Raw genomic sequence first — 144,179 nt, 5'->3', positions numbered from 1 at the left:
TCGCTCGCAGTTCTTTTGTTTCAAGGAGAGCTGCAAGCTATACTTCCGGCTTAGGCCTCAGTCTTCTGGGTCGGAGATTCAGCGGGTGGGCATAGTGATTTCCTTGCTACAAGGAGACCCACAGGTCTGGGCATATGGGTTGCAGCCTGACTGTCCGTCGCTTAAAAGTGTTGATGCTTTTTTTACGGCACTGGGCATGTTGTATGATGACCCTGACAAGACGGCCTCAGCCGAGGCTCAGATTTCGATCCTTAAGCAAGGGCGAAGGCCAGTTGAGGTTTACTGTACGGAGTTTCGGAGGTTGGCCCATGATACCCAGTGGAATGACCCAGCCCTGAGACACCAGTACCGAAGAGGTCTTTCTAACCAGATAAAGGACCAACTGGTACAATATCCCTTGCCTGATAGCTTGGATCAGCTCATGCAGTTATCCATCCGGGTGGATAGACGGCTGAGAGAGCGTAGGCTTGAAAGGGAGACTGAGATTTCCTTCCTTCCCAAGGGAACCTTAGACTCTGAGGAATTTTCTGAGGAGCCTATGCAGATTGGGGCTACCCGCCTCTCCTCGCGTGAGAAGACGCGGAGGAGACAGCAGGGGTTGTGTTTGTACTGTGGGAATAAAGGTCATGTGGTAGTATCATGCCCAGAAAAGCCGGAAAACTTCAGGGCCTGAGGGTGATGGGAAATATCCTGTCAGGCCAGAAGTCAGAATTTCCCAAGAAGACTTTTATCATTCCGGTGACCTTGAAGATCCTCGGTCAAACTGTCAAGACTGAGGCCTTTGTGGACAGTGGGGCCGACGGGGTTTTTATGGACCGCCAATTCGCCCTGAAACACTCTGTTCCCTTAGTACCCTTGGCATCGGAAATTGAGATTTGTGGGTTAAACGGGGAACCATTATCCCAAGGTAAAATTACCTCTTGCACTAGCCAGATTTCTTTGTTTATTGGAGCCACACACTCTGAAAAATTGTCCTTTTATGTGACTGTCTGTACTTTTGCCCCATTGGTGTTGGGGTTACCCTGGTTAAGGGCCCACAATCCTCAATTTGACTGGGTCTCTGGGGAGATTCTTAGTTGGGGTACTGATTGTTTCAGGAGTTGCTTGAGCCTTCCAGTCAGGCTCTCGCAGCTAAGTTTGCCAGGATTGCCAGGGTGTTATGCAGATTTTGCGGACGTGTTCTCCAAAAAAGTTGCAGAGGTACTACCTCCCCATCGCCCCTATGACTGTGCCATTGATTTGTTGCCAAATGCTAAGCTTCCCAAGAGCAGGTTGTACTCCCTGTCACGTCCTGAGACTCAGGCTATGGCAGAGTACATTCAGGAGAACTTGGCTAAGGGATTTATCAGACCTTCACAGTCTCCAGTTGGGTCGGGGTTCTTCTTCGTGGGTAAAAAGGACGGTTCGTTGCGACCCTGCATCGACTTCAGGGAATTGAACCGTATCACGATTAAAAACTCATACCCACTGCCTCTCATTTCGGTCTTGTTTGACCAGCTTCGTACTGCCACCATTTTTTCTAAGATTGACCTACGCGGTGCGTACAATCTAATCCGAATAAGAGAGGGGGATGAATGGAAGACTGCCTTTAATACCCACTCAGGGCATTATGAATATTTGGTGATGCCTTTTGGGCTCTGTAATGCCCCGGCAGTCTTCCAGGATTTCATGAATGATGTGCTCAGGGAATATTTGGATAGATTCTTAGTTGTATACTTAGATGACATCCTAATCTTCTCCCATTCCCTGGAGGAACATCGGAAGCATGTACGCTTAGTCATCCAGAAACTCAGAGACCACCGGCTTGGGGCGAAGCTGGAGAAGTGCGAATTTGAAGTTCAGCAAATCGCATTTCTAGGATATATTATCTCCCCAGAAGGTTTCCAAATGGAGGGTTCCAAGGTACAGGCAGTCCTGGATTGGGTGCAGCCCACTAGTTTGAAGGCGCTTCAGCGTTTCCTGGGCTTTGCGAATTTTTATAGACGATTTATCGCTGGATTTTCGTCTATAGTGGCGCCCTTGGTGGCACTCACTAAGAAAGGGGCGGATGTTGCTCACTGGTCTTGTGAGGCTAAAGCGGCTTTTGCCCGTCTCAAAAGGGCATTTGTTTCGGCCAAGGTGCTGCGACACCCAGATCCAGAGCGTCCTTTTGTGGTGGAGGTGGATGCCTCTGAGATGGGTATTGGGGCAGTGCTTTCTCAGATGGGAGTGTCTGATAATCGCCTTCATCCCTGTGCTTACTTTTCCCGTAAATTTTCGCCTGCCGAGATGAATTATGACGTGGGTAACCGGGAATTGTTGGCTATTAAGGATGCACTGGAGGAGTGGAGACACTGGCTTGAGGGGGCTAAGTTTGTGGTCTCAATTCTCACTGACCATAAGAATCTGGCATATTTAGAGTCAGCGAAGCGTCTCAATGCCAGGCAGGCACGATGGGCTTTGTTTTTTGCTCGCTTTAATTTTTTGATAACATATCGCCCTGGGTCAAAAAACATCAAGGCTGATGCGCTCTCGCGGAGTTTTGCTCCAATCCAGGAGACCACCGAGGAGCCGTTGCCCATTGTTTCCCCATCATGTATTAAAGTGGGCATTACCCAGGACCTCTTATCATTAGTCCTTAGAGCACAGGAGCAGGCTCCTCCAGACCTTCCGGTAGGTCTTTTGTTTGTGCCTCCTAGGTTAAGACAGCGAGTGTTCCTGGAATTCCATGCCAAGAAGTCGGCAGGTCACCCGGGTATTGCCAGAACTCGGGAGTTGCTATCTAGGGCGGTGTGGTGGCCCTCGGTGGCTAAGGATGTGGATCAGTGGGTTCGGGCATGTGACATCTGTGCCCGAAATAAGACTCCTAGAGGGGTTCCTGTTGGCCCATTACATCCACTCTCTATCCCATCTAAGCCATGGACCCACATTTCAATGGATTTTGTGGTGGACTTGCCCAAATCCTCGGGGATGACAGCCATCTGGGTTGTCGTTGACAGGTTTTCGAAGATGGCGCACTTCGTTCCACTGGTTGGGCTGCCATCAGCCAGACGCCTGTCTGAATTATTTATGCTGCATGTTGTGCGTCTCCACGGGTTGCCACTTGATGTGGTCTCTGACCGCGGATCCCAGTTTGTGGCCAAATTCTGGAGGGCATTTTGTTCCGATCTCCAGATTTCTGTCAGCTTGTCGTCAGGCTACCATCCGCAGTCTAATGGGCAGACTGAAAGGGTGAACCAGTCCTTGGAGCAGTTCCTCAGGTGTTATGTCTCCAAGTGTCAGACTGACTGGGTTGCTCATCTGTCCATGGCGGAGTTTGCCTATAACAACGCGGCTCACTCTGCTACAGGGATCTCTCCCTTCCTTTGTGTGTATGGGCATCATCCTAAGGCCAATTCTTTTGACCCCCTGGATTCCACGCCTGGTGGTTCCTCTGTGGTTTCGGTCCTTAGAGGTATTTGGCGGAAAGTGAAGAAAGCCCTTGTGTCTGTGTCATTAGTGACCAAAAGGGTTTTTGATAAGCGGAAAAGACCCTGCAGCTTCAAATTAGGAGACGTCGTCTGGTTGTCTACCAAGAATTTGAAGTTGAGACAGCCATCTCATAAGTTAGGGCCCCGGTTCATCGGCCCTTATAAGATCACCAGGGTTATCAATCCGGTGGCATTTCAGTTAGATCTGCCCCGTTCTTTGGGTATCAATAAAACATTTCATTGTTCCCTTTTAAAACGGGCGATTAGTAATCCTTCTTCCAGTGGAAGACCTTCCCCTCTTCTGATACGTGGCCAGAGGGAGTTTGTTGTTGAAAGGATTCTTGACTCCAAGGTGGTTCGGGGTCGGCTGTCATTTTTGGTGCACTGGAAGGGGTATGGCCCGGAGGAGCGGTCGTGGGTGCGCAGTTGTGATCTTCATGCCCCCAGACTGATACGCTCTTTCTTCTCGCAGTTCCCCGATAAACCCGGTGGTAGGGGTTCTTTGACCCCTCGTCAGAGGGGGGGTACTGTTAGGGTCTCTTGCCCTGTGCTGCCACGTCGTCATGGCAACCGGGAGACAAGTGCTAGTGGAGTAACCTGAGCGCAGCTGATACTCCGGTTCGGGTCTTTTGCTGTGCAGTGGTTATAGGCTCTGTGCACGGCAGGGGATCCGGTGCTGGTTTTTGTGCTCACAGTCTGTGAGGTCTGAGTGGGGCGTGGACAGCACCTGCTTTATAAGGCCTCTTTTCAGGGTAAGCAGATGCTGCTGAATCTTTGTTGGTTAGTCAGTTCATGAAAGTTAGCCAGTACTGTGTAGCTTTGTATTTGTTTGTTGCTTACTGCAAATAGGCCTGGGGATTTGGTATTACACTCTGCCAATCCAGACCTAGCAGTAAGACTGGAGTCAGTCGTTTAGCTTGCTGGGGTTCTGTTACTACTCTGTGAACTTAGCAAGTTTGCGGCTGTATTCTAAGACTTGCCTGTCTAATCCTGTCTCACTGTGCTAGGTGTCAGGGGTCAGTTTAGTGGCAGTAAGCTAAAACCTGTGCACTGCAAGTGAGAAATAGGATTGTGGAGACTCTCCTTGTGTCTATCATTCCATCTCTGACCAAGGAGTTTACTGCCACACCCGTTGGTAACCCTTTAGGGTTTTGCTGTTGCCCTTAGCAACAGCATTTCGGGTTCTCTATGTATTAAAACACAACATCTTGCTTTTTCCATCTGTGCAGTTCTAATACAAGGGAGATACCCAGTTCCTTAGCCTCTGGGCTTCTCTGTTCACTTTGTGTGTATTTTGTTACCCTATTACCTTCTGTGTACGTTATGTCATATTCCCCAGTTTGTCTGTGAGTCCATTTGTTTTGCATAACAGTTCAAACACCAGTACATTCCTGCAGACACTGGAGTGCATAACAGTTCTGACACCAGTACTTTCCTGCAGGCACTGGTGTGCATAACAGTATCTGACATCAATTCCGGGGTCTCCGACGCTAGAATCATCGCACAGGATAAGTAACTACAGGGCTGGTCTTGTTTTGCACAAAATGTTTTTGTACCGCTCGGCTGCACAGGCGATCGCACACTTGCAAAGCAAAAATACACTCCCCCGTGGGCGGCGACTATGCGTTTGCATGGCTGCTAAAAGTAGCTAGCGAGCGATCAACTCGGAATGAGGGCCAATGTTTGCAAGTGCTACATGGCGCAAGAGCAGGAGTCCTTGCCTAGCACATCATGGACACCGTTGATCTTCTGCTCTTCCTTATGTGATTCTATTAACTTTTTTATATTAAATATTTAATTTAACCAAGTTTAAAATATAAATGGCAAAAGCAAGAAACAGACCATTATGTGCCAGGTATAATATAAGAAATGATGGGTACAAGGACAGGTCTCTAGCATGTAGGAGGTGATCAGGGGAATTGCAGCAACCGAGTTACTCAGGCGAAAGTATAAACAAACAGTAGGACTAACAATAATAAATCCACCAGAGTAAGCACTAGAGAGAAAACTGACTGCCAGTCTGGCGGTGGCCATTTTCCCGGAGACCATTTCCAGCTCGCAGATATAGATAGCAGACTCGGCATTGACCTGTGTGATGAGTACAACAAGTATAAATTAGTGTACTCCTAGTGCCAGGAGCTGGCAGGAGGAGAGAATCTAGACGCTACCCTGGCAGGAGAGTCTCACCTCGCAAATCACATCGCGCAGCGGCGCTCCCACGTCCACTCGTGACAGTGACGTCACCGACTGGCCAAACCAGGAAGAGAGTGAGGAAGAGGAGAGGCAGCAACCACCGTTCTACTGTCCCGGGCACAGGTGAGTGCAGAGCAGGGGACCATCCCAGCCTTCCCTACACAGGAGCCCTCACTGTCTGTGGTGCCGGTCCAGTCGCCCCAGGAGAGAAGGATGGGATGCTTATTATGTATATATGTGTCTGGATAATATAATGTGTGTGTAAAATATATATATATACACATACACACATACACACACACACACACACACACACACACACTCACACTCTTAGGTAGTCTTACCATACTATCCCTTTAAACTGGGACACTTATGAATTACACAGGTTCTGGGTCTGATTAAATCCAGGTAAAATGAAGGCGATAGGTCAGCCAGCCACAGAACCTGTGTAAGTCATTAATGCTACGGTAGTGTCTAGTTTGCCTTTGTGGAGAGGACCTTTCCCATAACCCCCTGGGTCCATGTCACAATCTATTTGGAATAGTAAAGTGTGACGGAGAACGAAGCAGACATTTAGGTGCTGTAAGGGTGGAAGTTCTCTCCTGCCCTCTCGTTTTGTCACTTCCAGGTCCTGAGCACGAAGGTAACATAGACACAACCTTAGTGCCCCGCTTTGTGTAAAGGGATAGTTTGGTAAGCCTCTATATGCTCATCTGTTTATTTCTCTTATCAGCACTCTAGTCTAGGACATAGATTACCCTTCACATTAACTTTCTTTTTTCTTTTAATCCTTCCCATTGTGCTTTTGGGATGTCCTCATCTTTCTCCTCTAAAAGGAGTGTTTCCTTCTCTGTATGTGGCCAGTGCATCCCTGTGTGCCCTTATCTCATTTTACACATGGTTGCTGATAATGGTGTGAGGTTATTATTGTTAGGTGTGTGAGTTTCTATCATCAGGCGGTATGTGATGAGTAAATATGGGAAATAACAAGTGTTGGGAGACTGTAGATGTGTGTTATGCCAGAGCCAGGGCAGGTTTAAGGTTTACGGGGACTCTTATCAATAAAATAAATATGTTTCCCATATTATAAAAATGTATAATGTGTACAGACTCCCAGCACCAGAGATGTGTTATACACACTGTAGTGCCCCCAGTTCACATTATGCCACACAGAAACCCAACATTCATGTATGTACCAGTGATACAGCTACACTGGGGGCCCTGGGCAACTTTCCTGTTATTAATACAGTGCTGTCATATATAATTACACTCACACATCTATTCGCAGGCGGTGAGATCATCCTGGCCTCTGCATTAAAGATTTCAGTGCTCTTCACAACCTGTTCATGTATTCTCTCCACAGATCTAATCAGCAAATATGGATTTTCTATTTGGCCGCCGGAAAACCCCGGAGGAGCTGCTGCGCCAGAACCAGCGCGCTCTCACTCGGGCCATGAGGGAGCTCGATCGAGAGAGGCAGAAACTTGAGCAACAGGAGAAAAAAATTATCGGAGACATCAAGAAAATGGCGAAACAGGGTCAAATGGTGAGGGTTTAAGTGTCTGAAAATGGGAAATCACAGCACTCGCCATGGATGAGAGACATGTGCTCTGCTCATTTGTAGGAGACTTTCTGCTTTTACTTTATCACATTTATTATTAACATATACTTATATAGATCCACCTCTTTGTCAAACCCAGCCGTCTCTCATACTACCACCCCCCTGTTCCATGCTTCCTGCCTACCCCATTGTACTAAACATGTCAGCTTGTGGATGGGGGAGTGGGGTGAAATTACATTATTATACTTTGATAGAGGCGTGTGTATGGCGGCACTCAAAGACTGGAAACAGCGGTGAATAAAGTGCTAGTGCTTTTAATCCATGTAGGCAAAAATAAGTGGTCCAACGTTTCGGGGCGCGGACGCCCCTTTGTCAAGGTGAACAAATACAGAGTATTTGTTCACCTTGACAAAGGGGCGTCCGCGCCCCGAAACGTTGGACCACTTATTTTTGCCTACATGGATTAAAAGCACTAGCACTTTATTCACCGCTGTTTCCAGTCTTTGAGTGCCGCTGATTGATTTATCGAATAAATATATATATATATATATATATATATATATATATATATATATATATATATATATATATATATATATATATATATATATATATATATTTTATTAGTCCCCATTTACTCGAGGGACCCCTCTATTTATCTTTTCATAAAATGTGCATGTTGCCCAAATATATCTCTGTTTCTAATGACACATTTGTTTTACCTTTCCCCTATATTAGGATGCTGTTAAAATCATGGCTAAGGATTTAGTACGTACCCGCCGCTATGTTAAGAAGTTCATACTGATGCGGGCAAACATCCAGGCTGTGTCCCTGAAGATCCAAACACTGAAGTCTAACAATTCTATGGCCCAGGCTATGAAAGGGGTGACCAAAGCAATGGCTACAATGAACAGACAGGTAAGGGGCCTGTTTCCATTGGGTTTCATGTCAGACATTTTGTGTCTTGGAATCCTAGCGGTATAGGCATACCGATTCTAAGTACGTGTAATGAGTACTACATGCAATTTCTCAAGGATAATCCCACCAGAATAATAAGGTCATTCATGTGTTGCTCCCCCTTACTGAGCCTGCATCTCCCATGAGCCTCTGGGCTCACATAGGTATTTTCCCATGACCCGTTTCTTTAAGCACCGAGTCGTATTGCTTCTTGCTTTTGTGCAGTGGTGATTTATTAGGATCTTCAACATATAACTAGGCTATATCCCTTTAATCTATGTGAGGGGATCCTTTCCTAATTTTGATTTACACTTTTTTTCCTGGTATTTCTTGTAGCTGAAATTGCCCCAGATCCAGAAAATAATGATGGAGTTTGAGAAACAGTCTGAAATTATGGATATGAAGGAGGAGATGATGAATGATGCCATCGATGATGCAATGGGTGATGAAGATGATGAAGAGGAGACGTATGTACACCTAGGATATATTGTATATCTTTCCCATCCATTGGGCAGCACAAATGGGATACATTGGATATCTGCACTGTGTGATCATTGTTCATAATGAGCCCATACAGCAGACATTGCAGTCAGCACCTGAGCTTCCCCCTGTTCTCTGTTCTAGTGCAGCCCTCTGGAGGGAGATGAGCTATAGAGATGTGTCTGCACTATGTTATGTTAATGACTCTGACCTCTTCTCTCTAGTGATGCTGTGGTGTCCCAGGTGCTGGATGAATTGGGTCTAAATCTGACTGACGAGCTGTCCAGTGAGTATTCACTAGAAATTGGCCTCTTCTTGCTGCTCCATCCCCTCTGCGATCAGAGGGAGTATATGAGCTGGGTGGATGAGTGTCTGTGTGTGTTGCTCAGTCATATTGACCAGGTAAGAAGTCTGTGTGTATGACCTGATTGCAGCGCCTTAGGAAGTGGCTGTGAGGTTCCTGTCACATCTGGGACTGGGTAAACCAGTCTTTGTTTAACTGTGTGTCCAGCTGATGTTTCATTATGGTGAGAGGTAGCGATCCAGTAATAGGAAACAGGAAGCTCCTGTGTGTACAACAGTATAAGCTGTGGGCATTACAGATAACTACGGTGCTGCAGGCCACATTAGTAGCCGTTCTTTCTACAGTAAGGTATATTTGCATTTTAGAAACCTAAAACGTAGTGTAGTCTATCTTCTGTATGCAGGCCACAAGGTTCAATGGGGGTCATTCCGAGTTGTTCGCTCGCAAGCTGCTTTTAGCAGCTTTGCACACGCTAAGCCGCCGCCTACTGGGAGTGAATCTTAGCATAGTAAAATTGCGAACGAAAGATTCTCAAAATTGCGAATAGACACTTCTTAGCAGTTTCTGAGTAGCTCCAAACTTACTCGGCATCTGCGATCAGTTCAGTGCTTGTCGTTCCTGGTTTGACGTCGCAAACACACCCAGCGTTCGCCCAGACACTCCTCCGTTTCTTCAGCCACTCCCGCGTTTTTCCCAGAAACGGTAGCGTTTTTCCGCACACACCCATAAAACGGCCTGTTTCCGCCCAGAAACACCCACTTCCTGTCAATCACATTACGATCACCAGAACGAAGAAAATACCTCGTAATGCCGCGAGTAAAATACCTAACTGCATAGCAAATTTACTTGTCGCAGTGCGGACATTGCGCATGCGCACTAAGCGGAAAATCGCTGCGATGCGAAGAAATTTACAGAGCGAACAACTCGGAATGACCACCAATGTTAAAAGGCATCCATCACAATGGAAATCTTCCAGTATTGTGACTAATTCTAAAGGTGTGTACACACGGTGAGATCCTTGCTATGTCTGATTTTGACTATGCGATTTCCCTTGAACTCCCCCAAAGCCCAGATAGCAAAGAGAGAATGGATTTTGACTATCTATGCTTGAGATTTTGGGGTATATTCAGTTGAAGTCGAAAGCTGCCGTCTATCAAAAAGACAGCAGTTTTCGACTTTTTTAGGTCTGAAGGTGTCCCGACCTATTCAGTCTAACCCCTAAGTATTCGACAAGTCGAGGAATTCGACTTGTCGAAAAGCACATGGATCGACAGAATAGCTGCCGATCCGCGTGCTTGTGTCGGCCCCCTTTGCGACCATCTCAATTCGACTTTAAAAAAAGTCGAATTGATATGCGGGAGCAGAGACGGGAGAGAGTAGCGCCGGAGGATGTGTCACAGCCACCGCTCACAGCAGTGTCCACCCGGCTCCAGCAAGCGAGACTTGGCTTGCTGGATCCGGGTGGACGCTGCCGTGAGCGGCGGCTGTGATGCGGGAGCGGAGACGGGGGGGAGGGGGGGGGGGGGGAGATCCGCAGGCAGACGGGGGAGAGCAGCGCTACAGCAGCAGGCAGCATAGCTGGAGGATGTCACAGCCGCCGCTCACAGCAGCGTACACCAGGCTCCAGCAAGCAAGACCTCGCTTGCTGCTGGAGCTGGGTGGATGATGCTGTGAGCGGCGGCTGTGACACATCCCCCGGTTACGCTGCTGTAGAGCTGCTCTCCCCCGTCTGCTGCGGCTCTCCCCTGTCTCAGCTCCCGCGTCTCAATTTGACTTTTTTTAAAGTTGAATTGTGATTGCACTAAATAGCCCAGGTTGGATCCATTCCGACAAATTAATGTTGGAATGGATCCGACTTCAATTGAATATACCCCTTGGTCAATGTGCGATTTTGACTATGGGGGTCATTCCGAGTTGATCGCTCGCTAGCAGTTTTTAGCAGCCGTGCAAACGCTATGCCGCCTCCCAATGGGAGTGTATTTTAGCTTAGCAGAAGTGCGAACGGTTGTATCACAGAGCGGCTACAAACTTTTTTCTGTGTAGTTTCAGAGTAGCTTCAAACCTACTCAGCGCTTGCGATCACTTCAGACTATTCAGTTCCGGATTTGACGTCACAGACCCACCCAGCCACGCCTGCGTTTTTCCTGGCACGCCTGCGTTTTTCCGCACACTCCCTGAAAATGGTCAGTTGCCAGCCAGAAACGCCCACTTCATGTCAATCACTCTGCGGCAAGCAGTGCGACTGAAATACATCGCTTGACCCTGTGCAAAACTACATCGTTCGTTGTGCCCGTACGTTGCGCGTGCGCATTGTGCCGCATACGCATGCGCAGTACTGTCGTTTTGTTAGCCTGATCGCTGCGCTGTGAACAAATGCAGCTAGCGATCAACTCGGAATGACCCCCCAAGTACCAATTTTGACTATACTTTGTACTAAATAGTACACTAGATAGTCAAGATTGACTTGCCTGCACAGTCTACCTAGCCTTACGATACCGACCCCACGGGAGCGCGCATTGGGATCAAATCTGTATCATAAGCTGCCGAACACCTTGAGATATGCACTAACTTTTCATAAGATTTTGACTATATAGTCAAAGTCTTACAGATTTATCTCACCGTGTGTACACACCTTAAGATGTTTTACATTCCGTGGAGGTTGAGGTGGGGGATTCCGTTACTGGCGATGTGCACATATCAGCCAGTAAAGTATCCCAGGTTCACCTCTCTGGATGTGATGTTCCATTGCAGAATAACAAGTTACAATGCTTTATCGTCTGTACCTCTTGTATTTTAGCGCAGTAACTACTTCTTCATTGTGCTCCCTTTCCTTTGCTGCTCTTGGTAATAAGTGAGCTTTGTGCTAGTTTTTAGTGTATGTACAGTCTCTCATTTCTGGCTTTCTGTGCTGGAAAATCACCTTAATGCGAAGTGTCAGTCAAGTCTGATCCCCAATCCAATCACAAGGCACCTGATCGCTCGGTCGTACCGATATAAACAGCAGTAGCGGATGATCCAAGACGATGGAGCATAAACCGGAGTCCGTATTCTGACCGCTCGGTGGTTAATAACAATTATATTTATTTGTATCTAAAAAGGTAAAAATACCTGTGCCAGATGCATTGAGTATTGGTGGAGTATAAAATCTGGTTTTGAGCATACCACAACTGAAGCAACTCTGTGTTGGTGCACGTTTTCTAAAAAGACTTGTCAGATGCATATATTTGGACTTTTTTTAATACAAATGTTTCGGTTTTCTTTTACCATCTTGCAGTCCCCATGTACCCCCTTGTGCTTCTGTTGTCAGTAGTTATGGTAGCATGCTAGTCTGATGACTGACTTGTGTTTTGCAGACCTGCCCTCTACTGGAGGGTCTCTCAGCGTGGCTGGAGCAAAGAAGGGAGAGCCCACCGCTGCACTGGCTGATGCGGACGCAGATTTGGAGGAGCGCCTGAACAATCTGCGACGGGACTGATGTGCCCAAACACTGTTCTGCACAGACTCTTCAGTTTTATTACTTTTTTTCTGTGTTCTGAGTGGGGATGTAATGTAAGGGCACTGAACAGCTGTGCCCCAGAGGTCAAAATCCCAATTTTGGCAATTAAAATGCTGGCCTTCTGTCAGCCTTTACTGCACTTATGCAGGGTGTTCAACACCTGCCTATTCCCCAGTCTCCTGTGCCGCAGACACTCCCATCCACACAGCTCATTGTAGCTTCTATATTGTACAGAGAAGACTGTTCTTTTAGTTATATTGCTGGCTGCGTGAGAACCTATCACTGTGTTCCCACACTCACAGGACAGCCGCCTTGTCCTAGAGAACCAAAGGCTTATATGCTTCCTTTGTGTTACAGTGGCATAATCGGCCATATTGCTGATGGCACAGTTAAAACAATCTCTGTGAACTTTGGTTTCTTGGGTTGGCTCTAATGATTAAGCACCTGTTTGTTAATAGGGACATGTACAGATGCAGGTTTGTAAAAATACATGATACAATAAACACACATAGTTATCGAATGGTAATTCCAGATCATTATACCACTTATGCAATGAACGGTCTCCAGCTCCTCTCCCTGTGTCTGATAATTACAGTCTGTAAGATGCAGTGTGTCTTATCCCCAATGCAGACTTGTGGTACTGGAAAGCAGCCAGACAAATATTACTGTGCATTAGTTAACACTACAGTGATCAAACGTAATGTCTGACCAGTTGCAGCACGGTTGTAATTTGCATCACTTTGTTTCCCTTAAACAATGCTATGCGATGACCATGGTAACACGCCACATTACCGTAAAATACAGTAATTATGGTTTTGTTACGGCAACTGTATAGCCTTATCTAATTTTTTTTTTATTAAGTTTTCTAAAGGGTCTTTTGGAAAATGAAAGTGATTGAAAAACACAACTGGTATAATTTTTTTGTTTTATTTCTTCAGTTCCAAATCGACAGAGACAAAATGGCTGCATTGTTTGGGATGCGGTCAAGATCCCTTTGGACGGGATCCTGGAGGTCGGAATACCGACACCGGGATCCCGACCGCACAATCCCGACATATTCTCCCTCTGTGGGTGTCCACGACACCCATAGAAGGAGAATAAATTAGTGAGCCCGCAAGGGGCTGCGTTGTGCTTGCCCCCCTGTCGGGATTGTGCCGGTCGGGATCCCGGTGTCTGTATTCCGACCGCCAGGATCCCGTCCAGCGGTATCTCGTACTGATCCCCATTGTTTTACTGCTTAATATTGAATGAGTATAATGACATGCCTGTTGTAATAGAACAAAAGAAAGTCGTTTAAAAAAAATGATTTTTGGCTTTGTCTGTCTAATAAAATTGTCAGATCGTTGAAGCCTGGTTACACCTCACAGATTTAAGATGCGATTGAATCTGTATTGTTATAAAACGAGCCATCCTATCTGATCCCATTGCATGTTTATACAAGCCTGTTAGGTTCAGTGCTAGAAAGCCAAATATAATTTACCCTCATTTTTCAGTCGACATTCAGATCTTTGTAAAACATGTTGTGTTACTGCACTGTCGTGTTCTCTCTTTATTCATGGTGGGAGTACCTAATGTTTCTGTATTCTGGGGAAAGTAATTTCCTGGTTGGCAACAAATACCAAACACCAATTAGGAGGATAGGTTATTCAGTAATTCTGGTCCTAATGTACATTATATGGCACACATCACCTGACGGTGATCTGTGGTTTCATTTCGACTGTATTCTTGTCTTCCTCGTTCAGGCCTGGCCAACCTGTGGCTCTCCAGCTGTTGTAAAACTACAAGTCCCAGTATGCCCTGCCACAGATTTACTATTAGGGAATGCTAAAACTATGACGGGATGCTGGGACATGTAGTTTGACAACAGCTGGAGATCCACAGTTGGCCAGGCCTGTTCTAGTTGAAAGTTGGCCCAGTTGGGTGCACGCTTGAATTATACTGTAATGTTTGACATCAATATTTTTGTGTCCGTATGTGGCTTAGAAACAAGCCGCTAATCTGTGTAACATTAAAAAGACCATTTATATTGTTTTAGCACTTTGAGCGAGTGGAAAACTGGAACTTTGTTGAACTTTGTAAAATACCCGCTTGTAATGAAATCGTGTATTACTCCGTGTGTAGAATGCTCATATTATAGACGTACTGTAGATTTTATGTATATTTTATGATGGTTTCTATTTTCCTTCCATAAAAGGCTAATGGGGGAGATGTACTAAGCAGTAAAAAGAGTGGAGAAGTTGCCCATGGCAACCAATCAGCATTGAAGTAACGTTTATAATTTGCATACTATAAAATTACATAGACCAGCTGACTGGTTGCTATGGGCAACTTTCTACTGGCTCACCTCTCTACTCTATTCGCTGCTTAGAAAATCTCCCCCTGAAATTATCTGAAAATATTTGATATAAGTTCTGATCTCTTGGTGGCAAGTTGCTATCTATTTGTAAGAGAAGTAAAATTTTTATTTTGCTTATTCTATCCGATATGACTTCCGGCTTCCTCTATTACTCATTAATACATTGGAATATTTGAGATATCTGATAATGACATCATCTGCTTAGCTTTGTCACTTGCCAGGCCTGGTTATCCAGTTCTAGAGCATTGTTTACTGCTCATGTGGCCCTTGTACAAGATAATCTGTGTTAATTATAGAGAAAGGGACGTGTTCCTCAAATAGCATAAATAAAGACATTTTATTATCGAGCTGATTAATATACATGAAATTACTGATTTGTTTATACCTCACTAAATATGGCCGAGCTCCCTTACATCTCTGCAGTCAGCCCCTATGTTGGGAGAGGTTGTGAATTCAAGCACAGTGCTGTCATAGCAGCTCAGATACCTCCACACTATGGACATGTATCCGGTTTTACCAGGTTATTGCAGTTCATGACTTCATCCATTTTGTGGCCTGAATGGAAACTATCCGTAGCATACAGTGCATCCAGAAAGTATTCATAGTGCTTCACTTTTTCCACTCTGTATTATGTTACAGCCTTATTCCAAAATGGAATAAATTCATTTTTTCCCTCAAAATTCTACACACACATAATGAGATTTTTGCAAATTTATTAAAAATAAAAAACTAAAATCACATGTACATAAGTATTCACAGCCTTTGCCGTGAAGCTCAAAATTGAGCTCAGGTGCATCCTGTTTCCACTGATCATCCTTGAGACGTTCCTACAGCTTAATTGGAGTCCACCTGCAGTAAATTCAGGTGATTGGACATGATTTGGAAAGGCACTCACCTGTCTATATAAGGTCCCACACTTGACAGTGCATGCCTGAGCACAAACCAAGCATGTAGTCAAAGGAATTGTCTGTAGACCTCCGAGACAGGATTGTCTCGAGGTATAGAAAAATATCTGCTGCTTTGTAGGTCCCATTGAGCACAGTGGCCTCCATTATCCATAAATGGAAGAAGTTCGTAAACCACCAGGACTCTTCCTAGAGCTGGCTGGCCGTCTAAACTGAGCGATCGGGGGAGAAGGGCCCTAGTCAGGGAGGTGACCAAGAACCCGATGTTTATTCTATCAGAGCTACAGCATTCATCTGCTGAAAGAGGAGAACCTTCCAGAAGGACAACCATCTCTGCAGCAATCTACCGATCAGGCCTGTATGGTAGAGTGGCCAGACGGAAGCCACTCCTTAGTAAAAAGCACATGGCAGCCCGCCTGGAGTTTGCCAAAATGCTCATGAAGGACTCTCATACCATGGAAACAAAATACTCTGGTCTGATGAGACAAAGATTGAACTCTTTGGCGTGAATGTCAGGTGTCATGTTTGGAGGAAACCAGGCACCACTCATCACCAGGCCAATACCATCCCTACAGTGAAGCATGGTGGTGGTGGCAGCATCATGCTGTGGGGATGTTTTTCAGCGACAGGAACTGGGAGACTAGTCAGGATAGAGGGAAATATGAATGCAGCAATGTACAGAGACATCCTGGATGAAAACCTGCTCCGCAGCGCTCTTGACCTCAGACTGGGTGACGGTTCATCTTTCAGCCAGAAAACCACCCTAAGCACACAGCCAAGATATCAAAGGAGTGGCTTCAGGACAACTCTGTGAATGTCATTGAGTGGCCCAGGCAGAGCTCAGACTTTAATCCTATTGAACATCTCTGGAGAGATCTGAAAATGGCTGTGCACCGACGCTTCCAATCCAACACGATGGATCTTGAGAGGTGCTGCAAAGAGTAATGTGCGAAACTGTCCAAAGATAGGTGTGCCAAGCTTGTGGCATCATATTCAAAAAGACTTGAGGCTGTAATTGCTGACAAAGGTGCATCAACAAAGTATTGAGCAAAGGCTGTGAATACTTATGTACATGTGATTTAGTTTTTTATTTTTAATAAATTTGCAAAAATCTCAAACACTTTTTTCATGTTGTGATTATGGGGTATTGTGTGTAGAATTTTGAGGGAAAAAATGAATTTATTCCATTTTGGAATAAGGCTGTAACATAACAAAAAGTGAAGTGCTGTGAATACTTTCTGGATGCACTGTAACTGAGGCACATGTGACCTGGTTGACTGACTCTCAGGAATATTGGTTCACTCCATAAAATGGCTTAGTCAATCATGTATAGTGTGAATGGGTGACTAAGCTTTACATACCAGCTTATGTCTCAACCTTTCCGATTGAACAACACAGTACCCAAGCCACATCTGCTCAATCCTCATCTTTCAGAGTCAGGAGTCCTGTCAAAACTGTGATTCTTAACCACTTAATTGACAATGTTTCTCTAGCATCCATAAGGGATATTGAGGAATCTAGTACGATGGGTATAGATGGGGTCCAGAGGAGGCAGTGCACTTTAAATGTCTTCAACTGGGTGTGCTGGCTCCTCCCCTCTATGCCCCATGCCACAGGTAGTTTATGAAAAAGTGCCCTCAGGAGAGGATGCACATCTCTGAGCTCCAGTTCATCAATTTTTTTTTTAACGTTTGTTATTTTCGGTATGCTGTTTGGGCAACAGCATACCTGCACCGTGGGAGTTAGGGGTGGGACAGTCACCGGCCTTACGAGGTGCAGAGCCAATTCCCTGCTGCAGGACCACCGTCCTGAGGGGTTGTTGTTCAGCGGGGCACTGCGCCTTGGCTCTCACAGCCGCAGCACGCTGCACACCCCTAACATTGCCTGAAGGTGACATCTGTGGTGAGTACTAACCGGGCGCCCCACTAGGGGGTTCCCCTGGCTCACTGTGCGGCTGAACATGGGTGCAGCTATGGGACCCTCCCGGGGGAGTACCGCTAAGATCCCCTGTGTAGACTGGCACAAAAACGCTTTAACTAGCACCTCTTGTGATGTTTTTAAGCTGAAAGGAAACTTTGCCAGTATAATATATCACTATAGCTTCGGCACCATTGGAGGGGGCGGAGCTTCCTCAGAGCGGGACCAGAGGCATTTTGGCGCCTTCCTCTGCTTGCTGCAGTCATCCACAGCACACACCGCTTCATGACTCCTCAGCCACGCTGGATATCTGATACAGGGTGTAGCAAAGGGGGAGAGCCGCTATTGGGGGTAATTCCAAGTTGATCGCAGCAGGAATTTTGTTAGCAGTTGGGCAAAACCATGTGCACTGCAGGGAAGGCAGATATAACGTGCAGAAAGAGTTAGAATTGGGTGGGTTATTTTGTTTCTGTGCAGGGTAAATACTGGCTGCTTTATTTTTACACTGCAAATTAGATTGCAGATTGAACACACCCCACCCAAATCTAACTCTCTCTGCACATGTTATATCTGCCTCCCCTGCAGTGCACATGGTTTTGCCCAACTGCTAACAAAGTTCCTGCTGCGATCAACTCAGAATTACCCCCATTGTACACTATCTGGGTCCTCTACAGGACATAATTTGTTAGTGTTTACTGTGATATAGTTAGCTTACAGCCTCACTGGGGCTGTACAGCTAAGGGTGTGCTGGTGTCCTCTCTGTGTGTCTCATCTCACATACAGAAGGGCAGGCTTGCAATATTCTGTGTATGTTATTGTGCTTACTGTGAAACATGGGTAAACACAAGCTGTGCAATGTATGCCACACCAGATTCTCTCCATTATCATCTGATTCTGTTTCATGTGAACAATGTAGCCAATCTTCACAAATCAGGGAAGGGGCTGGGGGAGAGGGCCCAGAGCCCCACTGGCTAGGGTCTCTTAAAACTATGATGTCAGATATGTCATCCCAGCTCACTGCTAATGTACAGAACACTCAGCTACTACAACAAACTGTTGCAGATTTAGCTGCTAGGGCAGATGCGGCACAGACCCCCTCCTCATGCAGGACCACAAGCGTGGTTCAACTGCACTACTCTCTGATACAGGTGAGGATGGGGAGGACTTTGACCCCGTTAGTGGAGATCCTGATTCTGCTCAGTGTATTGAACCCCTAATTCTGGCTATACTGGAAGTGTTAAAGCTCCCTCTAGAGGAAGCTGCGTCACAGCAGTCGTTTTTCTTTGTACAAATCAAGCCTAATGTCATTTTCCCTGATACTACAGAGTTAGATGACCTATTCAAGCTGGCCTGGAAAAATCCAAACTATTCCAAGTGTCCAAAAACTTTTTGCGCACTTTCCCATTTGCTCCTGAAGGTAGGAAATTTTGGGAGGATTCCCCAGGCGTTGATGTATCAGTCTCTTGACTGTCTACAAAGGCGGCGCTGCCTGCCCCGGGCTTCTTTACCATAGGATGGATAGATAGATAGGAAAATAGAGACCACTCAAATCTATTTACATGGCAGCAGGTGTATCACAAAGCCGGTCATTGCGGGTTGCTGAATGACCCATGCCATTCATTCCTGGGCCACTCAAATTCAGGGGGTCATCTTGGGGATATGCCCTTGGTCACTATGGTGACCCGCCTAAAACACATTCAGGACACTACACGTGTCCTCTGTGATTCGCTCAAGGAGATGGGAAACATTAATGCTAGGATTTCTGCCATGGCAGTGTCGGCGCGCAGAGCCTTGTGGTTGCGTCAGTGGATTGCGGACGCAGAATCCAAACATAGTGTGGAATCCCTCCCCTTTTCTGGGGAATGGCTCCTTGGGGTTGAATTGGATACCTGGGTTTCCAAAGTTATGGCTGGGAAATCCATGTTTCTCCCCTCAGGGGCCCCACCAGCGAGACGCTCCTAACCGGGGCCATCTCTCCAGTCCTTTCGTTCTCACAGATTTCGATCTAAGGCCATAGGTGCCTCAAGTGCAACTAGAGGCACCAGAGGCAAGTCCATTCTCCTTGGATATCAAGGATGCCTACCTCCATATTCCAATTTGGCAGCCTCATCAGGTGTATCTGCGGTTTGCACTGCTGGACAATCCCTTCCAATTCCAATCACTGCCCTTTGGCCTTTCCACAGCTCCGAGGGTGTTCACAAAGGTGATGGCGGAGATGATGTTCCAGCTCCGGGTCCAGGGAGTCAACATTGTTCCTTACCTGGACGACCTTCTGATCAAAGCAAGATCCAGGGAGCTTTTGTTGCTCCATATCAACCGCACTATCCAACTTCCGTCACGCCACGGATGGATCCTCAACTTTCAGTAGTCCCACTGGGAGCTGATTCAGCGGCTTCTGTTCCTGGGGATGTTGATGGATACTGTGGCCCAGAAGGTGTTCCTACCAGAGGACAAGGCGAGAACACTTCAGGAGATGGTCCGCATGGTACTCTGACCTGCTCGATTGTCCATCCATCTTTGCATAAGATTGTTGGGGAAGATGGTCGCCTCATACAAGGTGATCCAATATGGCAGGTTTCATGCCAGAACTTTTCAGCTGGATCTCCTGAGCAAATGGTCCGGTTCACATCTTCAGATGCACCGGATGATACAGCTGTCGCCTCAGGCCAGGATTTCCCTCCTGTGGTGGCTGCAGTCCTCCAATCTACTGGGGGGCCGGAGTTTCGGAAATTCAGGATTGGACCCTCCTCGTGACAGATGCAAGTCTATGAGGATGGGGAGCTGTCACCCAAGGGGCGCAGTTCCAGGGCAGGTGGTCAGCCCATGAAAGCCTCCTTTTAATCAAGATTCTGGAACTTCAGGCGATCTACAATGCTCTGCTTCAGGCCTCTCCTCTGCTCAAGGATCACACGATCCAGGTACAGACGGACTCCGGCACAGCAGTGGCGTATATCAATCGACAAGGAGGGACAAAAAGCAGAGCCTGCATGCGAGAGGAATCAAAGATACTCCTCTGGGCAGAAAGAAATGCAAGAGCAATGTTGGCAATCTTCATTACGGGTGTAGACAACTGGGAAGCGGACTTCCTGAGTCGTCACGATCTCCACCCGGGGGAGTGGTGACTCCACCAGCAGGTGTTCCAGCAGGTCATCAAGCGTTGGTGCTGCCTGAAAATCGACATGATGGCTTCTTGTCTCAACAAGAAACTTCCATGGTATTGCTCACGAACCAGGGACCCTCAGGCGAGGGTAGTGTATGCATTGATGTCGCCTTGGCCTTACGGGCTGGTCTAGCTGTTTCCTCCGATTCCGTTACTCCCCAGGGTGCTCAAGCGCATCAGAAATCTGGGAGTCCAGGCAATACTAATTGCCCCGGATTGACCTCAGAGGGCGGGGTACGCGTATCTTCTGGCCCAGTTCCGTCGAAAACCTTTTGGCCTCTACCGCTAAGAAGAGATCTTCTTCAACAAGGAACGTTGGTCTACCCGGACTCCGTTTGATGGCATGGAGGTTGAGCGGAACATTCTATCTCACAAGGGCCTTTCCAAAAAGGTTACTGCTACCATGGTTCAGGCCAGGAAACCTGTGACGTCAAAACACTATTATTTTTATCTGGAGGAGATATGTCTCTTGGTGCGAGGAACGCACGTATCTGCCTGCTAAGTTTCACTTGGGACGTTTCTTACATTTCCTGCAGGCTGGTGTGGATAAGGGCTTACGTCTGGGTTCCATTAAAGTCCAGATTTCTCTGTTTTCTTCCAGAAGACATTGGCAGTGTTGCCAGAAGTTCAGACCTTCTTGCAAGGGGTACTCCAAATCCAACCTCCTTTTGTGCCGCCTACGGCACCCTGGGATCTGAATGATGTGTTGGACTTTCTACAGTCCTCCTGGTTTGAACCTCTGATAACTGTAGAAGACATGTACCTCACGTGGAAGACGGTGATGTTACTGGCCCTGGCTTCTGCTCGATGTGTCTCGGAATTGGGGGCCTTGTCGTGTAAAAGTCCATACTTGGTAATTTACGGTGACAGAGCGGAGCTCCGGACTAGGCAGCAGTTCCTGCCGAAGGTTCTCTGCGTTTCACTTGAATCAGCCTATTGTGATTCCGTCCAGTTCTGACGCTTCTGCTCCTCCAGAGGCATTGGATGTTGTGCGAGCCTTGAAGATCTATGTCAAGAGAACGGCTCTGATCAGAAAGACGGATTCTTTGTTCGTGCTCTATGATGCACAGAAAAAGGGTTGTCCTGCTTCAAAGCAGTCCATTGCTCATTGGATTAGGCTTGCTATCCAACAGGCATATGTGTCGGCAGCCTTACCTGTTCCTAAGTCTCTGAATGCCAACTCTAGGAGATCAGTGGGTTCTTCCTGGGCGGCTGCCCGTGGAGTCTCAGCCTTCCAACTATGCCGAGCTGCTACCTGGTCGGGGAAGAACACTTTTGTTAAGTTCTGCAAGTTTGATACCCTGGCCAAAGAGGATACCCAGTTTGGGCAGGCGGTGCTGCAGCAGTCTCCGTACGTTTCCGCCCGTTCTGGAAGCTTTGGGATGTCCCCAGTGTACTAGATTCCCCAATATACTTTATGGGTGCTAGAGAAAATAGGATTTTAATTATCTACTGGTAAATCCTTTTCTCGTAGTCCATAAGGAATATTGGACACCCGCCTCAGTGCGTTGACTTTTCTGCAGGTTCTTGTTCTGTGGTTACCTGTTCAGCTGTTGCTCTTGTTGTTACCAGCCGTTGCTGGTTGTTATATGTTAGTGGTGTGCTGGTATGTAAATTTCACCACTCTCCTTCGGGCACGTTTTTTCCTATAACTGCCTGTGGGAGGGGGCATAGAGGGGAGGAGCCAGCACACCCAGTTGAAGAAATTTAAAGTGCACTGGCTCCTTTGGACCCTGTCTATACCCATTGTATACATTCTTCAATATCCCTTATGGACTATGAGAAAAGGATTTACCGGTGGGTGATTAAAATCCTATTATTCCCCCAAAACCAGAAATTGTCTTTATGTTTTTTGTTTTTTTGAGTGAATTAGGTGAAGACCATGAGTTTAACCCTATGCAAAATGATTTTAGTTAAAAAATTTTTTTCCAAACATTGAAACATCGGTCGGGAACATCGGTAACATCATGACCATCGCAATTTTACCTTTTAGAGACCGGACAGCCCGCAGGTACACAGGGAAGGCTTAGGGGATGGGGTGGGGAGGGGGGGTCAGTTTTACACTTTCCCAGCGACTGCTATTATCTGCAGCTGGTGGGGGGGGGAGAGATATCCCGCTGTGCTGACCGATCAGCAGCACAGCAACCCTGTGGGGAGGGTGCAGGGTGGCAGAGGGACCGGAACAGCTCAGAGGGAAGTTTCCCTTCCCTGCCGCTGCTAGCACTGTTTATCTGACTGGTCGCATCCTGTGCGACCATGCAGGCAAGTGGTTAAGGAGAATAACCTACAGGAAATCTGCGCGCTGGGTTATCTCATCATAAACTGACGTGGAATGGTGTCACATTCCCCAATTGTAAAAAGTCGGATTGACATTGCCGCCGCCTCCTTCATCCACCCTGAGGGGAGTGGCACCGGGGTGAAGCGAGAGGCGCTGGGGTGAAGCAAGCGGCGTTGGTGAGGGGAGCGGCGCTGGGGTGAAGCGAGTGACGCAGGTGAGGGGAGCGGTGCCGGGGTTGAGTGGAACGGCGCCGGAGACAGGGGAGGTGAGCAGCAGCAGCGGCCAAATCCGACAGTCGGATTTGGCCCACTAGGGATCCATTCCCACAAATGCATGTCGGAAAGGATCCGACTCTTGTTGAATATACCCCATAGTACGTCTTATACTTGTTATCTCATTTTCTTCGAGGTCCATAGGATCCACAGGGAAGACATTGGGGTGTAAGTGATTGGAGAGTATCGGGCACCAAACAAAGCTTTTGTAGTCCCAGGATGCTCTGGTCCCTCCTCCCCTATACCCCACTCCCAGCCAAGGCTAGCCAGTTTTGTGAACAAGCCCAAGGCTGGAAAGCAGAGTAGGAAGACTGGTACACACAAGAAACACACACCATAGAGAAGGGAACTAGTGATCAAGACGAAAACCCATAGAAGCCACGTGCGTTAGGGTGGGAGCCCCATGGATCCTATGAACCTTGAAGGAAAATAGTTAACAAGGGTAAGTCTTACCCATAACTCTTATTTTCTTCTTCAGGGTCCATAAGGATCCACAGGGAGACATTGGGGATATCCCAAAGACAGAGTCTGGTTGTTAGCTGGCCAGCCCCTCTTGTGGAGCGCATATAGGACAAAGAGGGAATCCATTTTCCTGGTGGAGCTGGTATGATCCACGTAAACCCAAAGAGCACAGACCACATCCAAGGAGCCTTCCCCTGCTAAAAGGTCCAGGGATTTGAAAGGCCGGAACTATCATTTTTTCGTTTATATGGAATCTGGATACCAACTTGGAGAGGCAGCTGCCCCAGGTACATAGAACAGCCCTGTCTGGATGAAAGATCAGAAAGGGAGAGGGACAGGAGAGTGCCATTAAATCCGATATCTTCCAGGCAGAGTCAATAGCCAGAAGGAAAAGTATTTTTGCAATCAGCCATTTGAGGTCCACTGAGTCCAGAAGTTCAAACAGGGGCACCTGTAGAGCCTGGAGAAGCAAAGCCAAATCCCACAAAGCCACCGGAGGGATGAAGGGAGGTTGAATGCGAAGGCCTCCCTGAAGAAACATTCAAACATCAAGCAGGGGATTGATTATTTGCTGGAACCAGGTGGACAGAGCAGAGATGTTGTGCACTTTAAGGGATGCCAGGGCGGAGGCCAAGATCTAACCCAACTTGGATAAAGGCAAGCACCCTGGAAACTCTAAAAACCAGAGCGTCATAGCGTTTGTAAGAACACGACTGAAAGTAAGCGTGCCAAACTCTGTAGTAGATGTGGCCTGAGGCAGGCTTCTGCACTTGGAGCATCGTCTGAACCACCGAGAGGAGAACCCCTTGGATCTTAGAAGGGATGACTCAAGAGCCATGCTGTCAAAGACAGATGAGCTAGGCCTGGGTGCAGACAGGGCCCTTGATATAACAGGTATCTGACAGGTACCTTTTGACTATAGAAGTGGAAAAGGAGCATATATGGAGAGACTCTGTAGATAGGTGAACCAATGGCGCCTGGGCCATGCTGGTGCTATAAACAGCACAGTGCCTCCTTCCTGCTTGAACTTGCACAGAACCCTGAAAAGGAGGGAGACCGAAGGGAAGAGGTACACCAGATGGAAGGTCCACTTTACTGCCAGAGCATCCACGAAGGCTGCTTCAGGGTCTCTGGTCCTGGACCCATATACAGGAACTTTGTGGATGTGTCATGAGGCCCACGTCCGGTAGGCCCCATTTGTCCACCAGGAGCTGGAAGACTTCTGGTTGTAGAGCCCACTCTCCGGCGTGTACGTTGTGACGGCTGAGGAAGTCCACCTTCCAGTTAAGGATGGCCGGGATGAACACCGCCAAGATGGTTGGAAGATGATGTTCGACCCATCTGAAAATTTGCGCCACCTCCCTCATCAACAACAAACTGTGTGTGACCCCCTGATGATTAAGGTAGGCTACCATAGTGACGTTGTTGGACTGGACTTGGACAAGCTTGCCCTGGAGAAGGTCCCACGCCAAACCTAAATCTCTGTACACATGTTACATCTGCTCCACCTGCAGTACAACATGGGTGGTAATTCCAAGTTGATCGCAATAGGATTTTTGATAGCAATTGGGCAAAACCATGTGCACTGCAGGGGAGGTAGAAATAACATGTGCAGAGAGAGTTAGATTTGGGTGGGTTATTTTATTTCTGTGCAGGGTAAATACTGGCTGCTTTATTTTTACACTGCAAATTAGATTGCAGATTGAAAACACCACACCCAAATCTAACTCTTTCTGCACATGTTATATCTGCCTCCCCTGCAGTGCACATGGTTTTGCCCAATTGCTAACAAAAATCCTGCTGCGATCAACTTGGAATTACCCCCATGGTTTTTACTCAATTGCTAACTTTTGCAAAACTTTGTTTTGCTAGCAACTCTGAATAACCCCCATAGGCAGCAGGTCTAGTGGCCGGAGTTCTCAGCAGGAGAGTCTTACCTTGCAAGTGTTGCAGCAGTGCTCCTTCGTCCACTCATGACAATGACGTCACCAACTGGCCAATCCAGGAAGAGAGGGAGGAAGAGTAGAAGCATCAGCCACCAGAGTCGCCAATTCAGGTTATAACAAGAGGAATTGGACTTGTGTTTTTTTGTTTTTGACGGTTGCTTGTTTTTTTATTATTTTTTTTTAGGTCACTTGTCTATGTGCCACTGGTGACGGCCAGTCATTCATCAATTCAACACAGATAATCACAAACACATAGGTGGGAAGTTTTGGATAAATAGATGAATAGAGGCATAAAGAAATGATGATGACTCATTCATATTATCTGCTGCTGCTGTCTGTGGGAATGCAATGGGGCTAATCAGATTTTAACAATGACAACAACTAGTGTTACACAGGGGTATTTTATAGACTGTAGACTTCTACTGTTGTGAGATAAGTGTTGCATATCAGTATCAATCATTGCTTCACAATGCACTGTTTAAGCAATTAAAACTAATGGTTCAGTTAAAATAATGTTTTCTACGGCAGGGTCCACAGGTTATACACAGGATAACAATGGGATATGATGGAGCGACAGTGGATTGGCACCAAAACGATCAAAAGCTTTCAGGCCTCCCAGGATGCAACGGCCCGTATATCCATATATCCCCGCCCACTGGCTCAGGCAAATCAGTTTTTTGTTTGGTGCTGCAGGAGCCGGACCATGGTCAGAGGTCTGCTGTTCCTTTTAGCAGCCCTAAGCTTTCGTATGTTATTTTTTAGTCTTACTAAGTTTTTGAGTGATCTTTTCTAAACAGCGTCTTATACGCTTAGAAAGAGTCACTCCAACTACTCTCCGCCAGGCCGCGACAACGCTTACACACGAGTACAGTGCTGTTTCGGCGGGCGTCTGTGTCGGATATACTAGCAGGTCCAGCAGATGTTACCAGGCTGTGGCCGGAGCACGGAGAGAAGGTAAGGCATCGATTCCGCTTAGTAGATGGAATATGGACACAGCCGCACTGTATTGGGAGGAGACTACCAAACAGTAGCTGATGCGGCTGCCACCGCGGGTGCACCAGCGCTAGGCCTTAGGGATCTTAGGCACCAGGAATAATATGAGGCCTCGATCCCTAGGGTTGATGTCAGCAGGGGGAGTTAGACGCTCTCCTGGTCGCCCCTCCCCGCCGGTTCATGACCAGTTTCCGCCGAGTCTCCCGCCATGAACTGTTTCCTCGCTTCTGTCCCAGACGCTACCACAAGGGGACTCGATCGCAGAAAAGGCCTCTGCGTCTATGTTCACTAAGCGCTACCGCAAGGAGACCCGGTCGCAGCATGGGCTGTGTGACCGGTGCATCTGTGTTCACTATAGTTTCCCGGAGCAACAGTGTACACTAGTAGTGTCTGGATCCACTCAGCATTTGCTAACGTATTGATCGATCCTGGAAGTGAGGTGAGTCTCCCTGTATCACACTCTACTGAGTACGGGCTATACAGCACTAAATTTCTATCTACTTGTTCAGTATAAATAGTTAAGTGCCTATTGCTTATGAGTCTGTGTACATTTACTGTGGTTTTCTTTGCAATGCGTCTGAATACGTTGGATCTGTGTAAAACAGGATTCAGTAATATGTACTCCTACATACTTTAAAATGTGTTTGTAGTTGATAATGTACTCATATGTCTAATATATAACATGTGACTGACTGCTAGTGTGATTGCTGACTTTAATATATGTTTGTCAGTTGTTTCTTCTGATCCTCAATGCCGGTGCATGGGTTGGGTCAGATTGATATCACTTTAGAAGGTTAAAGTGATTACAGTCACAAATTGTGTAGTACACTGTGAAAGTGCTGATTATTTATCATGTCTAAGAGCGGAAAAAGTGACGAAGGTACACTTACAGTAACACCACACTCATATCATGTTTGTCTTGCAAAACTGTATTATCCTCTCATGATCTGGTTCAGGATGGTTTAGGTGCAAATTGTTTTGCTTTTCACCAAAATACAAGGCAGACTCCAGTGTAATGTCAGGTACAGATGGATCCACCTTGGGCTATGTTTGCACAGACCTTGTCCAGTATAGCTGAACGGGTAATTCCTACAGTATCTTTACCAGGAATGGGGTACACTATTAACCCATACATGCAGCTCCCTACCTACGGAATATCATTTCCCCCAGCAGCCAGTGGCGTAAGTTCACCCCAGTCGCCCAGAGGCATGATAAATGTTGGTACCCCCCCCCCCCTACATACTGTGTATACACACACACACACACACACACACACACACACACACACACACACACACACACACACACACCTGCATATGTAGCTATCCGGCACTCATGTTGAACAGTAGTAGCGTGCTCAGGTGCCTTTCCAAATAGTAATATAGATACACATACAAAGTGGATGGCACTCCCAGTCAGTCATCACAATAAAACAGACACCAGCATACCTTTATAGCACAGCTACAGTACTCCCTCACCCAACAGCGTGTCACAATGTAGATGCTTTGGCGCAGTGGTGTGCCGATATACAGTATATATATATATAAAAAACACAAACGCCTTTCACTTAAACACACACACGCCTCTCACTTACACTCCCACCTCTTACTTACCCACGCCTCCTTAGCTTAAACACACACATGCCTCCTTCACTTAAACACACACACCTCCTTCGCTTAAACACACACAATCCTCACTTACACACACGCCTCTCACACACAAACCTCTCACTTACACAAACGCCTCACTTACACATGCTTCTTTCACTTAAACTCACACACACACGCCTCCTTCATTTAAACTCACACACACGCTTCCTTCACTTAAACACACAAACATGCCTCTTTCACTTACACACACACATACACACACATATGCCTCACTCACACACACACACACACACACACACACACACACACACACACGTCTCCCTTACACGCACACATGCCTCTTTCACTTAAAAACACACACAAACAAAAACAAACACATGCTTCCTTCACTTACACACACACACACACACACACACACACACACACACACACACACACACACACACCTCACTTAAACATGCACACATAAAACAGTGCTGCCAACATTTATTAAAGACCCCCCAGCACCCCTCCCCTTTCCAACTACACCCCCCCCCCCCCACACACACACACACACACAGTGCAGCTTGACGCAAGTGCTGCCAGTGCCTACCTGCTGCTATCAGCCCAACGGAAGAACAGGGAGCATCACTCGGCCAGCTCTTCTGGAAGGGCCTGGCAGGAGCTGCGTTCTGGAGCTCCCACTAGCTGTAGCCACAGCCAGCTCTCTGTATATACTAGGAGGCAGCTTCCGTGTCAGTGACACGAAAGCTCCTCGCAGTGAACGATCTTCAGGGTCATGCAGCGGGAGACAGTGGAGGAGATGTGCCCCCTTGAGGTCAGGAGCCCGGCGGCAGCCGACTCCACTACCTCCCAGAGTTCCGCCCCTGCCAGCAGCTTCTCATAGGAAACAAGCTGATAAACCGATGGTAAGTAAACCTTCACCTTCACAGGCTACACAAGATGATTCATCGGAAGATGAAAATTCAATTTACTCTACTTCTGCTTACAAAGAGGAGGACGAGGATCTCAGCTCAGTGGATATAGCTGAATGAATTAGAGCTATGAAGGCCATTCTATCCTTAGAGGATTCAGCAGAGCCTGTGTTAAAAACCAAGGCACCTGTATTGAAATGTCCCAAAACAGTTCTGACCCTGGAAACTCAGTCTTATCAGCTGACGGAAATCATGGAAGAGGCTTGGGCTACACCCAATAAAAAATATAGAATTTCCAAAAAGTGGGATTCCAATTATACTTTTCCAGCAGGGGACTGTTTAAAAAGGGAGGTGGCTCCTAAAGTAGATACGCATGTAATTCGATTAGTGCGAAAATCTATATTGCCTCTACCTTCAACATCATTAAATGATGTCACAGAGAGGAGAGTGGATGGTTTTCTAAAAACCATATTTTCTCTATCTGGGGCAGTCAGTGTCGGACTGGGGCATGAAGGGCCCACCGGGGGAATGCTGCTGTAGGGAGCCACGCTTAAAGGTGTAGCCAGGTTCCAGTGGGGGCGTGGCCAGCCACCACAGAGGTTTGGCTAACCATTACATGTACTGTGCCCCTTGGTAAATATATAATAAACCAAATTATTGTGAAGTATAATGTAACATATGTATAATGCATAACTCCAGTGCACTAGGATAGTCTGGTACTTGATCCATAGAGGAGGAGGAGGGTCCACAGGCAGTAGGGCCCACCGGTGGTTTCCCCTGTTCCCCTGTGGGCCAGTCCGACCCTGGGGGCAGTCATAAGGCCAGCCATGGCTTCAGCTTGGATGGCAAAGGCAGTGGCTGCCTGGGCTGATGCACTGGAAGAGGATGGTTTCTCAGCTTCTAAAAATCCTATATAGCTTATATTAAACAGGCTGCAGTATTCTTGGTAGAAGCGGCAATAGACATGGGTACTATTGCTTCTAGGGCATCAGCCTCAACAATAGCTGCTCGCAGAGCACTTTGGTTACGTACGTGGAAAGCTGATTCAGAATCCATAAAGGTTTTGGAATCTTTGCCTTTTGCTGGAAATATTCTTTTTGGTAAAGAATTGACAGATATTCTGGAGTCAGAAGCAGACTCCAAGAAGGTCAAGTTTCCTTCCACTTATAATCCTAAACCTAAGGGTCCAGTTTTTCGGCCCTTTCTGTCGCAAGGAAAAGCGAAGGGAAAAAGTGATCGTAAGCAGCCCCAATACAATAAGTTTGGTAAGTCAAAGAAGCATTGGGCTACCAGCTTCCAAACCAGAAGATAAGCCATCAGCCTGATGGTGCGGGCCTCCCCCTGGGGGACCCCAGGGTAGGGGGCCGGCCTGGGTGCAAGAAGCGGTATCTCTAGGTTATGTTTTCCCCTTCAAGAAGTATCCTCCTTGAAGGTTCTTCTGCACAGCCCGTCTCGGGTGGAGGAGAAAGCAAGGGCCTTGCAAGAAGCTGTTCAGAAATTGCTTCAGTCAGGAGTAGTCATTCCAGTACCCCCTGCACAACGAGGACAGGGTTTTTACTCCAACCTGTTTTTGGTTCAGAAGCCAAATGGGTCCTTTTGACCCATTATCAATCTCAAAATACTAAACAAATACACTTGGGTACCAAGGTTCCATATGGAGACGTTACGCTCCATAGTTTTGGCCATGGAGCCAGGTGATTATATGGTATCCCTGGATATTCAGGATGCATACCTGCATGTTCCTATAGCACTGTCCCATCAGTGTTATCTCAGGTTTGCCATCCTCCAGCAGCATTTTCAGTTCCAGGCCCTACCTTTTGGGTTAGCCACAGCCCCCAGAGTATTTACCAAGATTATGGTGGTGATGGCAGTTTATCTCCACAAGCAGGGGATAAGAATTTTTCCATACCTCGACGACCTTTTAATCCTGGCACAATCACAGGAATTGCTCCTGTGCCATCTCCAACAGACAATAACATGTCTGCAGAGGCACGGGTGGCTCATAAATTGGGCAAAGTTGTCTCTGGTTCCGTCACAACATATGACTCACTTGGGGGCTGTACTGGATTCAAGTCTGCAGAAAGTATTTTTAGCTCTGAACAAGATATCCAAGGTACAGTCAAAGATTCTGGAGTTGTTACACAGTCAAACAGTATCAATTCACACAGCAATGCGAGTGATGGGTTTGATGGTGTCAACATTCAAAATGGTGGAGTATGCACAATTCCACTTGAGGCCTCTGCAGCATCCGATTCTGGCCAGATGGAATGGAGTACATCCGACAATAAAGAAACAGATGATGGTACTTCCAGTAAAGGTAAGAAAGTCATTAGCCTGGTGACTACAGACATCCCATCTAGACAAGGGGAGACCCTTTTGGATATCTGATTGGGAGATCCTGACAAGAGATGCCAGTCTTCAGGGCTGGGGAGCAGTGTCTGGAAAATTATGGTTCCAAGCACAATGGACCAGAGAAGAAAGTTGCCTGCCAATAAACCTGTTAGAACTTCGGGCCATATACATGGCACTGATTCAGGCAAAGGACACTCTTCAAGGAAAACCAGTCCAGATCCGCTCGGACAATGCAATGGCAGTAGCGTACCTCAACCATCAGGGAGGAACCCGCAGCCAAACATCAATGAAGGAGGTAGGTCACATTCTAAAGAGGGCCGAACTCCAACTCCCAGCCTTGTCCGCAGTATTCGTTTCGGGAGTCCTAAACTGGGAAGTGGACTTCTCAGTCGGCAAGCGAATGGGCGTTACATCCGGAGGTCTTTCAGACTCTAGTAGACAAGTGGGGATTGCCAGAGATAGATCTCATGGCGTCCCGTCTGAACAACAAAGTGCCCGCATATGGGTCAAGAACAAAGGATCCCAAAGCGATCTTTGTGGTTGCCTTGTCAGTGAAATGGGACTTTTATCTGGCGTATCTGTTTCCTCCGATCACCCTGTTACCCAAGGTGGTGAGGAAAATAAAGCAAGCAAAGGGTGCCATGATTCTAATAACTCCGGCTTGGCCCAGAAGGTATTGGTACACAGATCTGCAGAGAATGTCGATGGATGCTCCACTTCTGCTCCCTCAACGTCCAGATCTACTAATGCAGGGTCCTTGTTATCACAGACATCTGGATCGACTATCTTTGACGGCGTGGCTCTTGAAACCTCTATCCTGAAGTCAAGAGGATTCTCACAACAGGTAATTCAAACTATGCTCAGAGCAAGGAAACCCTCCTCAGCTCGTATTTATCACAGAATATGGCCTATATTCAATGGTGCAGTGAGAGAAGTATGGACCCAAAATCATTTTCCAGGGTCTTAGCTTTCCTTCAGGCAGGAATGGATAAAGGTTTGAAGGTGGCTTCCTTGAGAGTTCAAGTATCAGCATTGACAGGGCTGGCCCGAGCCTAATTTTTTTTGGTATGCGAATATATATTCTGGCGCCCCTTAGTGGGGCGTGGCTTCATGGGGAAGGGGCGTGACCACAGAATAGTATAAATTCACATTACACCACACAGTAGTGTCCGTTAGTCACGTTACACCACAGTAGAGCCGCTTATACACGTTATGCCACAGTAGAGCCGCTTATACACGTTATGCCACAGTAGTGCTGCTTATACACATTATGCCACAGTAGAGACGCTTATACACGTTATGCCACAGTAGAGCCGCTTATACACATAATGCCTGACTAAAAAATTCCTGATTCGTGCCCCGTATAATATTTGTAATTTTTCCTCCTTATAGTAATGTCCCTTACACAATAAGCCACACACTATAATGCCCATTACACAATATGCCGCACACCATAAAGCCCATTCCATTCCATATGGTAATGCCCATGAAACATGAAGCCACACACCATAATGCCCATGACACAATATGCCACACACTGTAATGCCCATGACACATGATGCCACACACATTTATGCCCCGACACCATTTTATGTCCCACACACAATAATGCCCATTACAAATTATAACCCACAGTAAGGCTTCTAATTACTTTTTACTTTTAAATTACCTGCTCGTTGTCAGGTGTCTAATGCTCTGGGTTCCTTGCTCATTGTGCAATAGTGCCATATGTGCAATAGACCATTCATAATAAGATACTTGCTTATTACCTTTTAGATGTACCTTTATGGGTTCATTTAAGTGCTTGCTCCCACAATACACACTGTGAATCTCTATTTTAAGGGTTGTGCGCCTGTTGTGTTTTAACATATCCATGTTTTAAGCTTCGTATGGGGATTAAGGTGTTTTCTCCCAAACCTGCTAACCTTTTTTATTGGTGTTTACATATATATAATATTTATATACACATTAGGGCACAGCTAAGCTGGGATAGGAGAAGGGGAGATCTGGTGCTCTATATTAGAGGTGGATGGGAGCTGGGAAAAGGAGGAAAGGACTGCCACAGAATTAGGAGGGGTGCTGGGTATAGACGAGAGCCTAAGACAGAGTAGTTGGGAGCTGGGTACAGGATGTGTAGGCTGGGACAGGCACAAGGATGGCGGGTATGGTCCGTATTGGAGGTTGAGGGCCAAGAGACTGGAGCTGTCCTAAGAGGAGGAAGCGAGTGTAGTAAGGGGGGGGGGGGCAGGACTTTAGTGGTAAAGAGGAGTCAGAGACAGGAGGAAGTGAGAGCCAGTGAAGGCAGTGTGGGACTCCTGGGGCAGCGGTGCTGGCATATGGCTCCACACTGGTGGCAGGTAAAGCAGGCAAGAGAGGAGAGAGACATCAGGGGAGGAGTGAAAGCATCTGAGAGGCGGCGGGGCCACGCACTATTACTTCATGCACAGCCAGCCACTAGGTGTCTGCTGGAGTCTGGAGATGCAGGTACACTTCACCACTGTCTGCGTATAGAAGCCTGTCAGCTGCCTTACAGGCTGGGTAACACAGCCGCTCAGCAGCCACACGTGTAGGAGCCGGCAACACTATTCCTACTAACCTGGCATAGCCTCTGGCAAAAGTCCATTCTGCTCTGCAGGGAATGGGACTGGTGGCCGGCCCAAAGTGCTGAAAATGGGACAGGCTCGGGAGTCGGTGCATCTATCACCCTGCCCCCCAAGCCAGCCCACCTCTGCCTGGGAGGCGGAGCCACAAGTCTCCTCTGAACAGCTATGCGCTTGTCAGAGGGTTCTGATCGTGTCCAGGTCAGCTCACTGTCACAGAAAGCAGCTGCGCCCTCAGCGGTCCGGCGCTCTACGCAGCCGCGTAGCCTGAGTATGCGTCGGGCCGGGCCTGAGCATTGACTGTATGGTTCCAAAAGAAAATTGCCAATTTACAGGATGTGCGTACTTTCTTCCAGGGAATGCTGCGCATTCAACCACCTTTTGTTCCTCATACAGCATCTTGATACTTACTTCTAGTCCTCAAATCTCTGCAAGTTGCTCCATTTGAACCACTTAATAAAGCGGATCTTAAATGGTTGACAGCTAAAGTTTTCTTTCTACTGACTATGGCATCAGCTAGAAGAGTGTCAGATTTAGGAGCGCTGTCAAGTCGTTCCCCTTTTCTGATTTTTTATCCAGATAAAGCAGTTCTTAGAACTAGATCTGAGTATCTTCCTAAGGTGGTGTCTAAATTCCACCTTAATGAAGAAATTCTAGTCCCGGTTTCTCAGGTATCAGGACTTTCTGCGGGAGATGCGTCGCTGGACGTGGTCCGGGCATTAAGGATCTACGTGGATCATACCAGTGCCATCAGAAAGACAGCTTATCTCTTAATTCTCTACGGGTTTCACAAGAGAGGATGACCTGCTACTAAACAGACGCTGGCAAGATGGCTTCGAATGACGATTTCAGAAGCATACTCTCAAGCTGGTCTCCCTGTTCCGGCTAAAGTCTCTGCTCACTCTACTCGTAAGGTAAGTCCTTCATGGGCAGCACAACATGGTGCTTCAGCAGAACAGATATGTAAGGCAGCCACATGGTCTTCCATTAACACATGCATTAGACATTATGCCTTGGATACTTTTGCCTCTCATGACGCTGAATTCGGGCGCAAGGTTCTCCCATCCAATCGGGAGCGTCCCCACCACTAAATTGCTTTGGGAAATTCCATTGTTATCCTGTGGATAACCTGTGGACCCTGCCGGAGAAATATACGTTTAGGTAAGAACTTACCGTTGATAACGGTATTTCTCCTAAGTCCACAGGTTCCACAGGGATTCCACCCTGATGCACCTGATTTGAGGATCCTTCTACTCACTAACCTCTTCCTTCTTGTATGGAAGGGTGTGCATGTGTGTTCTTCTCGCCTGATTAGGGCTCTACATAATGATCCTGCCTAGTGCTTTGGAATACAACTGATTTGCCTGAGCCAGTGGGCGGGGATATATGGACGGGCCTGTTGTATCCTGGGAGGCCTGAAAGCTTTTGATCGTTTGGTGCCAATCCGCTGTTGCTCCATCATATCCCATTGTTATCCTGTGGAACCTGTGGACTTAGGAGAAATAACGTTATCAACGGTAAGTTCTTACCGTAACGTATATTTTCCAAATAACTAGCAAGAAACCCAATGTCTCTACTTAGTGCGTCCCAAGATCATGTCTCTAATCTTGGTGAACCTTCTTACATCTTATTTGTTTCGGTATGTAATGAAGTCCGATTAGGCCGTGCGGGGTTCCTGGCTGAACTCGGACGTTTTTTAAAACATCAGTCATTTACACAGCATTGTTTTGCCTTGTACATGATTGCCGCTTCAAAAAAACATCTGTGCTCAGCCGGAAACCAGCATCTCCAGCCTATTTGGATTTCATTACATCCGGCCCATGGTTGGAGTTGCATATACAGTACAGCAGTGATAGTGCTGTATATGCAGCAGGAGGTGTCTAACACAAGCTGATGCCTCCTGCTGCAGTAGTGACCTGACCAGCATCCTAGGACGCAGCATCGAACCCCTCATTCACCATCAGGTGGCTTGCGTCACTCATAGGGTTGCGCAAAATGCCTGTGGCAGAGGCGAGGAAATCTCCGTGCAATAACGGATATCCCTATCCAATTCCCGCCTCCTAAACAGCGGTGACACGCCTCTGTTTTCACAAATGGAGGCTATTGCTGTTCCCTTCCTGCCCCCAAATGACATAAGTCTGATTCCGTACTTGCATCCTGTGTCATAGGACCCATTTGCGCATGGGCAGAAGTACTGATAATCTGTACTTTACGCTTCACATCGCAATTCCAACCGGTCCATTATCAGATGCCTGCACCAGGCCCCAGGCTGGCACCACTAGACCTATTGTACATTGTACATGTTGAGTTTCATTGTCTGCTGATCGGAGATTAGCTAGCATCTCTGTATATGAATTGCTCACCCCCCCAAAAAAAAGGTTTGATTTGAACGCAAGTCGGCCATAATTACTCCTGAGATGAGCACACAGCACTAATTGCAAGGTTTTGTCCATACGCATATTTGTGCATATCTCTGCTGCCAGACCTCCCCAATCTGTACACTTGGTTTCATAGTCGTACCCATTCCCGTGTCAGCACTATCCTTAGTGCAAGGGTTTGGGTATGTTTTGTTGACATTCAACATATCGACACTGATGAAATGTGGATAAAATGAGAATGATGACAAGCCTGTTTGTCCCGGCGGCGCAGCGGCTTCACTTACCTAGTAACGGCTCCATCAATGCAGCAGTCTTCTGGGGGCGGCAGTCATTTTGCTAGTGGCGGTGAGTATGCTAGCCATAACCCTAACTTTCCCCCTAGTATTTACCCTCCCTTCCCTGCAGCCTAACCCTCCGCTCCTACAGCCTATCCCTAACCCTCCCCGCCTTGCAGCCTAACCCTATGCTCCTGCAGCCTATCCATAATCCTCCCCTCCTGCAGCCTATCCCTAACCCTCCCCTCCCTGCAGCCTAACCCTCCACTCCTGCAGCCTACCCCTAACCCTCCCCTCCCTACAGCCTAACCCTCCACTCCTGCAGCCTATCCCTAATCCTCTACTACTGCAGCCTAACCCTATCCCTCCCCTCCCTGCTGCCTAATCCTCCCCTCCTGCAACCTAACCCTCCCCTCCCTGCAGCCTAACCCTCCGCTCCTGCAACGGTGCAACCTATCCCTAACCATCCCCTCCTGCAGCCTAAATTTAACCCCCTCCTCCCGAAGTCTAATCCTAACCCTTCTCTCCCGCAGCCTAACCCTAATGTCGACATTCTGCAGAATGCTGAAATTGTGAATATGTGGATAATTGTGCTGATTTCAATGATGTCAACATCTTAACTGTCGGCATTGTAGTGTCAACATTATGATTGTGGACATTTGTAATGTTGACATTATGACTGGATCCCAGTGGAAGGGATCAGTCTGAAAACAGTCAAACTGAAGCCAATCACAACTCTGCATGGGCCGCAATTCCATCAATACACCCATAGTTGTGTGTGTACTGTTCCGGATCATGCGGAATGTGAACACTTCGCTCCGCAAACTGGCTTGCAATCAATTCTGCTTCAACTCCAGAAATGTTCTATGTCCTGACCCATAATCCAACTGCAGAGTGTGTAAGCTGCTTCTGGTTCTGTGGAACGCTCCCAGTGCCAGAGGTAAGATAAGCGAGAATTTGCTTCACTCACACAGTAAATTTTCATCCAACAGGAAAACATATTTTTATTTATTCATCAACAAATTTTCAATATTTGGAAAACTTTAAAATAAAATTTCTAAATTTCTTGTTAACAGCATGTAGTCAGTAACTGTATTGTAATACAGAAATGCATAGCTGTGCCTCTGTTTGCGTTGCTCCTGTACACGTAAATACTACATTTCCCAGAATATAGGGACAATACTGATCCACAGTAGAGAACTGGAGGATACACGTTTTACTACTTATTTTGTTTCCTCATATCTGCCTTTATTTCCACATAATATGACATAATTTTCATCCCATTTTTAGGTGTCTTCCCACTTTAATTTTTTTCTATGGAATTCTGCATTTGCAAATACCTGTACTCATAAATGGGAAATAAGATAAATTCTAAATGTAGAAAGTTTTTATTATTGTTACTATAGTTATTATTCCAAGGTATTTGGCATCCTCCTAGGAGTCTGCGTTTGGCCCAGTTACACGAGGACTTGGCGCTCACTCAAGTTAGGTGCAAACAGGTGACCTGCAGCGGGAATATGTTTAAATAGCGCTTCATCACACAGAGTAGAGCTCCCCCATCTGTTCATCCCAGGGTAATGGTCGGATATGGAGAGGACAAAATGATGGGGCAGGTAGAGGACTCCGAACACACAGACTCAGAAATAGCTACCTGTGGAAGAAAAAGGAACATGCATAAGAGGACTTTACATACACCTGTGTTGCAGTACAGGAAGCCATTGTGTGGCCTGAGCCAATATATGACGTGTCTCATATCTGTGTAATAGTACTGGTTTTTAGTGCAGTGGTTCCCAAGTTCGGTCCCCAAGGCACCTTAACATATCCATGCTTAAGCACAGGTGTCCTAATTAGTACATCTGTCAATTTAATTATACCATCTCTGCACAAGCATTGATATCCTTAAAACTGGGACTGTTAGGGTACCATGAGGACCACGTTAGGGAAACCTTGTTTTAGTGCGATATGACTGCCTCCACCAGTGGCTTCACTAGGGGTGTGCAGACAGCACTGGGTGACACCACCTAAGGGGATGATATCAAAATAGCAGAGTAGTGGTGATGGGTGATGCATGCAAGCACGCGTCATCCACACTGAGCTGGGAGAGGTCGGGGGCCATTGCCTCCACTATGTGATGGCTCCGAGAAATATTCTAATGCAGTGGTTCTCAAAGTCAGTCCTCAGGACCCCACACAGTTCACGTTTTCCAGGACACTTAGCAGGTGCGATTCTGTGAGGAGACCTGGAAATCAGGAAGTGATTCGGGAGTGAGTTTGAGAACCTGTGTTCTAAGGAGTGTTTGTCTATCTGGCTGATGATGTTGGGACATTTACATTTTTTACTTTCAATTGATAGAATGGTCCTGATTCTAAACAAAAGAAAAATACATTTTCTAATAGGAAATTTCACCTGGATGTGCTTAATCAGTATGTACACACTGTCTCAGAACATTTTATCGCTTATCCCTGTAATTTTTTTGATACCGTTGTGTGTGTTAAATGCGACTCTACTGTCATCTAAAGGCTAAAGTCTAGTTTTGTCTTAGGTGCTTTGGACGCAGCTGCTGTGCACAATTATGCTAATGCAGCAGGAGGCATATTCTGTAAATAGCTGTCCCCTATCGTCTTCTCTGATCCACTAAAGATGCAGCATTGGATCATCTGCATCAAGTCTGTTATAATCATGCACCAGAGGCTTCAACATGCCTACAAAATGGGGACGACATGCCCCCATTTTATAAAACGCTCACTGTTGCTGCACCATCCCCAAATGGTTAGGGGGGTTACTGTGACTGTCGTTTCATCCACTGATCTGCACATGTGCAGATCAATAACCATTGTGTGTGGATATATCTCTGAATAAGGCCCTTAAACATAGCTCTTATGCAGTAGGGGGAGGTTAGCAGGGGCGGATCCAGAAGAAAATGAAAGGGGAGGCACCATGATAGGGGAACGGTAATAGTTATATTTACATGCACCTAAGGCACGCGTGCTCCCAGATAAGGGGTGTGGTATCACAGGGGGCGTGGCCGCACATAATATGCCATCAGGAAATGATTGGCTGTAGGAGCGCATCCTGGTTTATTGCCAATGTTTCACCCTGATTGGGACTTGAAATGTTGGTCACCTGTTCCATTAGTTATGGGAGTACTGGAAGGCACCTCAGCACAATATAATTATTAAAGTTTTTAGTTGGTGGTGGCAGGTGCAGCATACCTTGTTTTTGGCACTGCACTGAGACCCAGACTGCAGGTCACGAACTGCCCATCTTTGATTAGCAGAAGCAGCCAGCTGGATCTCCAACAAGCAGCATAAGACATCAGCAGGCCAGCCCTGTCACAATCACATGGGCCACTTTCTCAAAGCTGAGGCTGAGTTTGACTGCACCTAGCATGGTGGTAAAGGAAGTGGAGGAGGAAGCGCTGGGAAACTATGTGGTGCAGTGAGGGCTAATGAAGCCTTCTGCGCCGTAATAAGTAATAAGTCTTACTCAATGCTGGCATTTGAACCCCACGCCTGGGTTGGACTCTGGCCGGCTGGCACTGGGGGAGGTAGGTTGCGGTGTGAACAGAGGGCAGCTCCAGCCTTCCCATTGGTTACCACACTGACTTGCTGTTAGAGCCGCAGCGGATCTTAGTGCCTGCCGGATCTTTTATAAAACCTGACTGACGGAAATAGCAGTAGTGCTGCTGCTGTACTCCTTTTGAGAAAAAAAAAGGAGTCAGAAATGACAGGGGGGGGGTGTCATGGGACCAAGTGCCCTCTCCCTGGTTCCGCCTATGGAGGTTAGGGATAGGCTGCAGGAGGTGGCATACAGGTGTGGGGATAAAATCCTGTATAACCAGGCCAGGGACACACTGACTCGGGAGATCAGGGTGGCAAAGAGAGGCTATGCTGATATGCTGGTAAACAAGTTCTCAGCTAATGGTCCTCAGTCAGTGTGGAAGGGCCTGCAGGATATTACCAACTACAGGAAAACATCTACATGCACAAGTTTAAATTGGCTGTACAGCCTGTACAGGCGCTGGAACCTCTTGCAGCTTGCCCACCTTGTACTGTAAGTATTATACCTGCATTGAGGATGGGAGTAGAAGAGGTGGCTAAGCTGTTCAGGGGGTTGAGGACCAGGAAGGCACTGGAGCCAGATGGTATGTAATCTTCAGTGCTGAAAACCTGCGCTGAGCAGCTGGACCCCGCCTTTACAGATATCTTTAATAGATCTTTAGAAAGCTGTGTGGTTCTTGCTTGTTTTAAGTGTTCTGTGATCATCCCAGTCCCGAAGAAATCATCTGTTTCAGGGTTGAATGCCCACAGACAAGTTGCTTTAATGTCTGTGGCTATTAAAACATTTGAGTAGTTAGTGCTGGCCCATCTGAAGGAAACTGTAGGTCCCCTCTTAGATCCCATGCAATTCACCTATGGGGCGAATAGATCAGTTGAGGATGCAGTCAATATGGGACTCCATTATATCTGGATTTGCAGGGAACATATGTGAGGGTCCTGTTTGTGGACTTCAGTTTGGTGTTCAACACAATCGTCCCTTGTATTCTCTACCCTAGATTGTTGAGTTTGGGAGTTCCTGGGTGTAACAACAGGTTCATGGGGGGTAATTCCAAGTTGATCGCAGCAGGATTTTTGATAGCAACTGGGCAAAACCATGTGCACTGCAGGGGAGGCAGATGTAACATGTGCAGAGAGAGTTAGATTTGGGAATTACCCCCATGGAGAGCAGATTTTTTTTGCAAATAGAGAGCAGTGTGTTAGATTGGGGAAGTACTCAACTAGTGTAAGCATGTTTATCACGGGGGATCCTCAAGGATGTGTTCTCTTCCCTTTACTTTTTTCATTGTACTGTATACAAATGATTGCACCAATCTGTGAAACCCATGAAATTCTCAGCAGAGATGGTGATGAGGTTGCGTATAGGAGGGAGGTTGAGCAGGTGACCCTTTGTTGTAGGTAAAATAATCTGGGTATAAATTTGGTTCCGATGGTTGAGATGATTGTGGGGTTTTTGAAGCAGCCTCCTGCTGTTACATTCCTCACAATAGCAGATAAAGTAGTATCTGTGGTTGGAGTCCTTCAGATTCCTGGGTTCTGTCATTTCCAAGGATCTTAAGTGGGGGATCAATATTGATGTTATTGTGATGAAGGTGCAGCAGAGGCTGTACTTTTTATGGCAACTCAGGCAGTGCAGTCTGCCACAATGATTGTTGATTCTATTTTACACAGAAATAATCCAGTCTGTTCTTTGTATGTCGATTATAACGTGGTTTGGATCGACCACAGCGCAGGATAAGTCCTGAATTCAATGGGTAGTTAGGATGACAGAAAAAATACTTGGGGTTGAGCTTCCCTCGACTGAGGAATTATACTTGATTAGGGCTAGGAAGTGGGTGGGAAATATTACAGGAGATCACTTGCATCCTGGCCACAATCTGTTTACATTTTTGCAGTCTGGCAAACATTTATTTATTTATTTATTACCAGTTATTTATATAGCGCACACATATTCCGCAGCGCTTTACAGCTGGTGCAAACATTGAGACATAGAAATACAGTATATCTTTCCCCCAGGCTGTTACATTGTTGAGTATAAGAGATAGGTAAGTTTTTATTAGGACTGTAGATTATATTAACCTTAAATTATGAATATATATTTTTATGTTATGTGTTTTCTTTATGTGTCTTTTTGGGAAATGTGTAATATCGTAATTTCATTCCTTGTATATTTGTGTATACTTGACCAATAAAGTTGATTCTGATTCTAAAAATGTAATGCTTAGTTTATTTTTAGTTTTTGTATCCAGTTTCTACTTTTCCCTTCATCATTAAGATCCATTGCCTACAAAAGTTCCTATGTGTGTCTTAGTTTTTGTGTATTTGCATGAGTTTCCTGTAAACTGGTTCCCATGGAGTAACATTTCCTCAGACTTTGCACTTAAAACACTGTAATTTATGGAAGATTTACCTAGGCATATGTTAGATTTGCTGTCCAAGGGATTTCATACATTCTTTATAGGCTTGAATTAGTTCCTGACAGTTTTCTTCACCTTTCTCTGCTGCACTGCATGAAAAAATAAAGCAAGCACAAGCAAATTAGAGTGACAGTAGTATGTAATAAACTTAGGGGGCAGAGGCATACCCCGAATGGCTGCCTAGTCTACAACTGAAATTAGATGCAGCAATCTACTATATAATTTGCACTGAGATATTTAAGGCAAGGGATTTACAATCCCTACAATTCCCAATTTATTTTGCCTTAACCTACAGTATATGCCTTTATAGTAGCGTTATAAATAACCAAGCTTATCTGTCACGTGAATTCTTTATGACCATAAACACAGAAATGTATTCAATGGAACTTAATATAACAGAGATAAAAGGATATCAAAATGACACAGGGGTATATGTAGTAGGCCTTGGAGAGAGATAAAGTACCAACCAATCAGCTCCTAACTGCAATTTTTCAAACACATCCTAGAACATGTCAGGAGCTGATTGGCTGGTACTTTATATCTCTCCAATTTATCACTCTCCAATGCAAAGTACATAGGTCCTATATAGAGATACAAATGCAAAACAGTTTCTTAAAATAAACAGGAATGAAAACATTATACATAAAGGTCACATACTTTACATGTAACTGCTCCCTGGGGGATGGTTACAGTGTAGGCAGCTGCTCAGTTGACTGCCCTCACAATTTACACTTTTTCATTTTTCAGAATCCTTTACATCTTTCTTGACCCAAATACCCCTTTGTGGTGAGGTCACTGAAAGAAGTGTGTGGTATGCTAATAGTCTTTAGAAAATAATTTTAGGGTTTGTTTGGGTCAAATATCATTCAATTCAGGATTTCTATAAATTAGATTTTTTTTTCTTTTGAAAGTAGAAATATAAAGTTACATACATTTAACAATGTAGGAGTTTGCAAAAAGGTACATTTGAGACATATATTTTGATAACTTATTTTGGATGTTGTGTGACCTCACTCACATTTTGATTGGTATGTTTGCATGTTTAGGTTTACTGATTGTGCATGGTGCAAGGTCCAATAAAAATTAATTTGCTATACTGTACCTATCTGATGAACAGATAAGAAGGATCAGAACTTACATTTATGTAAGTTTAATGCAGGATAGGTAAACAGCCTGACGTCCGTTTCAATCATGTTGATTTATATAAGGAATGAAACGGACGTCGGGCTGTTTAACTATGCTTCAATTACTTAAATAAATGTTACACATTTTTCATTAGAATTTTCTTGAGTGCTGATCCTTCTTATCTGTAGCGCTATCATGTTTGGTGTTGACATTTTGACTGGTGACACTGTGATTGTTGATATAACTACATCCCAAAACCTACAAGTATGTAACTGCACACACTATGGGCTGGGAATAGACATGGGGCGCAGCGTATATCAGAAGGTGTCCTACCTTCTTGTGAGTCTGAATATGGGGGGTTATGATATAGTGCAGGACAGTGTTCAGGGTTGGAACAGATTATGCAATATAAGAAAATTGATGTATGCCTATATATGTTTGTGTATAGTGAATCAGGTCAAATCAGGGTAATATGTAAAAGAAGTGTATTTAATTGAAATAAACTCTCTGGATGAGTCAAAATGGTATCTGGTCTGTTCATATATCTGCATTGCATTATAATATAAAGCTGTCCAGCAGTTGTGGGCTACATGCAAAAGCAGCATTAGTCTCTATTCTTGTCCAGCTAATTAAATGTCTGCATTGTTTAAATATCTCTTAATAAACAGCATAATATAAATATATTGCCAACAACCACTTACAATAAATATTTTGTAGTAGTATATTCTCTCGGTGCGGAAGAAATAAGTTATTATTTTTCATAGTCCATTAATTTTCTTTCATTTAAATAGTTTATTTTAGAAAATGGAAACAATGTCATAATTTCACATTGTGTGGAGATCAGGTTGCATAAATCTGGCTAATTAGTATCTGGTTCCTCCTTAAGTGCTAACTAGAGATGAGCGGGTTCGGTTCCTCGGAATCCGAACCCCCCCCGAACTTCACCCATTTTACACTGGTCCGAGGCAGACTCGGATCCTCCCGCCTTGCTCAGTTAACCCGAGCGCGCCCGAACGTCATCATCCCGCTGACGGATTCTCGCGAGATTCGTATTCTATATAAGGAGCCATGCGTCGCCGCCATTTTCACTCGTGCATTGGAGATGATAGGGAGAGGACGTGTGCAGCGTTCTCTCAGTTGTGTTCAGTGTGCTGCAAATATCTGTGCTCAGTGTGCTTGCAAATATCTGTGCTCACTGTGCCGAAAATATCTACGTTCTCTGCCTGAAAAACGCTCCATATCTGTGCTCAGTGTGCTGCAAATATCTGTGCTCCGTGTGCTTTATTGTGGGGACTGGGGACCAGCAGTATTATATAGTAGGAGGACAGTGCAGAGTTTTGCTGACCAGTGACCACCAGTATTATACGTTCTCTGCCTGAAAAATGCTCCATATCTGTGCTGCATTGTAGTATATAGTAGGAGGACAGTGCAGAATTTTGCTGACCAGTGACCACCAGTATTATATCAGTACGGTACAGTAGTCCACTGCTCTACCTACCTCTGTGTCGTCAAGTATACTATCCATTCATACCTGTGGTGCATTTTAGTTGTTGTGCGCAGTAGTAGGAGGACAGTGCATAATTTTGCTGACCACCAGTATATAATATATAGCAGTATGGTACAGTAGTCCACTGCTCTACCTACCTCTGTGTCGTCAAGTATACTATCCATCCATACCTGTGGTGCATTTTAGTTGTTGTGCGCAGTAGTAGGAGGGCAGTGCATAATTTTGCTGACCACCAGTATATAATATATAGCAGTACGGTACAGTAGTCCACTGCTCTACCTACCTCTGTGTCGTCAAGTATACTATCCATCCATACCTGTGGTGCATTTTAGTTGTTGAGCGCAGTAGTAGGAGGACAGTGCATAATTTTGCTGACCACCAGTATATAATATATAGCAGTACAGTACAGTAGGCCATTGCTATTGATATATTACTGGCATATAATTCCACACATTAAAAAATGGAGAACAAAAATGTGGAGGGTAAAATAGGGAAAGATCAAGATCCACTTCCACCTCGTGCTGAAGCTGCTGCCACTAGTCATGGCCGAGACGATGAAATGCCATCAACGTCGTCTGCCAAGGCCGATGCCCAATGTCATAGTAGAGAGCATGTAAAATCCAAAAAACAAAAGTTCAGTAAAATGACCCAAAAATCTAAATTAAAAGCGTCTGAGGAGAAGCGTAAACTTGCCAATATGCCATTTACGACACGGAGTGGCAAGGAACGGCTGAGGCCCTGGCCTATGTTCATGGCTAGTGGTTCAGATTCACATGAGGATGGAAGCACTCATCCTCTCGCTAGAAAACTGCAGTGCCACTCCTAGATGGGCCAGGTGTTTGTGTCGGCCAATTGGGTTGCTTAGCTTAGCCATCCAGCGACCTTGGTGCACCTCTTTTTTTCTTTGCATCATGTGCTGTCTGGGGACAATTTTTTAAATCTGCCATCCTGTCTGACACTGCAGTGCCACTCCTAGATGGGCCAGGTGTTTGTGTCGGCCACTTGGGTAGCTTAGCTTAGCCATCCAGCGACCTTGGTGCACCTCTTTTTTTCTTTGCATCATGTGCTGTTTTGGGACAATTTTTTAAATCTGCCATCCTGTCTGACACTGCAGTGCCACTCCTAGATGGGCCAGGTGTTTGTGTCGGCCACTTGGTTCGTTTAGCTTAGCCATCCAGCGACTTTGGTGCACCTCTTTTTTTCTTTGCATCATGTGCTGTTTGGGGACTATTTTTTGAAGTGCCATCCTGTCTGACACTGCAGTGCCACTCCTAGATGGGCCAGGTGTTTGTGTCGGCCACTTGGGTCGCTTAGCTTAGCCATCCAGCGACCTTGGTGCACCTCTTTTTTTCTTTGCATCATGTGCTGTTTGGGGACTATTTTTTAAATCTGCCATCCTGTGTTACACTGCAGTGCCACTCCTAGATGGGCCAGGTGTTTGTGTCGGCCACTTGGGTCGCTTAGCTTAGTCATTCAGCGACCTCGGTGCAAATTTTAGGACTAAAAATAATATTGTGAGGTGTGAGGTGCTCAGAATAGACTGAAAATGAGTGGAATTTATGGTTATTGAGGTTAATAATACTATGGGATCAAAATGACCCCCAAATTCTATGATTTAAGCTGTTTTGAGGGTTTTTTGTAAAAAAAACACCCGAATCCAAAACACACCCGAATCCGACAAAAAATTTTCAGGGAGGTTTTGCCGAAACGCGTCCGAATCCAAAACACGGCTGCGGAACCGAATCCAAAACCAAAACCCGAAAAATGTCCGGTGCACATCACTAATATATATATATTTATAAAGTATGCAAAGCCCGGCACTCCTCTGTAGACTAATGTGCCCCGGTGCCCTCAGTACTGATAATGGATAGATTAAAGAGAAATCTGCAGCACTCAGGGTCTTGTAGAAAAGCAAGTGTATTAAAACATCACAGCAAGGTACATCATAGCATACCTTGCTGTGATGTTTTAATACACTTGCTTTTCTACAAGACCCTGAGTGCCGCAGATTTCTCTTTAATATATATATATATATATATATATAGTATCGAAAATAGGCGGCACTTGGAGACTTTCAATTGTGCATAAAGTGCATTTAATACAGTGCTGTCACAATAACATCTAAAGGGATTTTAATGCAGTGCTGTCACAATAACATCGACAGTTTCGTCACAATAACATCGTCAGGGGCTGCGACCCCGAAACTGTCGATGTTATTGTGTGACAGTCACCTGGCCGCGGTACATGGGCCCGCATATTTGCGCAAATGTGTGCTAAGAACTTCAATTATACTCCATGTTAATTGTGAGGGTTTATTTAAAATATTTTTATTATCAGTGTTCTTAGTGCTAAGAGTGTGCATCTGCATCTCTCTTCCCCGTGCATTTCAGTTTTGCACAGTTTTCTGACCACCAGTATATAATATATAGCAGTACGGTACAGAAGGCCACTGCTCTACCTACCTCTGTGTCGTCAAGTATACTATCCATCCATACCTGTGGTGCATTTCAGTTTTGCACAGTTTGCTGACCACCAGTATATAATATATAGCAGTACGGTACAGTAGGCCACTGCTCTACCTACCTCTGTGTCGTCAAGTATACTATCCATCCATACCTGTGGTGCATTTCAGTTGTGCGCAGTATATATAGTAGTAGGCCATTGCTATTGATATATTACTGGCATATAATTCCACACATTAAAAAATGGAGAACAAAAATGTGGAGGGTAAAATAGGGAAAGATCAAGATCCACTTCCACCTCGTGCTGAAGCTGCTTCCACTTGTCATGGCCGAGACGCTGAAATGCCATCAACGTCGTCTGCAAAGGCCGATGCCCAATGTCATAGTAGAGAGCATGTAAAATCCCAAAAAAATAAAGCTCAGTAAAATGACCAAAAAATCTAAATCAAAATCGTCTGAGGAGAAGCGTAAACTTGCCAATGTGCCATTTACGACACAGAGTGGCAAGGAACGGCTGAGGGCCTGGCCTATGTTCATGGCTAGTGGTTCAGCTTCACATGAGGATGGAAGCACTCATCCTCCTGCTAGAAAACTTAAAAGAGTTAAGATGGCAAAAGCACAGCAAAGAACTGTGCGTTCTTCTAAATCACAAATCCCCAAGGAGAGTCCAATTGTGTCGGTTGCGATTCCTGACCTTCCCAACACTGGACGGGAAGAGGTGGTACCTTCCACCATTTGCACGCCCCCTGCAAGTGCTGGAAGGAGCACCCGCAGTCCAGTTCCTGATAGTCAAATTGAAGATGTCACTGTTGAAGTACACCAGGATGAGGATATGGGTGTTGCTGGCGCTGGGGAGGAAATTGACAAGGAGGATTCTGATGGTGAGGTGGTTTGTTTAAGTTAGGCACCCGGGGAGACACCTGTTGTCCGTGGGACGAATATGGCCATTGACATGCCTAGTCAAAATACAAAAAAAATCACCTCTTCGGTGTGGAATTATTTCAACAGAAATGCGGACAACTGGTGTCAAGCCGTGTGTTGCCTTTGTCAAGCTGTAATAAGTAGGGGTAAGGACGTTAACCACCTCGGAACATCCTCCCTTATACGTCACCTGGAGCGCATTCATCAGAAGTCATTGACAAGTTCAAAAACTTTGGGTGACAGCGGAAGCAGTCCACTGCCAACTAAAGCCCTTCCTCTTGTTACCAAGCTCCTGCAAACCACACCACCAACTCCCTCAGTGTCAATTTCCTCCTTAGACAGGAAAGCCAATAGTCCTGCAGGCCATGTCACTGGCAAGTCTGACGAGTCCTCTCCTGCCTGGAATTCCTCCGATGCTTCCTTGAGTGTAACGCCTACTGCTGCTGGCGCTGCTGTTGTTGCTGCTGGGAGTCGATCATCATCCCAGAGGGGAAGTCGGAAGACCACTTGTACTACTTCCAGTAAGCAATTGACTGTCCAACAGTCCTTTGCGAGGAAGATGAAATATCACAGCAGTCATCCTGCTGCAAAGCAGATAACTCAGGCCTTGGCAGCCTGGGTGGTGAGAAACGTGTTTCCGGTATCCATCGTTAATTCACAGGGAACTAGAGAATTGATTGAGGTACTGTGTCCCCGGTACCAAATACCATCTAGGTTCCATTTCTCTAGGCAGGCGATACCGAAAATGTACACAGACCTCAGAAAAAGAGTCACCAGTGTCCTAAAAAATGCAGTTGTACCCAATGTCCACTTAACCACGGACATGTGGACAAGTGGACCAGGGCAGACTCAGGACTATATGACTGTGACAGCCCACTGGGTAGATGTATTGCCTCCCGCAGCAAGAACAGCAGCGGCGGCACCAGTTGCAGCATCTCGCAAACGCCAACTTATTCCTAGGCAGGCTACGCTTTGTATCACCGCTTTCCATAAAAGGCACACAGTTGACAACCTTTTACGGAAACTGAGGAACATCATCGCAGAATGGCTTACCCCAATTGGACTCTCCTGGGGATTTGTGACATTGGACAACGCCACCAATATTGTGCGTGCATTACATCTGGGCAAATTCCAGCACGTTAAACAACAAACATGGTCCTTTGGAGAAGACAAAGGACCAAGAAAAAGCAACTATAAGCCTTTGCCTGGGCACACTTGAAAAAATTGAAAAGATCAAATTATTAAGACATAACTTTTATTAATGTATACTTTAAAAAAGGACGAGAGCTGGCATCAATAATTGAAGAACATAAGTGTTCAAAAAGTACTAATGTACCTGTTATAGGCAAAATAATAATTTGAGTGAGCGAAAATGAATAACACCTCATTCATAAAGATGAATCATACATATCCTCTATAATCAAAATTTTGTATGAGTGAGGTCACTACCTCGGGTCTGATATAGTCAGATAAATGCTGTAACCTGAAACCAAGTTGATGCACTGGGTCCCAAAATGTTTTAGTTGCTGGAGAGTAAAATACCTACGGTACCTAGTATTCCCTGGTGGTTCCCCATCCAGGTAATGACCAGGCCCTGCAGTGCTTGGCTTCCAAGATCAGACGAGTTTGGGCATACTCAGTGCGGTCTGACCGTAGGTAAGTCTGTCTCCTAGGCGCACCGTTGACCGATTGTATTAGGACCCAGAATGTCAATCACAAATTAAATATCAGGTTAAATTCGTATCAGAGAGTATTGATACAATAAATTGCTAAATTGTTTCCGAAAGATCTAATCAGTGGTAATTTGAGGCAATAATAATGACAGTAAGGTCTTGGGGTTGGAATTCCCAAGATAGAATCTACCACCGTTGTGCTCTCAAATGGTCTCAGCAACAAGAGGGCTTAGTAGCGCCCACAATGATCAGAACAAGAGAATGTATCTAGGGTACGAAAATATCCCTTAATTCTCTGATATTAACTTTAGCATTATTGTTATAGTTGCTACTGTCCCTTGTGAGAGGGTTCCTCTGTTCCCCCCTTACCCAATAATCATATACCAAAATGAAATATTCTGCACAAGAATTACAGATGTAAATAAATCACATTGCATCAGTTAATCAGTTTTCCCCTGATGGCTGGGGAGGTATATGGTGGGCCTTGTGGGAAAAACACGGGGGAGCTGAGGTTTGGGCAAGGAGAAATCGTTTTTCTTACCCAACCTGTTCGGGAGACCCTCAGGACGCTGGACAGAGTGGGAGCCGAGGAGTGAGGCGCCGGCGGGCGCGGTCCGTGCGACCGGAAGTTCGGGCGCCGGAACCGGAAGTGACGCGCGTTTCGCTCCGAGAGCTTGATCACATGGTCGCCTGCTCTCGGAGTTCCCCGCTGCCAGCATTTATGAAGGAGCGCAGCCTGTCAATTGGCAGGGGAGGTGTGGAAAGCATTTAAGTTAAATGGTTACACCTGGGATTAGGATGTGGATTTCGACAAGTTAGAGCTAAATGGTTAAGCTGTACATCATTAGCAATGTAGTTAAGTGGTTGTCCAGCAAAAAAATAATGAATATAGATAAATGAGAGCCAAAACTTAAAGACAGTAAATAAAATAAAAAAAAATTATAAAAATATAAAAACGTGAAAAAATATATATAAAAGATAAAAATGATGAATAAGGATGGTATATAGAGAAAATATGTATATATATATATATATATATATATATACACACACACACACACACACACACACACACACACACACACACACACACACACACACACACATATATATATATACACACACGAATCCACATAAGGAAAATTAGAGATTAATTATTGATTATTAAGGAAAATCACTATAGGATTATATGTGGACTATATATAATATAGTGAATAAGAAAAAAATAAAAATAAAATAATGTGTGTAATCAGTGTAATCTGAAAATATCGATTGCAGGGGATTGCGGGTTATGAATACCCGGATACCTGTCAGTTTAATATCAACTATTAAGGATAATTATTTATATTGTATCCGGAGGAAAATGTAGGTGTAGTGTACTTACTGGAGAAGGTTAGGAAAAGGACTGGGGGAGGAGAAGGGAGAAAATATATGAAAATAAATTTATATAAAAATAATAATAATAATAATAATTATTATTATTTTAATAATTATTATAAAATAACAAAGGAAAAAATGGGGAGGTGGAGGGAGGGAAGGGGGGGGAAAGAAAAGTGTACAATCATTTAATTGATCAATAAATAATAATTACGGGATTTCTGGAAGGTGTGGGGAAGAGGAGTGAATAAGTGGCATGGGTAGGGGGTGGGGCTTGATGAAGTTTGAAGCAAGGTTCGAAGCTAAACTAGGAAAAAGATCGAATAAGAAAAAAGGGGGGGTTTGGGGGGTTGGGGGTTTAGGGGGGTGGGGGGGAGATAGGAAGGGGAGTTAGTTGTGGTGGTGGAGGGGGAAAGAAAGGGGGGGGGATGTGGTGAATTGGATGAAGGTGGTCAGTGTGGTCAGTGTGGTGTGGGAGGTAAGAATTGGGACAGGGGAAAAAAAGGGAAGAAGGAAGAAAAAGGGGGGAAATTCCAGCACGTCCCATGTTTTGCACATACATTGAATTTGGTGGTGCAGAATTATTTAAAAAACGACAGGGGCGTGCAAGAGATGCTGTCGGTGGCCCGAAGAATTGCGGGCCACTTTCGGCATTCAGCCACCGCGTGCCGTAGACTGGAGCACCAGCAAACACTCCTGAACCTGCCCTGCCATCATCTGAAGCAAGAGGTGGTAACGAGGTGGAATTCAACCCTCTATATGCTTCAGAGGATGGAGGAGCAGCAAAAGGCCATTCAAGCCTATACAGCTACCTATGATATAGGCAAAGGAGGGGGAATGCACCTGACTCAAGCGCAGTGGTGAATGATTTCAACGTTGTGCAAGGTTCTGCAACCCTTTGAACTTGCCACACGTGAAGTCAGTTCAGACACTGCCAGCCTGAGTCAGGTCATTCCCCTCATCAGGCTTTTGCGGAAGAAGCTGGAGAGATTGAAGGAGGAGCTAAAACAGAGCGATTCTGCTAGGCATGTGGGACTTGTGGATGGAGCCCTTAATTCGCTTAACCAGGATTCACGGGTGGTCCATCTGTTGAAATCAGAGCACTACATTTTGGCCACCGTGCTCGATCCTAGATTTAAAACCTACGTTGTATCTCTCTTTCCGGCAGACACAAGTCTGCAGAGGTTCAAAGACCTGCTGGTGAGAAAATTGTCAAGTCAAGCGGAACGTGACCCGTCAACAGCTCCTCCTTCACATTCTCCCGCAACTGGGGCTGCGAGGAAAAGGCTAAGAATTCCGAGCCCACCCGCTGGCGGTGATGCAGGGCAGTCTGGAGCGAGTGCTGATATCTGGTCCGGACTGAAGGACCTGCCAACGATTACTGACATGTCGTCTACTGTCACTGCATATGATTCTGTCACCATTGAAAGAATGGTGGAGGATTATATGAGTGACCGCATCCAAGTAGGCACGTCAGACAGTCCGTACGTATACTGGCAGGAAAAAGAGGCAATTTGGAGGCCCTTGCACAAACTGGCTTTATTTTACCTAAATTGCGCCCCCTCCAGTGTGTACTCCGAAAGAGTGTTTAGTGCAGCCGCTCACCTTGTCAGCAATCGGCGTACGAGGTTACTTCCAGAAAATGTGGAGAAGATGAAGTTCATCAAAATGAATTATAATCAATTCCTCCGTGGAGACATTCACCAGCAATTGCCTCCAGAAAGTACACAGGGACCTGAGATGGTGGATTCCAGTGGGGACGAATTAATAATCTGTGAGGAGGGGGATGTACACAGTGAAAGGGGTGAGGAATCGGACGATGAGGAGGAGGTGGACATCTTGCCTCTGTAGAGACAGTTTGTGCAAGGAGAGATTGATTGCTTCCTTTTTGGTGGGGCCCAAACCAACCAGTCATTTCAGTCACAGTTGTGTGGCAGACCCTGTCGCTGAAATGATGGGTTTGTTAAAGTGTGCATGTCCTGTTTATACAACATAAGGGTGGGTGGGAGGGCCCAAGGACAATTCCATCTTGCACCTCTTTTTTCTTTCATTTTTCTTTGCATCATGTGCTGTTTGGGGACTATTTTTTGAAGTGCCATCCTGTCTGACACTGCAGTGCCACTCCTAGATGGGCCAGGTGTTTGTGGCGGCCACTTGGGTCGCTTAGCTTAGTCACACAGCTACCTTATTGCGCCTCTTTTTTTCTTTGCATCATGTGCTGTTTGGGGACTATTTTTTTGAAGTGCCATCCTGTCTGACACTGCAGTGCCACTCCTAGATGGGCCAGGTGTTTGTGTCAGCCACTTGGGTCGCTTAGCTTAGTCACACAGCTACCTCATTGCGCCTCTTTTTTTCTTTGCATCATGTGCTGTTTGGGGACTATTTTTTTGAAGTGCCATCCTGTCTGACACTGCAGTGCCACTCCTAGATGGGCCAGGTGTTTGTGTCGGCCACTTGGGTCGCTTAGCTTAGTCACACAGCTACCTCATTGCGCCTCTTTTTTTCTTTGCATCATGTGCTGTTTGGGGACTATGTTTTTGAAGTGCCTTCCTGTCTGACACTGCAGTGCCACTCCTAGATGGGCCAGGTGTTTGTGTCGGCCACTTGGGTCGCTTAGCTTACTCACACAGCTACCTCATTGCGCCTCTTTTTTTCTTTGCATCATGTGCTGTTTGGGGACTATTTTTTTGAAGTGCCATCCTGTCTGACACTGCAGTGCCACTCCTAGATGGGCCAGGTGTTTGTGTCGGCCTCTTGGGTCGCTTAGCTTAGTCACACAGCTACCTCATTGCGCCTCTTTTTTCTTTGCATCATGTGCTGTTTGGGGACAATTTTTTTAATCTGCCATCCTGTCTGACACTGCAGTGCCACTCCTAGATGGGCCAGGTGTTTGTGTCGGCCACTTGGGTCGCTTAGCTTAGTCATCCAGCAACCTCGGTGCAAATTTTAGGACTAAAAATAATATTGTGAGGTGTGAGGTGTTCAGAATAGACTGGAAATGAGTGTAAATTATGGTTATTGAGGTTAATAATACTATGGGATCAAAATGACCCCCAAATTCTATGATTTAAGCTGTTTTTGAGTTTTTTTTGTAAAAAAACACCCGAATCCAAAACACACCCGAATCAGCCAAAAAAATTTCAGGGAGGTTTTGGCAAAACGCGTCCGAATCCAAAACACGGCCGCGGAACCAAATCCAAAACCAAAACACAAATCCCGAAAAATTTCCGGTGCACATCACTTATATATATATATATATATATATATATACACTCACACAGTATATATACACAAGGGATGTGCACTGAGGTAAATGGCTCAGGAGGCATTGGCTAGTACCAGAGACAGATTTACACACAATTTAAGAGCCAAAGGGTACACATGGGCATTATACACAGGTGCAGCAGTATATACATGTGGGCATTATACACAGGTGCAGCAGTATACGTGTGGGCATTATACACGGGTGCAGCAGTATATACATGTGGGCATTATAAACAGGTGCAGCAGTATATACTGCTGGAAATTTGATGAGGTTTGATCAGAGATGTGCGGAAAAGATAGTCAGGTGGGCACTGCCTCACCTGCCATAGACTTTTTACTCCAGAGTTTTGACTATAAAAATGATTAGAATAATACAAAGAAGATAATTCTAATATATTATTTGTATTTTTCAAATTCTTTATACAGTCAAACTCTGGTTTAAAAGTTAGTATGACAGGAAAGGCCCTGCCTCACCCCACCACACTCCACTGATATATACAAACACACACATACTGTACATACATACAAACATACACACACTCAAATATACACACACAAAACATGCATACTCTATATGCATACATATAACCCCCCCGCCTCACACACACACACACACACACACACACACACACACACACACACACACACACACACACACACACACACACACACACTGTACTGATAGGAGATTGGTGGCCACTTTGTGAGGACTGAGGGAGCAGCTCTCTAAAAAAAATCTGTCCAATCAGGGGTGGGGAGTGGGGGTGTTCAAGATGCTTGGAACCCTGGATCTTGAGGAACATAGCTCAATGGCACACAGATTCAGCTCACGTTCCACTACAGATCCATATTATTATTATTATTATCCTTTATATGGCGCTACAAGTGATCCGCAGCACCCAGTTATAGAATATGTAATCAAATAAGCAAAACAAGACAAACAAGTGACTTACAGTTCAAGACAATAAAGGACAAGTACACTGTATATAAACATAGCATTAGCAGGCAACACTGAAATAAGTATTAGGCAGAAAACCTATGGCTTTTTGGCAGAAACCTGAGGGATCTGGTGCTATTGAAGGGAGTATGGAGTAGCAGATGGTTTAAGTAAGAGAAGGAAAGGCACAAGAGGGAAGAGGGCCCTGCTCGTGGGAGCTTACATTTAGAAAGGGAGGGGCAGACAGACAGACATGGGTGACACAGTATCTTTTTTTTTTTTTGCACAAAACTATTGTGCAATAAACTAATTCATAATCAGTCAATTGATTATACTACTTTGTACAATTAGTACTAATAATAAAAAAATGATTTGAACTTGTAGCTAATTCTAAACAAACAAAATAATGACATCATGAGTTAGATAATGAACCATGGGTTCCAAATCTGAAGCCCAGATAAAACCACTCTGCCCTATAATCTGGACCAAACTCCCACCAAATCTCAGGAGCTCTTAAACTTTTCCTAGGAGTTAAATGTGCACTATAAACCCCATATCATTGATCAGATACAATCTATAACAGTGTATCTGACTGCCTTATGTATCAAGTGTGTTCCATGCCCCGCCAGGTCATCATTTAACCAGTGTCAATGGAATTAAACTGACTAGCTTCATTTTCGTTTCATGTTTGTTAGGTCAAACTGCCATTTCTCAGCCAGAAGAGGGCGACAGAGGACATCAAAATATCCAGCACATGACTAAAACTTTGTCGCTGTCACTCTATGGCAGTGGTTCCCAAACACCATCCTCAAGACAACCCAACAGTCCAGGTTTTAAGGATATCCATACTTAGGCACAGGTGACTTAACTAGTACCTCAGTGTTTTTTTAATACCATCTGTGCACAAGCAGATAACCCTAGAACCTGGACTGTTGGGGTGCTTAAGGGCAGTGTTCGGGAACCATTGCTCTATAGTAATTTTATCACCTTATGCTCTTCATGTAATAGTGAATATGGGGGTAGATTTATTAAGCTCGGTGAAGTGATAAAGTGGAAGGTGATAAAGGACCAGCCAATCAGATCCTAACTGACATGTCACAGGCTGGGTTTGAAAAATGACAGTTAGGAGCTGACTGGCTGGTGCTTTATCACTGTCAAAGTCAGAAAAATATCTCTATGCACACTACCATATTTGCACCTCACACAGGTCCGTGCTGCGCATGCGTACGCTCTCCCGTACGTGCGCATACTCACAGTCGCGGGCACCCGCAGGCGCATGGTATGCGTATTTACGGTAGAGTTTATGTAATCGTAGCGTGCGACTCATTCGTTACATATGTTCACTATATAATGTATTTTGTAGATCATGGTCCCTTTGATAGATTCTGCAAGTTTGGTTAATATAGAATGTTCATGAACAGAGAAATCCCTCTTTGTTTGATACGAAGGGTCAGACAGGAGTAATACAGTGGTGTTTAGTATCCATCGGAAGAATATTTAATTAGAAATATTCCGGTGTTGGTTTGAAGCAGATCAATCGCTCGTGCGAATAGTTATGGACATAAGAAGTTTATGAACATTTACTTTATTTGCACTTTATTACCCATGCGGCGAGAAACCCAGTTTCCCTCCCACCTGAGCTGTTGGAAATAGTCACAGCCCACCTGTATGAATCAACCTATGACCTTTTGTTATAGTACGAAGTCGAATTCCTGTGTCCAATGAACAATAAGATTGTAGGGACCATTGAATTGCATTGTGTGTGGGGCATAAATAGGCAGGCCGACCATATCCAGTTCACTCTCTTCAACGGTTCTCATTGCTGATAATCGGGAGCTGGATATCGAGGCGCATGCGATCGTTTCCCCTTGTGCGTAAGTGTTTCTCCGCAACTATATTGATCTTCTTGTTATTGTGGGCCAATCTCTCTCAATTTCTCTCTCTCTCTCTCTCTCCTTCTCTCTCTCACTCATTTTCCCTTAAATTGTATTGTATTGTATTTCCTGTGTAGTTATCTGGTTAGGTAGTCTATGTTATATTGTAGTGTATGACTTGTATTGTGTTTAACTCTTTTGCAAGTATAGCATTCATAATATATATTTTAGGCGTTGGACCCTGAGCACGGTATCTGTGTGTTTCTTATAGTATTAAGTATTCTCAGAGCGTCGGTGACGCTCAAACAGCTTTTAAGGTAATAAGGTTATACTGTGTTGCATTTACTCTCTAACATTACACTAAGGTTTTACTGCACAATACACTGTTTATGGTTTAGATACAAAGGTTTAATATAGTGAGCGTCAGCGCCGCTGGTGATCTCCTCGTGGTCCCGAGCGTTCGCTACGCTATAGCGAATCATCACGTTAGTTAACAGCCAATAACGTGCCTGCCTGTGATCTCTTGGCCGTGAGTGAACGTGACGCTTGAGCGTCTCGATCACGGCAAAGCGATTGTTACGCAACTAGCGTACCCTTACGGTACTTCATACATAAATAGCGTACAGTGTTCTTAGACCTCATAAAGGGTATTATACGATAAATATTTAGCTTTATCAATTGGCGGCTCGCCCTGTCCTTCACATATCTGCACTAGGTAATTTCAGCAGACATTATCCAGCAGCAAAGGGCGGGAGATCATATTCCTCGTAGTGCTGTTTGGATAAGCGTCTGCTTCTCTTAGTAAAGGGTGCTGAAGGAATCCGGGAACCGGAGGTAAGAACAAAACAATAGTGTCTTTTTAAAACTGTTTATTTTTCTGTCTTGCGTACACACGCACGCACACATATATATCTGCATTTCCTTTTCATTGGTGTATTTTCGTATGTCACTCTCCTGTTTGCCAGTTCTATAGTTGATAAACGTATAAATTGTGTTACGGTGGATCTTTGCTTTGCGTACACGTGTCTCTAACAAAAGACTGAGACTTGCGTACGCAATCCAAGGGCCGACGCACGCAGCGTATATTACGCAACGGAGCGTACGGGTACGCCCACGTAACTCAAATCACAAGTTTTTTTTCTCTCCTCTCAACGCGATAAGTAGCGCCACGCGGTAAATAACGCCAGGCGATAAATCGCGCAAATTTTTTTTTAAATTCCAAATTTAAATTAATAGATCCTTCTCCTAATTTGTAACACATCTGGTCTAAAGAGAAATTTCTGCGCAGAAATAGAAATAGAAACAAAAGTGTACATGTGGTGAGTGAGTGTGTTGTATACAATTTTACAGGTTGAACCACAAGAAAAGTCGAGTTCTCGTGAGGTACATGCGTGTAAGTGACGTACATGGTGGCTAGGGAGGCATCCCTGGTTAAATATACAATTTGAGCATTAGAGTGTAGCAGACCAGGAGGTCATACTGTAACAGACCAGGAGGTCATAGCAGACCAACAGGTTCAGGTACAGCAGACAAGGAAGTCCGCTATACAGTCCACAGGCACAACACCAAGAAAGGGTTGGTGCAACACCCATATAGGCCATATAAGCTCTGTCTGAAGGAATTCGCAGCCGAAATTTTCGATTCCACTGGTCGCTCAGTACATAAGATTAGTTGCTTGTGTACTAAACGATTGTACCGCACGTAATTGTGTGCATTAGTAAACCTGACCGGTACTATTTGTGTACGAAGGTCATAAACGCTATTTGTACATTCTAACGTGATTTGTGTAATTTTTTTTTTATTTTAAGGGAAGTTGGCTGCTCACTCAGGAACTATCCAGCAACCAATAGTTACTGGAAAGAGTAAGTGTTCTTCGGAGCACCCTCACAGGTTCCAGTAAATAGAGGTTCAGGTCGCAGGGGCCCTAGGTCGAGTACGCCAGCACCATATCGGTGTGATCAGGTCGTATTGGTCGGCGTGGGCGAGTGAGTGGGGTACTCTGTAAACCGCCACCGTCAGCCTATTTTGGACATTTGGTTTGCGTAAGGGTTGGTTAAATAAAGCAACACCTTCGAAATATGGGGGCCACTTGTTCAGGTAGGGGGCGATCAACCTCGGTTCGGGTTGATTCAGTGAACCGACCAATTGGGTCGGCAAGGTATGTAATGTGTGAGAAATACGGAAGTCACACAGAAGCTTTATGTGATGAATGGGAGAGAATGACAGTACATGACGGGGAGAAATTCCCAAGAGTAGGTAGCTTCAGCACAGAAGTGTTAACGAATTTAAGGAGAAGGATATGTCTCATTAAATCAACAAAGAGACGAATCAAACATTACGATTATTTGCAGTTGTGGCAGCAGGAAGGTGACATACAGAGAGGATTGGCTCAGGCGGCGGGATCTGGCTCAATCAGAAAACTGATAGCCACGGCCCCACCGCCACCATACATATCAGGAGAGAAATTGGTTGCGGAGAATGACGCACTAAGGTGTAACACACAAACACTTAGCAACTGTATAAATGTTAAAGATAATGTTAACCAATTAACCAACGCAAGTATTAACCCGTGCAAGTTGTACCCTGTTTTGAACTTTCCTCAGGAGTGTGATCAAGAAGACGAATCGGCAACAATTTCAGCGCTCTCTCTAGCAGCCACCATAGCAGAGACCACAGTAGGCACAGCTCCACCCACGAGATTAGTAACAAAGGCCCCTAGCGGAGGGATAGGTGAGGTCGTGTCTACAGGTAAGTACGGCACCATACACTATGCTGAAGCCATTTCACCACAGGCTGTAGAACCCACACAGAGTGATGTTGTTAGAGTTAATCCTGTTAGGGTAATAGCTGTTCCAAATGGGAAAACTGACACAACAGGGGTCACCCCTGTGAGGAACATTGCCATGTATAGCCCATTTTCCAGAATGGAATTAAGGACCATCGTGTCTGAATTCCCTGACCCTAGAAAAGATTTAGTTGCCATTCAAAAATACATCAGAGACTTAGGTAACACTGTAGAGCCCAACAATAAAGACTGGCAGATATTGCTGAGAGCATGTTTACCCTCCAATGTAGACGCAACTCAATTTTTAGCTGATTGCGGATTAGATCAGGATGTACCTCTTACAGATGTGTACAACAAAGACAATGTAAAAAGAATAAACTTACAGTTAAAAGAATATTTCCCAGCGGTAGTCAGATGGAACAAGATATTCTCCATTAAACAGAAGGAGTCAGAGACAGCTGCAGAGTATTTTCACAGAGCATTATCAGAAATGGCAAAATACACAGGCATAGAGGACATTAAAACAAACATAAACCATCGAGAAGTAGCAGTATCGGTACTGATGGATGGTTTAAAAGAGTCATTGAAGACTAGGGTATAGACCACACAACCATGTTGGCGAGGTCTGTCTGTGGCTACTTTGAGAGAGGCTGCTATTGATCACGATAGGAACATCACCAGACACAGGGAACAACAAAGTGATAAGTTTATGGCCGTAAGTATACAGGCCCTGACCACAAGGCAGCCTTTGTTTGTATCACCAAACCCTGTGGGTAAGTCAAGTGTGGTTACTTGTTATTCTTGTCATAAACAGGGACACATGGCACGAGATTGTAGAGTAAAGAATGTACGAAACTCATACCAACCCCCTAGACAACGACACGACACACGACATTGGGAGCAAGGTCCGCAGAAACGGAGTTATGAGCCACATGCAGGGGAAACAAAAAGATACCCCCCAAACAGAGATTGGCAAACCTCTGGTAGTTCCCAGCTAACTCCCTCGCAAGTAGTTGCTGCCAGCGGGATTCAGGGAGGTCACCATACCCAATAGGGGTGTGGCCATACCTGTAATCTGCAGCCAGTAAAATTGATTGCAAGTCTTGGAAGTGAACCAGAAATTGCAATCAATGTAGCTGGTAAATCATTAAACTTTCTTGTAGACACAGGGGCGGCCAAATCAGTGATAAATTCGACAGTGGGCATGAGGACCACTGGTAGGACAATTCCAGCCGTGGGAGTAACAGGAGTAGTCCAGCATTACCCTGTTAGCAAACCAGCAGAGATTACAATAGGGCCTTTACATACCAAGCATTCCTTTTTGCTGGCTGCATCGGCACCGACCAATCTCCTGGGAAGAGACTTACTGTGTAAAATGGGGTGCGTCATTTATTGTACTCCTGAAGGTGTATTCTTGGACATACCTGAGAATCACGCTCAGGAAGTACGAGACATGTTAGACTCCCCGTCAAAATTAATGTCACATACCACTATGACAAATAGGACTCCCTCCCAAGTAGAAGAAATGACATCTCAGATACCAGAGTCACTTTGGACTAAAGATGGACAGGACACTGGATTAATGGCAAACGTAGCTCCGGTAGTTGTACAAGTAAAAGATGGTAGGATAGCTCCAAAAATCCCACAGTACCCTCTGAAGCCAGAGGTGGAGTTAGGAGTTTACCCAGTAATAGAGCGCTTGCTACAACAGGGCATTCTGGTAAGAACGTCCAGCACTGCTAATAGTCCCATCTTCCCTGTGAAAAAGAGTGGGGGGAGGGGTTACCGGCTAGTGCAGGATCTAAGGGGGATTAACAAAATAGTTGAGAGTCAGTTCCCCGTAGTGCCAAATCCAGCTGTCATCCTAATGCAAATCCCTCCCACTGCGAAATTTTTCACTGTTATTGACCTCTGCTCCGCTTTCTTTTCGGTACCTCTGCACCCTGACAGTCAATATTTGTTCGCATTTACATACAGAGGAGTCCAATACACATGGACTCAATTACCACAAGGATTCATAGATAGCCCAAGTATATTTTCTCAGGCTTTGCATGATTGTTTACAGTCTTTCCAACCAGTGAGTGGATCAGTATTAATACAGTACGTGGATGATCTACTACTGTGTTCTGATTCATTGGAGGCATCCCTGAAGGATACGAAACAGCTCCTGTTTCATCTTTCAGACACAGGACACAAGGTTTCCAAAGACAAGTTGCAATTATGCCAAACTAAGGTAAAATATTTGGGACACTGTTTAACACAAGGACTGAGACACCTGACCGCTGATAGAATTCAAGCAATTAGAGACATGACTCTGCCACAAACCCAGCAACAAATCAGAACATTTTTAGGAATGTGTGGGTATTGCCGTAATTGGATCCCAGGGTTTTCCATTTTAGCGTTACCTTTGCAGGAAATGGTCTCCTCAAACAAACCTGATCGGATTTCGCATACAGACGAGTCTGAGGCAGCATTTGAGAGACTTAAACAGTGCCTAACGCAGGCACCAGCATTAGGTATGCCGGACTATGGGAAACCCTTTGAACTATACGGAACAGAAAGTGCTGGTTGCGCGGCAGGCGTACTAACCCAAAAGCACGGTGATGCCAGCAGGCCAGTAGCATATTACAGCGCTCAGCTAGACACGGTAGCGCGATCCCTCCCCACATGCTTGCGAAGCGTTGCTGCGATAGCATTGCTAGTAACGAAAAGCGAAGACATCGTGCTAGGTCACAACCTCACAATTCATACACCGCATGCAGTGTCAGCCTTGTTAAATTCTGCCCAAACCAGGCACGTCTCATCAGCGCGGTTTACAAGATGGGAATTGGCACTAATGGCCCCCGTAAACATCACCATAAGGAGATGCAGTGCATTAAATCCTGCAACATATCTCCCAAGTGTGTCTGGACAGACCCAAAGGGTGGAGGATGAGAGTACTGGGGAAGGAGGATTTAATACAAAGGAAGATACTCATGATTGTATAGAATATTTGACCCAAAATTTTACCGCAAGGCCTGACATCAGTGACAACCCACTGGAAGATGCAGAACTTACGTTCTACACGGACGGTAGTTGTCATAGACAGTCAGACTCGGGAGACTTGTGTACTGGATACGCAGTCGTAGATGACCAAGGCACCATAGAAGCGGAACCGCTAGGCCCACCTCACTCAGCCCAGGTTGCTGAACTGGTCGCCCTAACCAGAGCATGTGAATTGGCTAAGGGCAAATCAGCCAATATCTACACCGATTCTAGATACGCATTCGGGGTAGTCCATGATTTCGGAGCCCTATGGCGCCTCAGAAATTTCATGACGGCAGCTGGTACACCGGTAGCGCATGCAGCTCACATAAAAAGGCTTCTAACAGCGATACAGGAACCCGACAGAGTGGCTGTTATCAAATGTAAAGCACATACATATAGCCAAGACCCAGTATCGCTTGGTAACAGCCGAGCAGACGAAGCAGCTAAGTTAGCAGCTGCTACCCCCAGACAGACAGACACCACACAACTGATGGTATTTAATACCATCAACACACAGAAGTTGTGTGAGATGCAAAATTTGTGTTCCACACAGGAAAAGGCAGTCTGGAAGGCAAAGGGATATGGCCAGGAGTCCTCAGGACTCTGGACGGATGGACATGGTAAACCAGTGGCCCCCAGAGCATATCTTCCATGTTTGGCTGAAGCAGCTCACGGGCTGACTCATCTAGGCAAGGAAGGGATGTGCAAGTTGGTAAGAGCATATTGGTGCGCCCCAGGATTCTCCTCTCATGAGAGTAAAAGAGCCATGTCGTGCCTTACCTGTTTGAGAAAGAATATTGGAAAGGCAATACCTACAGAACCATCCCATATCCCACCTGCCGGCGGCCCTTTCCAGGTAATACAGATTGACTTCATTCAATTACCCCCTTGTCGAAATTTGAAATATGTACTTGTTTGTATAGATGTTTTCTCAAATTGGGTCGAAGCATTTCCGGCGGCCACAAATACCGCTATGTTTACTGCTAAGAAAATTGTGCAGGAATTTGTATGTAGATATGGTATCCCTAGAATTATCGAAAGTGATAGGGGTACCCATTTTACAGGTGATGTCTTTCAAGGAATGTGTAAATTGATGGGAATTGATAGCAAGCTGCATACTCCATACCGTCCACAGGCGAGTGCGAAAGTGGAAAGAGTGAACAGCACTATTAAAAATAAACTGAGTAAAGTGATGGCAGAGACAGGATTGACATGGCCAGAAGCTTTACCCATTGTACTGTACAGCATCAGAACCACTCCCAGGTCCCCTCTTAATCTGTCTCCCTTTGAAATCTTGGCCCTCATTCCGAGTTGATCGGTCGCAAGGCGAATTTAGCAGAGTTACACACGCTAAGCCGCCGCCTACTGGGAGTGAATCTTAGCTTCTTAAAATTGCGACCGATGTATTCGCAATATTGCGATTACTAACTACTTAGCAGTTTCAGAGTAGCTTCAGACTTACTCTGCCTGTGCGATCAGTTCAGTGCTTGTCGTTCCTGGTTGACGTCACAAACACACCCAGCGTTCGCCCAGGCACTCCCACCGTTTCTCCGGCCACTCCTGCGTTTTTTCCGGAAACGGTAGCGTTTTCAGCCACACGCCCCTGAAACGCCGTGTTTCCGCCCAGTAACACCCATTTCCTGTCAATCACATTACGATCGCCGGAGCGATGAAAAAGCCGTGAGTAAAATTACTTTCTACATAGCAAAGTTACTTGGCGCTGTCGCAGTGCGAACATTGCGCATGCGTACTAAGCGGATTTTCATTGCGATGCGATGAAAAATACCGAGCGAACAACTCGGAATGAGGGCCCTTGTTTGGTCGACAACCGCATGTTATGATTAACCCTCAGGATGATTTGAAGTGTAACAATGAAGTAACTGTAAAATACTTGATTAACATGAGTAAACAGTTGAGGAATCAAAATGATAATCTGAAGTTAGTGATTCCTGATTTACCAGATAGTAATTGTCATGACATTGAACCTGGGGATTATGTAATGATACGGAATTTTCTACGCTCAGGTTGCCTTATTGACAGATGGGAAGGACCATACCAGGTCTTATTGACTAGCACTACAGCATTGAAGGTTGCTGAGAGAGAGACTTGGGTTCATTCGTCCCACTGTAAAAAGGTCGTTGATCCAGAGAAGTCCTGTGATAAGGAACAGACGGTAGAGGTTGTATCACTAGAGTGTCTGTTCCAGGAGGACTGAGGCGGCACCTGAGCATTGAAAATCACAAGACCAAAAGCAGTTGTCGATCCCCTGTTCCCTTTTATTGTTTTTCTCCAATTTCCCATCCCATCTCCCTCAATTATTTTTTCCCCCTCTCATTTTTCTTCGTCTCCTCCTATAAGATGGACTTGCCCCAAGAGACTGTGATCCGGATTTTCCTGTTGACCATGATGTTGACCAGAGCAGTCTGTTCCGGCGAGAGTACCATGGAGGTCGAGAGAGGTTCTGGAATGGGTTCTGATGATAAAGATGGAGGCGTAGTTTTCCGAGAACAACATAATCAACAAGCAAAGGCGAGTATCAGAAAACGATCCGATAGCATTGACCATAGAAGGAATTGTGAAGGATTGTTAGCTGAAGAAAACTGTATCTGTAGGCTCTGTGATAATCTGGTTGAAGATGGATGCATAAAGAAATGCCAATCCAGTTTTAATATCCATATGGACCGGCATCCATTGAGTGACTATCACTCCTTAGTGGGTAATGTGTTAAACAAAACAGATTGTTGGGTATGCTCTCAAGTACCTCAGGGTCATAGCAAATCAGGGCTAGTACCATTTCCTTTAACGATAGAGGAGGTACTTGAGTTAAATGGTGGGAGACCGGTGGACCGGAGGTTTAATATCTCCAGCCCTCCTAGTTTGAAGCTCCACCAATACCATGTGGATAGGTCCCTATTATGTTTCAACATCTCCAATCCCCGAAAACCGGGAAATTGGGAAGTGTCATGGAGTAACCACACCATGACCTTTTCGCATAGAGCAGATAGAATGCCTACAGATACAGAGCTTGTACGCCACATAGCCAGTAGAGGAAAATCTTTCCGGTATAGGTATACCTTAGGAAATAGGATTACTAAAGTTGGAGAGGTATCACCAGGATACTGTGCACATATCGTACAACCTGATACGTGTACTAAACAGATGGAAGAATTAGGGTTAGGAGAGTTCACATGGAAGGTGTGTAATATGGTTATGTCCTACTCCGTCCCATACGTTCTCCCCGATGATGCATATTTCATATGCGGGAGAAAGGCGTACAAGTGGCTTGCCCCAAACTCTGAAGGATTGTGTTATATTGGAAAAGTACTGCCTGAAGTAATGACTGTATCACATGACAAAATGAAAGACATACACCGTGGTGCCCAAGCTCCTTATACTCACACCCATTACGAGCACGTTGTTAAAAGGCACCTGATAGAGAAGACAGAGCATCCGGCCTCTGATCTGATAAGTGAATCCACCGGGATTCAATTCTTAATCGCGTTAGATTTCACCCGCACCGCTAGAGGAGTGCTGAATTATAAATACATATCGGCGCTCGCAAATTTGTTAGATAATATCACTGAAATGTATGATGACACGTTTAGGTATACTGGAAGAGAACTTCAGGCTTACAAAACAGAACTGGTACAGCATAGAATGGTTCTCAATTACCTCACAGCAGTGACAGGCGGATATTGTGTCACACTGGCAACACAATACGGCGTGAAATGTTGCACATATATTACGAATAGCACCGAGGATCCGGTCGAGGTCATAGACCAAAAGATGGACGATATTCTCCAATTGAAGTGGGAATTTCGCAGGAGACACAATCTCACTCTTGCTGCTGTAGGTAATGAGCTGACTGGTTGGGTGTCATGGTTGAACCCGCGAAATTGGTTTTCTGGTTTAGGAGACTGGGCTCAAGGAGTCATAATGGATGTTGGGAAGTTTCTCCTATGTATCTTAGGTGTTGTCATATCGATTGGATTGATATTTAGATGCGGTCAGGCTTTAATGAAGTGCAATCATCGTACTAGGGTAATGAGTTTAAGGAGTGAGGAAACTGTAATTAACCTGGACTTGATTTATGACCCAAATGTAGAAACAATGATGTGATGAAAATGCGATTTCTACGGTCCGTTTCTTTCACCTGTTTTTCCGTTTCCTCCAAGGTAACAAGACCCACTTGGACGAGGAATTTGATGAGCCGATATACAGACAACAGAGGGATTAAAGAAGAAGTTTGACAACCTGATACACAGATTTTTGATGAACTATGCCATGGATCCCCAGTTTCCCTAGAAATTTTAAAAATTACGCTAGCCCAACACTTTTGTAAATCTATGGACATTGACAGCTTTTGCTCGCACCTTATGGGCAAAAGCACAAAGAAGACTGCATTCAACAGACACCAAACAAGACCTCAATCGACGACTGTACATTTACCTGACATAGAATACCACCGCATTTACCGTAATTATGTCTTTTCTTCATTTCTACAACCCTCAGGTAATGGCACACATAGTCGATAGGGAATACAGGCACAGATATCAGCAATCACATATCTCCCCCATTCATGTATCATCAACTAAAATGTGCTCCCCCATTTTGTTACAACCAAAGCCAAAAAGAGCTCGGTAAAGTTTGACAGCCCATCCACAGACCCGTACCACGGGATAAGAAGGAATTCACATGTATACTTCGCAATACCTCGAAGCTTGATTTAAAACACGTACGGCACGATGATACATGACCCCCAAGCACGGATTCATACACACATGCTTCTGCTATCTCACTAGGTCATACCCTTTTCCTACCATCTCCTCTCCTCCCTTACCCAACCATGTAAATGTATTAACCCCTAACATATATTTTTTTCCTTTTGAAATGTTTTCAGGAAGTGGCAGTTATTGTTGACTGCCAAAGGGTGGACTGTCAAAGTCAGAAAAATATCTCTATGCACACTACCATATTTGCACCTCACACAGGTCCGTGCTGCGCATGCGTACGCTCTCCCGTACGTGCGCATACTCACAGTCGCGGGCACCCGCAGGCGCATGGTATGCGTATTTACGGTAGAGTTTATGCGATCGTAGCGTGCGACTCAATCATTACATATTTTCACTATATAATGTATTTTGTAGATCATGGTCCCTTTGATAGATTCTGCAAGTTTGGTTAATATAGAATGTTCATGAACAGAGAAATCCCTCTTTGTTTGATACGAAGGGTCAGACAGGAGTAATACAGTGGTGTTTAGTATCCATCGGAGGAATATTTAATTAGAAATATTCCGGTGTTGGTTTGAAGCAGATCAATCGCTCGTGCGAATAGTTATGGACATAAGAAGTTTATGAACATTTACTTTATTTGCACTTTATTACCCATGCGGCGGGAAACCCAGTTTCCCTCCCACCTGAGCTGTCGGAAATAGTCACAGCCCACCTGTATGAATCAACCTATGACCTTTTGTTATAGTACGAAGTCGAATTCCTGTGTCCAATGAACAATAAGATTGTAGGGACCATTGAATTGCATTGTGTGTGGGGCATAAATAGGCAGGCCGACCATATCCAGTTCACTCTCTTCAACGGTTCTCATTGCTGATAATCGGGAGCTGGATATCGAGGCGCATGCGATCGTTTCCCCTTGTGCGTAAGTGTTTCTCCGCAACTATATTGATCTTCTTGTTATTGTGGGCCAATCTCTCTCAATTTCTCTCTCTCTCTCTCCTTCTCTCTCTCACTCATTTTCCCTTAAATTGTATTGTATTGTATTTCCTGTGTAGTTATCTGGTTAGGTAGTCTATGTTATATTGTAGTGTATGACTTGTATTGTGTTTAACTCTTTTGCAAGTATAGCATTCATAATATATATTTTAGGCGTTGGACCCTGAGCACGGTATCTGTGTGTTTCTTATAGTATTAAGTATTCTCAGAGCGTCGGTGACGCTCAAACAGCTTTTAAGGTAATAAGGTTATACTGTGTTGCATTTACTCTCTAACATTACACTAAGGTTTTACTGCACAATACACTGTTTATGGTTTAGATACAAAGGTTTAATATAGTGAGCGTCAGCGCCGCTGGTGATCTCCTCGTGGTCCCGAGCGTTCGCTACGCTATAGCGAATCATCACGTTAGTTAACAGCCAATAACGTGCCTGCCTGTGATCTCTTGGCCGTGAGTGAACGTGACGCTTGAGCGTCTCGATCACGGCAAAGCGATTGTTACGCAACTAGCGTACCCTTACGGTACTTCATACATAAATAGCGTACAGTGTTCTTAGACCTCATAAAGGGTATTATACGATAAATATTTAGCTTTATCATCACCTTCCAATTTATCACTTCACCGAGCTTAATAAATCTGCCCCATGAAATCTTGGGGCAGATTTATTAAGTCTGTGATAAGGTGGAAGGTGATAAAGCCCCAGCCAATGAGCTCCTAACTGTAATTTTTGAAACCCAGCCTGTGACATGGCAGTTAGGAGCTAACTGGCTGGTACTTTATCACCTTCCACTATATCACTTCACCAGGCTTAATAAATGTGCCCCCTTATTCCAAAATCCCTATAGCAGATCCCAATAGCATTCAGGTAAATACTGGCTGCTTTATTTTTACACTGCTGTTTAGTTTTCAGTTTGAACACACCCCACCCAAATCTAACTCTCTCTGCACATGCTACATCTCTCCACCCCCCTGCAGTGCACATGGTTTTGCTCATTAGAGAAAAAGTTTGCTGCTGCCATCAGGTCTGAATTAGGCCCTTGAATTCTTATGTATTAGGAGGATGATGAACATCTGGCTACAGCAACTTGTGTCTAAGCAACCTGTATCCTGTGTTCTAGCTCCATCTCGTAGTGTAATACTACCACATACCACTAATAACCCTGGCCCTCATTCCGAGTTGTTCGCAGCAGTTCATCGCATCGCAAACGGCAAAAAAAATCGCAAACTGCGCATGCGCGAAAGCAGAAATGCGCGTGCGCAATGGGAGCAATACGACGCTTGTGCAAAATTACTAACTGAAAATCAGCTCGTATTACATCACTGAAAACAGGGAGTGATGGAGGCGTGACAGAGGCTCGGCTTCGCTATCTAACGAAATGGGCGTGAAAGTGGGCGGCTAGTGTGGGGGTAGGCAACTGGCAGTAGGCGTGTTTTGTGCAGAAATGCGTAGCCGAAGGTAAAAATTACACAACAAATGTTCTCTATCTTGTTGCAGCCAAGGAGTAATAGGCCCTACACACTGGCCGATTTTTGGAAAGATATGAACGATCTCGTTCATAAATGAACGAGAACTCGTTCATATCTTTCAGTGTGGAGGCTCCAGCGATGAACGATGCGCGTCCCCGCGCTCGTTCATCGCTGGTCTCCCGTCGGCTGTGCATGCAGGCCAATATGGACGATCTCGTCCATATTTGCCTGCACTTCAATGCAGCCGCGTGACGGGGGGAGTGAAGAAACTTCACTCCCCCCGTCACTGCCCCCCCGCTGCCGGGTCGCTCGTCGGCCGTATCCGCCGTCGGGCAGCTCGGCGGCGGATCGGCTAGTGTATAGGGCCCCTTAGTCTGCAGCTACTCAGCACTTGCGAAGTACTGTTACAATTGTGTCTGCCCTAATTAGCAATTAATTGGCCAATGAATTCACCTGTTGACCAATTACTTGCCAAACACTGCAGTTACAAAAGACTACAAACAGCAATTGTATGCCCACATAACATTTTTATTGTTACCACATATAAATCTGACACACTCACAAATAATGCACTGTATTTTATTTATTTGGTTAAATACTTTGATGTTAACTGCATGTTTTAATTATTTGCTTAATGCTATCAAATTTAATCAAGTGTGAATAAACCAACTTATAAACTACATCAGCTAAATCTTCTCGACATAGACATATTCCTTTGTACATACCAAATAACATGAGCAACATAATGCAGCCTACACTTAATGTTACTTAATACCATTTTTTTTTTGTGGGAATATGTGTCCATATCTAATACTATGCCATGTTGCCCCTAGTAACCCAAGTTCCAAATTTTTTTTTTTATATGGCCACTTAAGTTTTGTGCAAGGCATACATGTTTTACATTATAATATTCAATGTTTGTATGAATATTCTGATTGTTCCCTTGTTCCACAAATGTCAATATGCCATGTTAAAGTTTACAGGGCACAGTTTTCCAGAGTGCATAACCTTTAATAAAACACACAAACAAGTTTTTTTTTTTTTTACTTCAAAAAATAAAGTAAAGCAGCAACACAACATGGCTACAGATGAGCATCACATACAAAGATGGACATAGCAACAAGCAGATGCCAGTGCCAAATTTGACATAGCAGAACCCAGTACTATGGTAAAACCATCTTCTGACAAAATATGATGTTTAATATTTACTAAGTATATGTTGTGAACCCCCAGGCAGACGAAACTTTTAGGGGAACTGAGGTCGATTCTGGAACCAATACACAAACACAACCATACACAGCATGCTAGGAAGAGGAAGATGGCTCAGGTGTAGACAAAAATAACTCAGAGGCTACAATTTAAATAAACACAAATATACCCTTTCACTTTGAGGGAGTTGTACATTCTGGCCACACAAGCAAAAAAAAAAAAAAACATCGAGGCAACATGTAAAACATGGGTGCTGCCCATCTGGAGAGACATCACTTTCTCTTCTTTTTCCCCGCCTGATGTTGTTCTTCACGGCTCGGTCTGCGAAGCGACCTTCTAGGGCCCTGCCTAGTGGGATGTTCTTCCTGGGCAGAGGGAGGGGAGGGAGCAGATGTGGCTGGCTCTCTGCCAGTGTGGGCAAGGCAGACAGCGATGTCCTGGAGCCCTTGCAGAATGGAATTGGCAATTTGTTGGAAGGAGGAGGCGAGTTGCTCTTGGCCCTGCCTGATCTCTGCCAGACCTTGGCAGAGTTGAGCTACACCTTGCTCCACACTGGTTCTGTGCTCAGTGAGCCGGACAGGTATCTGGCTTACCTCCCGGATCATCCTGTCCTGAAAAGTATTCAGGCTCTCACCATACCTGGCAATTTGAGACAGGATGTCCGGGATAGCAGAGGGTTGGGTGGGGGGGCCAGCTGGAATCTGGATGGATGGAATCTGTGGTCCCACAGTGGTAGAGACACTAGGTCCCCCCACCTCAGCCTCAGCCACATAACCCTCCTGTGACTCTACCTGCTCACCCACCTGTGCTGTGTTATGTTCAAAGCAAATAGAAGGATGAGTGGAAAAAGTGTAGAAAAAAACAACATGAGACTTTTGGAACCACTAAATTAGTATTTTAGGAATATGTGTGTAAACTTACCTGGCAAGTCATGTGCATTCAGTATTTCAGGCAGGTTCGTGTCCATATGAGACACCCCAACCCCCTCCTCGTAGCTCACACAGTCCATCGCCATCTCCTCAAGATCTGTGTATTCCACAGTGGCAGCTGGACCTCCCCCTGTTGCCCTCAAGGCATTCCACTCCGCAGACCTCTTGCCCTTCAGGCGGGATTTGAAGTCGGCCCAACTACATATGTGATTAGAATTAGGGGCAAGGGACATAAAAGTTATGAATACCTGCTTTAATTGATAGTACACATGTTATGTATTTGGTTGCTATAGGCAACATCACATCTAGCCAAGTTTTTAATAATACTTGGCTCAGAAAATGGTGTGTCAATATACACTTACCGTCTTCTAACTTCCTGTGAGGTGCGGACTATTGAGCCGACTTCATTAACAGAATCAGTGATGTCCCTCCAGATTCGATCTTTGGATGCAGCACCCATGTTTTTGCTGCGTCGATGAATTTTTTCCATGGCCTGTGACCAAAACACGTAACTCACTCTTAGTGAAGGCGGGCTGTCTTTTTTTTTTTTTTGGATGTAGCCTGTGAGCTGTCGTCCTGTCCCTCCTCACCATCTTCCTCTTCACTAGCTGCTTGTGTACTTTGTGTTTGAGATGGTAGGCCTGAATCTCCCTCAGTTTCCCCAGTATCTATGTCTGGCAGGGGATTCAATCCTAACTCCTGGGTATCAGAAGATGGAGTTTGTACAGTACTGGGTCCTGCAATTTCAACATCCGCACTGGCAGCTTCCAGCATATGCCTCCGCAGCGCTAGGCGCCTATGTGTCAAAGCAGAGATCTGCTGCTGCACCTGGTCCATCTCTGCTGCCATCTGCTCACGAGTAGCCATGTTGCTGGTGGCATGTGTGTTTGCACAGGTGTCTAGCGATTTATAGCTGCGTGTGGTTTCCAGTGCGGTAATTCGCACAGGTGTCAATTATGCTAATACTGCCAGTAATTGTTGTACTGCCTATTTAAAACCCTTGACTGCAGCCTGTGTGAGTGGGTGTATGATGATAAATGGTGAATCAAGACACAAGCAAGGTGGACGTGTTGCCTCTCACATTTCAGAGTGAGTTTTTATTGCAGTATATAGCATAAAAATGTGCGTTTGTTTGCTAGCAAATTTGTTACTGTTGTGTTGCGGATGGTGTATTTAAAGCATATTTTTTTTGTATTTTCTAAAAGATTAGGATATTACCAGACCATGTATGTATGGGTGTGCAATGGTCCTTTGTAGTGGTTTAAAATGGGTTTTTGTTGTTTGGTGTTTAATGTTTTTTATAAAAATGTATTAACATGTACTATCTAATAGTTTTGTTACCTGTAATTTACAGTGTGGCCGTTCTAGTGCTGAGAGTGGTTCTTTTATTTCTTATTGTTCATTTCTCTCTCTTGTAGGTGTCTCTATTGTTTCTTTTTCCAGTTCCATTTTGAGTGCCAAAGTAGGCCAGTTTTCAGTTTCATTTTAAAAAAAAGGGATCCTTTATTTTCTGAGCAGGTAATTTTGTTAATTTTAATTTTTGCATTTGTTTCTGTGTTTAAAAAAAACATACTTAGTACTTTTTTCATATATTGTTGCAGTAATTATATAGGTATGTTTTTATCTCAAAAACGTTGTTATTTGTGATGGTAACCTATGTTGTAGGTACTTAGCTAACTGTGGCGTATTTTTTTTTCATTTATGTTATTTTGTTCCGTATTTTAATCATGAAGATATGGAGTACGCTCCTGCAGTAAGTGAACACCCATACACTTTAAAATATATTTTAAGTTACAATGTGTGTTGTTAATTGATTGTGTTTTTTAATGATTCTTACCTTCATTTGAAGTTGGTGATGTCCATTCATGTGGCAGCTGAAGCCCTCCCACCATAACCCATGGAACCACTCCCACCCCAACCGGCACAAGCCCTCCAACCCCATCCGGCTCCTTATCCTCCAAGGCAATGGAGGCGTGCTAGGCCACCAATTTTCCGTACCTGTGTCCTCCTTTTTGGGATGCCTGATGATGTAGTGTTGCACAGATACAGACTGCCACCTCATCTAATCCTAGACACTCTCTCCATAATAGAGAGTGATCTAGAACAATCCATTAGGTATCCTACAGCAATACCAGCATTGACACAATTCCTTGCTGTGTTACATTTTTTGGCCACTGGTTCGTACCAGCATATTGTAGGAGATCTGGTTGGCATGTCGCAGGGCCAGTTCAGTAAGGTCCTGCGGCGTGTCAGCCAAGCTTTCCTAACCCGAGTGAAGCAATTTATCTCAATGCCTTTGGATGTTGGTGCCCTGGCTGTGGTGAAGCAGCAATTTCAGGAAGGTGGTAGTCGCTTCCCACACGTTATTGGGGTTGTGGATGGGACACGTGTAGCTATTGTTGCGCCAAGACATAATGAAGAAATTTATAGAAACAGGAAACGGTTTCATTCTCTGAATGTAATGGTTGTTTGTGGGCCATCCCTCCAGATCCTGTCCCTGAATGCTAAGTTCCCTGGGAACTCCCATGATGCCCATGTCATAAGACAATCAGGGATATGGCAAAGATTAAGAACGATGGAAGGCCAAGACATGTGGCTATTGGGTGAGTTTGGTATTTTTCATTATTTGAGCAGTCATATTTTTGGTATTACATTATTTAATGTTTTTTTTATCCTTTTTCTATTTTCATCTTATCAAACAGAAGACCGTGGATATCCTTGCACCCCCTGGCTCATGACTCCTTACAGTAAACCCAGGCCAGGACCACAGACGGCATTTAACTCCGCGCTTAATGCCACTAGACAGCTGGTGGAGCGCACGATTGGTGTTCTTAAAGGGCGTTTTCGTGTGCTCCACCACACTGGTGGCGACATCATGTATTCGCCGCAGATGGTAAGTAAAATTGTAGTCCTGTGCGCTATCCTACATAACATCGCTGTAAGGAGTCGCGTAGAGCTTCCCTAAACGGAGGAATTGCCGGATGAGGAGCCAGGGGTTGGCCGGACATTCGGTGGGGGGAGTGTGTACCGCCGGGGGAATGCAGTAAGGGCTAGAATTGTCTGGGATTATTTCAGGTATTGTTTTTTTTTAATTTAGTTTTGTCTCCCAAAACTGTCTGTATTTGTTTTTTAATTTTGGACTGATGTCATTTAGGTAGCTTGGTAAAGTTCAGAATGTGTTGGTTTTGTTTTGTGAGTCTTTATTATTGTTTCAGTACATAATGAATCTGTAATGTTCTCCTTATCATGTTTTTTGTGTAATATTGTTGTTTACAATGGGTTTTTTTGTTTTTTATTTATAATTAATTATATTTGGGTTAATTGTGTTATTAACCATCATTTATATATATATATTTTTATGTTTGGCTTGTGCATCTGTTTACAATAAAATTGACACAACCAGGGCCAGTTCTGGGGCTTTGCGCGCCCCGGGCGGCAATGAGGGGCCATTTATGCCCCCTGTACAGACTACTGTAGCGCTCTGAAATGTGCCCCCCCGGCCCTCTGCCCCCCGCTGCCGCTGGCCGCTGTGAAGCCCTTCGTGGAGAGGTCCGTTAATGTGCGTTGCGCGATGACGTCATCGCGCACCGCACAGCAAAGGTCCTCTCCACGAAGGGAAACTAGACGCGTAGCGTCTAGTTCCCTTCGTGGAGAGGACCTTCGCTGTACGGTGCGCGATGACGTCATCGCTCACCGCACAGTAAAGGACCTCTCCACGAAGGGTAACTCTAGTTTCCCTTCACAGTGGCCAGCGGCAGCGGGGGGCACAGCAGCAGCGGATCTTGCCCTGGTGCGGCACCCTCCGGATGGCGCCGGCGCACTCCGGAAGGCGGCGCCCCGGGCAAAAGTCCTGCTTGCCCGTGGCAAGATCCGCTACTGGACACAACATCTGATCCTAAATTTCTAAAACTTTGTGTAGCTGATTGTTCCAGCAAAATGTGGTGAGTACACAGTTTGTAACACTTATTTTGTTTTTTAAATTTTTTTTGAGGCTTTTTGTGTTCTCTCTCTCTCTCTCTCTCTCTCTCTCTCTCTCTCTCTCTCTCTATATATATATATATTTATAATATATATATATAATTTTAAAAATAAATTATATATATATATATATATATATATATAGAGGTGTATATATATATAGAGGTATATATATATATATATATCTATATATATATCTATATCTATATATATATATATAGAGAGAGAGAGAGAGACGTAAATGTTTATGATTTCCAGGAAAAAATTACTGGTATATGTGTGTGTATGTATCTATATAACTATCTAGAGACATATATCAAAACATTGTTATTTTTTTAAATTCTCTTTTATACTACAAACAAACAATGCTAGTAATTTCTAATCATGTATTTGGAATACAAATTTGCAACAATAAGTGTGTGTGTGTATGTGAGTGTGTTTGTATGTGAGTGTGTGTGTGATTATGAGTGAGTTTGTGTGTGTGTTGTTGTTGTTTTTCCGCGGGTGCGAATTTCCGCTGATGCAAAATGTACACATTGTCCTGCACAGTAATGTACACATATCAATAAAGTTTAATACAGATGACACCATACAATTTCAACCAATAAAATTGCCCCCCACACACTATAAATATATGCCCATGTATGGAAAACGCCATTGGCACCATGCGCGCAGCTGCCTTTTCACGCCGGGAGCTGTGCGTGCTAATCATGGTCCACCGTGTAGGCCGCGCAGGGCCCTTTATCCCTAATAGGGTTAAGCGCGAGGCCTACGCGGAGGTCCACCGCATACTGCGGTCAAACACCCGGACACACCGCAGCATTATACAACTTGAAAGGCGGTGGAGTAACCTCCGCCGTCGCACGCCGGAGCTGTTGGCGGAGCTGCGCCAACAGATTTGCATACGCCGTAGATGCAGTAACTTGAACACACATAAAATATGAATATTACACTGAGATTATTTGCAGCATTTTTAAATTGTTGAAAATGCACATTTTCACTAAGAAGTGCTATAGTTATAAATTTAGCAGACTGTGTAATGACACTATTGTAGCACAAACCTTATACAAGTTTCTACATTGTGTGTGTTTATGGGTTGCAGTACTGAGTGTGTAGCAAAGTGCTTGTGAAAAGGTTAATGTTGTTGTACTGCGTTGGTACACAGGCTATCGGCTGAACAAAATAACTTGATCTGTGTATTTAACATGGTACCTAACAATGTATTTATGAAATGCTGATTTTTTACATTAAAAGCCACAACCTAATTATTACATATGTCATTATAGGGCAAGCACAACGGCGAGCAGCGGCTGCAAGGTGGTGCCTTCGAGAGCCAGACCAAGCCCCTTCTCCGGCCCCCTCCCCTTCTGTGGCCCACTCCCCCTCTCCGGCCCCCTCCCCTCTCTTTCCCACTCCCCCTCTCCGGCCCCCTCCACCTCTCTTTCCCAATCGCCCTCTCCGGCCCCCTCCCCCTCTCTTTCCCAATCCCCCTCTCCGGCCCGCTCCCCCTCTCCGGCCCCCTCCCCCTCTCTTTCCCAATCCCCCTCTCCGGCCCACTCCCCCTCTCCGCCCCCCTCCCCCTCTCTTTCCCAATCCCCTTCTCCGGCCCACTCCCCCTCTCTTCCCCACTCCCCCTCTCTTTCCCACTCCCCCTCTCCGGCCCCCTCCCCCTCTCTTTCCCAATCCCCCTCTCCGGCCCCCTCCCCCTCTCTTTCCCAATCCACCTCTCTGCCCCCCTCCCCTCTCTTTCTCAAGTCATCTCTCTGCCTTCTCCCCCTCTGTGGCCCAACCCACCTCTCCACCACCCTCTCCCTCTCTTTCCCAAGTCATCTCTCTGCCCCCCTCCCCCTCTGTGGCCCAACCCACCTCTCCACCACCCTCCCCCTCTCAATCTGACCCACCCTCTGTAAGCTCCTCCCCTTCCATCCTCTTTCACAAATCCACCCTCCTTCCCCCATCCTGCCTCCTTCCCCCATCCAGCCGCCATCCCCCATCCATCCAACATCCCCCATCCAGCCGACATCCCCCAGCCAGCCAACATCTCCCATCCAGCCGACATCCCCCATCCAGCCAACATCTCCGCCATCAGAATGGGCATCAGAGGCCCCGGAGCCACTTGAGGGTGGTGGGCAAGTGGCAGAGGAGATTAAGTTCACACACATTGACATTTCTTTTTGAAACGTATTTAACGTCACATTCTAATAAATGCAGTGTTGTACTGTGGCCAATCTTTTGGCAAGGTTAAATGCTTGTCTTCTCCATCATGGTATGGATGATGCATTTACATTTGTGTGAGGAACATTAGATGTACAGTGTCTACGTCTGCAGTGTTGAGGATGCCCACTCTAGGTCGACACTCATTATGTCGACAGGGTTGCCTGCACAACAGTGTTTGTATGTGATACATTATATGCAAAACAGTTAGACCTGAGTGGAGTTTAGTTTGTAGTTTGACTTTTACACTTGTGCCTGGGTATTCCAATATTTGCACATTGAAGTCGCAGGCTTCACTTTGTTAGGCAGGCTAAGGACACAGTGATTTGTGTTGTGAAAGTTACACTCTTACAATTTAGGATTTTTACATTTTGAAAGCTGTTAGACCTTATGTAGTAAGGCAGGCTTTCAGGGAGTGTGGGCATGCTAGGATATGTTGTCCTTCTGAAGATGTTGATATGCAGAGTGATGATTTAGGGCCAACCCCAAAAAAGATAAGTCTGCTTCACTCCAGATGTGACTGAATCCCAGCATGGTGTTACATTTACTAAGATGGTAGTTCTATTTAAGATGGGATGTTGCCCATAGCAACCAAGCAGATTCTACTTGTCATTTTTTTCTCATCTTCTACAAGATAATATGTTTAATGCTATTGGTTGCTATGGGCAACGACCTATCTTAAATAGAACTCACATATTAGTAAATGTACCCCATGGTGTGGTACACTTTCTTAAAAATATTAATAAAAAAAAATCAACATTGCTGAGCAGGCTTGTGTGTTTTTCTGCTACTGTTTTCTCATTGAAACATCCATGATGTAGTAATTTTGCCATTAAAGCAGGCCTGTCAAAACTTCGGCCCTCCAGCTGTTGAGAAAGTACACATCCCAGCATGCCCTGAAACAGCTTTAGCATTCTCTGACCGCAAAAATGTGTCAAGGCATGCTGGTATATGTAGTTTCACAACAGCTGGAGGGCCACAGTTTGGACATGCCTGCATTAAAGTGTGCTTTGTGCCTTGCTTGTATAATAGGTAATGTGAGTAAGTTAGTAATGTTTTCTTTGCCTCTTCATTTCAGATGAGGCAGTTGGAGATCCCAGCAGTTTGCCTGCTATTGTTTCCCAGCTTAAAGGGAACCTGAGGGCCGTGATTGAGGACCTGGAAAATTTGAAAAAATGTTTCAAAGTTGTATTTTTATTTATTTACATTAGTTGTTTCAAATAAATAAATAAATACAAGTGATTTTGAAGTTAAGCGGGTGTTGTGTTTATTAATGCTATTTAGGAAAAACAGATTTGCATGCATAAATTGGTGACCTAAAACACTTCACACATCTTATTTAAGAATAGTTAATTAAAATTACACAAACAAAAACAAAAAAAAACCAGTTGGGAGCTTATTGTTTATAAAAACATTTTAACACATTTATTCACATACTACACCTCTACACAAAAAAAAAAAATTAGACCAGGCACATTTACCACATCTATATTTTTAATTTAATAATTTAAATGTTGATGTACAATTATGCCTACAAAGTGTTATTCAGGTATTCTTTGAAGACTTAATTGGTCATGACCATTATCATTCATTACACTAATTGGATTCGTAATTGAGGAAGGCTTGTGGAGTTTGAACTGAAAGGTGTAATTTAACTTTAAAAAAAAAAACATTGCTGTGCGGATGCGGATTTTAGCAAAAGCGTGTGCAATTTTAAGAGGAATGTGTAAATCTACGAGAAGTTAGGATTTTTACGATGAGGTTTGTGGTAATGCGATGGGTTCGCATTACTGCAATGTAATTTGCAATACGCCTACTTTGTGTACTACTGCCTACGAAATAGCAAAAATACGTTGGGGCGGTTATTCGCTATTGTGCAACGTGTTCGCAATATTGCGAATATGTTGTGCGAACGAAAAAAATAGCGATCAACTCGGAATCACCCCCACTGAGTGGAACCATTCGAAATACATTTGTACCAATAAAATTGTAGGAAAAAAGTTGCTTGGTTCTTTCTGCACAGTTTATTAAAGAACTGTTTTTAAATCGCTTACATTGTACCATACTTCCCAACAAGCTAAACCTTTTGATGTGACTATGGGGTAAATTTACTAAACAGACAATTGGAAAAACTACTGAGTTTTTAGCATTATACACAGTATATGGTACATGCAAAGTGCTGGTGTTCCAGTTAGGACAGACATGACATTCTTATAAAATAAATTTATTAAAACAACATAGACCTTCAAATATTACTTTCAATGTTAATCTCCCAGGAGAAATAAACTGCAGTATAACAAAGTATCACTAGAACTGATGCAATAGCTGCTCTGAATATAAATATTTGTTCATATACAGGTGAAACTCCGAAAATTAGAATATTGGGGGTCATTCCGAGTTGATCGCTAGCTGAAAATATTCGTTGCGCAGCGATGATGCAAAAAAAAAAAATGGCACTTCTGCACATGCGTATGCGGTGCAATGCGCACGCGCGACGTACTTTCACAACGAACTATGTAGTTTCACACAAGATCTAGCGAAGCTTTTCAGTCGCACTGCTGGCCGCAGAGTGGTTGACATGAAGTGGACATTTCTGGGTGTCAACTGACCGTTTTCAGGGAGTGTTTGAAAAAACGCAGGCGTGCCAGGAAAAACGCAGGCGTGGCTGGACGAACGCAAGGCGTGTTTGTGATGTCAAAACAGGAACTGAACAGTCTGAAGTCATCGCAAGTGCTGAGTAGGTCTGAAGCTACTCTGAAACTGCACAAATTTTTTTTGTAGCCGATGTGCGATCCTTTCGTTCGCACTTCTGCTAAGCTATTATACACTCCCAGTGGGCTGCGGCATAGTGTTTGCACGGCTGCTAAAAACAGCTAGCGAGCGATCAACTCGGAATGACCCCCATTGTGCAAAGTTCATTTATTTCAGTAATTCAACTTAAAAGGTGAAACTAATATATTATATAGACTTATTACATGCAAAGTGAGATATTTCAAGCCTTTATTTTTTATAATTTTGATGATTGTGGTTTACAGCTTAAGATAACCCCAAATCCAAAATCTCAGAAAATTAGAGTATTAAAATCAATAAAAAAAGGATTTTAAATACAGAAATGTCGGCCCTCTGAAAAGTATAATCATGCATATGAACTCAGTACTTGGTTTGTGCCCTTTTTGCATTAATTACTGCCTCAATGCGGCATGGCATGGATTCTATCAGCCTGTGGCACTGCTGAGGTGTTATGGAAGACTAGGATGCTTCAATAACGGCCTTCAGCTCTTCTGTATTGTTCGGTCTCATGTCTCTCATCTTTCTCTTGGCAATGCCCCATAGATTCTCTATGGGGTTCAGGTCAGGCGAGTTTGCTGGCCAATCCAGCACAGAAATCCCACGGTCATTGAACCAGGTTTTGGTACTTTTGGCAGTGTGGGCAGGAGCCAAGTCCTGCTGGAAAATGAAGTCAGCATCTCCATAAAGCTTGTCGGCTGAAGGAAGCATGAAGTGCTCTGAAATGTCCTGGTAGACGGCTGCGTTGACTCTGGACTTAATAAAGCACAGTGGACCAACACCAGCAGATGACATGGTTCCCCAAATCAACACAGACTGTGGAAACTTCACACTGAACTTCAAGCATCTTGGATTGTGTGCCTCTCCATTCTTCCTCCATACTCTGGGACCTTGGTTTCCAAATGAGATGCAAAATTTGCTCTCATCAAAAAAGAGGAGTTTGGACCACTGAGCAACAGACCAGTTCTTTTTTTCTTGTCAGAAAAGGTTCACAAGGAGTGGACTGAGACTGGAGTTAGTGCATCAAGAGTCACCACACACAGACGGATCCTGGACATGGGCTTCAAATGTTGTATTCCTCTTGTCAAGCCGCTCCTGAACAACAAACAACGTCAGAAGCGTCTTACCTGGGCTAAAGAAAAAGAGAGAATCTATGGGGCTTTGCCAAGAGAAAGATGAGAGACATGAGACCGAACAATGTAGAAGAGCTGAAGGCCACTATTGAAGCATCCTGGTCTTCCATAACACCTCAGCAGTGCCACAGGCTGAGAGAATCCATGTCACACCGCATTGAGGCAGTAATTCATGCAAAAGGGGCCCAAACCAAGTACTGAGTAAATATGCATGATTATACTTTCAAGAGGGCCTCTATGACTGTTTGTTATCACCCAGTTTGTTATATCATTGTTATTGCCAATTGTAAAGCGCAACGTAATTTGCTGTGCTATATAAGAAACTGTTAAAAAATAATAAAAATAAATAATAGTCCATAGGGGATACTGGGAATCCATTTAGTACCATGGGGTATAGACGGGTCCACTAGGAGCCATGGGCACTTTAAGAAATTGATAGTGTGCGCTGGCTCCTCCCTCTATGCCCCTCCTACCAGACTCAGGCTAGGAAACTGTGGCTGAGGAGAAGGGCATACTTTGAGAGAAGAATAGATAAGGAAATTGGTGAGATTACGAACCAGCACACACAGAACAAGAGGAAAGCCATGCTAACCAAACTTGAAAAAGGGAATAGCAAGAGCTGAACCAAACAACAGTAGTTAAACAAGTAACCATGCAGGAAGAACGAAGCATGGGTGGGCGCCCAGTATCCCCTATGGACTACGAGAAAAGGATTTACTGGTAGGTAATTAAAATCCTATTTTTTCTTATGTCCTAGAGGATACTGGGAATCCATTTAGTACCATTGGGAAGTACCAAAGCTCCCAAACCGGATGGGAGAGTGCTGAGGTTCCTGCAGAACTGATTGACCAAACTGAATGTCCTCAGAGGCCAAAGTTTCGAACTTGTAAAACTTAGCAAACGTGTTCGAACCTGACCAAGTAGCTGCTCGGCAGAGCTGTAAAGCCGAGACACCCCGGGCAGCCGTCCAAGAAGAACCCACCGACCTAGTAGAGCGGGCATGTACAGATTTTGGAACCGGCAAGCCTGCCGTGGAATAAGCATAGTGGATAGTGAGCCTGATCCTGCGTGCAATGGTCTGATTTGAAGCAGGACACCCAAGTTTATTGGGATCAAAGAGAACGAACAGTGAGTCCAATTTCCTGTGACGAGCTGTTCTGTTTATATACACCTTCAAAGCACTCACAACATCCAAAGACTTTGAAGTAGAAGAGGTGTCCATAACAACCGGAACCACAATAGGTTGGTTGATGTGAAATGCAGACACCACCTTAGGAAGAAATTGCTGACAAGTCCTGAGTTCAGCTCTGTCCTCATGGAAAATTAGACAGGGGCTCTTGTAAGACAATGCCCCCAACTCCGACACACGTCTTGCTGAAGCCAAGGCCAACAGTGTGACGGTCTTCCACGTAAGGTACTTAACGTCTACCTCTTGTAATGGTTCAACCCAGTCCGATTGGAGGAACTGCAGCACCAAATTGAGATCCCAAGGTGCAGTGGGAGGCACAAAGGGAGGTTGGATGTGCAGAACACCTTTCAAGAACGTCTGGACCTCAGGGAGAAAAGCCAATTGTTTCTGAAAGTAAACAGACAAGGCCGATATATGGACTTTAATGGAGCCTAGACGTAGGCCCACATCCACTCCCGACTGCAGAAAGAGCAGGAAACGTCCCAGATGAAATGCCACCACAGAATATTGTTATACTTGCCTCTTGTGAAACTGGTAAGCCTGATTTGAAGAATCTGTGAGGTGGAAGCTCTTGGAACTCCAGTCTGTAGCCCTGGGAAATAAGATCTATGACCCAGGGATCCTGGCACGATGTTGTCCAGATGTGACTGAAGAATTTTAGCCGGGCTCCCACCTGCCAGTCTTCCAGGCATCTCGGTCCAACGTCATGCTGGAAGTTTTGAGGAAGCAGAGCCTGAGACCTGTTCCTGTGAACCGGCAGTTGCTGGTTTGTGTGGTTTACCTCTAGCGCCTCTGGTGGCAGTAGAAGAACCTCTGGGCTTGCCTCTAAATTTGGCAGTCCGAAAGGACTGTAAATTGGGTCCTGAGTAGGCCATCCTAGCAGGAGGGGCTGCAGAAGGAAGGTATGTGGACTTACCTACAGTAGCTTTGGAGATCCACTTGTCTAGTTCATCTCCAAATAAGGCCTCACCTGTGAAAGGTAGGCCTTCCATGCCTTTCCTGGAGTCCGCATCCGCAGTCCACCGGCGTAGCCATAGACCCCTGCGTGCAGACACTGCCATAGCTGTAGTGCATGCATTAAGCAAGCCTATTTCTTTTATGGCTTCCACCATAAAGTTCGCAGAGTCCTGTATATGTTGCAGGAGCAAAACAATTTACCCTTGAGGTAAGGTATCTAACGTGAGCAATGGCTCACGTAATCCACCCACATGCTATAGTGGGTGTCTGGGCCACCCCCGCAGCTGTATACAAAGATGTGAGCGCAGCCTCAATTTTGCGGTCAGCCGCGTCTTTTTTGGAGGCTGCTTCCGAGACAGGCAATACAATTTTCCATGAGAGCCAGGATACTGATGCATCCAGTATGGGTGGGTTTTTTTCCAATTTTTTCCTATCCTCAGGAGGAAAAGGAAAGGATGATAACAACCATTTAGGGATTTGAAATTTCCTATCAGGATTAACCCATGATTCAGCAAACAGGATATTTAGTTCTTTTGACACAGGAAAAGTGGCTAAGAATTTCTTTTTTATATTAAAATAAGATTCCTCACTCTCTGTCACCTTGTCAGGGACATTCAGAACTTCCCTGATAGCTTCTATAAGAGCCTCTATTCCCTGCGACAGAGTACCCTACCCCACCTCTGAGTCCACCTCACCCTCCTCCATGTCTGACCCCCTCGTCATCCGAGTAAGACTGCAGGATATGGGCCAAAGTGCGTTTTTGCGGACAAATGGCAGGGGACTGAGACGCTGGTTTGGGTACTGAGTCTCTTTCCATAAACTCAGTCACAGATTGTTTTAAGTCTTGCGTGTCTTTCTCATTCCGAGATAACTTAGTAGAGATTGTGGAAATCATTCCCCTAATGGAGTCCAGCCATGCTGGTTCTACCCCACTAGCCTGGGAAGGTACACTACACTGAGTACACACTAGTGAACCCCCTGGGGAAGAGGAACACTGTGCCTTACAAGAAACACACTCTTTGCCTGACATACTATAACAGTCACAGCACACACACACACACACACACACACACACACACACACACACACACACACACACACACAGGAAAAGGTTAATTGCACAATTAACCTACAAAGAGCATTTCCAGGGAGACACAGTGGGAGTATGGAACCAGCACACGGCGCCCTTAACGCTAATGCCAAGCTTAGCCGGGTCGCAGACTAAGTACCTAGATTAGGGACTTAGTACACTAATAAGCGTTCCCCCCCTGCTATGACCCCCTGGTACCGCTGAGGTAATCTGGAGTCTCTCCAGAGGAGATGTGCCTCCCTGTCAGTCAGCGTATATGTGTCAGCTGCAGAGGGAAAATGGCATTGGTGAGCTGCTGCATTCGCTCATAGTGAAGCCCCACCCCTTCAATGGCACGCGGTCTTCACGCTCTTTTTTAGACTGGCTGTATGTGTCTTGTGCATAAAATGGAGACAGACTCATTTTATGGCTATGTTGCCAGTCTGGGTACTGTGTCCGCTGTTCAGCGTCTGCGTCCATACACAGTGGGAGACGCAGTCCGCCCCACTTGGAAGCCGTGCGTCTCCGTACTCTCATACCGCCATAATGGCCGGCGACAAACTAACCAATGGCTCCTACTGGACCCATCTATAACCCATGGTACTAAATGGATTCCCAGTATCCCCTAGGACGTAAGAGAAAGTATCCTAAATAGAGCAATGTAACAGTACTTATTTAAATCCTAGAAGATTCAGATATCAGTGTCGTATGATAAAGGTGTACAAATGTCTGAATATAAAGTGGAGAGAGACAAAGTACCAGTCAATCAGCTCCTAACTGTCATGTTACAGGCTGTTTTTTTTAAATGACAGTTGGGAGATGATTAGAAATATTACATTAAATGCCAACCAGAGTACTTTCTAATCAGTTGTAATCATGGTAAACAACAATCAGGAGAAAATGCTGGTTACATGGATCGTACCGTACATTTACCTCAGCATTGGTTCAGTAACCTCCATTCTGCAACACTGAAATATGAGCGCCTGGAATTCTGAGACATCTTCCCGGACATTCTAAGTTTTACAGCCTGCAGGCCTGACTGTGCTCTTCATTTCCTGCTCAGCTTATAAATGGCAAGTATATAGGTCACAGCAGCATGGCAGAATCACCCCAAACAGCTGACTATGCCAGACATGTACATCTTACGGCATTTTGTTTAACCACAGAAAGTGTTGTGCATATCTTTAAGACTTTGTAGACTGACGAAGTACAAATAAGCTGTGTTCTTTTGTTAAAAGTCCTTTATCTCTTTTTACACCAAGAATGTATGTATAGTGGGCCTGATTTATAAACTGACGCAATAACATTCAAAGGGGGTTATTCAGGTTTGCTAGCAAACAAAAAATTGGGCAAAACCATGTGCACTGCAGGTGGGGCAGATATAACATTTGCAGAGAGAGTTAGATTTGGGTGGGGTATATTGTTTCTGTGCAGGGTAAATACTGGCTGCTTAATTTCTACAGCACAATTTAGATTTCAGTTTGAACACACCCCATCCAAAACTAACTCTCTCTGCACATGTTACATCTGCCCCACCTGCACTGCACGTTGGGGGTAATTCAGACCTGATCGCTAGGGTGCATTTTTTGCATCCCTGCGATCAGGTAGTCGCCGCCTACAGGGGGAGGGTATTACCTTTGTGCAGGTGTGCGCTCGCTTTTGTTGGAGACCTGCACAGACATCAGTTTGTGCAGCCTCTGCACTGGCCAGGACTTACTCAGCCGCTGCGTTGATTGGGGCCGAAGCTGGCGTCAGATACCCTCCCTCAAAACGCTGGGTCCCTCCTGTGTTTTCCTGGACACTCCTATAAAACGGTCAGTTGCCACCTACAAATGGCCTCTTCCTGTCAATCACCTTTGCGATCACCCGTGCGATCGCTTTTTTCGCACAATCCCGTCGCTGTGCACCGATGTCCAGTGCAGTCGTCTGACGTGCCGGCGCATTGCGGTGCATGTGCAGTTCTGATTTGAACGCAGGCTGTGAAAAAATGCAGCCTAGCGATCAGGTCTGAATCAGCCCTCTGGTTTTGCCCAATTGCTAACTATTTTGCTTTGCTAACTAACCTGAACAAAGCAATTAGAGCGCAACAGTTTCCGGTGCATATCTGTTGTGTTTTCGCACTGTTCTTGTTCTGGAGCTTGCTGTACGCAAATGCAGGCAATGCAGAGTCACATGTGTTGCAATTACATCTCCACTTGCAACTGACGTGGCATAACCGGACTGTAACTGGGCATACTCACACTGACAGTGAGGTCAGATGGCTGATGCAACTACTGACAATGGAGAGTTGGACTGAAATGTAGATACGCCATCTCTTACACATCATTTGCACCAAGTATAGGCCGATGCAAGTCTGCAAGATGATGATGATAATGAGTAAAAACCCAAGCCTGCAGACAGGGCCGGTGCTAGGGTGTTCGGCGCCTCCCTGCAAACTATAAATTTGTTCCCAAAGGGACAGTGTGCGGCAAAAAGGGGTGTGGTTTAACAAGGAAGGGGCATGGCCACACAATAGTACCCCCATTTCAAATGATACCACATAGAAGAACAATCTTATTCACATTACTCCGGGCATAGTAGTGCTGTTTATACACATAATGGCCCTCATTCCGAGTTGATCGCACGAAGCTGCTTTTTGCAGCCCGTGCGATCAACTATACTTCGCCTATTGGGGGGTGGGGTTCCCCATAGCAAGGTTGCGTTCGCTTGTGCGGCCCTGCTATGGGGAATACATTTGTGCAGTTTGTAAGTAAGGCTAGACTTACTTACCAGTTGCAACGTTTTCAGCCTGTTCGGTCCTGGCTCTGACGTCAAACACCCGCCCTGGACACGCCTGCGTTTCTTTAAACACGCCTGCGATTTTCTTACCACTCCCTGAAAACGGCTCCGGATGCTGTGTTGCCAACCAGGAACGCTCACTGCCAGTCAATCTTCAAGCGATCGCCGCTTCGATCACTTTCTTCTTTCCCTTCGTCGTTACCTGGCAATGGACAACAACGCACGTGCGCATTACGGTTCCCGTGTTTGCGCAGTAGTGACCCGGCCACAGCTGTGCGAACGAAAGCACGCTGCGATCGAGTCAGAATGACCCCCAATGTCCGCAGTAGTGGCGCCGGTTATATACATAATAGCCCCTGTAGTAGCACTGCTTATATTACCAATTATTTATATAGCGCACACATATTCCGCTGCGCTTTACAGAGAATATTTGCTCATTCACATCAGTCCCTGCCCCAGTGGAGCTTACAATCCATATTCCCTATCACATGTACACGCACACACATTCACGCTAGGGTTCATTTTGTTGGGAGCCAATTAACCTACCAGTATATTTTTGGATTGTGGGAGGAAACCGGAGTACCCAGAGGAAACACACACAAGTACGGGGAGAATATACAAACTCCACACAGTTAGGGCCATGGTGGGAATCGAACCCATGACCTCAGTGCTGTGAGACAGTAATGCTAACCATTACACCATCCGTACTGTATACACATAATAGCCCCGGTAGCTGTACTGCTTATACACATAATAGCCCCTATAGTAGCGCTGGTTATATACATAATAGCCCCTGTAGTAGCGCCGGTTACATATAATGCCCCAGTGGTCGAAGTGGAAATTTTTAAGTGGGAGTATGGAAAAATGAAGGTTGCAATTCTGCGCGCTCCGGAAAAGGGGGCATCGTCACTCAAAAAGGGTTGTGTCCATAAGTGTAATGTACCACTCCATATACCCCTTATACACATTAAGTACCACAATAGTAGGACCCCTTATACTATCTAGTACTCGTGCCCCTTTCACATTATAGCACACTGTATGAGCCGAAATTCACATTACAGCACACTGAATGAGCCAAAATTCACATTACAGCACACTGAATGAGCCGAAGCTCACATTATACCACACGGTATGAGTCGAAATTCACATTATAGCACACAGAATGAGCCAAAGTTCACATTACAGCACACTGAATGAGCCGAAGCTCACATTATACCACACGGTATGAGTCGAAATTTACATTATAGCACACCGAACGAGCCTAAATTCACATTATAGCACACGGTATAGGTATAGCATTATAGCACAGGATGGGAGCAGTAGTTCGGGGCAGTATGGGAGCAGTGGTGCAGAGCAGGGGGGGCAGTATGGGAGCAGTGGTGCGGAGCAGCGGGGGCAGTATGGGAACAGTGGTGCGGAGCAGGGGGGGCAGTATGGGAACAGTGGTGCGGAGCAGGGGGGGCAGTATGGGAGCAGTGGTGCAGAGCAGGGGGGGAAGTATGGGAGCAGTGGTGCGGAGCAGGGGGGGCAGTATGGGAGCAGTGGTGCGGAGCAGGGGGGCCGTATGAAAGCAGTGGTGCAGAGCAGGGGGGGCAGTATGGGAGCAGTGGTGCGGAGCAGGGGGGCAGTATGGGAGCAGTGGTGCGGAGCAGGGGGGCCGTATGGGAGCAGTGGTGCAGAGCAGGGGGGCAGTATGGGAGCAGTGGTGCGGAGCAGTGGTGCGGAGCAGGCCGGGGGCAGTATGGCAGCAGTGGTGCGGAGCAGGGGGGGCAGTATGGGAGCAGTGGTGCGGAGCAGGGGGGGTAGTATGGTAGCAGTGGTGCGGAGCAGGGGGGGAACAGTATGGGAGCAGTGGTGCGGAGAAGGGGGGGCAGTATGGTAGCAGTGGTAGGGAGCAGGGGGGGGAACAGTATGGCAGCAGTGGTGCTGAGCAGGGGGGGCAGTATGAGAGCAGTGGTGCGGAGAAGGGGGGGCAGTATGGTAGCAGTGGTAGGGAGCAGGGGGGGAACAGTATGGCAGCAGTGGTGCTGAGCAGGGGGGGCAGTATGGGAGCAGTGGTGCGGAGCAGGGAGAGCAGTATGGCAGCAGTGGTGAGGAGCAGGGGGGAACAGTATGGCAGCAGTGGTGCGGAGCAGGGGGGGCAGTATGGTAGTGAAAGGTGCTCGCTAAGTTAAACAATAATGTCACCTGCTCCCCGTAGATCCTGGGTCCCGGCCGCCGTCATTCCCTCCGTGGACACTGCTCTCCATAGTTCCCATCCGCCGTCGCTCCCTCCGTGGACGGTGACAGCAGCCTCACACAGGACCCGCGGCACCGTGTCCCGCTCCTCCATCTCCACACTGCACGGCACACGAACGAGACCTGACCTGGCGCCTCAGGGGGGGGGGGGGGGCACATTAATCGGCAGCAGGGGGGGGGCATTAATCGGTGGCAAGCGTGTGAGTGAGGGGTGCACACACCTATGGTCTGCACTGTATACTGCTATTAGTTAAAAAAAAAAAAAACCTTCCGGGTCAGTGGCGAAGTGCCGGTATGCCATACCGTTGCATACTGGCGCAGGCCCACTTCAACCACTGTAATGCCCTCAGAAGTTCCATTTACATAAATTATGCCCCCCACCCACATACACATAGACAGATACACACACACACACACACACACACACACACACACACACACACACACACACTTTCCCTCCACATACCATCTGGCTGGCCACAGTTTCTGTCCTCCTCAGGCTCTGCAGCCTGGTCCCGTAGAGCTCCGCCCCTTGGCGCCGTGTAGCCCCTCCCCCTTTTTGGCCAGGAGACGGAGGACACTGCAGGAAGGTAAGGGGAGGCTTCAAGCTGCCGGCGCCGCTGCCTGTCAAATGGTGTGACAGGCACAGCAGCCAGCAGTAGCAGCAGGGGGCCAAGGCGCTGCACAGGGATACAGTGCAGGGACAGCGCCTCTCCCAGCCTGGCGCCTACCTGCACTGCATCCCTTTGCTGAGCGGGTAGCGCCGGCCCTGCCTGCAGATAGGGGCCCTCATTCCGAGTTGATTGCTCGCTAGCTGCTTTTAGCAGCAGTGCAAACGCTAAGCCGCCACCCTCTGGGAGTGTATCTTAACTTAGCAGAAGTGCGACCGAAAGATTAGCAGAATTGCTACAAAAAAGATTGTGCAGTTTCAGAGTAGCCCGAGACTTACTCATAACTAGCGATCACTTCAGTCTGTTTAGTTCCTGTTTTGACGTCACAAAAAACGCCCTGCGTTCGGCCAGTCACTCCCCCATTTCCCCAGCCACTCCTGCGTTTTTATCGGGCACGCCTGCGTTTTAACACACACTCCCCGAAAACGGGCAGTTACCATCCAGAAACACCCACTTCCTGTCAATCACTCTGCGGTTAGCAGTGCGACGGAAAAGCGTCGCTAGACCTTGTGTGAAAGTACATCGCACGTGCGCACTGCGCACCATACGCATGCGCAGAAATGACGTTTTTCACCTAATCGCCGCGCTGCAACCGAAAGCAGCTAGCAAACAACTCGGAATGACCCCCAGGGTACGGGAGAACGGCAACATGTGAACACCTCATTATTTGGGCGAATACACATATTTAATTCCATGCAGACAAATGGATAAATCTGTAGCCAATGTGTGCTTGACACTGCATCAGGCCCCTTGTCTGGTACTACCACCTAGACATCTCTCATCTCTCTGAATGTTCAGTCCACAGATTAGTTATGTCCATTTATATTCATATCACTACATCAGATTTCGCAGTCTCACTGGCGGGTTCACTACGATATGCCGGCGGTCGGGCTCCCGGCGACCAGCATACCGGCGCCGGGAGCCCGACCGCCGGCTTGCCGACAGTGTGGCGAGCGCAAATGAGCCCCTTGCGGGCCCGCTGCGCTCGCCACGCTACGGGCACGGTGGCGCGCTACGCGCGCCACACTATTTTATTCTCCCTCCAGGGGGGTCGTGGACCCCCACGAGGAAGAATAAGTGTCGGTATGCCGGTTGTCGGGATCCCGGCGCCGGTATACTGTGCGCTGGGATCCCGTCAGTCGGCATACAGAAGACCACCCCTCACTGGCAGCCTCTTGTATTCTTGAAGACTACAGCATAATCCTTACTAGCCATCAAGGTCCCTTACACCTCTCGTGAGGGGGAGATGGAGATGAAGGATCAGGGATTGTAAGTAAGGGGTTCAGTGCACAATGTGACAATAATTGGTCTGACACTGCTGTGGGTACAATTACAGTGCTGGGAGCAATTGTAATGACATCAACTTTGTTCTGCAAACATAAAGGAATTTTGTTTTTGGTTTACTGTCAGTAAGTGTATTGATGATATGTATGGGTTCAGCCTGGTGTAAACTGTGTATGTTATACATATGGCTATTACTAGGTAGGAAAATGAGGCAATGTCTGTAAGAGCAGATAAGGAATGTGCATTGGCACATAGGGACAAGAGCGGGAGTTAGTGCACATAAAACAGGCTGTACTGTGCTTTCCAGTGGTCAGGGACAGTGTACACTCCTGCAGGCAGCTGAGGATGAGAAGCCTCCATCTCACTCTGTGTTCAGGGTGGAGAACTTGACTCTCCATATTATCCCTGCATAACTGCGCTTTGGCTATCTTACCCTCTTTATCTGTAGCTAATGAGGCCCAGCCTGACTCAGCAAACCCCCCCGTTACTCACGCTCACCCCTGTCTGCGAGCAGGGAGTGTCTGCCCTGGGGTTGTGCTGTCAGATAAACAGGCAGCTCCCTGTCAGCCTGCATTAGCCGATCATGCATGCGTAGAGCAGTGGGTGCCAGGTAATCGCATGCACCATGAGGACAGGGAAATACCTCACACGTTTCAAACATGGATAAAATACCACGTTATTTTATCATATAACTCAAAAGTACAAATGGGTTAGAAATTTTTTAAAGAAACTTCCATAAATATATATAACCATACGTATAATTAATTACATGCGGTGCAAATAAATAAATTCGGCACATGTGACTCTTAAACATCAGGTGGTGGCACGAAAACTACTGTATCTGCCAGTGAGTGCAAGTTGCATTTCACTGTAATGCTTAATAATGTGTCATTTTTACATGTTATGTTTTTATGCTATATTAATACTTGCAAATCTGCTTGAAAACATTGGCCCTCATTCCGAGTTGTTCGCTCGTTCTTTTTCATCGCATCGCAGTGAAAATCCGCTTAGTACGCATGCGCAAAGTTCGCACTGCGACTGCGCCAAGTAACTTTACTATGAAGAAAGTATTTTTACTCACGGCTTTTTCTTCGCTCCGGCGATCGTAATGTGATTGACAGGAAATGGGTGTTACTGGGCGGAAACACGGCGTTTCAGGGGCGTGTGGCTGAAAACGCTACCGTTTCCGGAAAAAACGCAGGAGTGGCCGGAGAAACGGTGGGAGTGCCTGGGCGAACGCTGGGTGTGTTTGTGACGTCAACCAGGAACGACAAGCACTGAACTGATCGCACAGGCAGAGTAAGTCTGGAGCTACTCAGAAACTGCTAAGTAGTTAGTAATCGCAATATTGCGAATACATCGGTCGCAATTTTAAGAAGCTAAGATTCACTCCCAGTAGGCGGCGGCTTAGCGTGTGTAACTCTGCTAAATTCGCCTTGCGACCGATCAACTCGGAATGAGGGCCATTGAAGGAAACTTTGAGTCAGAAAATAAATGTGCCCAGTATGCAACAAATATCTAAGTAAAGATTTCCCCTGTTTTTTCTCGACTGGTGCAACTTCCTGTTAATGGCGAAATAGAACATAGGGTCTATGTACTAAGCCTTGAATGGAGATAAAGTGCATGGAGATAAGGTACCAGCCAACCAGCTCCTAACTGTCGTTTTTCAAACACAGCCTGTAACAAGGCAGTTAGGAGCTGATTGGCTGGCACTTTATCTCCATCCAAGGCATAGTAAAAAGACCCCATAGTATTTTAGCCCTTTAAGCATATACTGCAATGTGGGTTGTTTTTGTATATAGGGGCCCATTTATCAACGAGTGATAAAGCTCATTGAGAATGATCAAACTCGTATGATAAATGGAGCTCCAGCAAATCAGCTCCCAATTGTCAGCTTTCAAACACATGACAGTTAAGAGCTGACCTGATTGCCTGGAGACCATTTATCATACGTAATAGCCTAGATTTATCAAGCCTTGGAGAGTGATAAATTGCACGGTGATAAAGTACCAGCCAATCAGCTCCTAACTGCCATGTTACAGGCTCATTTGAAAAATTACAGGAGCAAATTGGTTGGTACTTTATCACCGAGCAATTTATCACTCTCCAAGGCTTGATAAATCTGGGCCATTGAGTTTTTTCATTCATAATGCGTTTTATCACTCATTAAGAAATGAGCCCCTAACTCTGTAAACACAAAGGAGTGTTCCAAGGCATTCTGCGACCTGAGGGTGCTAATGAAATTTTGCCCCACCCATGCCTTATACAAGACACCACAGAAGCTGTATAAGACAAGTACTATCATTTTTATGCATCCGATTTACCAATCAGATGAATACCATGACTGTAAATTATCTGAGCAAGAATTTTGCTTATTGCAAGACAAGAAATCAGGTGTACAACATAGACACTTAAACTGCGTACACAATTGTCAGACAGTTCTCCTGATATCGGGTGAATAGCTGACAATTGTATAGGTGTGTATGCAGTACTAATGCAGGAGCGTTAGCTGAAAAACAGCTTATAATGCTCCTGCAGTGGTTGGGATCAGGAGGTCGCATCTACCTCCCAATCCCCATAGAGGAGCCGCTTATCTCACGAGGAAGATTAGCCATGTAGCTGCATTCAGAATGGTTTGTAGTAGTGAAAGTTTTTGGTAAAACCAGTAAGAAGACTATTGCAATAATCAGCGCTGGAAATAATGAGAGCACGGATTAGAGTTTTTGCAGTGTCTTGTGTAAGATATGGTCGTATTTTGGATATGTTTTTTAGATGCATGTAACATGATTTTGAGACAGATTGAATGTGGGGAACAAATGACAGTTAAGAGTCAAGACTGACACCTAGGCGGCAAGCTTGTGGGGTAGGATTGATTGATTGTTGAGTTCTCAAAAGTGATAGAGATATCAGGTTGGTAACTACTATTGGCCGATGGAAATTCGATTAATTGGTTTGGAAATATAAAGTTTGAGGTGGCGAGATGACATCCAAGAAGAAATGGCAGAAAGGCATTCAATGACATGGACCAATACAGATGGTGACAAATCTGGGGATAGATAGATTTGAGCATCATCCGCATACAGATGATACTGAAATCCAAAAAGGCTGATAGGTTTGCCAAGAGATGTGGTATAGACTGAGAAAATCAGAGGACCTAGGACTGAGCCTTGTGGTACTCCAACTGAGAGGTCGTGAAGAGGAGGTGGATTCAGAGAAGGGAACACTGGAAGAGTGTTTAGATAGGAAGGATGAGAACCAAGAAATGTCTGTGAACTAGAAATTGTAGTTTTGTATGAGAAGAGAGTGGTCAACAGTGTCAAAAGCAACAGAGAGATCTAGAAGAATAAGAAGTGATTAATGGCCTTTGGACGTAGCAGTGACCAGATTATTCACTACTTTAGTTGGTGCTGTCTCTGTGAAGAGTTGAGAACAAAAGCCTGACTGACATTAGTCCAATAAATTGTGTGAGTTAAGAAAGTGTGTGAGGCCGGTGTAGGCTATTCTCTCAAGTAGCTTGGAGGGGCATGGAAGCTGAAAGATGGGACATTAATTTTAGAGAGAGTTAGGGTCTGAATTTAGTTTTTTTTTCAGAATGGGAGTAATCACTGCATGCTTGAACAGTGAAGGAAAGATACCAGTAGAGAGAGAGATATTACAGATTTTAGTTAAGGTTGGGATGAGCAGAGGAGACAGAGCTTTACTTATTTGTGAGGGTATAGGATCAAAAGGAGACATAGTAGAGTAGGATCATAAGAAGCATTGATACTTCATCTTCATTTGTGGGATCAAATAAAGAGAAAGTGTCAGAGGGGTCACTAGCTGAGGAAGAGCTTGCCACTTCATTTCGGATATTTTCTTTTTTTTTTCAACAACAGTTTATTAAAGAACTGCACATGTATACAAGAAGAATTCGTTAAGGCAAGTAGACATCAGAAATTCAATTAAAATCAAAGAAGTAGTAGGGATACAGTAATATGAACAATGTTAACAGGCGATCTGCTCAATGTTACACGTATTGGAGAGGGATACACAAAACACATGGAAAAGGCATTGGCTTAAAATTCTCAACAAGAACCCATCGGTTAGTAGTATAGACAATTAGAATGGCCGAGTACCATTTGTGAGCACTTCGAGATTGTACCAGGAAGTCAGTGATATAGCTGTACGTAAGGTATTTTTTTAATGATGGAGGAAGAGATTGTACATGTGGTAACCATATAGAAAAAAACTTATCAGCCCTTTTCTCAAGTGACATTTCAAGCCAATCCATTGAAAATAAGAATGAAACCCTGGGCAAAAATAATGACAGTGTAAGGTGTCGGACATAATCCACTCTGACAGTATGGTCTTCCGCCCTGCTGCTGCTAATTTGGCTAATAATAACCTCTGTCCCAAAGGCGGTCTGCTCCTAGTGGGAGTCATGTATATGTCCCATAAAGCCCATTCTGAAGTGGGGGTAATAGTGATGCCATAAGTGTTGTTTATTTAGCGACGTATCAACATCCAAAATTTGTGAACCTCTGGGCAGCTCCACATGCAGTGATACAAATCTGCGTTCGGAGCCGCACATTTGAAACATTTAGGGGTAAATTTACTAAGATGGGAGTTCTATTTAAGATGGGATGTTGCCCATAGAAACCAATCAGATTCCAGGTATTATCTTCTAGAAGGTGCTAGATAAATGAGAAGTAAAAGCTGATTGGTTGCTATGGGCAACATCCCATCTTAAATAGAACTCCCATCTTAGTAAATTTACCCTTAGAGTCAGTGGAAGTACCCATGAGCAAACGTCGTTTCGGGGTGTAATACGCACAATGCAGTAACTTATATTGCATCTCTATGTAGGAGGCTGAGATTAACGTTTTATTTAATCGTGTAAATGCGGAGAGAAAGGTCTCGAGGGGGACTTCTGGTAAATATGTAGTCCATTTTGTCAGCCCTCTCTGTGAACTCTCTGGAGCAAGTTGTCTCTTAATGTGTGCATATAATGAAGAGGTATTACATGCCCTGCCATCAGCCTGAGTAACCAATTTATCAAGTGCATTCGAGATATCTTTGTCACTGAATTTGGAGAGAACAGTGGAAGTATAACTTCTTATTTTATAATATACAAATAAAGGAATGGAGAGATTCGGGTATTTGTCTTGCAGTTGCTGTAAAGATAACATTGTCCGATCATCCTTTTCCAAAACATGTATAAGTAAACTAAGTCCTCCCTTGTTCCAGGCCTCAAATCGTGGGGAGTAGAGTGATAATGAGTTACGATTATTAGCAGTATGGTAAAGCGGTAAAAATATGGTGTTGTAAGGGGAGAGTTTTAAGTTGGATCGGGACAACCGCCAGGTGGCACATGTGGTTGTAAGTAATAAGTTACCAGCAATGGTAGTGGGGTACTCAGAAGGTTTCAAATGTAACAAACCAAGTAAGGACACGTCCGAACAGAAGGCTTTTTCTAGGGCAGTGTTTGCATAATTACTGGTGGTATTTATCCAGTCCACTGCGTATCGATAATTCGCTGCCAATGCATATGCAGGGAAGATTGATGCCACCTAGGGAAGGTGATTGACATAGTTTGAACATCGATATTTTGTTTTTTTCCCTTCCCAGATAAAAATGCTAAGAGCCTTATTCAACAATATTAGGTCTGAGTCTTTCAACAAGATCCGAAGCATTTGTATGGCATATAGTAGTCGAGGAATACTATCATCTTGATTAGGTGGCATCTGCCTATGTAAGACAGTGGTAAATATTTCCAAGATCGGAGGTCTGACAGCGTACGAGTAATCAGCCCAGGGAAATTATCTTTATATAAGTCTGCTGGGTTCACAGGTGTTTAGGCCTAGGTATATAAGTGAAGAATCCGCCCACAAAAAGGGAACGTCCTCTGTCCAGTCCTCCCTCGCTCCTCTATGTAGAGCTAATGCTTTGGTCTTTGTTTTATTTGTAAGAAAGCCAGATATACATTCAAAATCAGATAACATCCGCAAAAAACCTGGGAATGCTTCCTGAGTAATCATCCAAGAAGGAAACACATATACCTTGAGTAAAAATGGAAAAGCAAAATAACAAATACATGAAGCAGTCCTAATTAATTTTGAAATTTTATGAACCCAGATGGACAGCCTGAAAGGTTGAACAGGCGCATCGATAAATATACCGAATTGAAATATAAAAGCGGGGAGGAAAAGAGAAACGATGGGAAAGCCTCCAACAGGGAGGCAGCAGGGAGGAAAGGGGGGAAACTATTTGAACCACATTAATCCAAACCTGCAACAATAGGGCAATATCAAAAAGATAATGACCTGAAAGAAAAGAATCACTAATATTTCGGATCTTTTCAATCTTGTCCTTGAAGTAGAAAGCAAGATCTTGCACATTTATAGTGGCTAGTGGGTTGGGTGAGGGAGGGTTGAGAAGCGATTTAAATGTATTAAAAAGTCACTTGGGGTAGAGGCTTGAGCAGAGATGAGAATTTGGAAAATTGTTTGGGTTGCCCAGGAGGGGGATAGATATCTGCAACATGCAGAGAGAAAGAGTGTAAATCCTGATAGAATGTACTTCAGATGATGTGAATGTGAGTGATGGAATCAGTGGTAGACCTGTGTATGTGAAAGACCGGGATAGTAATATTCCAACCCCACCTCCTTTACTATTACCAAGCCTGGAGGTGTGTGTGTGTGAAGTGGAGACTACCATGTGACAGTGATGCAGGGAAGGCCGTGTCTTATTGTGAGCCATGTTTCTGTTATAGCCAGCAGGTTGAAGTTGTTAGATATGAAGAGGTCATGGATGGGTGTTAATTTGTTACAAACAGAGCGTGCATTCCATAAGGTATATTAGAGTGATTTGGATGGTGATGGAAGACGTGATGTTTATGAGGTTAGCTGGATTTATATATTGCTACGAATCAGGTAAATATGTGTGGGGCAAGTGGTTGGAGCCCAGATTTGGTGAAATGTCACCAGCTAATAGAAGCAGTAGAGAGCGATAAATATACCTGTAGGAGGTTTGTGAATACTTTTTATGGTGACACATTGTGGATGTTATTGTCAATGGGCCTAATTCAGAGTTGATCGCAGCAGCAAATTTGTTAGCAGTTGGGCAAAACCATGTGCACTGCAGGGGGGGGCAGATATAACATGTGCAGAGAGAGTTAGATTTGGGTGGAGTGTGTTCAAACTGAAATCTAAATTGCAGTGTAAAAATAAAGCAGCCAGTATTTACTCTGCACAGAAACAAAATAACCACCCAAATCTCTCTCTCTCTCTGTACATGTTATATCTGCCCCCCTGCAGTGCACATGGTTTTGCCCAACTGCTAACAAATTTGCTGCTATAATCAGGTCTGAATTACCCCCAATGTGTAAAGATAAGTAAAAAGTGTTAATAAGAGGGGAGTGGATAACTGAGGGGGCAATGTGTACAGATGGGTGAGTTGGAGGGAGAATTAATTTTATAGTTGCTTTTGATAAAATACCATGGAGTGAAATTAAGAAAAGCAGTTTGTGGTACATGGTGTATTTGAAATAAAACCAGTTACTCAGGCTTAAGGCATTATTCAGATGTGTTAGCAAAAAATCCCACTAATGGGCAAAACCATATTGCACTGCAGATGGGGCAGAGGAAACATGTGCAGGGAAATTTAGATTCGGGTGGGTTATATTGTTTCTGTGCATGGTAAATACTGGCTGCTTTATTTTTACACTGCAATTTAGATTTCAGTTTGAAAACACCTAACCCAAATCTAAATCTCTGCACATATTACATCTGTCCCACCTGCAGTGCACATGGTTTTGCCCATTAGTGTGCTTTTTTGGTTTGCTAACAAACCTGAATAAGGCCCTTAGCGCATGATGAAGTTGCAATTGTTAAAGTTAAATGTTCATATACCTGTTTACTGCTGTTCATTTTCAAACACTTAGTATTATGAACAATTTGTGCATGTGAACGCACATTGGGGGTCATTCCGAGTTGTTTGCTAGCTGTTTTCGTTCACAGCGCAGCGATCAGGCAAAAAAAGGCACTCCTGCGCATGTGTATGGGGCGCAATGCGCACGCGCGACGTACTTTCACAACAGCCGATGCAGTTTCACACAAGGTCTAGCGACGCTTTTCAATTGCACTGCTGGCCGCAGAGTGATTGACAGGAAGTGGGTGTTTCTGGGAGGTAACTGGCCATTTTCAGGGAGTGTGTGGAAAAACGCAGGCGTGTCTGAGGAAACGCAGGCGTGGCTGGCCGAACACAGGGCGTGTTCGTTCGCACTTCTGCTAAGCTAAGATACACTCCCAGAGGGCGGCAACCTAGCATTTGCACGGCTGCTAAAAGCAGCTAGCGAGCGAACAACTCGGAATGAGGGCTATTGACCAGCACAGCTGACCCTAGGTTGCATCTAAAGGAACACTATGTCTAATTAATACAGGTTACCAGTGAGGCAAATGTTCAGCTGATAAACCTCATATAGTCTGAGGATTGTCCGTAACATAAACTATAACTTCTTAACTCTTAATTATAATAAATAAAGACACGGAGACTTGAATTTGGCAGAAATTGTTAGCTATTTATTTAAGTGAACCATTAACTGTGAATAATTAAACTAAAGTATGGTGGCCAGAAAGAACGGCTAAACAACCCTATCCCATAGATAACTATCTTATAAAAAAAGAACTGACGTAAACCTTCCAACAAACAAATAGGTATCCGCTCAACCCCCATCCTGACTACCCACCCGTGAAGGTGATGAGGCTGCCACCCGTGAAGGCGGTCCAGCAGATGTAAAACCAGTCAGCGAAGGAGAGCGCACCTAAAAATCAACAACCAAACGACCTCCAATCCACTCTTTAATACAACAAATGTTAACTTGCCGTTCTTTCCCGCCACAACCAAACCGTGACAACCCACTGCACGAAAATAGCCAACGCAACAACATAAAACAAACACCACCAATAGAGAGGGAGGGTGGGACGACAAAAGCAGAAGAGGCTGACCCAGCCCCTTTCTCAGGCTTAAGAACCCATTCCACCTACCCCCAACATTCATTCCTATTGGCTAACAATAAAACTCCCATAATGCCTTACCGTCCTGTCCCCAGACTAGCTGAGGTTTAACCCACTCCTCTCCTATTCTGTCAATTCGTTCTCCTGAAAGGTGATAAATTACAATTTTGTCTATGCAAATACTAGTTCAGTGTATCTTTATTAACTGCGCCTCACTGACCAAAATTGGAAATACAAGTATTTACAATTGCATGCAAATCATGATATTACAAATGTTGCTAAGCACAAATTGGTTGCATAGTGTTCACAGAGTGAGGATAGCAGGGTGATAGATATGTACATACATTTAAAGTTGCAAATAAATTAATCTGTAGTTATATTAGTTGTTAGATGTTTCTCTTTCAGTTTTCGTCCATGGCCATTGTAGTTATTAAATTGTAATCTCCACACTTAACAATCTTAACACTGTGGGCGATACTCAATTGCTATATCGCGCCCGATCTCCCATCATAAGTGACAGAAGATTGCAGGGCGATATTCACTTGACTCCCATTATCACCTCTATCGTGCCCATAGCAGTCGGTTTAGCTATGTAAAGTGGCTAAACCCAACTAAGGTCATGGACGCGATTGCGCAAAGTCCTGTTTGGGCACACAAATGGGTCACTTTTCATGCATTTCCACTTACCACCCCCGGGGGTAGCGAGCTGAAATGCTGATGTCTCGTCTTAGGGCAGCAACATTTGAATAGCTGCCAGTGGGCACGATAGGGGCCGACAACAATTGAATTCCACCCTATGAATTCTTCACACTTGCTATATCAGCCTATTGCTTATTCGGCCACCTATGTTACGTTCCTGATGCTCAGAACTGGAGAGATGTAGTGATGCGAGTTCAGAGCACCAGAACGTGACGCTGAACTAAGGAGAGGTACGGGAATAGCCCCTAGCACCCTACCTCCGTTGTCTTACCCGTGTGGTCGACTCACGCCTGATCGACTATGGTTTCTTGGGCCCACGGCAGCCGCGTTTGAAGGGCGGATTAGGTCTGCCCAACTCCGATGCCCCCAGGTCTTAGAGAGAGACAAAGCGTGAACCGAGACAGGGTAATAACAAGGGGACCTCTAACTAAAACAAACAGAAGCTAGGGGCTACTAACTACCCTAAAACTAAAGGTATGGCCACCTATGTTACGTTCCTGATGCTCAGAACTGGAGAGATGTAGTGATGCGAGTTCAGAGCACCAGAACGTGATGCTGAACTAAGGAGAGGTACGGGAATAGCCCCTAGCACCCTACCTCCATTGTCTTACCCGTGTGGTCGACTCACGCCTGATCGACTATGGTTTCTTGGGCCCACGGCAGCCGCGTTTGAAGGGCGGATTAGGTCTGCCCAACTCCGATGCCCCCAGGTCTTAGAGAGAGACAAAGCGTGAACCGAGACAGGGTAATAACAAGGGGACCTCTAACTAAAACAAACAGAAGCTAGGGGCTACTAACTACCCTAAAACTAAAGGTATGTGCGGCACGCCGCCAAGGAAAAGGGACAACAAATGATACCACTGTCCGTTCCCCTACACGGCACCGCCGAGTTCCGGGGAGGACAGTGAAAAGTGGAAACCTCCGCAAAAACCTCCAACACAAAAGAAATACAAAGTAAAAGCGGCCTAGGCCGCAACTCGCGGCAGAAGCCGCTACTCACGAAACCGGGAGAGAACCCCAAATAACGAGAACCCTCGGATGACTGCAACAGGTTCGTTTTGGACAGGAAGGATTCCCAGGACCAGCTTCAGAACTCCAGGACTCGGGAGCCCAGGGTGCAGGATCGACCAGATACAGCTAAATCAGGAACAGACGTTACCAGGCAAGAACAGCATGCAGGAAGCTATCACCAGCATCTGTGCCAGGTAGTGAGGGAGAATTTAACAGGGAACCCTCCAATAGCTGCAGTGAAGCCTGATTAGTAATGTCGTGCAGCTGCCCTGCTGCACGACCAGAGCTAACAAGTGTAATGATTGGCAGGAAGCAACGGGGAACGCGGTAGTCAGTGGCGTCCCTGTTGCTAAGGGTCCGGCGGCTAAGCACGCACGGCGTCCTAACGTTGCTAGGGACCCGGCGGCTCAGCGCGCACGGCGTCCTAGCGTTGCTAGGGACCCGGCGGCTCAGTGCGCACGGCGTCCGAGCTTTGCTATGCGCCGGGCGGGCAGGGAAGGAGGTGCGGCGGCCGTGAGCGTCGCTCGGAAACAGACCGAGCGGTGCCGTGGACCGCGGCACCTAACAGTACCCCCCTTGAGGAGGGGTTAAAGAACCCCTAAAGCCGGGTTTCTGAGGAAATTCCTGAAAGAATAATCTCTTAAGTTTAGGGGCATGTAGATCCTTATCCAGGACCCAAGACCTTTCCTCCGGACCATAGCCTTTCCAGTGAACCAAAAAATAAAGCCGGCCCCGAGAAACCTTGGAATCTAAAACCTTCTCCACCAGGAACTCTTGTTGACCCTGAACATCCACCGGAAGTCTACCCTGGGAAATCTTCCGGGGGAACCTCCTGGAAACAATATATTTCTTCAAAAGAGAGCAGTGGAAAGTGTTGCCAACTTTAAGTGATTTAGGCAACCGCAGCCGAAAAGCCACTGGATTGACTTTCTTGACAATAAGAAACGGTCCAATAAATTTGGGTCCCAATCTAGCTGAGGGTTGTTCGGGCTTGATGTTACGGGTTGACAACCACACCTTATCTCCCACCTTAAGAGTGCACGGGCGTCGGAACCTATCCGAAAAATTTTTCTCTCGGAAGGCAGCCTTCTTCAGGGCAAGGTGCACCTTTTTCCAAATTATTCTGAGGCGGGAAGTTACGGTCAACGAAGAGCCTGGAAAATGAGGATAAAAGGAATTGGCTCTAGGATGAAAGCCCAGGACCGAAAAGAAAGGAGACTCCTTGGTGGAAGAATGGCAAGAGTTATTATAGGCAAACTCGGCCAAAGGAAGAAATTCAGACCAATCATTCTGAAGTTTGGCCGAATACAGCCGTAAATACTGCTTTAATGACTGATTAACACGTTCAGTTTGTCCGTTAGACTGTGGATGGTATCCAGATGTTAAAGAGAGCTTCATATTTAATGAGGTACAAAAACGTTTCCAGAAACGGGCAATGAATTGTGGTCCCCGGTCAGAGACAATATCCATGGGTAAACCATGGAGCCTGAAGACATGGCGGAGAAACAAAACTGCCAAAACTGGAGCGGAGGGTAATCGGGGAAGAGCAATGAAGTGGGCCATCTTACTAAAACGGTCTACCACCACCCAAATGACCCGGAATCCAGATGAAAGAGGAAGGTCCACCACAAAATCCATGGAAATGTATGACCATAGCCTAAGAGGGATGGCTAAAGGCATGAGTTGCCCAACTGGCAACGATCGGGATATCTTGTGCTGAGCGCAGACCTGACAAGAAAGGACAAATTCCCTTACATCCTTGGAAAGATTAGGCCACCACACCGAGCGAGAAATTAATTCCAAGGTTTTAGTAACACCCGGATGACCGGAAACTTTGTTATCATGAAACTCAGCTAGAACAGTGCCTCTCAGAAATTCAGGGACGTAGAGACGGTCCGCAGGAGTAACTTTGGGAGCCTGCTGCTGAAGCTGGACTAGCTGTGTAAATAAATCCTGTGTGAGGCCTGCTCGGATGACAGACGATGGAACTATGGGGGTAGTTGCCGGATGGTTCTTGTGAACCGGAAGAAACCAACGTGACAAGGCATCAGCTTTTGTATTCTTGGAACCGGGCCTGAAGGTGATAATAAACCTGAAACGAGTAAAAAACAGCGCCCAACGTGCCTGTAGAGCATTAAGCCGTTTAGCTGACTCAATATACTGCAGGTTCTTGTGGTCAGTAAACACTGTAATAGTATGCCTAGCTCCTTCCAGCCAATGCCTCCACTCCTCGAAAGCCCATTTAACTGCCAACAATTCTCGATTACCAACATCATAGTTGGATTCTGCGGAGGAGAATTTCCTGGACATGAAGGCACAAGGGTGTAATTCCTGAGACTCCGGGTCTTCCTGAGAAAGGATAGCCCCCACTCCAACCTCTGAGGCATCTACCTCGACAATAAAGGGGAGCTCCGGGTTAGGGTGCCTGAGAACAGGAGCTGAGACAAAGGCCTGCTTCAAGGCCAGAAAGGCAGACTAGGCTTCAGGCGACCAATTGGAAGGGTCCGCTCCTTTTTTAGTCAGTGCTACTATAGGAGCGACCAAATCAGAGAAGGTATGAATAAAACGCCTATAATAATTTGCAAACCCTAAAAAGCGCTGAATTGCTTTTAAGTTCGTGGGTTGTGCCCAATTTAGGATGGCCTGGAGTTTCTTTGGTTCCATGAAAAACCCCTTAGGAGAAATAATATACCCCAGGAAGGACACTTCTGTGATGTGGAAATCACATTTCTCCAGTTTGGCGTATAAATGATTCTCCCGTAATTTTTGAAGGACCAGTCGCACATGGGTGATATGTTGTTCAACAGACTCAGAGTAAATCAAAATGTCGTCTAAATAAACGACTACGAACTTTCCTAGAAAGTCACGAAGGACGTCATTAATGAGATCTTGAAACACCACAGGAGCATTTGACAGCCCAAACGGCATCACCAGGTATTCATAATGACCTGACTGTGTGCTGAAAGCCGTCTTCCACTCATCCCCAGATTTTATTCGGATGAGATTGTAAGCCCCTCTGAGATCGATCTTGGAGAAGATAACGGCAGACCGGAGCTGATCAAACAGTACTGAAATCAATGGCAAGGGGTAGGTGTTTTTAACAGAAATTTTATTCAGAGCCCGAAAATCAAAACATGGTCTGAGCGACCCATCTTTTTTCTCAACAAAAAAGAACCCTGCACTTAATGGAGATTTCGAGGGCCTAATGAAGCCTTTTTTCAGGCTCTCCTGAATATAATCATTCATTGCCGTGGTTTCCGGCCCGGACAGGGCATATAATCTCCCCTTAGGTAAAGAGGCACCGGGAACTAAATCAATAGCGCAGTCATAGGATCGATGGGGAGGCAGTACATCCGCATTACCCTTGGAGAAAACATCGGCAAAGTCCTGATATTCCAAAGGAATAAGTCCTGGGGTGACTGCCGCAACTCGGACTGGACGGGAAATACACTCCTTAACACAAAAGGGACCCCATTGGGAAATCTCCCCAGACCGCCAATCTATGGTGGGATTATGAAAGGCAAGCCAGGGGTGACCCAAAACTACGGGGACAGCCGGACAATGGGTAAGGTAAAATTCGATTTTCTCTGAATGTAGGGCCCCCACTGTCAGTTGTACTGGAGGTGTGCGGTGAGTGATAACCCCATTAGAAAGCGGACCACCATCCAAGCCGTGCATGGTGATACGTTTATCCAAAGGCATCTGTGGAACGCCTAAAGCCTGAGCCCAACCAAGATCCATGAAATTTCCCGCAGCTCCACTGTCGACGAAGGCCGACACCAACGAACTGAGGCTACCAAAGGAAATTTTTACAGGAACTAATAAGGAATCATTTGAGGAGATTAACTGCAGACCCAAGTGAACCCCCTCACTACTCCCTTGGTCAGAGCGTTTCCCTGCTTATTCGGGCAATCACGTGCGATATGTCCCTTGCCACCACAATACAAACAAAGACCAGAATTTAGCCTTCTGGTTCTTTCCTCTGGGGACAGCCGGGAGAGACCCATTTGCATGGGCTCCTCGATGTCCTCAGGAAAAGTATATACACATGGACTAGGCCTAAAAGTAACTCCTCTTTCAGCCCTCCGCTCTCGGAGACGACGATCAATTTTAATAGCGAGCTCCATGAGTTTGTCTAGAGTCTCAGGAGCGGGGTACTGAAGGAGACTGTCTTTAATAATTTCAGACAAACCGAGGCGAAACTGACTGCGCAGGGCTGGGTCATTCCAGCCACAGTCGTTCGACCAACGGCGAAACTCGGTACAATACGCCTCTGCTGGATTTTTCCCTTGCTTAAGTGCACGCAGGTGGCTCTCAGCTGATGCTTCTCTATCAGGGTCATCATACAAAAGGCCTAAGGACTTAAAAAAGGCATCTACTGATAGCAAGGCAACATCATCCGCTCTTAGCCCAAAAGCCCAGGTCTGTGGATCACCTTGGAGTAAAGACATCACAATCCCGACCCGTTGAGACTCAGTACCAGAGGAACGGGGCCTTAAACAAAAATAAAGCTTACAAGCTTCCTTAAAATTAAAAAAATCTTTTCGGTTACCCGAAAAACGGTCAGGTAAATGCCTTTTTGGTTCTGGAACCATACTCGGGGAGGCTCGCAAAAGATCTTCCTGCGATCTCACCCGAAGAGTGAGGTCCTGAACCATCTGAGTTAGTTCCTGAATCTGGTTGGCCAAAAGCTGGCTGGGATTTAGACCTAAAACTGCCGGATTCATGAGGCCGAATTTCTAGGCCCACCAATACAAAAGAAAAAATTAACTTTTTTTTTTTTTTTTATAGGGCCGGTGATAATGTTACATTCCTGATGCTCAGAACTGGAGAGATGTAGTGATGCGAGTTCAGAGCACCAGAACATGACGCTGAACTAAGGAGAGGTACGGGAATAGCCCCTAGCACCCTACCTCCGTTGTCTTACCCGTGTGGTCGACTCACGCCTGAACGACTATGGTTTCTTGGGCCCACGGCAGCCGCGTTTGAAGGGCGGATTAGGTCTGCCCAACTCCGATGCCCCCAGGTCTTAGAGAGAGACAAAGCGTGAACCGAGACAGGGTAATAACAAGGGGACCTCTAACTATAACAAACAGAAGCTAGGGGCTACTAACTACCCTAAAACTAAAGGTATGTGCGGCACGCCGCCAAGGAAAAAGGACAACAAATGATACCACTGTCCGTTCCCCTACACGGCACCGCCGAGTTCCGGGGAGGACAGTGAAAAGCGGAAACCTCCGCAAAAACCTCCAACACAAAAGAAATACAAAGTAAAAGCGGCCTAGGCCTCAACTCGCGGCAGAAGCCGCTACTCACGAAACCAGGAGAGAACCCCAAATAACGAGAACCCTCGGATGACTGCCCTCCAATAGCTGCAATGAAGCCTGATTAGTAATGTCGTGCAGCTGCCCTGCTGCACGACCAGAGCTAACAAGTGTAATGATTGGCAGGAAGCAACGGGAAACGCGGTAGTCAGTGGCGTCCCCGTTGCTAAGGGTCCGGCGGCTAAGCACGCACGGCGTCCTAGCGTTGCTAGGGACCCGGCGGCTCAGTGCGCACGGCGTCCCAGCGTTGCTAGGCACCGGACGGGCAGGGAAGGAGGTGCGGCGGCCGTGAGCGTCGCTCGGAAACAGACCGAGCGGCGCCGTGGGCCGCGGCACCTAACAACCTATCACCTAATAAGTACAACTACAAGAAATGAATACTCTTTTTTTTCATGGGGGAGGGGGTGGGGGTTGTTCCAGGGGTTTTGCAATGTGTACCGACATTTTTACTTTAAGATAAGATGTTCCTTACCTTTTCGCCTCCTAGGGGGGGGCTCGCACAATCATCTACAAAAAGTAATCTCATTTAGCTCAATTTCATCTACAATATCAATACATGTTTGGAATCGGATTGCAAATGTCATTTACAGTCCGAGTTCACAGTGAGAATGGCTAACAGGACCCAACTTGGATAAGGCCCTATAGGCCTGGTTCTAAGTAGCATGTAAAAGTGCACCATACTTGCCTACCTGACCCTCTCCATGAGGGAGAAAATGCTCTGTTCCTGGACTTTCCTGGTAATGTATGATTGCCATCACCTGTGGTGAGCTAGTTAATTGATAAGAAAGGTGTTTCACCACAGGTGATGGCAATCATACATTACCAGGAAAGTCCAGGAACAGAGCATTTTCTCCCTCATGGAGAGGGTCAGGTAGGCAAGTATGAAGTGCACACAGCAGCAACAACTATCATTATTACTACAAACTCCTTCCCTTGTGTACATCTGTGCGGCTGAATGTGCAAATACTGAGACGCCCACTTATAGCACCTGTGCACTAATACTGATTGGTGCACCATTATAAGCCACCATTGATTGTATCATCAAAACGTGCACCTGGCTGGTGCATTTTCTCTGTCTCACCTTGGCCTCCTATGACTACAGCTGTGTGTCTGTGAATGCATTGAGACACCTGTGACACTCCCATGATACGCCCATTTAAAGTGTGAGCAGTGAGCGCCCCATCAGCTCCCACTGTAGTATGTATTTTTTTAGACTTTTTTTTAAAAGTATTTACCACATCATTAATTGTGAAGCGCAGCAACAGTGTGTTATAGTGTGATAATAATGATGATGATGATATGTTCCTGCCAGGAGGTAAAATGGATTGTACAGCTTTGCAACCTCATCCTCCTACTGTAGTTCGGGCAGTGCCTAGTTGCTGGGTAGAGAAAAGGCCAAGCCAGCTTCCGGACTGACATCTGTAACCATAGCGATGTGCCCAGGAGAATGTGGGTCATTTGTGGTGCTGGATGGGATATGCAGAGTGCAGACACAGCATAATATTACATTGATTTCCTACTTAGGAAGCTCTTATATAACACTAGGTCATTAAAAGTATCTAAATAGAGGTGTAACATTTGCCCGGCAGCACCGTGCCAGCAGGTTTCCATGCTGCTCCTTCTGTGGCATTTCATACATAGCAGGCAGGCCTTGGTGACACTGCCTCACAGCAGCTACACGCGTGTGCACCCATGTGTCCAGGTTTTACCAGGACAGTAAGCTGTTTGCACTCAGAATCTTTCAAACTAACAATGGGGCAGATGAATTAACTAGAGATGAGCGGGTTCGGTTCTCAGAGAACCGAACCCTACCGGACTTTGCCTTCCGAGTTCGGTTCCGAGCCAGGCTCTGGTTTTCCCGCCTGACTCGGAAACCCGAACGCGGCAAAACGTCATCATCCCGCTGTCGGATTCTTGCAGGATTTGGATTCCATATAAGGAGCCGCGCGTTTCGGCCATTTTCACTCCAGTCTCGGAGAGTGTATTGAGAGGACGTGTCCTCAGTGTTCAGTGTCTGTGTGGGGGCTGGAAAGTGGGGTGGCGAGTCTTGTGCTGTGTTGTGCTGTCCAGTGTAGTCAGTGTATTGTGCTGCATCAGTCCAGCCAGTCACAGTGTTGGTGTTCTCTGCTGCCATATATCCAGTGTAGATGTATAAAGTGGTGCTGTGTTGTGCTGTCCAGTCCAGTGTAGTCAGTATATTGTGCTGCATCAGTCCAGCCAGTCACAGTGTTGGTGTCCTCTGCTGCCATATATCCAGTGTAGGTGCATAAAGTGGTGCTGTGTTGTGCTGTCCAGTCCAGTGTAGTCAGTGTATTGTGCTACATCAGTCCAGCCAGTCACAGTGTTGGTGTCCTCTGCTGCCATATATCCAGTGTAGCTGTATAAAGTGGTGCTCTGTTGTGCTGTCCAGTCCAGTGTAGTCAGTGTATTGTGCTACATCAGACCAGCCAGTCACAGTGTTGGTGTCCTCTGCAGCCATATATCCAGTGTAGCTGTATAAAGTGGTGCTCTGTTGTGCTGTCCAGTCCAGTGTAGTCAGTGTATTGTGCTACATCAGTCCAGCCAGTCACAGTGTTGGTGTTCTCTGCTGCCATATATCCAGTGTAGCTGTATAAAGTGGTGCTCTGTTGTGCTGTCCAGTCCAGTGTAGTCAGTGTATTGTGCTGCATCAGTCCAGCCAATCACAGTGTTGGTGTCCTCTGCTGCCATATATCCAATGTAGCTGTATAAAGTGGTGCTGTGTTGTGCTGTCCAGTCCAGTGTAGTTAGTGTATTGTGCTGTATCAGTCCAGCCAGTCACAGTGTTGGTGTCCTCTGCTGCAATATATCCAGTGTAGCTGTATAAAGTGTTGTTGTGTTGTGCTGCATCAGTCACAGTGGTATACGCTGCTGCTATATGTCCACTGCTACACTATTATAATAATAATAACAACAACAACAACCACAAGTCCCTTACAGTGTTGTTGTGTTGTGCTGCATCAGACCAGTGGTAGTGTCCTGTCCATCAGTCATTCCAGTGACGATATACGCTGCTGCTATATGTCCACTGCTACAGTCAGGGCCGGTGGTAGGGTGTTCAGCACCCCCATGCAAACTATAAATTTGCACCCTCCCATACTTTACAGAGGGACAGCACACAACGAAGAAGGGTGTGTGGTCTCACAAGGATGTGGCGTGGCCACACAATAGTATCCCCATTTCAAATTACTCCACACAGTAGCATAATCTTATTCACATTACACCGCATGCAGTAGCGCCGCTTATACGCATAGTGCTCCCAGTAATAGCGCAGATAACACGCATAGTGCCCCGAGGAGTATCGCTGCTTACATGCATAGTGCCCCAGTAGGAGTGCCACTGACACGCATAGTGCCCCCAGTAGTTGTGCTGCTTATACACAGTGCCCCCAGTAGTTGTGCTGCTTATACACAGTGCCCCAGTAGTTGTGCTGCTTATATACAGTGCCTCCAGTAGTTGTGCTGCTTATACACAGTGCCCCCAGTAGTTGTGCTGCTCATACACAGTGCCTCCAGTAGTTGTGCTGCTTATACACAGTGCCCTCAGTAGTTGTGCCAGTGGCGGAACTAGCGAGCGATGGGCCCAGGTGCAACAAAATGCTTTGGGCCCCCCTCATCCTGTCCAAGTCCACCCCCCTCACCCCTGTAGAGAATCTGGTGAGGGAGACCTGCTCAGGGTCAGGGAAATGGATACCTAGCAACAGTGCTGTAACTAGATATCTTAGCGCTGTGTGCAAGAAGCGGCACTGGAGCCCCCCCACTGACTAAGTAAAACAGGTACAGTGCGCGTCGTAAGGCGCGCGCAAAAAATTTAGGGGCATTGCTTCATGAGGAAGGGGTGTGGCCACAAAATAATACCAATTCATATAACGGTGCACAGTAGTCTCCATTATTCAAATTACGCCACACAGTAGCACCACTACACCAGGTAGAGCCCATTTTACACGTTACAGCGGACAGATTCCCCTTTTTACACATTACAGCAGACAGCGTCCAGTTTTTACACATTACGGCAGACAGTCCCCCTTTTTACACATTACGGCAGACAGAGTCCCCTTTTTTACACATTACAGCAGCGTCCCCCTTTTTACACATTACGGCAGACAGAGTCCCCTTTTTTACACATTACGGCAGACAGCGTCCCCCTTTTTACATATTACGGCAGACAGCATCCCCTTTTTTACACATTACGGCAGACAGCGCCCCCCTTTTTACACATTACAGCAGACAGAGTCCCCTTTTTACACATTACGGCAGACAGTCCCACTTTTTACAGATTACGGCAGACAGCGTCCCCCTTTTTACACATTACAGCAGACAGCGTCCCCTTTTTTCACATTACAGCAGACAGCGTCCCCTGTTTACACATTACGGCAGACAGCGTAGTGACCCCAGTAATTGTGTGGCTTATACACAGTGCCCCCAGAAGTAGCTCCACTTAGACATACAGTATAGTGCACCTAGTAATACTTATACATAATCCCCCCAATAGTAGTGCCACCTACACACATAATCCCCCCACAAACACACACGCACACACACGCACACTTTCTCTCACTCACTCACTCACTCACTCACTCACTCACTCACTCACTCTCTCTTTCCCTCCACTTACCTAAATCTGGCTGACCGGATCAGGAGCAGCTTCCTCTCCCTCTTCAACACAGCAGCCTGGTCCATGTAGCTCCGCCCATCGAACCCATGTAACTCCGCCCCCTCCATCCATATTAGCCCCACCCCTTTTGTCATCCAGCAGAACACTGTGGGACTGCTCTGCTGCTTTGACAGGGAGAGGGGGGACAGACTCTTCAGTCTGCTGGCGCCGCTGCCTGTATCTGTCGTAGTGTGACAAGAGCAGCGGCAGCCGGCAGCAGCAGCAGGGGAACTCAACACAGGGATGCAGAGCAGGAAGAGTGCCTCTGCATCCTGGCACGTACCTGCACTGCATCCCTTTGCTGAGCGGGCAGCGCCGGGCCTGGCTACAGTATATTAATAATAATAATAATAATAATAATAATAACATCATCAACCACAAGTCCCTTACAGTGTTGTTGTGTTGTGCTGCATCAGACCAGTGGTAGTGTCCTGTCCATCAGTCATTCCAGTGACGATATACGCTGCTGCTATATGTCCACTGTTACAGTATTATAATAATTATAACAACAACCACAAGTCCCTTACAGTGTTGTTGTGTTGTGCTGCATCAGACCAGTGGTAGTGTCCTGTCCATCAGTCATTCCAGTGACGAGGCAGTCACAGTGGTATACGCTGCTGCTTACGACAGTCTGAAGAGCACCCATAGTGCGGGATGAATCACCTAGTATTATTATAATAGCTCCAAATAAAAGGGTTATTATCCAAATTAATTTTACAGGCTTTGCCGTGTGTGTGTGTGGTTTAAGGGTACGCTATCCTGTGCCACCAGTATTGTGCAAGTATTATATCTGGGCAAATTCCAGCATGTCCCATGTTGTTTGTGCCGCACACTTGTGTCGCTTAGCTTAGTCATACAGCTACCTCATTGCACCTCTTTTTCTTCTTTGCATGATGTGCTGTTTGGGGCCTAGTTTTTTTAAGTGCCATCTTGTCTGCAACTGCAGTGCCATTCCTAGATGGGCCAGGTGTTTGTGCCGCACACTTGTGTCACTTAGCTTAGTCATACAGCTACCTCATTGCACGTCTTTTACTTCTTTGCATGATGTGCTGTTTGGGGCCTAGTTTTTTTAAGTGCCATCCTGTCTGCAACTGCAGTGCCACTCCTAGATGGGACAGGTGTTTGTGCCGCACACTTGTGTCGCTTAGCTTGGCCATCCAGCTACCTCATTGCACCTCTTTTTCTTCTTTGCATCATGTTCTGTTTGGGGACTAGTTTTTGAATAGTACCATCTTGTCTGCAACTACAGTGCCACTCCTAGATGGGGCAGGTGTTTGTGCCGCACACTTGTGTCGCTTAGCTTGGCCATCCAGCTACCTCATTGCACCTCTTTTTCTTCTTTGCATCATGTGCTCTTTGGGGACTAGTTTTTGAATAGTGCCATCTTGTCTGCAACTGCAGTGCCACTCCTAGATGGGCCAGGTGTTTGTGCCGCACACTTGTGTCACTTAGTTTAGTCATGCAGCCACATTGGTGCAACTTTTAGGCCTAAAAACAATATTGTGAGGTGTTCAGAATAGACTGTAAATGAGTGGAAATGAATGTTATTGAGGTTAATAATACTGTAGGAGCAAAATTACCCCCACATTCTGTGATTTAGCTGTTTTTAAGTTTTTTCAAAAATCACCCAGATCAAAAACCAAAACCAAAACACGAAAGGGTGGTTTTGGCAAAACCAAGCCAAAACCAAAACACGAAACACTAAAAGTGCCCGCCGCACATCTCTAGTATTAACCTGGAGAAGGGATAAAAAAGTGTTAAGTGGAAGGTGATAACGCACCAGCCAATCATTACGGATTTGGAAAATGATAGGAGCTGACTGGCTGGTGCGTTATCACCTTGCACTTATCACTTCTTTATGTCTTCTCCAGGCTTAATACATCTACCCCAATGTACCAAAACTAACAGAGTAACCACGAAGAGTTTTCTATAAATGGTTTGTCTTATTTAGAACTATTTAGAACTTAAAGGGGTTTACAGATGCATTATAATATACATGGGTCTTGATTTTAATTTGGAAAGTTTGGGAGTCCTATCCTCATATAACCCAACCATTATGTTTAAAATAGATTTGTACTTAGCTGCACCTGACATAGGGGCCTATTCATCACTGAGGTTTGGGTGTGTCACAGACCTGGGACGGGATAGTTGAGTACTCAGGGATTCTTCCGATGGTTGGGAAGAGGAACCGTAGCTGGGTTGAAATAACGACGGCCGGATGTAGGTCTTCCTCATGCAGATTAATAAGTAACTAATGCTTGAGAACGATGCCAAAGAACACTGAATGAAGAAATGAAATGATGACTTGAAAACGATTCTGAAGAGTACTGAATAAAGCAATGAGTAATGTCTTGTGAATGATGCTGAAGAAGAACGAAGAAATGAGTAATGTCTTGTGAACGATGCTGAAGAAGAACGAAGAAATGAGTAATGTCTTGTGAACGATGCTGAAGAACACTGAATGAAGACATGAGTAATGACTTCTGAACGATGCTGAAGAACACTGAATGAAGAGATGAGTGATGACTTGTGAGTGATGCTGAAGAACACTGAAACTGTTGGGACACTGGAGCTCAGTGAACACACTGGAAATGCTGGGACGCTGGAGCGCAGTGAACACACTGGAAATGCTGGGACGCTGGAGCGCAGTGAACACACTGGAAATGCTGGGACACTGGAGCTCAGTGTACACACTGGAAATGCTGGGACGCTGGAGCGCAGTGAACACACTGGAAATGCTGGGACACTGGAGCTCAGTGTACACACTGGAAATGCTGGGACACTGGAGCTCAGTGAACACACTGGAAATGCTGGGACACTGGAGCTCAGTGTACACACTGGAAATGCTGGGACGCTGGAGCTCAGTGTACACACTGGAAATGCTGGGACACTGGAGCTCAGTGAACACACTGGAAATGCTGAGACACTGGAGCTCAGTGTACACACTGGAAATGCTGGGACGCTGGAGCTCAGTGTACACACTGGAAATGCTGGGACGCTGGAGCTCAGTGTACACACTGGAAATGCTGGGACACTGGAGCTCAGTGAACACACTGGAAATGCTGGGACACTGGAGCTCAGTGTACACACTGGAAATGCTGGGACACTGGAGCTCAGTGTACACACTGGAAATGCTGGGACACTGGAGCTCAGTGAACACACTGGAAATGCTGAGACACTGGAGCTCAGTGTACACACTGGAAATGCTGGGACGCTGGAGCTCAGTGTACACACTGGAAATGCTGGGACGCTGGAGCTCAGTGTACACACTGGAAATGCTGGGACACTGGAGCTCAGTGAACACACTGGAAATGCTGGGACACTGGAGCTCAGTGAACACACTGGAAATGCTGGGACACTGGAGCTCAGTGTACACACTGGAAATGCTGGGACACTGGAGCTCAGTGAACACACTGGAAATGCTGGGACGCTGGAGCGCAGTGAACACACTGGAAATGCTGGGACACTGGAGCTCAGTGTACACACTGGAAATGTTGGGACACTGGAGCTCAGTGAACACACTGGAAATGCTGGGACGCTGGAGCGCAGTGAACACACTGGAAATGCTGGGACACTGGAGCTCACTGAACACACTGGAAATGCTGGTACGATGGAGCTCAGTGAACACACTGGAAATGCTGGGACGCTGGAGCTCAGTGAACACACTGGAAATGCTGGGACACTGGAGCTCACTGAACACACTGGAAATGCTGGTACGATGGAGCTCAGTGAACACACTGGAAATGTTGGGACACTGGAGCTCAGTGAAAGTGGAGAAACACACTGGAAATGCTGGGAAGCAGACGTCCAAATGCAACATGAGCCTGGGAGTAGCTTGACTGCGATGATACTCAGGCACTGGAACTTTGCCCAGCGCCTCCTTTTGAATTTTCCGCTCTGCTCTCATTGGGGGAAGCTCCGGGTCTCCCCATTGGCCCATTCTGCACACGTGGACGCTGGGCACAATAGCGGCGCCCATGGAGTGGAGAGACACCGGCGGCCACGTTGACCGCATGCTGGGACCCAAAGCCTAGTGCAGGGAGAAAGCCCCGGAGACCCAGCATGCAGCGAAGGGGTAAGCACAGCGGCCGTCGCTCCCTATTTGTGATAGGGTGACTCCAAATTATTAATAAGGACCAGATGTACTAAGCCTAGAATAGTGATAAATAGCATAGTGATAAAGTACCAACCAACCAGCTCCTAACTGTCATTTTCCAAACACAGCCTGTGACATGGCAGTTAGGAGCTGATTGGCTGGTACTGTATCTCTCCACTTTATCACTTTTCAAGGCTTAGTACATCTGTCCCATTGTATCCAACTTGCAAAGAGTTGCGGCAGTGGGTAATTAATCACCAGAGCAATTCGTTATTGGTCATGCATGAGTACGGCTGCAGGGACTTCATTGTAGAGGAATCTGCTCAGATCCCTCTCCGTAAACCTGGACCTCCAAACCCCTGAAAACCCCTGAACACATTGGTGAATTTATAATGGGTGTAGTGTGTGCGATGCACACGGGACCCCGTGTTCAAGGGGGCCCACACCTCATACCCTGCATCCATTATTTTTAATGCTTACCCTCTGGAGTCCTGTGACACAGCAACAGCGCTGCTGAAATCACTGGGAAAATGGCGCTTTGGCATTTTCCTGGTGTTTTGCACATGCGCAGTAGAAAAATTACTGGGAAAATGTCCGCTGCACCATTTTTACGGAGATCTGTGCATGCGCTGCAAGCTCTGGGACAGCGCTAGGGTCCCTCCTAGTGCCTAGAGCTAAGCGCTGCCAGCTAGAGAAGAGGGGGCCCAGACGGTGCCTGCACAGGCCTCCTCCTCTCTCTGCCCGAACACTTACAGTTTTGGAGTTTGCTGAATATTGGGGGTCATTCCAAGTTGTTCGCTCGCAAGCCGTTTTTAGCAGCTTTGCACACGCTAAGCCTACGCCTACTGGGAGTGAATTTGAACGAAAGATTCGCAATATTGCGAAAAGACATCTCTGTGCAGTTTCTGAGTAGCTCCAGACTTACTCGGCATCTGCGATCAGTTCAGTGCTTGTCGTTCCTGGTTTGACGTCACAAACACACCCAGCGTTCGCCCAGACACTCCTCCGTTTCTCCAGCTACTCCCGCGTTTTTCCCAGAAACTGTAGCGTTTTTTCACACACACCCATAAAACGGCCAGTTTCCGCCCAGAAACACCCACTTCCTGTCAATCACATTACGATCGCCTGAACGAAGAAAAAGCCGTGAGTAAAATACCTAACTTCATAGCAAATTTACTTGGCGCAGTCGCAGTGCGAACATTGCGCATGCGCATTAAGCGGAAAATCGCTGCGATGCGATGAAATTTACCGAGCGAACAACTCGGAATGACCCCCATTAGGTAGCCCAATCAAGGCCCTTTATAATAAATGGGCTTGTTACTTAAAATATGCGGAACTAGCACTTTATAGTCATTCAGATCTTGATAGTGGTTACTGGTCAGGAGTGTCACTTTTCCAGTATCAGAGAAACATGTAATGTGAACAGGTCACTGAACTAAGTGTCAATGGCAGTGATATCCTGTACACCTCCCTGTGCACTGCACATGCTCCATGCACTGCGATCACAGAGGGAGCCGGCTAGTAATCTCCTGTAACACCATCGTCAAGTACTGCCCTTCCTAGCTGTGGCACTGGACTGTATATGTACGGGTGTGGTATGTAAGGTCCACAGTAAGTAGGTCGACAATGTTTGGGTCTACCACTATTGGTCGACAGTAAGTAGGTCGACAGGGATGCTAGGTCGAAAGGGTCTTTAGGTCGACAGATCAAAAGGTCGACATGAGGTGTTTTTTGTGTGTCGTTTTCTCCGTACAGTGACCGGGAACCCCAATTAGTGCACTGTGTCCCCTCGTATGGCTCGCTTCGCTCGCCATGCTTCGGGCAAGGTGCCTCGCTGCGCTCGGCACAGGTTACTATTCCCAATCGTAGTCCACGTGGATCGTTAAGTATGAAAAAGTAAAAAAAAAAAAGTACAACAATTGAAAAACTCATGTCGACCTTTTGACCTGTCGACCTAGAACATGTCACCCAAAAGACCCCGTTGACCTAGAAACCCTGTCGACCTACTTACTGTCGACCTATAGTGGTCGACCCAAACATTGTCGACTTACTGTCAACCTAAAGACCAGATCCCATATGTACTACCACTGGCTAAATTGTTTGCCACAAGTTACTTAAATGCAGCTTGAGAGATAGAATATTCTCATTCTATGGGATCGATCCTATTAGCTGCGATGCCCAAATTCGCACAAAAGTGCTCGCTGACCCATGCTCTTTGGTTTATTTTTCTTAATATTCATTCAGAATTATATGCAGGTATCAGTAGCGGATCTTGCCACGGGCAAGCAGGACTTTTGCCCAGGGTGCCGCCTTCCGGAGGGCGCAGGGCGCCATCCGGAGGACGCCGCACCAGGGCAAGATTCGCTGCTGCTGTGTGCCCCCCGCTGCCCCCCTGCTGGCGCTGGCCGCTGCCCCCGCACTGCCGCTGTGAAGGGAAACTAGACGCGTACGCGTCTAGTTTCCCTTCGTGGAGAGGTCCTTTACTGTGCGGTGCGCAATGACGTCATCGCGCACCGCACAGCAAAGGTCCTCTCCACGAAGGGAAACTAGACGCGTTGCGCACCGTACATCATTTCAGTCTGTACAGGGGGCGTAAATGACCACGAAGGAACCGGTCCTGGCAGGTATCTAAGTTTTTTGAGTGAATTTTTTGACTATAGGTGGGTACACACTTAGCGATATAGTAAACTAAATCACTCATTTTCCCTTCCTGAGCTATATAGTTTACTTTATCGCCCAGTGTGTGTGTGACGAGCGATGCGCGGCCCTGCAGGTCACTAACAATCCTTGGTCTCGGCCATGCATACACCTCAATTTGGACTCATCGTCCAAAGCTGCATGCGCCGGCTGGCCGCGGCATGACTTCTCTGTGTGATATCACTAGCAATATCGCACAGTGTGTTTGCCCGCTGTCGGGCGGCCTGGCCCAGGAGGGGAAACACTAGGCAATGTCGCTCACCTTATATCACACCTTGATATTGGACAGTGACAGAAGTCTACTCACTTGCGCTGCCAGCTAGAGAGGAGGGCTCCCGGATGGACACTACACACAGAGCCCTCCTTTCTTAATACACCCTTGACAGTAAGCATACTATTCTGGGTTATGTTTTAAGCTTATTTGCTATTACAATAATATTGTCATCCACCTGTGCTGGGGGACAAATGGAAATGTTTATTCTTATCATTGCTCCTGATATTGAAGGTAATTCCAAGTTGATCGCAGCAGGAAATTTTTTAGCAGTTGGGCAAAACCATGTGCACTGCAGGGGAGGCAGATATAACATGTGCAAAGAGAGATAGATTTGGGTGTGGTGTGTTCAATCTGCAATCTGAATTGCAGTGTAAAAATAAAGCAGCCAGTATTTACCCTGCACAGAAACAAAATAACCCACCCAAATCTAACTCCCTCTGCAAATGTTATATCTGCCCCCCCCTGCAGTGCAGATGGTTTTGCCCAACTGCTAAAAAATTTCCTGCTGCGATCAACTTGGAATTACCCCCATTATCATTTGCAGTACTGTTCTCATTGCCTTTTCATTTATGTAAATATGTCTGCACCTCCTCCACCCCCCTCTCTGATCATTCGTACAGAGTTTAGACTGCGCAATATCTGACAGGTCTCCATAAATATAAAGTGCTGTGTCTGTATTTCCATGGTGCTTGAATTACAGATCTGTGACCTGTGCGGTGTCTGTAGCAAAGTCCGAGCCATATAAATAAGGATGTCTGCAAGATGAAGGGGATAGGGCAGTCTACTGCTGCAGGGCAAGAAATATAGATTTACATAGGTAGGATGGGGCACTTGGTGGTCAATCTGCATAGCAGTGCTCCTCACTGTGATTATATCTATGTGTACGACATTACACTCTTCATTATCTTATGTGTTAGTGATCTTTATAGTGACAATATGAAGACCAGTAGTCATTCTTTGAAAACAATCTCTTACTGACTACACACGGGCAGATCTGGATTGCATTGTTTATGGCACCCTAGAGATTGTATGGATCAGACTGAAATCAGATCAGTTGATAATCACTACTGACGCGTTTATAAAGAGGCCATCACTCTAGCAAGTGTCCTCTGCATTTACCCTAGTTTGTAACACCCAATTGTAGGGCAAAAAAAGTCATTGCTGTTTTCTGTTAATGTGTAGTATGTTCAGGATGCATTATACTACACAGCCTCACACAGTAAAAGACAAGATGGCCCATGCTCAGTTGAGATCTCAGCGGCCATCTTGGGATAGGGCATGAAGCCTCCCTGGAGAACAAGAAGACTGGAGTCTACACAGTTTAGCACTCCTCTCTGAGTATGTACTGCCAGAAAATATGTGACCACTGAGGCATGAGGCACAAAGCAACTGCTCACATGAAGTCTGGCCAACAGGTTCTCTATCATATCATATATTACAAGCCCTATAAGTGTACACTAATAACAAAAAATAATAATAATATGCACACTGTAGCTAAAAGATCTTCTGCCTCCAGTTATGGGTGAGACTGAAATGCATACAAATGAATGTGATAGTTATTCACATAGAATTTCACTTCATGTAATAAATATGTAGTTTATTGCTATTTATTTTAAGCCAAACCACAGTGTATTGGGCCTCTCTGAGAAACCCACAAAAACCTTATATCTGTGGAATACAGGTGTGTTTGTAAGAGATGGGACTTCTCTTTATCTACCAAGGTATTACCGTTAGTCTCTCCTAGCGAAGCTTCCCCATGACAATCTCGGTGAAGCCTATCTAAGTAGGATCGCATCAGAAATAGTGCTGCTGCAATCCTCAGTAATATAGGGCCTAATTCAGGCTCATTCACAAATGAAAACGCAACTGCCGATGTTTCCCAAACCACGCATGCCTAAGCAACACAAGACACATGCGTCAGAACACGAACTGCAAAACTTTCACAGATCAGCGTACAATAAACAATTACAGGGAAAAGGCGTGGTGGAGGAGTGTCAGTGGGCTGTCCTCAAAAATTCACCTAGTTTTTGAGCAGGTATGAAGCTACGCACACCTTTTACAGTGATGTGCAGTGGAGTGAGGCAGAGCCTTTCCTGTTATACTAATGTTTGTGCCAGAGTTTTGACTGTATAAAGTATATGAAAAATACAGAGAATTTGTTTGAAATATCTTCTTTGCATTATTCTAATACTTTTTATAGCCAAAACTCTGGAGTAAAAAGTCTATGGCAGGTGAGGCAGTGCCTCACCTGGCTAACGTTTCCGCACATGTCTGATCAAATCTCACCAAATTTCCAGGAGTTTATACTGCTGTGCCTGTGTATAATGCCCAGATGTACGCTTTGGCTCAAAAATTGCATGTAAATCTGGCTCTGGTTCTAGCCAGTGCCACCTGAGCTATTTAGCTCACCGCATGTCACCGGTACACCATGGAAGTCACCATGACAGGTGCAGAATCATCAATGTTTTCGGTGCTAATTGCAAAATTAGTGAAGAATCGCACACAGCTGGTGTTAAAGGCTGGATTTTAGCCTCAAACTTTTTACCCTTATGCATACCGAATTACAGTTTTAAATTTTTTTTTTTTACTATCATCTGTTGGCAAGTGTGTCATTCAAATAAACTGTTCTGTCTAAACCAGGCATGTCCAAACTGCGGCCCTCCAGCTGTTGAGAAACTACATATCCCAGCATGCCCTGACACAGCTTTAGCATTCTCTGACAGCAAAACTGTGTCAGAGCATGCTGGGATATGTAGTTTCACAACAGCTGGAGGGCCACAGTTTGGACATGCCTGGTCTAAACAATTATCAATATTAGCAATATAGACACATTACCCCTGTGTTTGTTTTATAATTATACACAACCCTGTAAAACTTACAGCACTAAGGCAGAGATTCACAAACTTTTGTAAATCACGGCGTAGATCTTACATGTAGGGGATGTTGGTTGAAAAAAAAAGATCCCGATTGTAATTTGCGAATGTACACCAAATTGCGACCATACGGTAGTTCATGAAAAAATATGCAATGGTTTCGTACATTTGATTGGGTCTCCTTGTGCCTCCCCTTTTGTGGATTTTGTTTTTCTTCAGTAGTTCTGCGTGGTATGGGTGTTGCTGTTAATTTATGCAGTTTTGCGTATCTTCGCAAATAATCGCAAAACATTTTGCGACTGAATTCGGCCCATAGTTCCTTCAATTTGTCCTGCCAGAAGACGGGTAGTTGGGAGATGTGCTATGCTTTAACTATAGGGAGCTGTCTACTATGAATGTCACCAGAATCACGTTTCAAGCTTAATTGCTTTACATTCAGGTCCAATGTGTTCCAATGAGAACACAGCAGATCGGTCTCACTTTATGATATGTTTTACAATATCCCTTTAGAATGTAAGCTCTCTTGTGCAGGACTCACTCTTCTTTTGATTCCTCTACGTCAGAGGTTCTCAAACACGTCCCTCAAAGCACCCCAACCGTCCAGGTTTTCAGTTTATCCAAGTTTGGCCACAGGTGACTTAATTATCACCTCAATTTGATTTAACCATCTGTGCTGAGCCATGGATATACTTAAAACCTGGACTGTTGGGGTGACTTGAGGACTGCGTTTGAGAACATCTGCTCTACGTAATTATGTAATTTGCGGGTTGGTATTACGTAATTATGTATATATAAATAAATTAGTGGACCTGTCTGTAATTGTCTATGCAATCCTGTATGTCCTATCCTTACGTATGGCATTACGGAACCCTTGTGGCTCCATATACAAAAGATAATAATAACACTAGTGCTACCTAGGCTATAGACAACACTGTAAGATAATGATAGAAATAAGTACCTCTTGTTTGCAACCCATTGAGTATGAAAGGGACGGTACATACCAACATTTTGAAGGGGTAAAACCCTTCTTCACCATCCCAGACAATACTGCTTTGTGATAGCTGTGTCTATTCATATTTCCCACTGTCCTGATTTCCATTGGGACAGTCCTATTGAAACGGATTGTCCCTTCATTGCCATGCTAACCAGCGGCAGGTGAGCCCAGCACTGACCAGATGGTTCTATGGGAGTCCAAGGTGATTTTATCCTAAGTAACCCCTGTTCTGCACATAGCAATGCAAATATAAATGTAAACCTTGCGGACCCCTTCACCAGCTGTATCGGATCCTATAACTATTGTTACCTTCCTAAAAAATTGATCCATCCCTTACAATTAGAACAAAATAATTAAAACATTAGCCACATCATATAGCTCAGCTGTGGCCAACCTGTGGCTCTTGAGCCGCATGAGGCTCTTTCTTTATTCAAATGTGGCTCCCAACACTCTAAATCATGTGACCACAACAGATACAGAAACCGCTGCACTCCAGCCAGACACACAGCAGCACTACAGGGACTGAAAACTGAAGGAGTCAGATACTAGAGATGAGACACCCACAAGCAAACAGAGGACACATTAGGGACTGCTGCAATGGCATGAGATGATGGGGGAGCTGTAGTGATACATGAGGGTGGGCTAGAGTGACACATGGCAGAGCTGGCTGGAGAGACACAGGAGGGTCCTAGCAGGAGTAACGCGGGAGGATGCTGGAAGTAGTGACACATGGGAGATATGGCTGGAGTGACATAGGAGGGTGGTAGCAGGAGTGACACATGGGAGAGCTGGCTGGAGTGACAGGAGGGTGCTGGAAGTAGTGACACATGGGAGATATGGCTGGAGTGACAGGAGGGTGGTTCAGGAGTGATACATAGGAGAGCTGGCTGGAGTGACATAGGAGGCTGGTAGCAGGAGTGACACATGGAGGAGCTGACAGGAGTGACATAGGAGGGTGCTGGAAGTAGTGATACATGGGAGAGCTGGCTGGAGTGACAGGAGGGTGTTGGCAGGAGTGACAGATGGGAGAGCTGGCTGGAGTGACATAGGGTGCTAGCAGGAGTGACACATGGGGGAGCTGGCTGGAGTGACACATGGGGGAGCTGGCTGGAGTGACATAGGGTGCTAGCAGGAGTGACACATGGGGCAGCTGGCTGGAGTGACATAGGGTGCTAGCAGGAGTGACACATGGGGGAGCTGGCTGGAGTGACACATGGGGGAGCTGAAGTTTAGTATGTGAAAGTAGCTTTTTCAATGGATTTGGCTTAATTTTTTTTATTTTATGTCCTTCTGGCTTTTTCAATGTATTTTATACCAGGGATGTGGTCTAGCAGGCACAAGACCACATTCCATTTTTGCATGTGCGCCATCGGCTCGATGACGGCTCTTTGACGTACCCAACAAGGTTTTTTGGCTCTTTGTCACTGACTGGTTGGCCACCCCTGATATAGCTATTAACTCTATGACAGAAAAGTTTTTTTTTAAATAAACTCTAAATAATGTAATTGTAGTGATCATGTCCCTTTAAATCTTTTAATATTTAAAATTCATGTTTGTGTATGTTACACGACCCTGGCGAAACATTGGAGACACAGGGATGCTCTTGATATATTTCTATATGTTTACATTTGTATTTTCTTAGCAAATAGAAATTGCGCTGTTGAGGCTAGGCCGGTCATTACGTTTATTTCGGCAAAGTATAAGGATTCATCAGATGGAGTCAAATTATATTGCACACTAATAGCATCTAATGCTACACCAAGTTATTTGATAACCCCGATTAGCTCTTAATCCTTTACAGAAGGAGAAATCCACAGCTGTATCTCCAAAATAAACGGATACAGAAATGGGTCACCTCTGTGTGGATGAGTATCTGCCATTTTAGGAAAGCATTCATTTTGTTATCCCGGATTTTAGTTTACTATTTATGTTGGTTTGTAGCAATGTATCAAAACATATAAAGTATAGAATAATCATCAACTAAAATGCATAAAGCAGCGTCCATTCCCATATTGTTCCCTATTAACCCTTTACTTTGGAAAACCAAACAGTGGAGAACACTTATAAATGGCACAGAGCAGTGCATACTGCAGACAAACTGGAACTGACAGCATTTCGCCTGTTTGGGGTCACAGACGGAAATGAGAACCCTACTAGCCAGTGCATCACATATTATCCAGACCTATTTTCTGTTCTATCTCAGTTATAACATTAGAATATGGTTCGGATGGGTTTAGCATTTGGCTGTTTCAGAGATTCCCTGAGCTACACAGAGAAACTAAAATGCAATTATTTATAGACATTAACTAGATTGATATTGAATTAAAGTAATACTAACAAAACAGCCAATAATTGATATTGTTTCCTGCACAAATATGTGTTACTTTCTTCTCTGCACAATATTCAGGACGTTTTAGTAGAATGCTTCTCACTTTCACATATTCAAATGAAAAATTAAGTTTATTGTTAGTATATTAGTATTTGGGATGACAAACTGGCATTTCTGTTGATGGGAAAAAAAATATCCCTAAAATTCCAGTAATGGCGAAGAAAGATTCCTACCACTGAAGAACCACTGGATACGGTCACTCACCATTTTTCCATGGCAACTTTGAGTTCAAGACATGGCTTTTCCGCAGGTGATGAGGTCTCTTCTTCTACGTTCGGCGCTGACCCTTCGCTTGGACTGTCAGACATATTTGCTGCTTGGTCTTGGGACGCAGAGCTGGTAATTGCTGCACACAGCTGTATTTGAGGAGTTCTCTCTGCGTGGATGGCCTTGCTTCCCCTTCTGATCCCTATCAGCGTCTGGCATGCACTGGGCTGAGAGAATTTGTGTCACTCTGACAGGAGGTAGAGCTACGCCTGCCCAGCTACTGGGAGGGGAGATAAGAGGAGAGAGGTCTGGGAGGAGTGCTGGCTATCTATTAACCTGAGTGTAGTTATTCAAGCAACCAAACTTAAATAAAAAAATAAAAAAATGTTTTGAGAAAATGTTGGTGAGAAATGACCTTTTGATTTGTAGGTTATTTAGGGCCTAATTCAAGGTTGATTGCAAAAGCAAAATCTTCCTTTAATGGGCAAAGCCATGTGCACTGCAGGTGAGGCAGATGTAACATGTGCAGAGAGAGTTAGATTTGGGTGTGGTGTGTTCAAACTGAAATCTAAATTGTAGTATAAAAATAAAGCAGCCAGTTTACCCTGCACAGAAACAATATAACCCACCCAAATCTAACTCTCTCTGCACACGTTATATCTGCCCCACTTGCAGTGCACATGGTTTTGCCCATTAGAGGAAGATTTAGCTTTTGCAATCAACATTGAATTAGGCCCTTAGTGAATCAATCAGTAACAAATGAAACAATAAACTCTGACTGTCTCCTTTAGGTTCCTTTGTTTGTCACTGTAAAACTAATAAAGGACTTATGCACGTCAGTTGCAATAAATGTGTAATTTCTGCTGTGGCCGAGCAGTGTCCAACAGACCGACTGCAAGTTCTGGCGCCACTCAAAGGTGCATAGTGGTGCATAGTCACACATCACAGTCATTATACTGCCCAGAAGTTTACTAAGGTGACGTTTTACTATTTGTTATAATTCACACCATAATTCCTTGTTGTCTGCGGTCTGATGAATATGTGACATATGCAGGTTAGGTCGGAGGATTATGATTGGTTGGAGATTGGCTGAAAAAGCCAGTTCTGGTGTAAACTCCAGAAAGGACACTTCTTTTGGCGAGGAGAGATAATTCAGCAATAGAGCAGAGGGTGAGAGTCTGGATCTATTGCTAAGAGGAAGCCCACAGTGATTGTGTGATTGCAGCTGGTGCTAAATTCTGCAATCCAGCAGTGTTCTTGCCAAATAAGAAACCACTTGCTGTTTTGCCCTAGACCACCCCTCTGTAATGACTTCTTCCTAATAGTAGCTCTAAGCCTGGTAGCAGTAACCATTTTCCCCAGCATTTGATTTCAGGAGTAAGTGCAAGGTGACGCACAGAGCAATCACTAGGTGCTTCCTCCTATAGTCACTGTCCAGTAACAAGTGTGGTGACTGACAGTAGTAGCTACACAGATATAGGGGAGAGTGAGGTAGTGTCATACATGCAATTGTGAACATCTCCACCAGGAAAAGGAGAAAGCAGAGGAATGCTGAGGATGTGATGTAATTGCAGAACCTCTTGTTTGTTTTTTGTTTTTTTACTGCAAATGGATTTTTGAGGCAAAGTTTCTTCATGGTAGAATTAGGTCCAGCTTCTCACCACGCCTAATAGTTGTAGAAGCTTTGGTTGAACTGGACCAAAGTTCTGATCTCTTAAGGATCAGGGCCAGATTAACAATGGAGTGATTGGAGATACAGCACCAGGCCTTCACATAAAAATTGGCCCAACTTCATGACAAGATGATGATGACCAGCTGCCTAGCTAGCACACAGTCGGCCATAAATCATAAGGTTAGGAAAAAGTGCCAGATGAAATACCTAGAACGTGACAAATGCTAAAGGTAGATGAGTAAATAGACTGTGTGGGTTATTCTTAGCCTTTGACTACTGTGGGCCGAACTCAGAGGAACCGATAAGGTACAGTAATAGCTGTCTCGTAAAAACTTTGGCAAGTTAACTTTTTGAACGTTTCCCTTTTAATTACATGATGTCCCAGCCTCTATCCAATATAAATAGACTAAGAAGACTTGTGATTAATATCTTGTATGCTTATTTATTAACAGTTTCTTATACAGTGCAACAAATTCCGTTGCACTTTACAATTGGAAGCAACAGTGATAGAACAAAACTGGGTAATAACAGACAGTCACAGAAGTAGGAAGGCCCTGCTCGCAAGCTTACAATCTATAGGGAAATAGGCATTGGAACACAAGGATAGGTGTTATCTATTACATAATGGTCTACCAGATTGCAAAGGTTCTTGGTGTGGGTATGATATGGTCACACAGCAATGTTGGCCTGTGGTCAGGAGGATGTGAAAGTGAAGAAAGACAAAATATGTGGGGATATTTGTATACTGTACAGAGGGGATGTAATTAGATAGGGAAGCATTGAAGGTTATGTGGGTGGCTCCTCAATTTGATAACCTTGCCTAAAGAGGTGAGTTTTCAGGGAATGCTTGAAGGTTTGGAGAGTAGAGGAGAGTCTTATTGTGCATGGGAGGACATTCCACAGAGAGGGTGCAGCCCGAAGAAAGTCCTGCAATCATGAATGGGAGCAAATAATGAGTGTGGATGAGAGAGGTAGATCTTGTGAAGAGCGGAGAGGTCGGGCTGGGAGATATTTTGAGATAAGATGTACATAGGTGTGGTTTAGTTAATGGCCTTGTGTGTGAGTAAAAGTATTTTATATTGAATACGGTAGAATACAGGTAACCAATGGAGAGACTGACAGAGTGGATCTGCAGACGCTGAACATCTAGCGAGGAAGCTTAGACTTGCAGCTGCATTCAGAATGAATTGTAGCCGTGAGCAGGTCCACCATTGGGAGGGACTGCCAGGACTGGAGTCCCGGGCCCAGGCAAAGAGGTGGGCCCACCTCTGGCTCCTATTACATATACCTGGAGGTGCGCCAGGCTGTGCAGCAACAACAACAGGCCGATGTGCAGGGAGGACTTCTTATTAAACAGGCTTCCCTGTGCATCAGCCCACTGTGAATCGTTCCTGCAGGTGCGTGGCGTTCCAACTACATATGACATTACAACATGTGACATCACGGAGTGCCACGGCACGGTGATGCCTATTTTGTCAGTCCTGTGCCCCACTATTTCTGATGGTAGCCCTGGTGGTGAGAGTCTTTTTTTGGTAAGACCAGTAAGAATAATAAATGCGGGAGACAATGGCAGCATGGATTAGAGTTTTTGCAGTGTCTTACCATAATATCCCTTTAGTCTGGCACACCTATGATTAACACAACTTCTGTGTCTGACCAGGTGAAATGCAGGCTTGATTTTAGCCAACTACATACTGGTAGATATATCTGCAGATCAATAGATCTGCAAATATGCTGTACTATAGCCAGATTGGGCAGTGTATACACACAATGGTAAACTAGGCGCTGGACTTGAATCAATCACCCTCTGTCTCGTAGTGATTTATATAGGTAAAGCCGTTTGCTTTAACCACCCAAGGGTTTCTCCGTTAGCTTCATATAACAAATGGAAACACACTTTCAGTAGGACCCCCTTGGTTCATGCACATAAAGGTATCATTCAGCAACGGGATCTCTCCTCCACTGGACTTCATTAACTGCAAGCGCTGACAGTCACACACTGTCAAAGTCAAAAAATATTGCAGAACACACATCACGTACAAACTGCACACACATGCCCACTGCGCGTGCACTTGTTCTGCCGTGCGTGCACATATCCGCAATTTGCGTATGGTCGCTCCTGCGGTCCTGCGCATTGGCGCGTGGTATGGGTATTTACGGCAGAGTTTGTGTACGCATGGAGAGCCATCAAAACACATTACATATTTAATCCAAATAGTGCACAATGTACACATAGTCTCCTTGCACCACATCAGAAAGTTATAGCTGTTTAAATGGTTGCAGAACAAAGGGATTCACCTTTACAGAATAGGAGGGGACAAACTAAGGTTATAAGGTGGTATTTGGTATCCAGCTGTAGGGTATTTTAAGGGTAACATTCCGGTGTTGGTCTGCGGAAGATCGCATGTTCCTGCGGATAGTTATGTGCAGAAGCAGAATATAGATATAGACTGTATTTACTGTATATTATGTATGCGGCGGGAATCCAGAGGAGACCACCCACAAGAGCAGTTGAGAAAGACATCGCCTACCTTTTCAAATCAACCTATGACCTCTCCTGTACTGTAAAAGTGCATTCCTGTGTCCAATGGACACAGGGATTACAGTATCCATTGTATTGCTTTTGGAAGAATTGTATAAGTAAAGCCTGCTGCAGTCTGGCCACACACAAGACTCACAACATTATCTATTTGATGACGGAGGACCGGACTGGGAAGCGCACGCGAATATACTCACGTATGTACATTGACTGTAGCCATTATTCTGTTATATTGTCTTGTATTGTAGTGTATGATTTGTATTGTAAACCCCCTTTCAGAAATAATCCACAGTGGTGTCGGAACCCAGCGGTAAAATCACAATTGGTGTCGTGTCCTCATTGCCCTGCTAAGGTTTAAAGTGTATTATTATTGCATAGCATTGCTGTAGAAGGTTTAAAGTGTATCTCTGGGTGTGTATGCGCTGTGAGTACTTTGTACCGTCAGCGCGGCGTGTGTACGCAAAGTCTGTACACTGTACGGGACTCTGTACGCTAATAGCGTAAAAGGTGCGTAGAGGGGGGGCGTGGCCTGGAGGCTGAACTGATAGGCAGCAAGTGCTGTGAGCTCCTCAGAATCTGGAAAAAAAAACTGCATTTTCCACCCCTAAAAACCCCTCTAAACTTGTTTCCCGGCCTGAGGCTGCTGTGTTGAATGGTGGGGTAGCGCTGCGGAATCGGGGAGCCGGTCTGCTGGCTCCCGCGGGTTGCGGCCTACCCTTCACCACGAAGCCGGGGCCTAAATTTCAACTACCTGCCCACGGTGGGCCGTCCGGAGCTCCGGACCCACCCCCTCCTGCCGTATCTGCTGCTACAGGTATTGCTGCCCACCCAGTGACCTGCCTCCCAGCCTACCTCCGCTGCCCGGACACCATCCGCCGTCCGTCCACTGAGCGGGTAAGAAGACACTGCCGGGACGCGGACGCCACCACCCCGGCGCCTCAGGGACGGCGGCCATCTTTGCTCCTGGGCCTACGGAGGGACTGTGGCTGCGGGACCCGGCGGAACACCGCACTCCTGCTCTCCCCCACCAACGCTTACCCGCTGCCACTCCCGCTCCGGCCACGTCCAGCTACAGCCAGCGACCGCAAACGCCTCCTCCACGGCCGTCCGGCGGGTGACGTGCGGCCCCACGGCGGCTCCGACTGGGGTCCTCTCTGGGGGCTGCCTCCCGCCCTCCGGTGCTGACGGCTCTCAGCTCTGCGCCCTGCACCCGGCGAGGGGTGGATATTCCGGCCCGGTGCGATCAGAAGTGACAAGCTCTGGGGCTCTCTGTGGACGTGCTCCCCCTGGCTGCTGTGCCCTGCTCCCCTTCCCTCCTGGATCCACAGCACTGAGCGCTGAACTTGCGGGGCACACCTGGAGGTCCTGAGTTGAGGTTGGTCCCACACATATTGACACCCCACCCCTCTCTCCATCATCTGACCTGGTCCTGTACACGGGAGGTGCCCCCCTGGCCCTTTTTGTGGGACCTTCAATCACTGGGCCCACTCTCACTCACTCTCCGCCCTAGGTGCCGCCTGTAACCATAAGCGAGTGGGGTACCCGGTTTCTATCTCGGGGCACTGGACTCTTTCTATACTACGGCCGGCTGCCTGGGGGTGCTACCCCCCTGCCCAATGCCGGTGATTCTCTCTATACGATACCCCAGTCCCCCATGATCCCTTCAAGCGGAGGAATGTCCTGCTGAGTTCCCTATGGGTGCGACCCGGGGGGTCTTTTCATGTTTCATGCTCTATCTCTATGCAGCCTACCTGATGGATCGCTAATTACTTACGTTATACCTCAGCTCTGACCTATGACCTTCACCATCTTCGGGACTGTCCTACACCATGCCTAAATCTAAATCCAAGTCTAAGAAAGCCACAGCTTCGGCGGAAATCTCGACCTTTATATCCAAGATGAAGTCTAGTGCGGCCAAACCCCCAATTGCCCCCCCCTCTGACCTGGTCTCGGAATCTGAGGAAGACTCGTCAACCCCTGACCCCTCCATGAAAGATTGCTTCTCCTCAATTTTAACGGAAATGAAGTCACTGAAGCAGGCCTTCCACTCGGAGATCCACAAAGCCATCTCCGGCCTTAAGGTTGAGATAGCTGATCTTGGGGCCCGCATTAATGAGGCGGAACAGAAAATCGATGAAGTCATCACCTTCCAACAGGAGTTGGAGCACTCGGTTTAAGTTATGCAGGAGGATATTTACCTACTCCAAGATCAACAAGAGGACGCTGATAACCGCGCACGACGTAACAACCTGCGCATTAAATATATCCCAGAGTCAGTAGAACCAGCCCAACTGGAGGATTTTCTCCTCAGGTTCTTCCAGCACCTCCTACCGGACTTCTCTTGTGAGCAGTTCCTTTTGGACAGAGCCCACCGCTCACTACGTCAAAAGCCCTCAACCTCGTCTCCCCCACGAGACGTAGTTTTACGCTGTCACTATTTCAAAACTAAAGAGAGAATTTTGTCGGCTGCCCGGAATAAAGATGTGTGCCTATTCGAATCACATAAGCTATTGGTGTTTCAGGACTTATCCCCTACTACTCTCAAGAGGCGCTTCGATTTGAGGGAGTACACCCAAATCCTCAGAAATAACCAAATTCGCTACAGATGGGGCTTCCCTTTTGCTTTAATTGTGCAGCTGGATGGGAAGAAATTGTCGGCACGATCCAAAGAAGAGGCTCACAGGCTCCTGTTGAGACTGAACTTGCCTCCCCCGGAGGCTAACAAACCTTCCTCCCCACGAGATGCTCCAGATCTCCGACACGCTCCAAACTTACCCCTCCCTCAGCGAGCGCCTAGACGTCTGTGGTCGACAGTGCCGGAGAAAACCTCTACAAGCCATGACCCGCCGTGAAAGTATCTACATAGATGTGCTAATGGGTCACTATATGTTAAATGTTACTATTTTACAAATTAGTTTAGAGGTTTAAGATTCTTTACTTGAGCTGAGAATATTTATTTACTTATATCATTCCAATTGTGGTCCATTGTGGCGGGTTGTTGCAACGACCCCCTTGGTCGCCCCCCATATGTTTACTTGGTGGGCGTCCCGGTGGCCGGGGCCGCGCCCTCAACCGAGCCTCCATAGTCAGTTTTGAGCATGAGGGAGTCCTCTTCTCCCTTAAACTCCCCATACGGGTGCTCAAACATACGGACCCGTACGCAGCGTACAATGGGTCAGTGGCTCGGTCAATTCTATTTGTTTATCCTACAGTTTCTTAAATGTCTTTTTGTGACTTTTTTGACTTCTCATTTTTTTCTCCTTTTTCTTCTCCCTCTTTCTCTTCCCCCACTTCCCGCTCTTCCTCTTCCCCCTGTTCCCCTTGTTCCCCAGGGGGACTGCTTAAGGTTCATTAAGATCATTCACGCTATACTTATACTTATAACAGTATGTCTGTTAACATAATATCCTACAATGTAAAGGGCCTCAACAGTCCTCAAAAGAGGACCAAGTTATTTCTCTTTCTGAAACAGGTGAGGGGAGATCTGGTATTCCTTCAGGAGACGCATTTCAAAGGGACTTCCCACCCCGAACTACGTTCTAGACGCCACCCTGTTGCCATACACGCCTGTGATCGCACTCAAAAGAAAAGAGGGGTGGCCATTCTGATCCCCGCTCATTTACATTTGGAATCAGACCGAATCATTAAGGATAAACGCGGTAGGTTTCTCATTATAGTAGGTAAACTTAATAATGTCCCTATCACCATGGTCAATGTCTACGCTCCCAATATTAACCAGGCCTCGTTCTTTGCCTCCTTAGACTCCAAAATTGCCCAGTGTAGGAAAGGTGACCTCTTAATAGCAGGAGACTTTAACACCATACTACACCATAGTCTGGATCGCTCCCATCCCCTCCCACGGTCCCAGTCCCATATCAGCACCCGTAACTCTAGAGCCCTACAGTCACTGCTTAAAAATCACCTTCTATTTGACTCCTGGAGGGTTGTCGATCCCCTAATTAAGGATTACACGTTCTATTCCCCAGTCCACAATCTATATACTAGAATCGATATGATTATGGTCGGAAGGGATCTAACATCTAGAATTCAGAACTGCTGTATTTATCCAATCACGTGGTCTGATCACGCCCCGATTTCCCTAACTCTGACTGGGCTAGCTCGCACTCCTTCCCCCCCCTCCTGGTCGCTTAACGATGCCCTCCTCCAACAACCTGACGTGTTACAGAAAACTACTCAGGTATTAACTGATTACTTCAATGAGAACCAAACCCCTGGCATATCCGATATGACCCTGTGGGAGGCACACAAGGCGGTCCTCCGGGGCCACTTCATCCAGACTGCGGCCGGGATCACCAAACAGCGCTCCCAAAAGATTCTAGAGTTATCTAATCAGCTCCACCAAATGGAGGAAGTGCATAAGTCCTCTCTAGACCCTGCTGATTTTGAGTTGGTACTTAAAATCAGAGGCAAACTTAATTTACTGTTGTCTCATAAGACTGAAATGTGCCTTAGACGTCTTAACCAGATCTACTACGAAAAAGGGGATAAGGCGGACAAACTATTAGCCAGAAAGTTGAGGGCTCAGATTTCCTCCAAAAATATCTTATCCATCCGCACCAAACAAGGGGCTCTGACCCATGATCCTGACCGCATTCTGGGTGAATTCGAGGAATTTTATAAATTGTTGTACAATTCGGAAATTACCCCCCCCTCATCACCGAGACTTGATAGGGGAATCGACTCCCTCCTAGACAAATGTAACCTACCATCACTGAGTGGCGCGACAGTCTCCCAATTAGGCTCAGAGATTACTATCGAAGAAATAGAGAATGCACTTAAAACTCAGAAACCGGGTAAGGCCCCTGGTCCTGATGGGATGTCAATTACGTATTATAAGAAATTTAAGGGTAAGCTGCTGCCCCACCTTTGCCGACTCTTCAACGGTTTCCTAAGTGGTAATCCTCTATCACCCCGTACCTTAGAGGCACGAATAGTCTTAATACATAAACCTGGAAAAGATCCCAACTCCTGTGCCAGCTACCGCCCCATCTCCTTATTAAACAACGATATTAAGTTATTCGCCAAAATTATAGCCTTAAGATTAAACCCAGTCCTCCCGCGCTTAATACACGCTGACCAGGTGGGCTTCATCCCAGGCCGACAAGCCAGAGACAATACACGAAGAACTATTAATCTGGTTCATCTTATTAACAAAACTAAAATGCCCTCCGTCCTTCTCTCACTAGACGCAGAGAAGGCTTTTGACAAAATACTATGGCCTTTCATGTTTGCCACTCTACGCAGATTCGGTCTGGGGGGAAGTTTACTTCAAGGCATTCAGGCACTTTACTCTAACCCTTCCGCTAGAGTTCGGGTCAACGGTAAGGACTCTCAACTCTTTCACATCAGTAACGGTACACGTCAGGGGTGTCCCTTGTCTCCACTAATTTTTGCCATGACGATCGAACCTCTGGCGTGTATGATTAGGGCCAACCCCGATATCAAAGGCATCCATGTCGGTGAGGAGGAATTCAAATTGTCATTATTCGCAGATGATGTCCTCTTGACTATCTCCTCTCCCAATATATCCATCCCTAACCTATTTAAAACCCTCTCATTATACTCTCATTATTCTGGATATCGTATTAATTACTCCAAATCGGAAGCCCTTCCACTGCATCTTGATGAGAATGCCAGATCTCTCCTAGCTGCTAACTATAACTTCTCTTGGCGCTCCAAGAAAATTAAGTACCTTGGCGTGTACATTACAAACTCCTACGACTCTCTATACTCTGAAAACTTTCCTGCCCTCTTTAAATGTATAGAGTCTGACCTCAGAGCTTGGGACAAACAGATTATAGCCTGGTTCGGACGGATAGTCTCAATTAAAATGAACGTCCTTCCGAGGATCCTCTATCTGATCCAAACAATCCCCGTGAGCATCCCCGCTGAGGCCTTATGTCGAATGCAGAAACTATTTGTTAACTTTATATGGTCTGGTAAGCCCCCCAGAATTAAGACCTCCACTCTGATACGCGACCCATTGGCGGGGGGTAGGGGATTGCCGGACATTCGTAAATATTATCATGCAACCCACCTGAGTCAGGCTTTGGCTTGGTTCTCCCCTGCCCCTCACCTGCCTTGGATCCGAATCGAACTTCTCGCGGCCGGGGTTTCCTCTTTGGTCTCCCTCCTCTCACCGACCAAGCCACTACGGTCATCACAAATCTGTGTCCCTTCGACAAAGCTCACTTGCGCCTTGTGGCTTTTCTGCATTCGACATTATGGCCTGTCCACTTTCCCATCTCCTATCACGCCCATCTGGGATAACAGGGACTTCCCCCCAGGCTCCACTTTGCAATCTCACTCGTGGCTTCATCTGAACCCACGCCCGGGCCTTGTATTTGATTTTATAGAAGGATCCTCATGGCGTTCCCTACAATCTTTATGTGACAGATACGATATTTCCCAACCCGTATTTTACGAATATTTACAGCTCCGCTCCTTTTTAAGCTCCCTTCCCAAATCCCAGGTTATACGCCAACTCACCCCCTTGGAACGTCTATGTATTTACTCTCCTATGCGGCAGGGTATTATCTCTATACTCTACGGATTGCTGCGTTCCCTGAAGGCAACAAGCACCCTCCCCAATGAACGTAAGTGGGAGCGGGACCTAGGGCCTCCACCTGAAGAAGACTCATGGGAAACCATTAGACAAAAAGTAGCCCAATCGTCAATTTCCTCTCTTGTGAAGGAAAATTCTTATAAAGTCTACACTAGATGGTACCGGGTCCCAGCAACGATGCATAAGATCTTTCCCGGGACCTCCCCATTGTGCTGGCGTGGATGTGGCCAGATTGGAGATTTTAAACATATCTGGTGGTCATGCCCCAAAATACACACGTTCTGGTCTCAGGTGGAGGCTCTCTTAGGCTCTGTCTTCTGTTCACGGATAACTCTGGGTCCCTGGTCAGCCTTGCTGGGCCTACCCTTACCCAATCTAGATAGCCAAGCTAATAGCTTGGTTCTCCAAATCTTACATGCGGCTCGCTGTGTAGTAGCAAAAAATTGGAAAAACACCAATACCCCCCATACGAACATGCTAATAGCAAAAATTTGGCATATCTCCACGATGGAGAAAATCACAGCTTCCTTACATGACAGATCAGACAAATATAGGAGGATATGGGAACCATGGTTCACCTATACTACGCCCCCGGTTACCGGGATTTGAAGGGATATGTTAAATTGTGAAGCAGTCCTCTACACCATACAGGTTCCAATAAACATGAGAGACGTAGGGCAGACCCCGGTTGTACAGATGGTATAATCCGTAGCTGGGAAGGTTTACGCTCCCATCTCATATGTATTCACTGAGTCCGCCTCTCTGTCGAACCACCACTCCCCCATCCCCCCCCCCCTTTTCCTCTCTTTCCCCCACTCTTTTTCTCTCTCCCCTTCTCTGAACCTTTCTTATTATTTTCTTTTTTGCTTGTTTGATGTTTAAACATAAAAAATTGTGTTGGTCGAGACATGCTTATACTTGGTATTGTCACAATATGCTCTTGTTTCTGTAATATTTGGTTGTTCCCTAGGGGACAACTTGTATATGATTAAGCATTTACTTGGAGCCGTCACCTCCTGTTTGCTCTGTATTTGCATGCTCGACTTTTCTTTAATAAAAATATTAATTAAAAAAAAAAAAGGTGCGTAGAGTGTGAATTAAGTATAGCGGCCGCAGCGGCCAAAGATTTAAAGTGTATTTAAGGTATGTTTAAGGTATAGCTTTCATTCCTGTAAAGATAATCAGCTTTATCAATTGAGGGCATCGTCCGGTTTTCCACATTTTTACTGCCTAACAGGTCACAGCAGACTTCATCTATCAGCATAAGGGTGGACAGGGATCCTACGTATCCTTTTCTTGGTCAGTGGAGGCACTGAAAACCCTACTTAATTGCTGATTAGATGGTGTCTGCTCTGTATGGTTTGTAGAGATGCTGGTAGAACTCGTAAGATAAACAGAAAAAAAAGCTATTTAAAATCTGTGAATTTATTTTTTGTCACCAAATGCGTACACAACAAAAGCGTACACCCATACTCTTTGTACACCCGCTCACATTGTTGCCATAGGACTGATTGCTAGATTCATAATATAAATATTAAGGAAGTAAGTGTAAAACACAAACACAGTCTGGCCTAGTTATAAGGGTTTATACAGAAAAGAAACTGTGTGGCGTGTTAAGTGAGCGATTATAGTTAATATCGCTCACATTTATCGAAATTGTGTGAGTTGTTTTATTGCGTCCGCACATAAGTACACGTGGTACGGAACGTGAGGACAGCGTACACAAAACGTGCACGTGGGGCAAGGCCGCACACGTGGCATAGAGGTACGCACGGTTGCGTAATTATGCAAGCTTGCATAGCATTGTGTGTGCATAATAAAACCACACGATAGTTCGTTTAGTTTAAAGGTGGGACAGTAGCCACGCTACAATAGCACAAGACTGCCCAGTTTCCAAAGTTTAGAATAAAACTCTTATGTACTGTATTGCCTCTGGGAGTAAAGCTGCTTGTCTGAATGAATGATAATTTTCTGTACAGAAAAACCGAAGTGTATTTGAGTGAGCGAATGTAGGAGCGAGTGGAAATTTGAACCCCGATATTCGGAATCTCGTCGGGTGGTACATCAAGTGAGTGGAGACTTGGTGGCGTGAGGCGGCTGACTCACGTTAGTATAAGGTTTAATACGTAAGTCGTGAGGAGACTTACAGGAGCGTGGTAGGGAATTGTGAATTGTGTTGTGACCCATATAGTTTTTTTTAATATACGCTCCGGCTGAGGTTTCGCAGCCTGAACATCGATTCCAGTGGTCTTACGGCAGATAAGTAACAAGTACCTATACGTTGTGCGAGTGGACTGCGCGTTTGTGGGTGTGATATATAGCGCAACGTGATATCCTTTTTACGAGCTTTTGCGTAAAATCGCGGTATCATCAGCGCTGTGTAGAGCATACGCAAGCGTGATTTGTGTATAATAAAGTGCATAGGGAGTTTTCGCTGGTCTCTCTCAGGAAAGTCTCCAACGGCCGATACTTTACTGGAAAGGGTAAGTTATTCCTATAAACTTCCAGTAAATATAGGTCACATAGGGCCCTAAGTTGGGTACATTGCCTTCGCTATCGACAGTGTATGGTAGTTAGAGATGAGCGGGTTCGGTTCCTCGGAATCCGAACCCCCCCGAACTTCAGCCTTTTTACACGGGTCCGAGGCAGACTCGGATCTTCCCGCCTTGCTCGGCTAACCCGAGCGCGCCCGAACGTCATCATCCCGCTGTCGGATTCTAGCAAGGCTCGGATTCTATCGCGAGACTCGGATTCTATATAAGGAGCCGCGCGTTGCCGCCATTTTCACACGTGCATTGAGATTGATAGGGAGAGGACGTGGCTGGCGTCCTCTCCGTTTAGATAGAGAGTGAGACACTTGATTTACTAGTAATTTAATTTTAGTAATTTTGGGGAGCATTAGGAGTACTCAGAGAGTGCAGAGTTTTGCTGATAGTTATACTAGTGAACACCAGTTTTATTTATTATTTAAAATCCGTTCTCTGCCTGAAAAAAAACGATACACAGTCACATACCATATCTGTGCTCAGCCTCAGTGTGCTGCATGATAATATCATCTATGTATATCTGACTGTGCTGAGTGCTCACTGCTCACACAGCTTAATTGTGGGGGAGACTGGGGAGCAGTTATAGCAGGAGTACATAACAGTGCACACTTTTGCTGCCAGTGTGACTGACCAGTGACCACCAGTATATTGTCTGCCTGAAAAAGTTAAACACTCGTGTGGTGTTTTTTTTTAAATTCTATAAACGCATTCTGCTGACAGACAGTGTCCAGCAGGTCCGTCATTCATTATATTATAATATATACCTGCAGTAGTGATATATATATATTTTTTATATCATTATCATCCAGTCTATACTAGCAGACGCAGTACGGTAGTCCACGGCTGTAGCTACCTCTGTGTCGGCAGTGCTCGTCCATAATTGTATACCTACCTGTGGTGTTTTTTTTTTTTCTATCTTCTTCATACTAGTAGTTTAGGAGTCTGCTGCTGACAGGGTCCAGCAGGTCCGTCATTATATAATATATACCTGTCCTGCAGTAGTGATATATATATATTTTTTATATCATTATCATCCAGTCTATACTAGCAGACGCAGTACGGTAGTCCACGGCTGTAGCTACCTCTGTGTCGGCAGTGCTCGTCCATAATTGTATACCTACCTGTGGTGGTTTTTTTTTTTCTATCTTCTTCATACTAGTAGTTTAGGAGTCTGCTGACAGTGTCCAGCAGGTCCGTCATTATATAATATATACCTGTCCTGCAGTAGTGATATATATATATTTTTTATATCATTATCATCCAGTCTATACTAGCAGACGCAGTACAGTAGTCCACGGCTGTAGCTACCTCTGTGTCGGCAGTGCTCGTCCATAATTGTATACCTACCTGTGGTGGGTTTTTTTTTCCTATCTTCTTCATACTAGTAGTTTAGGAGTCTGCTGACAGTGTCCAGCAGGTCCGTCATTATATAATATATACCTGTCCTGCAGTAGTGATATATATATATTTTTTATATCATTATCATCCAGTCTATACTAGCAGACGCAGTACGGTAGTCCACGGCTGTAGCTACCTCTGTGTCGGCAGTGCTCGTCCATAATTGTATACCTACCTGTGGTGGTTTTTTTTTTTCTATCTTCTTCATACTAGTAGTTTAGGAGTCTGCTGCTGACAGTGTCCAGCAGGTCCGTCATTATATAATATATACCTGTCCTGCAGTAGTGATATATATATATTTTTTATATCATTATCATCCAGTCTATACTAGCAGACGCAGTACGGTAGTCCACGGCTGTAGCTACCTCTGTGTCGGCAGTCACTCATCATCCATAAGTATACTAGTATCCATCCATCTCCATTGTTTACCTGAGGTGCCTTTTAGTTGTGCCTATTAAAATATGGAGAACAAAAATGTTGAGGTTCCAAAAATAGGGAAAGACCAAGATCGACTTCCACCTCGTGCTGAAGCTGCTGCCACTAGTCATGGCCGAGACGATGAAATGCCATCAACGTCGTCTGCCAGGGCCGATGCCCAATGTCATAGTACAGAGCATGTAAAATCCAAAACACCAAATATCAGTAAAAAAAGGACTCAAAAATCTAAAATAAAATCGGAGGAGGAGAAGCGTAAACTTGCCAATATGCCATTTACCACACGGAGTGGCAAGGAACGGCTGAGGCCCTGGCCTATGTTCATGGCTAGTGGTTTAGCTTCACATGAGGATGGAAGCACTCAGCCTCTCGCTAGAAAAATGAAAAGACTTAAGCTGGCAAAAGCACAGCAAAGAACTGTGCGTTCTTCGAAATCACAAATCCACAAGGAGAGTCCAATTGTGTCGGTTGCGATGCCTGACCTTCCCAACACTGGACGTGAAGAGCATGCGCCTTCCACCATTTGCACGCCCCCTGCAAGTGCTGGAAGGAGCACCCGCAGTCCAGTTCCTGATAGTCAGATTGAAGATGTCAGTGTTGAAGTACACCAGGATGAGGAGGATATGGGTGTTGCTGGCGCTGGGGAGGAAATTGACCAGGAGGATTCTGATGGTGAGGTGGTTTGTTTAAGTCAGGCACCGGGGGAGACACCTGTTGTCCGTGGGAGGAATATGGCCATTGACATGCCTGGTGAAAATACCAAAAAAATCAGCTCTTCGGTGTGGAAGTATTTCAACAGAAATGCGGACAACATTTGTCAAGCCGTGTGTTGCCTTTGTCAAGCTGTAATAAGTAGGTGTAAGGACGTTAACCACCTCGGAACATCCTCCCTTATACGTCACCTGCAGCGCATTCATCATAAGTCAGTGACAAGTTCAAAAACTTTGGGCGACAGCGGAAGCAGTCCACTGACCAGTAAATCCCTTCCTCTTGTAACCAAGCTCACGCAAACCACCCCACCAACTCCCTCAGTGTCAATTTCCTCCTTCCCCAGGAATGCCAATAGTCCTGCAGGCCATGTCACTGGCAATTCTGACGAGTCCTCTCCTGCCTGGGATTCCTCCGATGCATCCTTTCGTGTAACGCCTACTGCTGCTGGCGCTGCTGTTGTTGCTGCTGGGAGTCGATGGTCATCCCAGAGGGGAAGTCGTAAGACCACTTTTACTATTTCCACCAAGCAATTGACTGTCCAACAGTCCTTTGCGAGGAAGATGAAATATCACAGCAGTCATCCTGCTGCAAAGCGGATAACTGAGGCCTTGGCATCCTGGGCGGTGAGAAACGTGGTTCCGGTA

At 45.7% G+C, this 144,179-nt stretch overlaps 1 protein-coding gene, 1 long non-coding RNA gene and 1 pseudogene across 2 annotated transcripts; 1 reads left to right on the top strand and 2 right to left on the bottom strand.

Annotated features, from left to right (window-relative positions):
* The first annotated feature begins 5,579 nt into the window (after positions 1-5,579).
* Positions 5,580-15,143, top strand: CHMP2A (charged multivesicular body protein 2A). The gene is made up of 6 exons (XM_063943319.1): positions 5,580-5,765; positions 7,006-7,188; positions 7,942-8,121; positions 8,497-8,627; positions 8,865-8,926; positions 12,298-15,143. The coding sequence occupies exons 2-6, from the start codon at positions 7,021-7,023 to the stop codon at positions 12,417-12,419; spliced, it is 663 nt and encodes a 220-aa protein (XP_063799389.1). The 5' UTR covers positions 5,580-5,765; positions 7,006-7,020; the 3' UTR covers positions 12,420-15,143.
* Positions 15,144-37,836: 22,693 nt separating this feature from the next.
* LOC134965543 (uncharacterized) lies at positions 37,837-127,890 on the bottom strand. The gene is made up of 3 exons (XR_010188427.1): positions 127,646-127,890; positions 42,826-42,921; positions 37,837-38,509 (listed from the first exon to the last, which is right to left on the bottom strand). It is a non-coding gene; the product is annotated as an uncharacterized LOC134965543 (long non-coding RNA).
* LOC134968308 (5S ribosomal RNA) lies at positions 50,387-50,505 on the bottom strand (annotated as a pseudogene).
* Positions 127,891-144,179: the final 16,289 nt, after the last annotated feature.

The sequence above is a fragment of the Pseudophryne corroboree genome, chromosome 10, assembly GCF_028390025.1.
Source record: "Pseudophryne corroboree isolate aPseCor3 chromosome 10, aPseCor3.hap2, whole genome shotgun sequence".
NCBI classification, from domain to species: domain Eukaryota; kingdom Metazoa; phylum Chordata; class Amphibia; order Anura; family Myobatrachidae; genus Pseudophryne; species Pseudophryne corroboree.
Note: the sequence above shows the minus strand (reverse complement) of the source record. Positions and strands in the feature narration are given on the sequence as shown.

Excerpts from the sequence above, each read along its gene's own strand:
- CHMP2A (XM_063943319.1), top strand. The coding sequence starts at position 7,021 with ATGGATTTTCTATTTGGCCGCCGGAAAACCCCGGAGGAGCTGCTGCGC. Across the intron at positions 7,189-7,941 it reads TGGCGAAACAGGGTCAAATG|GATGCTGTTAAAATCATGGC; the intron begins GTGAGGGTTTAA and ends CCCCTATATTAG. Across the intron at positions 8,122-8,496 it reads TGGCTACAATGAACAGACAG|CTGAAATTGCCCCAGATCCA; the intron begins GTAAGGGGCCTG and ends TATTTCTTGTAG.